We start from the raw sequence: 129356 nt of genomic DNA, 5'->3' as shown, positions 1-129356 counted from the left end.
TATCTCCATGTTGCTCCGTAGTTTTGCTGCCAGTTGAGTTCCTGGAAAAGGAGGAAGGTGCTTAACTTTATTCACTTCAGATATCAGAACCCTCCTCCTGTTTATTTGGTTTGGATTCTGGTTTCCAGTAAAGTGCAGCTCGTGATTTGATAAGTGGAGGAGGGTTTCACAGCTTCCACTGCTGTGTCCTGACCTGTTCCTGTCTGAGGTACAACACATGGTAGTGATGAGCGAACTGCAGTTAAAGCACACTATTTCAACCACAGAATAAAAAGTACTGTTTACATCTCCGATCCATTGTCTTTGTAAAATGTATAGGTATGAAAAAGACATTTGCAGTGATCACAGTATTAAAGTTTCTGAACTAAATAAATGCTGTATTGATTTGTGATGATGTTGACTTGTTTGTGTTTCTGAGCGCTTCTGCTTTCGATGTCTCATTTTCAACATTGGCTTCTTTAACATGATAACTTCTTCTTCTTTATGTTTTTTTGGTAAATATTTTTGATTTGAGACTTTGGCTGGGGTTTTTACGTCCTCAGAAAAACACTAGATGACCTGAAATACCTCTAGTATACTTCTCTTGTTGTAATTTACCATTATGACGAGACAGTTTAACAAAAGTTCATCTTCTTTGGATCTGTTGCATACATGTATATGCTATAATGCAAACAGGTTGATTTTCAAACTCTAAGCTGTCACATCTTTCACTGAGTCCTTTCTGTCAATTGTTAAATCCAACTTTTATGGTACTGCTGGAAAAATTTTTTCACACTGTTTGGATTTGGATGACTGTTTGGATGACAACTTGAAACTCGTAACTTCAAGTTGTGGAAACTCTCGTTTGAGAGCTTGAAACGAGATTATCAGCACCAATATAGGTTATTTCTAGATGCTAATTTTTGTCTTCCCTCTTGGGTCGAGCAGGACTAAATTGAAAGGCACGTCAGAGTCTCTATGACAACACCAGGCTGGCTGACAAAGAAGTGAGAAGAGAGATCTGTGTTTTTCTCTGCTGAAAATGATTTCTGTGATTAACTTTGTAGCAATGGTGGACACTGGAGCTTAACTGTCAGACAGAAAAAGGACAGAATCGTGAAAGAGCACGGGCTAAAGGCTAAATCATAGGTTAAACTGTTTGTGATAATGTTCATTCCAACCCACGTTCAGCAGTTGTTCTGGTCAGTTGAAACTTAAATGTCTATCAATAAAATGAAGAGCCAGGTTATGTTAGCTCTGCTTGGTGAGGTTAGAGTTGGTGGATGAGCACTGGTAGGACATAGCAAGGATTCACTAACGATACAGACATGTCTTAGAGCACCAGGCTGTGAGTAGAGCTACATATAGCCTGCGTCTTATCTACAGTACAAACTGACAGAGTTTGCTTGTTGTCTCGTTTCAAACCATAGTTTAACACAACTGTTGATAAAAAACTTACCTTGTGGTGCTGTAAAAAGTTGTCTTGAACAAAGAAAAGTAGAGTTAAAAAAAAGAACTGAAGGTGTTGCTGCAATCCACTTCAGTCTTCACAGTCCCTTTATAGACACTAAGGTGCCAACGTCAGGCATATCAACGTATAGATTTTGGATCCTTCAGGTGTCTTTGCTCATCTTCCTACAGCCATAGCCCACTCAGCTTTGTCTAATTATAGTGCCGGAGGGCACAGGGTGGCTCTAAAGCACTGAAGTTAGTGGATTGTTTCCTCCCACCGCACAATTTATAAGATACCAACTGTATCATTAAAAAAACTTGGAAAGTGTTTATGAGGTTGATTAAGAAGAGAGTAACAAAGTGTCATTATACCAAGTTTGACCACAGTTTTAAAAGATGCTATGAGGAGGATCTGTTTCGATTGCACTCTCTTGCCACCTTGTGGCCCGGAGTCTCCGCACACTGTCATAAATTACTTTTAGTGAGGTGTGTTTGTTTTGGAATTAATTGTAGAAAAAAACACAGATCTCTGTGTTTTATCTCTTCTCACTACTAAACTTCGTTAGGCGGCATGGTGTTGTCCTGACACCTATGTGGTGTAAACCAATCTGGCCCTGGACGACCCAATTGGGAAGCTAAGAAGTAGTAGTTTATATTGACCTTTAACCAGCAATATTGGCGCTGATAATCTCATTTTAAAGTATGGATTATGATCAGGCATATTTTTTGAAAGGAGCCTTTTTCAAGATCACTTTGAATCTCCTCACAGCCCCTTTAATGAACATACATAAACCTGTTGAACTCTGGTTGTGTCCCTGTTTCTGTTTGGGATCAGGTGTTTCATCTCCACATCAGCCTCTTTTTCTCCGGCCCTGTTTCTAGCTCCAGCTTGTCTCCCAGCATCTTGTTTATTCCACAAATTAACCTGCATCATCCACAGCCATATGGAAGCCTTCAGTGCTATTTTAAACTTCTTCATTATTTCTTCCCTGCTGTGCAGTCTTGTTATCCCAAGAGGAGTCCACTGAAACAAACATCCGTATCTGAACATAAAAAGTCCACATTGAGCCCTCAGTCTCCTGCTTTGGCACACTTTAGAACCCCCCCATCATGTGGCCTTCTTCCTCTCTGGGAATCCAAACTCTCTCCCATGAATGACCTTAAGCTGCAGGTGTTGTGGTGTTGCATGGAGCTCCCTCTGCTGGACGGGGACGTAGCTGCAGCCTCTCCTTCACATAGCTCAGGGTTCTCCAAATCCTACCCTGGAGGGCAGAGAGACTGCAGGTTTTCTTTCCAACCAAAAACTCCTGCAGCTGATTTCACTGATTACCCCACCTTCAAGCAGAGAGCAGGGACTAATCAGTGAAATCAGCTGGTGGTTTTTGGTTGGGAGAAAACCTGTAGCCTCTCAGCCCTCTAGGGTAGGAGTTGGAGATCCCTGACATAGCTGATGGACTGAGAGTAAACCTGCTGCGGACCCTGGATTTAGTTCCAACCGGTCCTTTTCTGCGAGTTGTCTCCTACTTTTTTCTCTCAACATATCCTGCTTTTCTGCAGCTGTCACTACAGGGGGAACCTGCCCAAAAAATAATCAAAAAACTTACTCTACCGTCGCCTGCTCTGCCTCAGCTCCTTCATTAGATGTTTTCTTCTCTCTGTCCCCATACGGGTTCTTGCTCCTTGCTGACACATCCTGACTGTCCAGCTGGAAGCGACGTCCTCCCACACAAAGTGGCCTCTCTTAGTTAATCTGATAAACAATATGATTTTGTTTTGTAGAATAGAAAAACTCACCTAAAACATAGAAACATCAAATATGGTTCATCAGAGAAGTAACTTGTCCATCTGCTAATTACAGTAGTTCACTGTTCATCACAGGGGAGTGGATTCAATAAAGTTTCTCCTGCAGAGCTGCAGTCTGTTCATGTTCAGCAGTGAGGAGAGAGGGGAGAGGTCTGGGATTTAGACTCTGTTAGCCGCAGGCTGCAATTGTTCCCTGATCACACTGATTCACCTGATTGTCCTTTGACTGTTTCTCTCAGACAGAGAAACAAAACAACTAGTCTGTTTCCTCCTGCATTCGTCAGCTCTGCTAACAGAGATGACTGCAAACAAAGATATGACTCACAATCTGTTGTTTTGAGAGCAGAGATGCACAGTCTCAGATTTAACTTTAATATAAACAGAAAATAAGCTGTTTGGCATTGACAGAGCAGATTTAGGAAATTTTTCATGAATGCAACCCATGAACTCAGCTCTGCTGCACATCTCAAAAGACAAAAGTCAGTTTCTAGAGTCAGAAGATTGTGATGCCTCAGCTAAGACTATAACATCTTCCCCAGGGGAGTAGGTACATGAGGAAATGAGGCTCAAACAAGAATTTCAAGATTTTTTTAGCAAAGAAAAACCACGTTGAGGTTTGATGAAAATACAGATTAAGTGGAAAAAAAATCAACCCTATGTGTCTCCTGCTAAAACTGTGACGAAGGATCTCTGAAGTATCTAAAATCCCTGCTGGATTTCCTCAGATGAATTATTCTTTCCTTTCTAAATACAAAAAGGTTTGTTGTTGCATTCACATCATGTGGTTGCATTCAAAATAAACAACTCCTCTCCTTTTTCACTGTTCATGCTGATTTCTAAAATACCCGTGCATTAAAGAAGAACCGGCTTCAGATTTATACTCTGTCTTCTTCACTGCTGTGAACTGATTGTCTCTAACTGTCCACCTGCAGCGGTGTTCAGGGCTGTTGGAGTCCGGCACAGCAGTGACTGCAGAAAGCAGAGGAGGGGAGGGGTGCACTGCGGAGGAGGCCATGGATTAGTCATCTTTGGTACAGGTGGAAAATGTGGGGGCTGAATCACCTGGGGTTCCTTTCAAGGATTTTCTACAGAGAGAGCACAATACAGTGAAGTGTGATCGGTGAGAGCTGCAGCCGGCTGTTTTTCTGTACCTGTGATTGTTCGCTTACAAAGTGAGAATCATTTTTATATGGATTTAAAGGAAGCTAACATTCAGGGGTTCACTCTGCAATAAAACTCGTGACATCCAGCATGACGGAGGAGGGATCCACAGTTAGCAGTGTGAATTTAAGGGGAACTGTTTGGTGTTCTTGTCAGTTTTAATTTACTTCAGAGGGTGGGGACAATGATGCTGCTAACAGGCCCTGTGAAAACTTAAAAGCAACAATGCTATTTTTTCATGATTTCTGCAAACACAATATGTAAACATTCACCATGCAGGGTGAGAAAAGTGTGTGAACCCCTTGGAGAAGCTAATGACCTCTCCAAGAGTTAGTTGGAGCCAGGAATCGATCAACCTGGAGTCCAAGCAGTGGAACAAGACACTCTATGAAAAATGCATCTCTGTTCACAAATCTGCATTAAATACTTAACAAGTTTATGGGAGGATGCCAAGGAGGGTGTCACTGCAGTCCGGAAAAAAAATTGCTGCAAGTTTGAAATTTGAAAAAGAGCACCTGGTTGTTCCACAGCACTACTGGCAAAATATTCTGTAGACGGATGACACCAAAGTTGAGTTGTTTGGAAGAAGCATATAACACTCTCAGTAAATCCCAAAACTCAAAAGTTTTATCCTCACTTCTTTCACCTGTATAGTTCACTTGTATTTTAGTCCCTCCCACTGGAGATGCAAGGAAATGAAGAGATAGAAGAGGAAAACAGGGAGATTTGTTTGAAGAGACATCAGAACCATCAAAATCCTACGCAAACTTTAGAGTTTGGTAGAAGAGGCACCATGGTTCAGGGGCTAATAAGACACCTGGCAGATGCCATCTGTCCACCAACTGAAGCACAACAGAAGATTGGTGGTTCAACGATATCGGCACTTTACTCAGGAGACTCATTAATCAGAAGGTCTATTAGTCAGAAAATTTGAAGGCCTGTTAGTCAGAAGGACTATCTGTCAGAGGGTTTGTTATCCAAAAGGTGCATTAGTCAGAAAATTAGTTTGCAATAAATTCCAAATTTATTTTACAGCAAACACCTTAAGAATGTTAATTTGGCTGCTGTTTCATCTGCTCTCCCCCACCAGGTCTGTATGTCTTTTTAGTTCATAGTTCACTTTAGTCCAGATTCCACCAAGCAGTCTGGTTTGGATCAGTACAGTTTGTTACGGGTTGGCTTTGGTAAGCTTGGTTCTGTTTTTCCACTGCCAACCATGCCCCCCTCATGGTAGGCGGCATATACGCTGGATGCCAACAGCTGCATAAGTAACATACAACACAGTGTACCCTGCTAATAAATCCAACGAAGAAGAAAAACACAACACAGTAAACAAAGAGCAACAATGGAAGACATCCAGCATTTTGTCCTCTTTGTGATTGGCATGTGGCTCTTTGTTACAAAGTGCAATCAAGCTTTTTCAGAGAAGCCTGTATGCTGCAAGGAGGAATGCAGTTAGTTTAGTGCAATTCTTTCGACCAATCAACGGTCTGCAGTGTTGTAGCTCCACCTTCCATGGAAGGGTGTCAAGAAATGGGGTTGGCTTGTCTCGGTTATCTGGGGGTCTGACCCGGGATGAGTCAGTGGAAACGCCATAAAATGTGCGCCGTGCTGAGACGACCCAACTAAACCGCTTAGTGGAAACGTGGCTTTTGACTGAAGACAAAATATTTTGGAGCTGCAGGTGCAAAAACCAAAACAAAAAGCTTCAATGACATTTAGGACGCGGTCACACTGGCCAATCGTGCCGTGCCTAAGCACGCTTCGGCCGTAAAGCACGTTTGGAATGGCCAGTGTGACCGCAACTGTACCGTGCCCAAGCACGATTCCCGTCCGTGCTTCTGCACGCTTCGTAGAGGTGGGCTTCGGCAAGGTTTACTTCATGCACGAGCACAAGCACGCGGACAGCGCGTGCGATCCCTTACGTATAATCACCGCGAGCAATCATTTTAAACAAAGCGGGGGGCTGTGTCGGGCGAAAACGGCTTAATATAAGTCCAAAAGTCTCTAAAGTTGTAGCAGTGCTCTCTGTGTCTCCTTGTGCTGACTCTGATGAGATCGCGCTTCATGTAAACAGATGCTTCACGATGACGTAGGCGGGCTGTGCGCGTCTGTGATACCCGCTAAAGTCTGGTTCATAAAGGGGTAGTGTGACCGCCGGCCGTACTCTACAGCTGGGGAACAGCGCTGCAGGGGGGCAATCGTGCTTAGGCACGGCACGTTTTGGAGGGCCAGTGTGACCGCGTCCTTAGATTTCAGGTTCCTCCACGGCAGCACGTATACCACAACAAAACAATGGTAACTTTCAGCCAGGTCCTCCTCCCAAATCTGCTGTCATACAAAAAAAAGACTGGATAAGAAATCTGTGTCTACCAGAAGTATGTGACCATCTCTCCACTTTCCTTCCCGTGTCATATATGGTCTCTTGCTGCTTTTATCCCCCCTCTCCAGCAGCCCACACTATGCCTTCATGTCTCAGTGCCGCTCTTAGCTCTTATCAAACACTCAAGGAGCCAGACAGAGAAAGTAAAAGGGTTTTGTTCTTCAGAGCCCAAGCTTTGTCATTTCCTGTCATTTGAGATGTGAACAGTCCTCTCTCGCTTTAAAAGCAATCTGTCGATTTGCACAATACCTGTCAGTCTGCAGCACCCGTCCTTCAGCAGACTCATCTTTTGCTTCTCCTCTATTTTTAATCTTCTTTTCTGAAGCTCTAATTGGCAAAACCCACTAACAAAGGCTTGGTGGGCCTCGTGAAAAAGTGATTAACAAACTGAAAACAGAAATCAATCCAAATGCTCTGTGAGGGCGGTTTAGTGCCAGCATTATTGGATCAAATTACAGCAAAATGGTCTAATTTGGTGGAAAGAGAGGGGGAAATAGATTAGAAACTTCAACATTTACTCCTCCAAATTTGCAGAATGACCGTCCTTTGGCAATCCCCAATCCTGCACTCCTCCTAAAAACTACGCTATGGATAAAAAAACGGACACAAGCAGCTGGAATGAGTTTCTTCTGCAGGGTTTCTGAGTGAAACGAAGCCAGCTGAGATGGTTGGGTTGTCTGATTAGGATGCCCCCCACTGGACGACTGTGGGGCTTTTTCAGGCACATCCAACTGCAGGGATTTCCTCAGGGCAGGGATTAAACGTCCCATCTGGCTTGGAAACGCCTCAAGATCCCCCGGGAAGAGCCGGAGGAAGAAGCCTCGGGAAAAGTGCCAGCATCACACACCAAACCCTGGTAAACAGAAAAAATAGTTTTATTATTATTTCCAAGATTTTATTTCCATGCAAATGTTGTTCGAATCTGCCGGGAGCTTATTGAGAGTCAAACTTTGCTCAGGAGCAGCTTAGTTCAGATTCTTCATGTGACAACAGAGACTCGGTCCAGTGGAGATGAACTCTATCGAACTGTTTCTCCACATGACTCATACATATGGATGGATGAATTATTTCCAGCATCTACCCCCATATGCAGGCAGAATCCAGTATTTCTCAGAAAAGATCTTTAGGGTGTGGAGGAACTGTTTTATTGAATCCTAAATTTATTGTTATGAAACTCAAGTACAGAGGGTACAGTTCTCAAAGCAGAGGTCACTAATCGTGGCCTCAGGTAAATGTTTTTCTGCAAAGTGCGCAAACCAAAGTCTATCTCATGAAACTACATTTGGACTGTGCATAGGCTGCTTGTCTAAAGCTAAAGCTCTGCACATCCTGCAGAAACTCAACTACTCTTACAGCTGACAATGTGCATCATGAACATCCAGTGTTTAAAAAAACACATTGGAGGACACAAGACTAGATTTAAGTTTTTAAATGGTGCAGAATATATAAAGGATCAACAAAAATCCTTTGGGACTGAAAAATGTTTGCAGGTCAAAATTGTTGACATATGGAAAGTTCCATTTTGTCGTAGCCTTAGTCACATGCACAACTGCCAAAAATTGGCCACTTAACTTGATGACTGCCAATGTTGTCTACAGATGTAATTTGTGTTTTTTCAAACATGGCAGGCTGGGGGATGGTATGGCAGAATTTGTCCATCAATATCAGGCTTGTGAACCAGTGTACTGATGAACTGATCCCTGTAGGGAGGGAGACAATGATGAAATGTTGCAAGTCAGACAAGTTCAGGCAGCTCACACTTAGAGTCTGTGTCACAGTAGATTAGGGAGAAAGAGTGTTGGGTTCATAAGAAAAGAAAGTTTTCTCCCTTTTTTTTCTTTTAAAAAAAAGGTGGTTTTAGTGAAACCAGCTTATTTTCTACTGCTGATTACTAAAGGTGAAAGGAGAGAATCTACTTTATTTTGGTAGTTTGGGTGTTTGCATTGTTGTAGACCAAAATTTTCTGAGTCTTGAAAGATAAGTCAAAATGCTCAGAAACAGCTGGTAGCCAATGAGTTAACTAATTGCGCTATGAAAGTGAGGCAGGTGCAGGAACCTCCAAGGTAAACCCTAAACAACAAGTTTATATTGCACATCTGTACTACTGTTATATATTTTTGTTATAATTGATGTAATTTAGCGCTTTTATCCTGTCTTGTGTTATGCACTTGTACAGTCTCATGGTTGATGTTTATTTATCGGGGGGAAAGACGGATAGTTTCTGTCTTCCAGTCATGTCTGTGAGGTCTCTCTGATCTTGTGTAACCTTTCACCCAGTCTCCTAGCACCATGTGATAAACATGGCGAGCTGTAACCATGTCACTGAAAAAAGTGCTAGAAAAGCTAATGCCTTGAGCTCGTCACTGTTCCAACGGATTCATTCATTCATCCCTAAATATCTGTTGTCTTCGCGTATTTCATCTTGAATGGTGACATGAGCAGATCATCCCCCATCTTTACAACAGCTGAACAGGTGTAGTAATCCTGCCGTTAGTGCCTGTAATGGTGGGATGTACCCCCATTAAATTTAACGCTCTGTTAACTTTGCTTATGCATACCACCATTTTTTATTTTGGTACCAGGAGTACAAATAGTCTGTTTTCATTGCTAATGGCTGGACGAGCGTATCAGGTAAACTCCTGATTCTGCCAAAAACTAAATCCCGACTCATTTTCCCATTTATCCCACCTAATGGAAAACATGTTCTTTGGTCAGAAGCAGAGTTTGTTGATGTTTACGCAGCACGTAACATTGCAGAGAACTGACCACTAATCATCTGGTATCAAGAGACACCTGAGGGTCAGGTGAGCTTTGATTTTCTTCAGTCTGTGATGATGGAACAAGGAGGTTTGAGCACTCATGGACTGTCACTAAAGGAATAGACAAATCAAATGTTGCCCTCTGAAGAAAGTTTGGACCGCCCTGTCTTAAGGTTTCCTGGTGGGCGCTGTAGCTGAGCATTGCATGGTGCTTCCACCTGCTGGAGTCTGAGTCATGGACTCAAATACTGTTTTAACTCAACACTTCCACTGATTATGGAAATAAAACAAGGTGAAGAGGACTGCATGAATCAGCACAATTCAATGGTGTTTTCTGCCTTATCGCGGTCAAAGTGTGTGACATTTCTTTTCCATTAAAAAACACTTTGGGCCCTGAAGAGGGAAGAACAAGTGCTGATTCACAGTGTGTATTGTGTGGCCAGTATCAGTAAATCATTCGTACTTTTTTCTGTTCCTGCAGCTGATAGAAGAGGTGGAGGCTGATCTTCTGCTTTGTTTCCTCTGCGCGCAAAGAGTCAGGCTTGGTTTGATAAGCCTCAACACGGCGTTCTGTGTAAATACATCTCATGCTACATGTAACAACAGGAGAGCATCAAATGTGGGGCAACCCCCAACTAACCACTTACTAACACACACCACACACACTCTACAAACACACAAATACACAAACACTCACACTCTTCCCTGTGGGATCTCCTCTTCCTGTATACAGTAGTTTAATAATTCAGTTTGTCGTGAGAGGAGTCTATGGTTTCCATTCATGAGTGAACATGGGATGTGTGTGTATGAGTCTGAGTGCTCCATTAGTTTAAATGTTGTGTGTGACAGCAGTTAGCTGGTAAGTGCACATATTGATTAGTGAGCATATTGATGCTTATTTTTCCATTTGTGCAGTAAACAGCTGATAAAAGTGAGATGCAGACGGAATGAGGAAACAAAAAGGCTTTGAAGCCCGCTGTCACTTCTCTCCCTGTCCCAGTAATCATTTCTATTGAATTAGGCCAGCAAATATTTTTAGTCCTCACCACCAGCTGTGACTGTTTGAAATCACTGTAAACATGTGAGGAGGCTGCATCCTCACACACACACACACACACACACACACACACACACACACACACACACACACACACACACACACACACACACACACAAAGTGGCTACAGTAAGCACCCAGTTTCCTCCCCGAGTCCATCGTTGCATCAGGCGCTTTGATGTGCTCTGCTGCTCAGCCCAGAGTCCCCATCAGCTGACAGTTTATCTCTCAGGCCGGCAGCTGCCTGCTGCAGAGCTGTTCGACCATCATGTTCAGGATGAGGAGTTACCAAAGATTTGACCGAGCAAGAAAGAGGAGGTGAGGCAGACGAGGGGAAAAAGAAAACATGAGAAAACATGTTCCACTGGGTAGATTTTCTACAGCCTGTCTGCCTTTCTCCAGTTTCATCCGATAGAAAAACAACATCGTTAGAGCTCTTTATCATTAAATAAATACCTCTTTGTTTCATGATCTATCAAAGAACTTTACTTTCTGGAAAACAGTTTCACAAATGCATTTTGAGTATAATGGTTTGTCAAGCCACACAAGGAGGTTAATCAGGAACCACAGTTGTACCATAAAAAACTTAGTTTGAAGAGCTGTCAAACCTTTGGCTGAAGGTCTTTGGTTAGCATGGTCACTTTTAACTCCAAAACACCAGTTGCTCTCTAACAGTTGTGATTCGGTCAGGTTTTACAAGTACTTTAGTCCAGTTCTACAACCTCACACAGAAAGAACAATCAGACATTTTTATGCTGCTTACAGTTTAAGTTCAGACTTAAAAGAATGTTAACTCATTTAAATGAATGGAGCTAAATGACGATGCTGTTGCCAAAATGCCTGCACATCTAAATGGTGTGGATCATAGTATGCACGTACTATGCTAGTTGTAAAATTTAATCAAACTTGCACTAACATGTATCATTATAGCACACTGTTTCTCAAATTGTGGTTTGTGGACCATTTTTGGCCTATCAGCAATTATAATGCATCATTTTGCTATCTGTTGCTCCAGGGCTATTGAGCTTGGTGGTCTGTGAGGTTTTTTTTTTTTTTTTTTTTTTTTTTTTTTGTGAGGGTGGGCAGTCAGTGGTCCTTGGTCTAAAACAAACAGAGAAACACTGTTATAGCAAACTAACTGTGGCAACAAATGATGGGGCGAGACATACAACAGCCAACTCAAGCATCATTCTGCCTTGAACCCCTGGCCACTTAGTGTCCAAAGCCAGTGTTATCATTTGTGCATTCTCAAGATGGAACAGACAGGGAGGGTTGTGTCAAGAAGGGCATCTAATGTAAAAATGATGCCCAGTCAACATGTGGAACAAGAATCGGCAACACAGTGTCTACTATGGCAACCCCAAAAGAGAAAAGCCAAAAGAAGAAGGGTAGTCCATGTGGTATTAGTCCTATATTCTCTGAGTTCTTGTGAAAACCCCTGACAATGCACCTTTCACAGAAATTAAATAAATAAGACAAGACATGAAATATTAAGGTCCAAAACATAGACTGTATAAAACATGGATGTAGTCTCGCCAACGTCATCTGTCTGTTTCTGAAATGGAAAATGAAGCACATCGGCTATTGCGGCCATATTGGTAGTGGCAAGAGCTTCGCGTACAGCTACAGGGCACCTGTTGGTCACGTGACCCTCAGGTGTGCCTCTTATTGAGGGAGCTCACGATCTTAATATCAACTCAGACAGGAGACATTTTTTGAACCAGGTTGTAAATAGGTTAATTTCTGCTTTGAAGACGGCTTTTTTTGGCTTGGTGTGTATATGACTTCCAATCCTTCCGGTGCCAGCCTCAAGCGAACACTCAAGAAACAGCAGATTTTAGCACTTCCGCATTGTCTCATATTCTTAGACCGGAGGTTGCCGCTTGGTCCAAAAAGATTTTTTTTTTTTAGAAAAAAATTATAGAATGCCTTCATTCACTTCCAGATACTTACATAAAGCTTTGACTAACTCCTGGCAGCAGGCACAAGGTCTCTGAAACTCCTTTTTTTGTCACTTTTGCCTTCTGTGTCATGTCCTGACTGCTTGTATGTCTTGTGTTTTTTCCATATTTAGCTGTCAGTGTTTCCTGTTTTTCCCAGCTTGGCTGGTGGGCCTTTCTGTGTGGAGTTGACATGTTCTCATTATGCATGTGTGGGTTCTCTCCAGGTACTCTGACTTCCTCCCACAGTCCAAAAACATGCTCATCAGGTTAATTGAGCACTCTAAATTGTCCCTAGGTGTGAGTGTGCGCGTGAATGGTTGTCTGTCTATGTGTCAGCCCTGTGATTGGCTGGTGACCAGTCCAGGGTGTACCTCGCCTCTCGCCAAATGACAGCTGGGATAGGTTCCAGCCACCCGCGACCCTGAACAGCATAAGTGGTTAATGAATGAATGAATGTTTTCTGTTTTATTTGGAAGTTCTTGCTCCCTTTTTGTCTGGTTTTGTTTTACTTCCTATCCTCGTGAATTTCTCCTCTTGGGTTCTTTGATTGCACCTTATAAGTTTCCCCTATGTATCTTTGTTGTTACATATCACCCTATGTTCACTGAATGTTTGTTCCGCTGAGTCATGTTCCCCTCAGGTTCCCTGTTTGCAAATAAGTTTTTGTTCAATGTTAAGTTGTGTACTTCAATCACTTTATTTCTTCATCTGCACTTGGATCTTCCTTTGTTTTTGCTTCACCATCAACATCCTCCCCGTATCAAGCTGCACTCTTGGTCCAGGGAACAAAAACAGCTCTGTGACACAGAGCAAAGACTGGAGCTGTCTTTAAACAAATAAAATTACATCAGTAAGAGGGAAACAAGTTGAGAATCACCTTATAAATAAGGACATGCCATTGATTTATTCTACAGTGTATGCATGAAGTTTTGTAATGAGCCTCAGAGCTCCACAGTAAACTGAAGGACTGAGATGACGCATGCAAATATAAAACATCATCATAATCAATCAGAGGCATGAAAGATGCAGCAAAAAGAAAAACAGGACTGATTTCTGAAGCCAACTTCAGTGGCGTACAAGTAGCTGAATTTAAAATATTTAAAATATTTCAGCTCCTTATAGAGGTTGGTTTCCATCCTCAGCCCCTGGTTTGTTGGGTTATTTAACGCTGTTCTCCTAATTGTTCCAAATGCGTGATGCAACAGAAAACCCCCACTCAAGGCCGCTCCTCATTCACACTGCTGGAAACACGGGTGAACATAACCACAACACGCTGTACCAAAGAGAATTCATTCATTTCTTCATGTTTCAGCTCCTCGCTCTGCAGGAAGATGTGGACAGGATTAGATTCAGTGTGATAACTTAGCATGTAGGAAGAGAACACAGAGCTCAGAATGCCTGATAAGATTAAAGCTTTGTTATTAAAAAATCTGTATTATCTGTGACGATCACAAAGGCTGCCTGGTAGCAGGAAACACATCTGATGATGCAGGGTTTGCCTCAGGGCTACAGGAGTAATCAGGGTTTGAGATGCATCGCTGTTACAGTCCACTGCAGGAGGCGGGGTTTGGTGTAAAGCTTCAAAAATCAGAGGAAAGGATCAAAATGTGACTGAAATAAACAGAAATGTTGCTTTTTTATGTCTCTCAGCCAACTTACTTTTTACACTTCCAATTATCAAATATCCAAAACTTAGTTATATTTAAACAGCTTCAACCTACCTAGACTTTCTGTTTCTTGCTTTCTTCACCCCTGCTCCTCCTTTTCATACTAACAAATTTTAAATGTCTTGTATCTGCTTGAGGTTAAGCCTCATAGGGTGTGCTACCTAGACCTCTAACAAAAACTGATGCCCCAAAATTAATAAACTCAGAGACAAAACTCAAATAGTAATGTAGGCACCGTGAGTCCAAAAGTGACATGTTTCACGCGTAGACCACTCAGCTCCACTTTCCAAGGGGCCAGCAAAATTTGCTGTTACTAACCAACTGGCATGTGTCTCTGACCCATTTCCATATTTCAGTGAACATCCGGCATGAGGTGCTGAACCAATGGCACATGCCCCTGACCAGAGTCCTGCACGGGTCCAATTTTCAAGATCTGGCCCGCCCCGACCCAGGGGCGTACAAACCCGCACCCGAACTGCAAACCTGCGCATCAGCCCAATTAGTACCGAAACCTGATCCGACCCGTTGAAACACGACCCGCTGCCCGACCCTTAACCTTATTTAAAGTCATAATTTTGGGTCATATTGTCTGAAAATTGAACAGTATATCGCCATAGTTCAGATGCCAGTGAGTGAACAACGCACCTGAATGAAGCAACTCTTCCAATAAAAGCCTGACTTCAGCTCCATCATCAACCCTCTGTAATCTTCTCACAACATACAACTGTAAAATCACTTGTTTTTTTTTACGTTTAATGCACTTAAAACTTTTAATCTCTTAAAGAGACCTTTACATGTGTTATAGTAGACTTACTTTCTGTCCAGACTTAAGCGACGCTCAGCAGGTACGAGCCGTGATCATGTCACAACCATGGATGTATTATAAGAACTGGATAGCGTGGCTATATGGCCACAGCCTTACAACCAGCTAACAACTTACGTTTTTATTTTATTGTATTTATTATCATTTTATATTAATTTTAATGTGTCAGTCTAAAACCCACAACCAGACCCTCATGTTATTTTTTCCACCCAGATCTGAACCCCGGGAAAAAAACGTTTTTAAAAACCACCTGCAAATCAGCTGTTTTTGCTGGTACCCGTTGGGTACCTGCAGGTACCCGACCCAGTGCAGGACTCTGCCCCAACCCACTGGTACATTTCACTGACTAATTGGCATGTGTTGGTGAACTTCTGGTGCATGTTGCCAATCCATTGACACGTGTAGGTGAACTTTATTACCAACTTTGGTTGGCAATATTAAAATAGGGATTCTTTGACAAAAAAAAAAAAATCAAATTCAAATTCTGCCTTGCAGTCTTAGTTTATAAACTGGATTGGAAAAAAAGATACCACTTTTCTCCAGCAGAGGGTGAAATGTTTCTCTCTGACACACGTGATGTGCATTTTATTGGAAAATATGGCTCCTGGTATAGTCTGTAGACATTATCATCATTTAGCTTTTTCGCAAAAATCATAAATATTGAAGAACAGCAATTTAAAGCGGATCGGCCCCACAAAAATCTTAATAGAATCAAATCACGAGAATAGCACATCGTCCCAGCCCTAGTGGACAGAGTGTGTTGTCGGAGAAATTAGCTATTCAGGCTAAAATCAGTGCATTATAAAACATGTTGGTTTTTTGTTGTTGTTGTTGTTGTTGATGTTGTTGTTTTGTTCTTTGGTTGACTTTGGGGCCAAAGATTCAGGGGTATACAGTGGAGAATATTTCATTTTTTTTTTTAAACTGTTGACAAGTTAAAGTCAAAGTTAGGTTTAGGAAATACTTTCCTTGTAGTCTGCAAAGTTTGCGTTTATGTTCATTAGCGGTCTACAAGTTTGGGTTTGGTCCTGATGACGCTGGGATATTAAAACAGACACATCAAGACAGAGGATGTGTGTTTGCTGGAAAGAGAGAGAGCATCTTCTGCCTCTCCCTCCCTCTCTCCCTCCCTCTCTCTCTGCAGCTCTGTGGATCGGTGTGTCTCACTGAATCCTCTTTTTGGCATCGGAGCTTCGAGCGAGAGGGAAGCCGGCGCTGAGGTAAGGAATAGCTGAAGATGAGTGGATGAGAGGCAGAAAGAAAGCGAAGGAGAGTTGGAGTGAATGAATTTCTTCAGATGGAGAGAAATAAGAGTGTTTTGTGTCATCATGCTCCACGATGTGAACTCTGCCGGTGCTGAGCTGAGCTGAGCTGCTGCATGGATGATGTTACTGTGAGGATGCGTCCGTGCGCGCGAAGAGGAGAGGGAAGCGCACGAGACATGATGCTGTAGATCCCACCTGAGATTGAAAGGCTCGCGGAAGTTGAGTGACATTTGAAGGGTGCTGTGTTTGGGATGGATTCGTGTGTGTGTCATTAGCGATTGTAAGACTGACAGAAGAGGACAGTTCAGAGGTCTGTGTGTATGTGTGTATGTGTGTTTGTGTGGGTGGGTGTGTGTGATTGTGTGTGTTTGAGGACGACGTGCGGGCTCCTGTCTGCAGCTGGAGCGTTGGAAAGTGTGTGTGTGCATGTGTGTGTGTCAGAGAGTCTAAATTGGGCTGCAGCGCTGTTGGCTCCATGTGTTTGGGGAGTGGGGCGGTCCTGTGTGGATAGAGAGACCACAGACAGCTGTTTCAGAGAGGGGGTGTTTATACTGTGTTTTATTCATGTATAAGCATTTAACTTTCTAAACCTGTTCATAAATATCATGTTTGAGTTCAGACCTTTATTCAGAGTAACTCATCCTTGGCTGTCGGTGTCATCCTGGTCGCTCTGTTGGGTTATTAATGATTGATGATGCCATGTGGTTGGGGATGTCGCCTTGTTCTGCCTACGGAAACACCCCTCCTTACTTAGTTTGGTGTGATTCATGGTCTGAGTCTGATTTTTATGATATGGACAAAGATCTTAAGTCACAGCTGAGGATGATCTGAGTTATACACCATTCAATCTGCGAACTGAAGAGAGTGCAGCTGAAGTTTGAGAAGAGCAAGAAGCCAAGCTGGAATTTCAGTATAAACGTTTAAGCCTAAATAATATATATTAACACATTTAATGTTCAAACAAAAATTTGATGAAAAAAAAAACAAACAAAGAAACTGCAGTTCCTCAAGTGTCCACTTGGGGTTGGCTTTAGAAGCAAAGGAGACCCATCAACTATCTACCACCTTCTACAGGATATGCTTCTGGTTTGAGTGGCTTGTGCCTTAGATTGTTCACGTTATGGTTGCATTTTTCTTTTAATAACTGATCAATTTTGATTGATTCTGGATTTCAAAGTAAGAAACATGTTGGAGGAGGCATCATGCTTGTAGATGCACAGTTTGTTCAGTTTGGTTAAATACTTTGCAAATCCCCAAACTCTCAGTGTATCAATATCTAACGCAGCATCCAAACTATTTTGGAATAAGGGGCAAGCACTGCAAAATTAACAATGCCTTAAAATTAATGTTTATTTGTCAACCGATGCTGCAATGTCAAAAAAACCACAAAACAATAAAAAACAAACAACAACAACAACAAAAAAAAAACAGACACCACATGGTTTGCATGTAGAGGCAGATTCCTCCCAGACAATTTAAAAGCTTTTTTTTTTTGCTAAACCAAGTGGCAAACTGTTGCTGTAAGAAATTAAGTGAATGCCACTGTGCTAGAAACTGAAGTTCATCAGGCCTCCACTAGAGGCTGACTGAAGAAGTAATAGTAGCCACACACACACAACCATTCAAAAAGCAGATCCTTACAGCAAAGTTTTCACACATCACTAGTTTTTTCAAACCAGAGACTCAGCTGAATTGACTGACAGGTGGGCGGTCTGTAGGTTCAGGTCAGAATTTCCAACATTGCTTTTTTTTCTTTTCTTTTTTTCTCCCTTTTCTTTTTTTTCTTTTTTTTAAGTGTATCAAAGAAGTTGACTAACAAGATTTTAAGCTACAGCAGGGGTCTCAGTGCAAACATAAAATGTCCACATTTTGCAGTGTTTGGTGAATTTTCATGCTTTTTTGGTAGACTCTCTAACCCTCCTGTATTTTAGAGTCCTGTTTTTGTACTCTTTGCATCAAGACCTTTACCATTCTCCTCCTGCTGTGCATACAAATAACCAAACGCTGGTTTGAAAGTGTCCTTTATTTCACCACCATCCAATAATGCAAAACATCCACACATCCTTATCACTGTTCACCTGCAGCATAGAGTACGGGTGGAGGCAAAAAACAGCATCTGTGTTAATGTGTACCTGAGTGTGTGTGTGTGTGTGTGTGTGTGTGTGTGTGTGTGTGTGTGTGTGTGTGTGTGTCCAGAACGTAAAACCGTCTGAGGAGACTTCAGAGCGAGCATAAAGTCTCAGTGTGATGAAGGAAAAGACGTGGTGGCTTTAATCAAGTAACTTTAGAAGAAGAGTGTGACACTTTAACAGAAATAAACGTCACATTTTTCTCTTTAATCACTTGATTTCTTTTTACTTTGCCTCTTGGTTTATTCCTGCAACGAATCCATCTGTGATGAATATTAAAGGATTACTCTTTTCGCTCCTGGTTCTTCTACCTTGTGCATTTTAATCATGAGTAAACGTCTCTCCAAAAAGTTTCCTTTTTCCTCTTACTGTACTTTAGTCTTTTCATGCAGCATTGACATAATGTTCTGTTTTTAACTCATGAAGCTGTACTTGATCTGTAAGACACTTCTACCCTGCTCCCATTCTTTTTTCATACAGCTGTAAAAGCCAGCTACTTGACTCTGATCGGTCAGTTTTTCAGTATTTTAAGTCTTCCTGTTGACACTGTGGCAAAAAGAAGTCATAAAACAGAATCGCGTGTTTTTCCTTTGGTCTCCACACCTGACCTTGTTGTTCCAGAAGCAGATAAGCAGCATCTCGAAACCCCGGAGCTCTGAATCATTCGATCACAGAAGCATCCAGGCGGATCAGTCGAACGTGCTCAACCTGAACATTTCATTTATATGCAAAATCATGAGTCAGAGTGAATGTTGGAGGTATTGATCTGAGGCCAGCTGAGCTACATGTGATTCATGGAGCAGGAGCAGAACTGTGAACTTGAGCCTTGGTGAGAAACAAAGCAGGCGTTTCAGTCCTCTGTTCGCCGCATGCTTTGTATTACCTGTTTAGCAGATGTTACGCTGATAATGAAGGCGGCAGATTGAGAGCCACTGATTCAGAGATGCATTAAATTCTCGTCCCATTTGGATTTTCAAACACATGCTGCATGTTCTCTCTCTGTCTCCACGCACTGCAGCCCTTTGAGGCTGAGGCGAGGACACACATGGTTCGAATGTTCAGCCACAAACAGCTAGCTGATGAGAGTATTGATCTAAAGAGCCAGATAACATGGAGCTAAATGCCTGTGCCAATAGCAACGACAAACACACACATACACACACAGGCACACGATCAAAGGCACACTACACAGGAAGAAGTGTTGTTCTACTTTGAGTTTAGCCAGCAAACATTTTAAGTTAGCACACATGTAGAGTAACTCCACTGATGTGGTGTGTAAGGAACAGATCAAACATCGGATAATGGCTGTGATTAATGAATAGCAGAAGAACACCTGTGAATGGCTGTGAAAAAGGCTGTCACACCCAGTAAGTGTGAAGCAGCAGTGTTTGATTTGGGAAAACACCACTTAGACCACTTCACCATTAGACAGGGTTCACCAATTACATTTGTCCAAGGGCCAAAACTTCTTCAACTGATAAAATGAGAGCCAGATGTGCTTGTGATATAGAGTAAATTTTGTTTCCTTGGTTATATATAAGGATGCCTATTGAAAACCGGCATCATTAGCCTTTATGCTTAACGATTCCCTTATCCATTCTGCCTGTCTGCCACAGCTTCTGTGCTGCTTCTGATTCAGGATTCTCTGCTTGAAGTTTTACTGAAGAACTAAAAACACAGAGAAATATATAATACTCTCTCATTATAAAACCTATTCAATACATCCAACATGATACAAATCTTTCTATTCACCAAAAAACAATACAAACACAATGGCGCTAGCTTGATGGTAACGTATGGGAATTTGCTTTTTATGCTACTGGTTAGCATACATTGGTATAACTTCGGCTTCAAAATAGAATTTCAATTTTCATCACAGAGCTATATCAAAATTACTCTTTGGTAAAAATACTGAGGACTTCAAATGTCAAAATACTTGCAGGCAAATAGAAGAAAAGTTAGGTTCAGGCTCATGGTTAGCTTCATAACTGCAGCAAGGTTCCAAACAACTTAGGGTAATGCTATGACCACTTTGAGGCACTAGATGGCCTACTTGATTCAGGAGCACATAACAAAACAGTACATCAGCGTCAAGTGATGTGCAATTTCTACTTATTGCTATATATTTACATCCAGAGATATCCAGATCCATTGATCATAAAATTGAATATTACTGACCCTGTACTAAGCTTCTTTTTGTACAGAGAAAATTCACAAAAAGAATTAATATTAATTAATATATTTTTGTTAATTAACATTAATGGGTCTAGACCTCTTAATTTTCTGGTGCAGGCCACCAGTTGGCATTCATTGCTGTAAGATTTTGTGTTCTGTGCTAGTAAGTCCACAATTCAACCAGTGAACTTCATGTAAGTGAAGTATTGGAAGTATCCCATTTGAGACACAGTGTAACGCTAAATCCAAAATGAAATTAAACAGTACATCAGGGAGAGAAACGTACAAACTGGTTCTGGACTTTGTTTTAAACTAAGCTAAGTCAAAATAAGCTAAGTTAACTTATCAGGGACATTTTTCATTGAGATGATATCTAGTTCCTTATTTAACTTTGTTAAAGAAAGTGTATTCAGCACAATGGTGAGTTTTCTGTTTCTGCTGCCTCTTATAGGGATGGGTACCTTTCATATATGAAACGATACGGTACCGATGGCTGGTTCCTGGCAATCTGTACGGGTACTTAACAGTACCAATTTTTTCAGTACTTTTTTGTGCTTGTTTTGTAAAGAATATCAATTTGTTTAATAATATTTCTTTGTTTTTCAATTTAAAATAATCATTCTTTAATATCTAACCTTATAGGCTGTGTTCATGTCCAGCATGGGAAATCGCCTACTCTTCCACTCCCTCACAGTCACAAGGATTTAGGTCCCTAAACATGGTACCTTGGATTATTTGTGAATCGGTACCCTGTACTTATGACAGATTTCGGTCAGTACCTTATAGTTTAATTTCTGCCATTCACCAGTCATTACATTTTCTATGTTGTGTTGTGGTTCTCCTTCTGTTTAAAATGTTTCCTCTTTTATTTTGAAGTTGTTGCTCTGTCTGTCTGTTTTTGTTTTTACTTCCTGTTTGCCCTCTGGCCTGTGACTGTGAGCTCCACTTTGATTAGTTTCACCTGTGTCTCTTCTCACACCTGTGAACAATACCCTGTGTTAAGGTCTCCTCCTTTGTATTCCCATCTCTTCATGTGATTTTCTGCATCTCATTTTGCCTTCTTGGTGTCTTTTCATGGATTTTATGTTGGACATTTGTTTTGGCTGCTTGAAAAGTAAGTTTTTCTCTTTGGCTGCTCTCTGGGCTTTTGTTAATGAATCCTCTGGTCCAGTTCCTTTTTTATACAGAAACACAAGAAGATTTAAGTCTGACTTTGCTGACATTTGAAATGTAAAACCTTCATTCTGACCATCTTATCACACAAGTATTGACTCAAATATTTACGTGCATGTTTTTTTCTTTGTCTGTGCTTCTATTCTGGTTCCATTATTACTTCATAAATCAAATATTTCTCATCCATGTGCTCTGTCCTATTTCTGGCCTTCCCTCTGTAAAAGAAGTACAATGTGAATTGCATTCCCCATGTGTGCTTGCATGACAAAGCACAGGTGTGCTCTATTTGATGTTATTGAAAAGCTCTGGGTTTCTTTCAGTCCATTATTGTGCAGTTTATTGTGCATCGACATTCTCCTGTTTTTTCTATTGTGCACTGATGCATTTCATCGTCAACAACAGGCCTTTGATTAGAAAGGGTTCACTTCAGTTTTATCACGCCTGTCCTGCAGTAACTTGATTTTCCTGCTCTAAACACAGTAATGATGAACAATTTAAAGGGGAAAAATCAAAATGCAATTAAAGTTTTTATTAGAGACAATTTATGGCGTCTGTGTCCGCTGACTGGAGTGGATCACTGTTTTTCTCAGTGCAGTTTGATTCATCTGTTAAAGAAAGCAGCTGACTGAAGATGAATGAGCTCCTATAAAAATGTGAAAAGCTGGTCTCTTCCTCCCTGAAGTATGGGGTAAATGGAGAGTAAACTGATCCCAGTAATGTTTGGGATGTAATAAGTCGGGACAGTCATGCTACCTCGTTTTACAGGCTCAGAGCTCTGAAAGATGTAGGAGGTAAAGATCTATTCGGGTGTTTGAATCATCTGTTTCTCTCGCCAACTCCTGTGTTTTCTCTGTCCTCTCCTTCCTGCATCCTGCCTCTCCTCATCCTGAATTTAATTAAATTCCCTCACGTCTCCACTCTATACTCTTCTCTCCTCTTCTCTTATATCACCTCTATAGTTCTGCTCCTCTCCTCTTTTTCTCTGCTCTCACTTTGTCTCGGCTCATCTGTCCTCAGGCGTCAATATTGTGACAGCTTTCAGACCGGCAGAAAAAGAGCTGACAGCCCTGAGTTATGGGATGTCAGATTTGTGCGTGTGTCCGTACAGCATGGGTCAGACACTGTTGTGATGGTATTTCTGTGAGTTGTTGATCTGTGCTTTAACACCAGGTCAGAGAATTTGCTATCTTTAAAGTCGGGTTTCTCTTTCCATTCTCTTGAAGCAACCTATATAAATAAGTTATACTGCTTATAAGTGCATCCCTTATTAAAAGATGGGATACTTTGTGGAAGTTTTTCAAATCAATTTAATAGGGATGCACAATATTGGATTTTTGCCGATATCCGATATGCCAATATATCGAAACCCCTTTTGGCCGATACTGATACCGATATTCACAAGTTTGTTTTTTTCACTGTTAAGAAAGCTAAGTTTATCCTGTACTGGAATTTATGTGTTACTCTTATTGTGACGGTCTTATTTGTTTAAGAAACACACATAAAACAAGACAAAAAACATTTGATTTTACCATAAATAAGAAATGTATTATTTTTTCAAACTGAAGACATTCAGTATTGAAATACAGAAAAATAATTTCTTTAGATCACATGAACTTTAAATGTACAATGCATTTTTAAACATAACCAAGTTGCATTTGATTATTTTAGAGCTACTGTAACAACCTGGTGACAGACACAGAGCTCTGCAGTGCAAATAAATGAAGTGCTACATTTTATTTAAGGAGCTTATTTTTCAGATGGAAAATAATAATAATCCTAACTGAATAGCACCTTATCGGCTGTGCTTATCGGCAGAAATTTTCATATCTGCCGATACCGATAAACATGTTTTTAAGCTTTTATCAGCCAATACCGATATTGTGCCGATAATATCGTGCATCCCTACAATTTAACCCTTCATTTGCATAGAATATCAAATATTGTAACTGAAACTGCCTTAAATTTATGCTGACTTTGAATTTGTTACCAGCAGATATTTCTATGAGAAAGTTTTTGAGCCAATAGTTCAACACTTCGAACATTTTCAAAATGTTTCCCAGCCCTCAACTCAAGAACTTGTGGACTTAATCATCTACACTTCACCATACCTAAAAGATTCAAAGACTCTGGAAAAATCTCTGCACAAAAAGATAAAAACTAATGCGAGATGACTATAGCAGGCACCACTATAGGCAGTGCTGCAGTCAAACAAACATGACTCTATGCTGGAAATCCTTGCTCAAATAGTATCAAACGAAAGTTTACAAGTGTAAATCAGAATCAGAATCAGAATCATTTATTAATGGCCACACAACAGAGTTGGTGGAATTTGTCTTTGGTACAGCACTTCATGCTCAACATTCTCCAGTGTTAGTCACATTACAGGAACAACAGAATGTTACAGACACATTGCATTACAACACATTACAGACATACAGACATAAATACAGTTACAGTTAGAGTCAACTGACTGATTTAATTAAATTTTGTTTATACATCCAGAAATTTACATAGAGAAATATACACAAGTGTGGCGCTGTAACAGCCTAGTCAAGGTTGCAATCCAGGTTTTCCCTCTAGCAGGGGCCCGGATTTGAACCCAACCTGTGGCACATTTACTGCTTTACACTTCCCACTCTCACCCAGTTTTGCTCTGTCCGCTGTGCTGTCCTCTCTCAGGCCATGTCCACCCCATCCCTCCCCCATTCTTTTTTGAAAATACTTTTGTCCACACGTAGCAGGCAAATCCGCCAACAAATGCAGCTTGAGGCATGCCAAACCCATATTTGACAGTGTTTTCCAGATGTAAAACCCTTGCCAGTCACTCAGAATAAGCCCCCGTCATTCAGCTGTGACGCTGTTTACAGGCATCCACACTAAACCTTGAAACTGGGGTTTCCAAGATCTTAACTTTGGCCGCAGTTTTCAGAAAACATCGTTTTTAGTGATGTTAGGCTGTGGTTTTGTGTGGAGGTGTAAATAATAATAATAAAAGAAATAAATGCAGTTTCCCAAATACCAAGCTGTGTGTGGACATGGCTTTAGAAATAAAGCCATAAAAAGCTGAAAAATAACAAAAAAAAGCATACTAGTAAGTCACAGTGCACTGAAAAGAAGTAGAAAACTTTCTTCTGGTCTGAAAAACCTACAATAATTTTTGTTTATCACTGCTGTAAGCGTTAGCAGAGACTTAAAGCTCATTTGTGCAGCATTTAGCTGGCCAAAAGGAATTACTGACACTCAACCTTGGTTTATGTTAACTTATAAGTCATGTTGAAATAGCTTATAAATTCGCCTGTTCATAATCTACGATTTAAAGTGAGATTTTTAGGTGTTTCCTATTTCTCAGTACAAAGGGTAGGGTTTATTTCTTTTACCCAGGCGAACACGAAACTGTCACTTTGCATCCTGCAAAAAGTTGTCTTGAACAAAGAAAAATAGAGTTAGAGAGACGATATGCTCTCCAAAACAAATTCACAGCTTAGCACGAGTCATGTCTTTAGTGCTCCTGGGTAATGAAGTCTTTATCCTGGAAAACCACTACTGACTTTGGCCACATGTGTCACTGCAGTCGACACCAAACTCATAGTCCTGACAGTCTTTAAATGAAAGCAGGACACTTGTCTTCCTTTTAATACCTGCCTAGGATAAAGGTCCCCTTTGTCATTGTCTTGCACCACCATGTTTCTACAGTAGCTCAGAATGGACAAACTCGTAACTAAACTGCTTTGTATTTGGTGAGTTGGCGTTCAAAGATACACCAAGAGGAGAGTATTCGTTGATGATTGGATTGGAGGATTTAGATACTAGAGATCCATTGTTACATTGTACCTTGAACAAAATAGTCCAAAAGTTGTGATATTTGCCTGAAAATGATGGTATATATTAAGAAAATATCTGGTTATCAGTTGTTATCCAACATTATTATTCTCTTTTTGCAAAAGCAGTCTCTAAAAGTCAGCATATCACTGTCTGCACCGGGGGATAAACTTGATATATTCTGGTATCATCTCATAAAGTATTGAGATGACTGAGAAGGAGAGAGGCCTCAGGGACAAAAAGGAGCAAAACTTAAACTTTATGCCGTCTTCGCTTCTGTAACGTCAATCTCATGTGACAGCAGAGGAGGGCGAGGAATTGTAGAGAGGAGATAACAGAGAAAACGAGGAGAATTTATGATGCCTTCATTTCATCCATCCTCTGCCTGCTGACAGGAGACAAGGAGGGAGAGATGGCAGACTGGAGCCCGGCGGGAAGCTGTACTCTCTAATTTTTCTTTCTCTCTCCCCAGCGTCTTGAGAGCACATACAGGACATAAAAAGAAAAGAGGATAACTCCACGCAGAGGAAGAAAAGGAGGCTGTAGAGATGGCTGAGGCTCCTCAGCAGCAGCAGCAGCAGCAGGAGGTGGTGGTGGAGGAGGAGGAGAAGCCTAGCTCTGTGGAGGCGACAGAGTCTGAAGAAGGGCCAGAGGAGCCGAAGGAGGACGTGCAGACCACCCCGACTCGACCCCTGCTGTCCATGAGGTCCATGAGGTCCATGAGCAGCGTGGACTCAGACGATGACTCCCCCAACATGATAGTCTACAGAAAGGTAAGAGGGCAAAATTTAAAGGTCAGTCTTTTCGTTCCACAGCAAGAATCCCTGATTCCAAGAGTTCCCTGTGAACAAGAAAATCTTTGTTGTATTGTTTTTGATGGTGTTTCAGGTACAAGAAAGTGACACACTTGCCTTTTTGCATGTGGCAAAGTTACACATCTGTTGTAAGACTTTAGAGAGTTGCACCAGTGTTTCACATGCTTAAGACGAGAAAAAGCTGCACATTTATTGACCTGCTGGGCGTGACAGTGTTGCACATTTGATGGTGGATAAACAGTAGCGTGTGTTATAAAACGTGAAGAAGTTGACCATGTGTTGAACATGGCAAAGATCAATTGTGTAATTAGACATGAGAAAGTTGCACATGTGAAACAGGAGAGGAAGAAGTTGCACGTTATTTGACGTAGTGTTCATTTGGTACATTTGTTCTAAAACATGAAAGAGTTTGTCATGTTATCAAACTTGACAAAGTTGCAAATGAGTTATTAGACATGCAAAGGTTTGTTGCAACTTTTTCTGGTGCTCCGGGCCTCCTGCAGGCCTCTTTGGTATGGGCCCCTCTGTTAGGGCTGCACGATTATCGCAATCGCAATCGCAATCGCAATCGCAATCGCGATGTCAGCACATGCAATTCAGATTTTTCTCCATGATAACCAAGCAAGTCTGTAGACTCATCATGACACAACTTTTTTTATTAAATCGCAAGCACAATCGCAATCGCAATATTGTCCACCTAATCGCAAATCGCACCTTTTCCCCAAATCGTGCAGCACTACCCTCTGTCTAAATACTTCATCACTGATTTTTCCTATACCTTGATATTAGACTATTGAGGAAGAAGACGATCAGCCAAAGAGTTCAGTCAGCCTGAATCCAAAAACTTAATTCAAAAACAAGCCATCTTGAACAAAGTGAGTTGACAGGTTGGCAGGAAATCAACTGCTAAGCAAGGGTGAGGCAGCTTGTTTTGTATTCTGGTGTTGGGCATACCAGATAATCTGCAAGACATTCCTTTCCTCAGTACAACATGGTGATTGGCTGTTCTTTCCTGAGCAACAGAAGCTGTCCTTCTTGGGTCCACATTTGGAAGATGTGCATCGGTTGTCAGTTTGGAGTTCATAATAGTAACTCCTGTTGCATTCTGAATTGGTGCAGGCTCATGTGTTTCCATGTTATTTCAGTCATAGCTGGCCCTGGACCTGCATGTCAGCCGACACTTCAGGAGGGAGACTGGCGGGACGTGATCATGTTTTCATTTGTCAGAAAGAGGAAATCTTTAAATGTGAGAATGTTACTCAGACTCCAGAGATCCTTTAAGGTCTTATTGATATAAACAGCAACATTAAAGCATTCAGCAAGCTCAAGCTCATCCAGTGGGCAGTGTTCAGCTTCATCCTCTGTACTCTTGGAGACATTGAAAGCAATGTCTGTCACCTGTCATTCTGTTAACTCCTACACCAAAGCTGGGAGGGCAGGAGGGACAACTGGCAGCTAAGTTTCAACTGCAGACATTCCTTAGTATAAGTATGTTCTGACTGCTATACGTGCTGTACAATTTCTTGCCTGTCCCTTAAAAAATGATACAACAGGTTGCACATGTGTCAGCAGATGTGTGAATACTGCACATGTAATTAGACATTGAAAAGTATCAAATCTGAAAGTAGATGTGAAATATTTTCTTGTGTGTTTTTGAACAAGGAAATACTAAACATGCCATAAGAAAAAAATATGTTGTAGGACTTGAAGAGTTGAAAACGTGTAATTAGACCTGACAAAATTGCACATGTGCAATTAGACAGAAAACGTTTGACAGGATGTCAGACATAAAAAGGTGCACATTTGTGGGATGTGAAACGAAAATGCATGTTTGTCTTTAGATGTGCAAAATTAGCACATATATTTTTAACGTAAAAAAAAGTTGCATATGTTAATAATTTGAGTTACAAAGCTGCAAGTTTGTTCAACCTGAAAAAATTGCACATATTTCTTTGGATAGAAAAAAAATGTGCATAATTTTTGGAGCCTGATAACATTTCTTGAATTAAAATGAATGAGTACATCACTGCACAATATGCTAGTTGACTAAATAACTCATAACATCAGAATGAAGTAATAAATCAGCTTTTGACTGATTTTATTGAGAAAATGATCAACCAGTTATTCATCTGAGTAAAGCTCTCCAGTTTTTTGTAGTTACTTTCAATATTTTTGTGTAAAAATGGCAAAAACTGCTAAAAAACAAGGTGTCATCTTTTCTGTTCTTTAAAAGCTTTGAAACATCTGAACATAAATCATTTTTTAAGAAGCGACTTTATAATGTTAGATCTGCTCTGAAAGTGTTGCTGTTTGCTGTATGGTGGACTCTAACACAGAAGATATTGTGCTGAATTCTTATTTTGCAGCCTTCTGTTTTAAAACAGTGAACTGCCCCGTCGTTCCAAAGCAAATGGAGCCGAAGCTTTCAGACTTTCTTGACAGATTGTGACAGAGTGAGAGGAGGGATTTCAAAATAAAGCCCACAACATGTTTCTCTGGGTTGTTAAAGGGCACAGTAATACCTCTTGGCGAGAAGGAAACAAGTAGGAGAACCTTTTCTTGACAAGCGGTGGGATTTATGAGCGATAGGGGAAGTTTGAGGGATGGAAAAATAACAAGGAACAAACTGAGCCACCTTTAGCCTCATCAATCTGGCATTTTTTTCATCTAAATCAAATGGGCAATGATGAATCTAACTGAGGAAGCATTCCATTTTCTTTTTAGCTCCTGCTGACCCTGACCTTTGACCTCATTGTGAATGAGAATAAAAATTGAAATTTCTGAATGGAACTGATAGTGTCAACATGTGTGTTGGAATGAAACAGGCCTGAAATTGAACCCATTAAACATAGATAGATACATCCCCCCCTGCTCTGTTTTATTGTGATGGATGGCTTATGGTTGTGGGAGGGGAGGTAACATGTTGCCCTGATGCTCTGAGAGCCTTGAAGCAGCAGAGAGGAGCTGATATTTCAACATGGACACTGAGGGGCTGTTTACACAATAACGGTTTTAGGGTGAAACACAAGTATTGTTGTGTTTCGGCTACGTGTTTAAACTGAGGCTGAATTACTCACTTGTGTTGAGCACCCGTTGATATATTTGTCCTGACTGTGAGATTTCACCATAGACTGTATAAAACATGGACGTAGTCTTGCCGATGTCACCCGTCTGTTTCTGAAACGGAAAATGAAGCAGATTGGCTATAGCGGCCATATTGGTAGTGGCAAGGGCTTGGCCTACAGCCATAGGGCGCCTGTCGGTCACGTGACCCTCAGCTGTGCCTCTCATTGGGGGAGCTCGCGATCTTGATATCCTCTGAACGGCCGCGTTAGAAAAAAATTCACACCCCGTACAGTGGGTGCTGGTAGTAAAATTAGCGACTCAGACAGGAGATGTTTTTTGAACCAGGCTGTATTTTAGGTTAATTTCTGCTTTGAAAATGGCTTTTTTTGGCTTGGTGTGAATGTGACTTTCGCTACTTCCGGAGCCAGCCTCAAGCAAACACTCCAGAAACAGCAGATTTTAGCACTTCCACATTGTCTCATATTCTCAGACCAGAGGTTGCCGCTTGGAGTTTACATGCTGAGAGATGGATTGAGGCCTGGACCACACGTATATGGATATTTTTTTGACCGGATGTTTTTGTCCATGTTTAAAAAAATATCTCTGTCCAAACCACTGAAATATCCATGTCCATAGAAAGAGGCAAAACTGAAAATTATTGCTCCTGAAGCCTGCAATGCAATGCCCAGCCGAAAAGTGGCAGGTTAGCAAAATGTGCAAACCATAGAAGGACATTATCAGCATGCACAGTCAAAAACCGGAAGAAGAGGCAGTCAATGAAGTAAGGAGACAATGAAAAAAAAAACAAATACAAAAAAACATTACATTCATTTGTAGAGCTGTAAAGAAGGCAAAAGTGCAAAGAACACAGAAATAGCCCGGTAAATGTCGGCCATTGTTCTTGTTGTTGGCGACTGTTGCTACAGTGACTTGTTCGTAGGCACTTGACGTCACCGTGTCAACACCAGCTTTGTTTAACACCACTACACAGATCGGATCAACCGGATATTTTTCTATTTTTCAGTTTTTCAATCGGTTTTAAAAAATCTCCGTTTATGTGTGTGAATTTGCTGTGTTTGAATGGTTGAGAGGCCCAATATCCATATTTGTGTGGTCCAGGCCTGAAAGGAAGCCAAAGAAGCATCTGGGAGATCTTGAGCTCTTCAGTGGCTGTTGGAGGTTGTCTGATGATGACATGTTCATTTCAGGCTTTCTGATATCACCATAAGTTTCTGTGAGAGCCATTGTTTACTTACTAGTGATCATATGATACTTAATGTAATATGTTCTTTTGCCTAAGGAGAGAAAAACAACATGTTTTCTGACTGTTGGAACCATAGACTGTATGATTTATTGATGTAGTCTCCCCAACGACATCTGTTTGTTTTTCTGAAACAGGTTTTTGAAGCATAACGGCTATCACGGCCATATTGAAAGTACAGCTAATACTCCTGATTCAATTCTTCTTTGAGCCTTATTTTGTGAATAATGTCACTAGATTAATATTTAATGATGATCTAAAGCCATTTGAGAAGGAAACATCCTGCCAAAAGTCATCATTCAAGTTGCTTGTTTTTGAGTCTCCATGATATGGACAGCAGAGCCATCCACTGTTGTGCCAGATGAGGCTGATTTCGGCTTTTTGGAAACATCCTGCACTCGGGATGACTTTGCCAGTAGCGCCCGTGTCTTTTCAAGATTCAACAAATCCATCTGCAGAGAAATAAACCACGATCAAAACCAGCACAGGCTGAATCTAATGCTAACAGGCTAACTGTGGTGCTGCACACAGATTTTGGCTTGTCTGCTTCTTCTACAGTATCATTTGTGTTGAAACGCCTTTGATGTTGTCTTACCAGCTTTTACTTGTCTAGTCGTGGACTGCAGTTGTCTTTATTTCCTTCTTCATGTATCACTGGCCTGATTTACATAACCCACCTGTGTTTTTGGTCCGTGGTGGAAATGCAGACAAACAATGGGCCACAGGAACCATTTAGTTCTTGGGAATGTTTTACCAGGAGCTAAATGGTTCCTGAACCTTCTGGACAAAAAAAAAAACTTTAACCCCCTCCAGTTATTTGTTCTTTTGATAGATATCTGTAGAGATTTAAAACTGTCACTGGATTCCTCTTTATGGGGGCTGCAATATCATTACAAAAAACACCGTATGAATTTTATTTCTCAGCCATTACAGCGCAGTGACAGAATCCACAGCACAGCGAGTAAGCACAATGAAGAGCCTCAGGTAGAGCCTCCTGCTGGGAATTTAGCTCAGGCAAAATAAAGCTGTAGTCTCTGTGTTGCAGTGTGCTGCACCAAGTAGTGGCTTATGTGGGACTTTGTGCCTGCTTCTGTTTCCTCTGAGCGGCTTAAAAGTTTTGTTGGCGGTGTCTGGAAGAGGTGAATAAACTGAAACAGACTGCCTTTAATCTGAACGGCTCCACAAACGCAAATTACTGCAGCAGAAAAAAGTCTTTGAGGCAAGCACATCTTCCCGCAGTCGTGATGGAGTTTCACTCTGACCTTGTGTTTTCTATTCAAGCTGTAGATGGCACGATTTTAGCGTCCCCTGTTGCCAAAGCCATGCTGTACAGGTAGTGATGTGAAACTTATGATTCACAAGAGTAAGAAGTGTTTCTGAAAACAACAACAACAAAAGAAAAAAACAGACACATTTTGATTTATTAGAAGTCTTTGATGCATCTCACAGTGAATTTTGGCATGGCAACACTCTCTAAAAGCTTTTTTGGCAGCTCCCAGTAAATCACCTCGTCTGGCTCCTGCTCTGTAGCGGAGGTGACAGGTGTTTAAAAAACTATACAGATATAATCAATCTTCTCTCCCATGCTCTTGTGTTTTTGAAGGTCTTTTATGGAGGTGTCAGCTTTTTTCAGTCTTAAGTTAAAAACTTCTCATGGTTACTTCAGGGTCTGTGGATGTACAGAATATATAGTTTTGTGTGCTAGCTACCTGACTTTTGGACTGTGCTGTTATTTGTTCTACATGTGGTAGGAGGTGCACCTAACTTGAGAAAATACAGCCCTTCTTTGATCCACATACAGAATGAGTTACTGTTAAAACCTTGTGTTATACTTAGCTGCTGAGCTTTTCCTGCTTATTGTTGACAGTTTCAATAGACTAAGCTAACCGGTTTGGTTCGTCTTGGTACATCACACATTCTGTGGCATTTCCACTGACTTATCCCGGGACAGATCCTCAAATAACGCAGACGAGCTGTCCCACTTTTCAGGACCCTTTCGTATGGGTGCCAGACTGAACCGATCCACTCTCAGAAGGTGGAGCTACAACAGTGCTGACCGGTGATTGGGCAAAAGAATCATCACTTACCCCAACAAAGGCTGCATGTCTTCTGGTGGCACACAGACTTCTCTGAAACAAAGCTTGATTGCACTTTGTGTCAAAGAGCTAAATGCCAATCACAGAAAAGGATGAAATGCTGCATGCCTTCTATCGATACTCTTTGTTTACTGTGTCGCGTTTTTCTTCTTCATTGGATTTGTTAGCTGGGTAAACAGTGTTGTGCTGCTACGGTGTCACGCTATTGTTAATTCAGCCTCACGCTGCCTACCACAAGAGGGCACAGTTTGCTGTGGAAACGCAGGATCGGGCTTAACTGTACCAAACCGAGCCAAACCATACTGAACTGGACTGCAATGCTTGGTGGAAACGTGGATTTAGACTAAAAGAAATCATCCAGTGGGGTAAAAGAAATGTGCTTGTCAAGTTTAGAATGATGTCTTAATGCAAGTTCAGTTCTCTTGCCCCACTGGCAGTTTTTTACTTGTTACAGGCAATTCAGCCCTCATTTTTGTCTTTGAATATCTTGAAATAAGACATTTTTCTGGACTGTTCAGGTGAATGTGGCTCATATTAAGTTAGACAAAAACACTTGATAAGATTTCAATTTTTGCAGTGCAGATGCTAAAATAAAGCTTTTTAGACAGGACTGAAATAAGTCTTTCTTAAATCACCAGCATTAGAACAATGAAGATTTTTTTTTTGAGCTGTGAATCATGTAAAGATACTACAGCGAAACCAGAGGGGGAAATGTAAAGTCCTATAAAGCACAACATCCTGTCTTTAAATTGGTTTCTTAACCAGTTTTAATTGGTGGATGTCTCTAGAGGTGCCTTCTAGATGTAAAACAAACATCGTAACAGGGTCCAAAATCCTGTTTAGAGCTTATTGTTGCCTTATTTGTGAATTTCTTCCTGACTATTATTGACTCAACTTTATCATGTTTCAGCTTACAAATTTGCAAATTGTTGGTTTTTGAAGTAAGCACGACAAAGGATGATGCATAGTTGATGTCAAGATTTGGAAATAAGAATTTCAATGAGAGTCTCACACGCCTTGGTTGGTCAAGCTTCCATGGTGGCAGATTCTTATCAGGCTTTAGCCAATCAGAATCTGGGGTTTCACACAGGTGAGAGAGGAGAGGATCATTTTTTTAGAATAGATCTAAAGAAATATCAATGCATAAATAATGAAACCTGGCATATATGTTCCTGGTGAAAATTTCAGGGTGTGCTATAAAATGCTTGAGGAGCAGCAGGAAATCCGAGACACCAGCAGCTAATGTCAGCTTTGATGAATGAGCTCTCAATGCAGGGTGGGGTTAGAGCTCCAGGGAGCCAAAGAGTGAAAAAAAAAAAACGTGATACGGAGGAAAAGAGATAGTAGAAGTAGGAGGAGAAAAAAGCTACAGCAGGGTACAGAAGTGCAAAAGACTCTTCCTGTGTTTGCACAGTGGAGGTTACTTCAGGTGAATAAGAGTTAAACCTCAGCTTTAGGTGTGTTATGTAACGTCACTGAGCTGTTTTATAAAAGACAACAACAACAGAATTTAACCTCAGGGGTAAATAAAAGATGTCAGATGTAAAATGTCTGATTTGGCTCTCTAAGCGTTTCAGCATCAATAAATCACTGTCAGACTCACTTTGAGAAAGAAGAAACACCGATCCTTCAAGCTGTCAGGCATGTGGCTTCACTTGGTGCACACCACGTGTAAACACACTTCAGCAAAGGAACAAAAATCTGTTCTGGAAACACGGAGAGGGATGAAACAAGGTTGCTGTTAGTCACTCAAAACAACTAGTTTATCACCCAGCTTCTGTGTTGTTCAGGATGCAGCATATTTTTCTTTCAGTGCTCAAAAACAACTTATTTAAAGGTTATTCTTAGATTTTTTATTTTGCATTTGGTTTGTATTTGCAAACTCTTTAGTGCGACTGAAATGCTGCAATGCATATGGAGATAGAACTTAAGTTCTTATAACAATGTATGGAAGGACAGGTCTTTGTTGTCACTTCTCAGCTTACACCTGAGAACCAGCACATCGTCCTCACCTCCTTCTCCTCACCCTGTGGGAAGACATCAGGCTTTGCACCAGTTGGCATTGACATGCTACAGGCTGCTAACAGCTGATTTCACATGTAAACAATGCAGCCATGGTTACATGTAGGATCTCCAGACAAACACAGGAGAAAAAATAGTAAGAATATCACTAAGAGACCACTAGTTTGTTGTTTATGAGCAACAAATGAACCATACAAAGTAATGACCCATTCCAAATGCAAAGATGACAGAAAAGAGACAAGAAATTATAAGAAATGAAGGAGAGAGAGCTGCTGCAACAGGCTGCCACAACCAACAGGGCAGCTTTTTTTTTTCTTTCGAGTCTACTACTAAAAATGGCGTAAAATTCAACATGCATTTCTCTTTCTTAACATTATGAGTAGCCCTGGATAGACAAAGTTGAGGGAATGGTTTCAGAACATTAAAAATTTTTAAAACTTATAAGTTTGTCATGATTTTTATTTACTTCTAAATCAGCAACTGCTCTTACGTATCAAAAGTATTTCATTCATTAACAGGAGACAAAATATTACTCTGATAAATGAGCGCTACCAATTTTTGAAGCTTTAATTCCAGCTTACAAAATCCCTTTAAGATTATGACAACATACTGTATTCTGTGTTCTGTACATTGGGATTGGCGTGAACAGTGCACCCATTGAACAAATCAGTCTGCTTTCCCCTCTCTTCTGTCTGATAAACATTTGTTTCCTGTCCAATCTCTACCCAGTTGCTCCATCCATGGTTTCCCATGCCCAGCAAAATCATATTTATTCTCGTATATTCTTACCAAATTGTACGACCTTTTCTCGAAAAAAGAAGTATCCTCCTTCATTTTGTAATTAGATTTAGCTTCACTCCTCGACACTGACCTCTTCATTCTTGGTGATACCTGTGCAGTGTTTGTTCATTTCTGTGAGCTCTCAGAAAATGGGCAGTGTCTGTGTCTGGATGCATTTTTGGTGGAGAGCAGAAATGAGAGGAATTTCTGATGATGAACCCCAAACACGGCTGTAACCGTGTTTAATGAACAGTTTCACCTTGGTGTTAGCGGAGCTCTTTGGGCTTCTGCTGCCTACCTTAGGTCGACACTCGGGAAACTGCAGGTTTTTACGCTTCATAGCTGGCTGGAGAATGAATGTGATGTAACACTGTCTATACCTACACCTGCTTTTTTTTTTTACTGACCATGACCTGAGCTCCTGAAACTGTCATCCCATCAGTGTTCTTCTTCCAAAAGGCACATCAAATAACTCAAACAAACATCTCCTGCTTTCATTCAGCCCTTTTACATGACAGTACAATCTTGTGAGCTGAGCTCTTGATACCAAACGTCTGCTATTACACCAAAGGTTGCTTTGTTATGAAATATGCATGCCCTGGACTGCTATCCCATTAGTCTTTCAGTATGAGTCATCAATCATCCAGGAGCACTAAGGGGGGAGGGGAATGCAAATGATGCCCCTGATTCACTGAAGCCAAAAGTATCAAGCTCATCTTCACATGTATGAAGATTTTTGATTTTAAGCCAGACTTTTCGCTGACACACGGGCAGTTTAAGGAGCAAGATTGGGGCCTGATTCTGGGTCAGCACTTTGGGGATAACTAGTATGGGAAGGGAATTCTCTCATTTATGGCGAGCCGTCTATCTTCTAGTTTCTTTTTGTCTTTTTAAGTTGTTAAACTCTGTTTTTGACCCTTAAATTTATCCATCTTGTTTTTTTCTTTTCTCTCATGTTTGATTCTGTTTCACCAAGTATCATTGTTCTCGACCCTAATTAATATTTTATCCCATTTAATTCTCTCTATCTGTCACATTTAATCCTGTTCAGATAAAGCCAGCTCTTTGACAGTAAAGGTTTCTGACCCAGATTCAAAGCATCACAAATAACTGCTGACATCTAATGAGCAGATAACACTGTTAGTGATTAATTGCAGCTATAAATAAGGACGACTAACACCACAGCTGTACGACCTCCATAAATCAGCTTCATCCTCTTGTTTACAGACTTGATAAAAATCATTTTTTTAGCGCCCTGTACTATTTTGTGTTCACCTTTCAAAACTGATTTTTGTTTAATCAGATTCCTGAAGTGTGTTATACACATTATCTTTTCATCATTTAACTAAAATAAAACAAAATGAAGATGTGTCAGATTTGGTTAAGCTTTAATCTCCAATGTAGTTTAGACCCAAATGAAGACCCAGATAATGGTGCTCATGGGAAATTAAATCAAGTTATCCTGGCAGCACACTACCGATTCTGGCCACAGGTGTCACTGTGATCAACACCGAACAGCTTGTCCTCGCAGAGCCTTTAAATGTAAACACCAGAGTTCTCAGGTGACTGATCAATGTAGACCCATAAATAGAGCAGTTTGGGCAATAATCTTTCATTATCATCCAGTGCACTCTCACACACATGCATGGACTCACACACATTGTTTTTGGAGCAGATGCTGTCTGACAGCTTTAAATTTGTGCTGCTGAAAAGGTGAGTCAACACCCTCCACTGTTCCTGCAGCAGCAAACCCCCTTTACCTTGACACTATCTTTCAGGTGTGTGTGTGTGTGTGTGTGTGTGTGTGTGTGTGTGTGTGTGTGTGTGTGTGTGTTTGTGTGTGTGTGTGTGTGTGTGTGTGAAAAATGAGATACAGAGTGTTTGTTTATGCTGCTGTAAGGGCCTGTGTGTGTGTGTGTGTGTGTGTGTGTGTGTGTGTGTGTGTGTGTGTGTGTGTGTGTGTGTGTGTGTGTGTGTGCGCGCGCGCACAGCCCCTTTTTCATCCTCCTTTGGTGTGACAGTCACAGCAGCTGTTGAACTGCAGGCCAGTTTACTTAACAAGCTGTTTATTCAGATACCTGCTCCCATATTCCTGGGAGCTGCTGGAACGTGCCCTGAGCGCTGACTTGCAGGTTGAAAAGGCTCAGTGAGGGGGGGTTGTTGGATGCTGCAAATTGCAGTGGAGGTTCACTTGCCTGAAGGACCTCCCCTACACAGTGAGATTGTGATGTTCTTTTCATTTTGCATTTGAAGCCTGGATGGAAGGAGGTGTTCACCAGTTAGAGGTGAAGAAATGGATATTTCTTCAATTCTCAATATATTGGCTGTTGTGTGTGTGCGTGTGTATAGAAAACCTAAACAGCCTGTTATATCTCCCCAAACCACACCCTGCTGAACCATGCCATATAAATTTGCTAAAGGTAGCTAGCAGTAACGGCAGCAGAGCTGTGGTTCTTGTTGCAGCTTACTTTCTCATGCATTTGCTGTCCAAATGAAACTGTGGTCAAGTAGATATATGCTAGATAGGGATGCATGTATGGTTTAGAAAAATGAAGCCCATGCTGCAGTGCTAAAAGTTGCTGCTCAACCAAAAATCCACTTGAGGCTGGCTGCAGAGATACCAGAAACTGTGTACATTAACAAGTATGTTCATTTTACTTTATCAGGAACAGATGGGTGATGTGGAGACTACGCCCATAGACCAGTCCAGTTTTCTGTGAAGCTGAAATTATAAATCATTAATTCAACGTGTAGATTTTTATCCAGACTCTGATCTGAAATAATACATTCTTTGCAATCTCAAGCCCATCAAATGCACAATTGGCCGATGCCTTGGCTTTAGTATTGTGCTGATTCCAATGCTGAGCCTATTAGATACCTGAATTAATTAACTCTATTTCCTAATGGATGAGATTAAAGGTAATATTACGGAAACTCCAGGATTTTTTGACCTTATAAATCAAAATGAAACAAAAATATTTTCACTTTTTAAAAAGAACCTGACTGTTTAATATTTTTATATTAATATTTCATGGGATTAAAAATGTGTTAAAAAAATCCTTGATGGACTCCAGGGACTCCAAAAAGAGAACACAGTCTTTTTTTCCTAAGCAATGAAGTGGATCAGAAATTCAAACAGTCTTTTTCAAAGCAATAAAACTCTCATTTCGGTTGTTAACCTTTGACTGCAAACCCTCTGGAAATTTTCTGAAATAATTGAGCGTTTTTCCTCCTCCCCAAAGAAAACATCAGGTCTTTTAGTGGAGAAAATATTGACGACACCTCAATCATTTATCCACGTCAGCTAATGGTCTTCATTTACTCTGTTTACAACAAGTAATGGACTGGATCAATAAAATCCATAAAAAAATCCATCAACTCTATTCCTCTGGGCTCATTTGAGTCCTTCAAAATGTTGTTTTCTGTCTTATCACTTCAGATTGACTTCCAGTATTTTGTTGTAATCTCATCAAACTCTTTATGGGTAAGTTCACAAGTTATTTATTAACCCTTAAGCATCCGAGTGTCATACCTGCTATGAGACTTTTTTGTTTTGTCCTTGAAAGAGTCAGAAATCATTCCAGAGGGCTCATCATCTCTTCTTTAAGGAACTTTCAGCTTTTTCGCTTGCACAAAAGGGGAGAGTTACAGTAATAAACAGCTTCCCTGTGATTTTAACGTCATTGCATGCAGATTCCTATAAAGTACCATAATGTTACTCAGCACCACCCTGTTGGTTGTGGCTGCCTGTGGCGGCAGCTCTCTCTTCTTTGTCCATTTCTTCTTATTTTGTTGTCTCTTTTTCAACATCTTTGTAGTTAGAGTGGGTTATTACTTCTAATGGCTCATTTGTTGGTCATGGACCCCAAACTGGTTTTGTCAGCAGTGATATGTTTACTTTTTTTATTCCTGTGTTTGTCTGAAGATCCTACATGTAACCATGGCCGCATTGTTTACATATGAAATCAGCTGTTAGCAGCTAGTAGCATGCCAATGCTAACTGGTGCAAGGCCTGATGTTCCCCCACAAGGTGAAAACGAGGTGAGGACAACATGCTGGTACTCAGGTGTGAGCTAAGAAATGACAATATCAACCTGTTCTTCCATCCATCTTTATTGGGAACGTAAGATCTATCTCCAATACGATGGACGAGCTAGCCATGCTAACCCAGCAACAGAGGAAATACCAGAAGCTAGAGTAGCATCATGCTATCCACTCTCATGAAGAGTTTTAATTCAGGCCTGAGTGTTCAGTATCTTACAGATTGTTCATTTCAAGAGTTTTCTGCAAAGTTTTTGTCAGACTTGTTTTTTGTCATTCAAACATTGCCAATATCTGTTTACTGAAACCTTGGTGCTTCAGCCAAACTCAGCTTTTACTATAAAGACCAAACAGTAGAGTCTCTGAAATGTTTTCACTCACAGGTCTTTGAAGAAAGCAGAGCACGAGTAAAAATGTACATTCCTCAGAAGCTTGGCTGTTTGTGTTTTTGTTCTACTGTTTTCATGTTTCAAAATACCCAGGACCCTTCAAAAGCATGGTGCAGAACTTTTTATGTATTTGCTCGCTTTTTTTTTTTTTTTCCCAGGTGTTTACTGTTTCCATTTCAGCCGCTCATCCTTTCAAGTCCACGGGGTGACTTTGAAACGAAGGCGGCCTTCAGATGTGAAATGCTTTTCTCCGTGTACAGTTAGAGGAAAAAATATAAATGATTTGGACAAAGGAATTCTCACAGAAATATGTGAGAAATATGTTTGAGAACAAAGCAAGGACACAATAGCTGATTGTTTGTACACTGTGAGGAACATATGCAGCGTTTGTCAGTGTGTCTGCAGCTGTAAAGACCGTCTGCTGTGATTTAACGTCACTATTAGGAATGAATCTAATAACCGTATGTTTACAGTCAACATAAAACGCAGGCTGCTCGAGGTGATGACTTATTGTACGCCTTCCAGCCACTGTGAAACTATAAAATTCCGGTCATGCTCAGTCACCATGATCCAGTGCATATTTATTAGGCAATTTCACATGACAAGGATATTCATTGGTGAGCAGGAACATGAATCACAGCTCACCGAATCGCTTCTATAGCTCTCTGCTTCATCCAGACGGTGCCTGTATCCATGCAGATACTGCGGATGGAGATGGTTAATAGTTCGATCACGTGGAAAGATCTTCATTCAGCTTTTGAAGGGAATAGTGGTGTGGCTCTTTGCTTCTTAGTATAGTGCAGGGTGCAGATAAAGGAGGAGAAATGAGGTTGAGAGCATAAAAACATAATGTGATCATTTTAAAGCAATGTGTGCATTAGTGTGTTTATAATTTGTTCTGTAAAATCAAGTAAAGTCCTGGTTTAAAGGAGATTTTATTGTGTTTTTACAGACCTCCTCTACACATAGTTGAGTTTTTCTTCCCTTTCCTTCCTGCTCATGTGCCTGCCTCTGGGTTTGTACCTGTGTGTGGCGTTTCTTGTCACTTAGCGAATGACTAAGCACATCTAATCAGGGAGCAGCCGCCTGCAGAAATCTGAGGAGAGCTCATCACAACAGAGCAGGTAGAGAGCAGCAGGCTAATCAAATCAAAGTGATGGTGGGAGGCTAATTGAGGGAGTTTAAATTGGAAATTTTGAGATGACAGGATGATCGCTCTTATCATACTCATGCTGTTTTTCTTCGCTCCTGCTCCAAATTGGCGTCGTGTTTCTGAAAATGAAGACACATCTTTAGTGTTTGGAGCTTCGGCAGTAGATCCTTTTTAATCTAACATGTTTCACAAAGAGCAGACTCAAGCGCGTATTATCATTGTGTGAATGTTAAAGAGAAATGATGGAACGAAGGAGAAGTATTTAAAGTAGTGGGAAGTTGACAAAACAGCAACAAAGTTTGAACACCACTTTCATGTGACAAACCATGCTTTCTGGAATCTTTCCTAGTCTATGACAGATGCACGCCTCCTTCAGTGTTGGTCACACAGTATTATCTGCAGTATTTGAAGCATATTGAGAGATCAAACAGACAGGGTATCCCCTTATTTCACTTTATCCAGTCTTTGTAGAAAACTTGAATGTGTTATAGTTGAGCTTCCACTGTATTTCAAATTCAATTTTTCCTTAAAACAAAAGTCTTTGAGGGGCCATTAGGGACATTATTCAGAAATGTCCTCTCACATTTACAGCCATAGAAAAAAAATATTAGATCATTGTTTTCTTCAATTTCTTGTTCATTTTAATGTCTGGTACCACTTAGGACTGGGGCGATATGCTATTCTCGCAATTCGTCAATTATGATTTTTGGGATGCCAATTCGATTTAAATTGTGATTCTACAAAATTTACAACTTTTGCGATTTTTAGTTTTTCTTTTTGGGAAAGTTAAATGTGGATGATAATGTCTATGGACTATATCAGGAGCCATCTTTCCCCATAAAATGCGCATCACGTGATCAAGAGAGAAACATTTTACCCTCTGCTGGAGAAAAGTGGTAACTTCTTTCCAATTCAGTTTATAAACAAAGACAGAAATGAAGAATTTGAGTTTTGGAAAAAAAAAAAAAACTACAACTTTTTTTTAATTTTTTTTTTTTTTTTTTTACAAAGAATCCCAATTTGATATTGTCAAACAAAAAAATCCCAAGATATTATTTTTTCATTTTTTTTCCCACCCCTAGTACCATTAAATATATATTACCTGGAGAATACATTGAACATGACAAAAAGTGAAGCTAATTACATATTATTTTATACCCTATTTGACATTCTTAGGCACTATTGTTTTCCCAGGGTATATAAAAGGCCATTTCATGTCATAAGCAGCACTCCACATTTAAAGGCTAACAGTGGTTTCCTGCCTATAATCCAGCTGTAGCTCATCTCAGAAGTTGACAGCTTTCACATGATGCCGAAAACAAAAGAGTTATATGAACCCACAAAGGCAGCCATGTTGGCACTGCTGGATATTGGCATGAGTGAGAGACAGGTAGCCAAAAAACTGAACATCTCTAAGAGAGCCACTCATTACACCAAGAAAAAGCAAGCCGAACATGGTATCACCAAATTGACAGCTGGTCGAGGCAGGAAACGTCTTTCTACCCCATGAGATGACTGTGCACTCATCCGTTTCAGAGTCAGGAATCGTTGTCAGACCTTCAGGGACCTTAAAAATGGGTGAGCACTTGTTCAGCAAGGACAGTTGAAAACCAACTTCTTGAATCTGGTCTGAAGTCACACAGGGCACAGGAGAAGCCCTTCATCAATGAGAGGCAGAGGAAGGCTTGGTTACTCTTTGCCAAAGAATGCAAGGACTGGACTGTTAATGACTGGGTGAAGGTTCTCTTCAGTGATGAATCCAATATTGAGTTGATGCCCACCCCTGCCAATTTACATGTCAGGAGTATTTGTGTTACCTGTTTATTTTCCCCTTCTTTTATTATTCCTGTGCCTAGGCTCTAATTGGTCTGTGCATATGATTTGTGACTTTGTGGGGAATGAAGTCACAGATTTTTTACCCTCTGCTCTGTTTATTTTTCTTTCTTCAGTTGTTTTATTCACAGCTGCTTTGATGCATTGTTGTATTTCTGACCAATATTTATATTACAGCAGACTTCAGCACTGGCAGCAGTCTTTCCCTGGGTGGGAGTAACTCCTGGGCCTGCAGGCAATTAAGACATCCTGAGACCCAGCTGAGTTCCTGTATCAGCCAACTCTAATCCAGACTAATCCTCCTCAGAGTACAGCTGCACTCATTCACGCTGGTATATCTGATTTATGAATGAGTTACTGAGACGATTGACAAAACTCTGTGGCACGTTCTCACAGAAATCGCATCTTTGGGAAAGTCAGTGGTGCTGTTTTATATTCTGGTGATGAATGAGATTGATTACAGGATGAGTCACAATCTGAAGTTGTCTTTGATTTCCTGAGTGATCAAACTGAGCTGCTGCAGTGTGTCCCTCTCGCTCTGATTGTGTGTCAAAGCACAAAAAGAAACTTTCCAAGCAGATGCACTCCAATGACTCTTGGTTCGTGTAATCCCACTCTCCTGTTGACGCTGATGGCGCAGAGCCGGGTGGTTTTGCGGGTCTATAGAGGTATCAGTGTATTTGTCATGCTCTGGTTGTCAGACAGCCGGTGTCAGAGGAATCCTTGTGGCCTGGCTCCTCTTTACATTTACATGAGTGATGAAAAACTGACAGAGATGGTAACAGATGTGGAGATGCATCTGGGAATTAGGAAGCAGTTGAGGATGTATTGCGAACATTGTGAACTCTGCATATCCATAGTTTTCATGATCCCTGAAGACTTTGACTGTGGCAGTGCTGATGTATACTGCAGCATGATTACCCCAAACTCCCAGAAGGTTAGCATTTTGCTCGAACTGCTCTGTTTTTGCTGCTGTCAGTGAATTCACAGGGAGTGAAGTGAAGGTCAAAGGAAGCAGAGATGAGCATGCATAGAGCCTGGACCATCTGCAAAAATTACAAAGCATAGATGCATCAATTTGGACAGAGCAGATTGAGTGGAACAGGAAGTTGGACACTGAAACCACATCAAAATATTTGGTTGACTTTCAAAATAAAATACCCTGTGTAGACGCCAGATGGTATTTATTTTGACTACAGCAACAACAAACTAACATATCAAGCGGACCAGGCCAGGAGTCAACAGCTTTGAGGGTTTTAGAGCCTGGTTAGACATCATGAAGAAGATAAAGCTAATCATTGAGGTAGAAAGTATGAGAAACCCTCTGTCACATGAGTCCAGCTGTCCTGTGGAATGACAATGTTCTGCTTTCCAGCAATGTAAACAGTGTAAGGATGGACCAGGGAGACTGGAGCTAAACCACAACAGAGTGGAGCAGGAATGGACTTGGAATAAAGTCCGTCAGAAGGCTGAGCTCTGACACCCGCCAGAGAAGTGGATCTCAGATGGTGTTTTGCAAGTGGTCAAGCAGGTGTCTTATTGCTGGCTTAGGGAGGATGAAGGCTTCCCGTGGAGCAGAAAGGCATAACGCTGGGAATACACCTGATGTCTCCAGTCTAGCTTTGCTCCTTTGAGTGTTGACTGTGTAAGTCAACTCACACTGGCTGCGTGTTCAAACCAGCACAGCAGGAAACCAAACAGCTGGAGTCATGAGACTGAGGAGTTCCTGAGCTTCCCACTCCATTGATGAGCCACTCCTCCTGGCAGAACTAGGAGGCTTTCGTGTCTGCCGTGACCTGCTGGAGCAGGGATGCAGCCACACTGTAACCGATTGGATCTATAAACATGGGTGTAGTCTACCCGACGCCACTCGTCTGTTTCTGGACAAAAAAAAAGCAAATCGGCTATCGCGGCCATATTAGTAGGGGCAAGGGCTTCGTGTACAGCTATAGGATGCCTGTCGGTCACGTGACCCTGAGCTCACGATCTTAATATCCTCTGAACTGCAGAGTTAGAAAAAAAATAACCCCCCGTACAGTGTGAGCCGATAGTGAAATTAGCGACTCAGTCAGGAGACGTTTTTTGACGAAGGCTGTAAATAGGTTAATTTCTGCTTTGAAAATGGCTTTTTTTGGCTTGGTGTGTATGTGACTTCCAGTACTTTTGGAGCCAGCCTCAAGCTAACACTCAAGAAAAAGCAGATTTTAGCACTTCCACATTGTTTCATATTCTTCGATAGGAGGTTGTCGCTTGATTGGATCCAATTTAAGTCAAAACATTGACTTGAATAGAAACCTATCTGATATATAAATACAGGCCACAAAAGCAGGGCCTACCAATCCTTTTGACATTGGTTTTTTTTAGCAGGAGGTATCAGGAGAGCTATATCCACAAAAGGCTTGTGGGGAGCAGAATCTTTGGCAGTGCACTGCAAAAAACAGAAATCTTACCAAGTGTTTTTGTCTTATTTTAGTGAAAAATGTCTTTTTAGACTAAATATGAGCCACATTCACTTGACCAGTTCATAAAGTGTCTTATTTTAAGTTAACATAAGAAAAAAATGAGGTCTGAATTGCTTGTAACAAGTTAAAAAATCTGCCAGTGGGGTAAGAGAAATGTGCTTCTCAAGACTAGAACATACATTTTTTCTTACCCCACTGGCAGATTTTTTTTAAGTCATTGCAAGCAATCCAGACTTTATTTTAGTCTTTAAACAACTTGAAATAAGACACTTTTCTGGGCTGGTCAAGTGAATGTGGCTCATATCAAGTCTAAAAACACATTTTTCATTGAAATAAGACAAAAACACTAGGTAAGATTTTATGTTTTTGCAGTGTGAGTCACATTTGCCCTAAAAATATCAAGAAAAAAATCCTGTGCTTTTATTTAAAGGTTTTTTTTATTGCAGTGTAATAACTGCAGTTTATTGCAGTTACACTCTGCATCTCACAGTATGGATAAAGACCTGCAAAGTTTGTCTTCATGTGCTTATTGAACACTTTATTACATGAGATATGGACTTTAAGGGCATCCGTTTCCCTCTTTTTTATCGCCACCTGCTGGTCATTTTGATTCCTCATTACACTTTTTTTTCATTGTTTTTTTCACAGGAACATCTCTGTCCTGTTTGATCATGTGTGACACTGTTTGCCAAGTTAGAGATCTTTATGATGCACACAAATAATGAGCCAGGCTTCTACCCTCCATCAGCCAGCAGTTTGTTAGGGTTGTGTCTTGGTCTCTGTACCTCAGTAATTCTTTGTTGTTCCTGTCCTGAGAGCAAATTGTTTAATCCTTTATTAATCTCACAGATATTCATGTCATCAGAGGGATTAACATTTTGTTTTGTTTGCGAAACAATGTCTCTTGAATTGTTTTTTATTTATATATTTTTCAGACGTTGCTCATCCCCTTCTCGCTCGTCACATTTTGGCAGAAATTACAAAGGAGCGAACATCAAAGGATTAGAGCGACACAAAGAGCATTTGAACTTTGAGCATCCACACACACATTCATACACACACACATTCTCCCTATGTTCTGACTCAATAATGAAAAGAGAAAGCAGATGTTGAGAGTTGCACAAAGTAGAAGTGAATATATTTAGAAAGGTGTTGTGTTTGTTTGGAAGGTCGAGCTCAGCGGTGAATAAATACACCTGCAGTGATTGTTGTGCTAATGTTCTGCTGAGCTGCTTCAGGCCTAATAAAGTGACACCTGTTTTGTTCATTGGAAGCAGCCAATCAAGCAGACAGCAGCGAAATAATGACGCCGCAGTGCAGTACATTCAAAGCAAAGGCCCTTTATTGACCTCGGGCTGAATGCACCCCAATGTGAAATATTTGTCAGCTGAATAATACATGCACATGCAAGATGTGCACATTAATAAATGATAGCAAACAGTGATAACTCCCCAACATCCTTTTACCTCCAATTTATTTTTCTCTTCTTTTTTTTATTTGCATTCTTTTCTGGCTATTTTCCTTGATTTTCTACAAAGTAAAATTTGTGTTTTGATTGACAGTTACTGTAAAGTTATAATGCCAGCAACAAGGTTTTTTTTTTTTAACTGTGGCAATTTCAAGGCAAAAACGGGACTCAGGTGCAGAGAGAAATCCAGGACACAGAGAGTAAGATTGAAGGTAAAATCCTTCACTTAACAGATCAAGTTGTCATACACAAAAGGTCAGTCCAAGATCTCAATCCACAACCCACCAATCTAAGTAGTCAAAAAACAGGAAAGCAAACACAGGTAATCAAGGCTGGAGAACATGAACACACAAGGGTTACAATGAAAATGCAGCAGTGGGCTGATAAAACACAGGAGGTATATACACAGGGCAGTCAAGAGCAGAACAAACTGTTTAGCGTTGGCAGAGGAAATTTGGCAATTTTTTTCATGCGTGCAACAAACATGCTCTGCTCTGCTGCTCACCCCACAAATGTGTATTCCTTGCAGATGTGAGTGTAAAAGGGTAAAAAAGACTAAAATTTCAGAGCAGATGGACCTGCCTGATTCAGTTTCTGAAATCCTGCCGATCCATCTTGCCAGGCTCCATTGACCCACTATTTCACTCGGCTAAATTCTGACTGGCCCAATCAGTGCACATAAACTTTGTTATACCATGGCTTGATGCGGATTGGTCTGTGGTGAGGGTGTCAATCAGAACAGTCGTCTAATCATCAGCTGCTGACTTCTTTGAAGGTCCTGCCTCTGAAAACAAATCCCAAGCGCTGCTACCCAGATGGACTAGTGAAATATTTCCATGGCGGATAAAAATGTCCACATCTTGGTGTGTCAGGTTAAAAAAATCTTTCCAGTAGTATAACATGTATAGCTGTGAAACTATGTTACAACAAAGAAATAAATGACTAAATGCAGATTAATTTATTTTGCTCTGCATGCTAAACTGACACAAAACAAAACCTAAACAAAGAGCAGGGCTTGACGTCAGTGTATTGGATCCTGATAAAAACCAGTTGAAGCTGTTTGTCTGGATTGAGTATTGAGTTACCTCAGAACAAAGGCAGGTAAGTGGACTGAATGCTACATGTAGCATAAAGCTAACACAGTCCAAGTGAAGTGGACGAGCGATAATGAAGCTTGACTCGGATGTCAGAGGAAGCTGAACTGAGGTAGCAGAGGTTGCAGCGCCAAGTGGCAGGTTATGACTAATGAATGTGAACTTTTGTCAGGCACGCTTCTCATGTAGCCCTGGGTCCATTAGAGAACCTGGATGATAACACACACACATATATGAAGGGGGAAGACAAGCCACACTTAACTGATGGATGATGCAGTAGTAGGACCACACATCGTTTTTCCATTAGCGTCTCCTCTCATTCTGCTCTCGCTTATTCCAGACATTCCGATCAATCTTCAGCTGCATGCCTCCTTTCTTTACTCTCTTTAATGCTCTTTCCTCTTTTATCTCTAAACTTTTGTTTCCCAAAACCTGTTTTTTCATTGTCTTTGTCCAATGTGTGAAGATGATCACAACAAAATCAGTGAAGAAAGTCTGACACTTCTTTACTCCACAGAAAATCTTTGACACATGTATCTTTGCCGTCTCCACTCTGCATCAAACTTTGATGCTTTTTCTGCTTATTTTTAGTAATTTGATGTTTTATGTGTCAGCTTGTCCTAGCTTCATTGCCGGGAGGATACAAAAGTTGAAGGAAAACATCTCTGTGCACTTTTTCATGGCTCTGATTGGTTTCAAACTGATAATTATTTTCTAGTTTATCCAAATTTCTTGTAGAGGACAGTCTGACTTAGTGTTTTTTATTTTTTATTTTTTTATAAGTTTTCTATTCATTTACAGTCGTCATCTCTCCCCAACACCGCCTCATTGTGCAGTTTCAGTCTCAGTGCTGGCATGGAATAATACTTCAGAAAAGTCAGAAGTAGGACAGTTTGTGTCTCAGCTCCTCTGGGAACAGAGCCAGAAAACTCAGCAGCAAAGTGCATACAGAGTTATTGGGGTTAAAACCAACTCCACATCTGAAGTTAAACTGATCCAGGAAGAAAAAAAACAGCATACGACTCCCACGGGTGCTGGGACAGTTTGTGAATGAGTCACAGCCCAGCTGGCTCAGAGTTTGTGAATGAAAGGTTGCGGGGGACAAATCTGTGAATGAACTTGTCTTATTTTAATGTTGTTGATGCTCAGTGCCACGCATTTTCTGTCAAGTGCACAAACCAAACCAAAGTATTTCTATTAAGGTCTCACTAATCCACATCTGGACTGTGACTAGGCTACTTGTTTAAATATAAAGCTCTGCAGATTTTTCAGAAACTCAACAACTCATCCAGCTGATGTCTTTGAATGAAAGGATTTATCATGATGTAAAAAAGTAAGAGTTTAAAAATCACAATAGAGGACACAAGGCCACGTTAAAGTTATGGAAATGTTAAGAATGAAGAATCAGAGAAGTTTTGGTTTAAAAGTGTTTTTTGCAGGTCAAAATGGTCTGAATGTGAAAAACAATTTTGATAAAATCAAGACCCTGATCCCCCCGTAAAACATCCTGCCATATTTTCTTCATACTGCCCCCTAAAGGAGAACATTTTCACTGCAGAAAACTGACCACTGATCATCTGGTATCAAGAGACACCTGAGGGACAGGTGAGCTTTGACTTAATCAGTCTGTGGTGATGGAACAAGGAGGTGCACAGGAAATGAATTCTAACAGAAAAATCAACCCTCTTTGAAAAAGTTTGGACACTCCTGCTGTAAGTACTCAGATTCTACCTGCAGTAATCCTACTGTTGCAGACACAACATATATACTTGGATTTTTATTGAAGTACGACTGGTAGATTGGGAAAAAAAATTCTGTTGGTTTTAAAATTTGTTAAAGCTGGGAAAACAAGTTCTTTTTGATCGTACAAAGTCAGAACAATCATCAACGGCTGCTAAGCTGGAGGGAAAAGTCAGTGAGCTAAGTCATTCTCCCTGACATCTACTACAAAAGTTCAGTGTTCTGAAGAAGTTGAGGTTGATTATGTACTGAAATTTTAAGGGGAGGGAGGAGTTCTGCAAGCACACTGGATATCACTGAGGAGGACTTGCTCCTGTACATACTGAAGTTAAAACAAGGTGTAAGAGAGCCATGGAGCACATTTGCAAACAACACACAGCTCTGTCACTGCATTCATAATTAATACCTCCAGACACGCCGACAGGCTGAGTCAGAATCTGATGTTAACCCTTTATGACCCACCATACCAAGACTGCCAGAGTGTATCCTTACATTTTTACATGTTTTTTGCATACAACTTTTTGCAACAGCAAAACTAGAAAAACTCGCAGAGAGCGCAGACCTCTGCGAAACATATTGTTATTGTGATGCAACACTTTAGTCCTACTTTAATGTTATACTCCCTTTCAGCAGACTGTCTGCTACAATTTGGTGTTAGATGCAGGTTTGTACAATAATTTGTTACCTGACAGTGTTGAAAACTATGATGATCCAGTACATATTTCATATTTCGCATCTTAGTATCCAGAATGTTGCCAGCAACTTGATTGTACTTTTACATCGGTCAGAAATCATCATGACCTTGTATTGTTTTGCAAAGCAATCCGACCATTTATCGTAGCGTTATATACACATATGGTGAAAACAGCCCTATCTTACAATGATGAAGAATTGTTTAAAAAAAATCCAGATGGTGATCTGGATCACCTCCAAAATTGAATCACTTCTTCTTTATCCCATTTTAAACATTTCCTGAAAATATCATCAAGATCCGTCTGTTACTTTTTGAATTATGTTGTTCACAGACAAACAATAAAACTCTCCCAAAAACATAACCTCCTTGGCGGAGGTAATAAATATTGATGATCTGTCTTTTCTAGTTACAAATCTACCACAAATTGAAACTTAATCATAGTGCCACTGCCATGCTGGGCTCTATGGAGTTAATGATTGAAATCTATTTTCTTCACGTTGTTGGTTTAGAGTGTGTCGTGTCGTGAGAAACAGTCCGCTTTATGAATCCTCAGCTAAAACTGACTCAATTTGGCCTCAACTCTAATTCTTCTCTGCTTTTTAACGTAGAACTTAAGATTCCACTCAGACTTCAGGTTCGGTGACTCACCCAACACTCAGCCTTGCGTTTCCCCAAACATCCTGTTTATTTGTGCTAATGTGCAACAGAGCAGGAAAAACATTTCTAACCACTTCACCGTCTCTATTTGAACCCCTCCTATAACCACACACATGCATGTATGCATGCACACACACACACACACACACACACACACACACACACACACACACACACACACACACACACACACACACACACACACTCCTCCAGCTGACAGAAGGTTGGAATATATTTTATCGCTTTCATTTTTGCCATTTTACTTGAATTGCGATGCTGACCTTCTCACAGGAGCCTTGTTTTGGTGAAATCGTGTGCTGTACCTGCAGACTGATGATTGACTCAGAGGGACAGCAGCTTTTGGGCCAGCATTTCAAAGAGCAGCACACACCAAACAGATTACAGAGACAGAAAAAACAATCATTTTGTTTTTAATTCAAAAAGAATCTTTTAACCATCTTCCTCCTCCAGACTGCTCCTCGTCCACACCTGACAATGCTCACGTAAAAAATACACATTAGCATCTCATTCATCCGCTCTGTCTGGGATATTTTATTAGACAAGATGTCTGCTGGCTCCACATCCATGATTATCTCAACAACCCATTTGTAATAACAATGTTCCAATCAGAGCCGTCACATGCGGCTGCGTGCTTCCACAGTTAAGTGTAATTCTATTATTCTGTCAGTGCACTGATGTGACAGCAGGAAAATGGATTCTTTCAGGACTGGGATGCTTTGAAATGAAAATAATTTGGACCTCACTCATGCAGAGATCTCAACAACAGACTGGCTGATGGTTGACCCTCTTTTCTGTCAGATTTTTGATTCCCATTCTGCTTGAGGGTTTAGTTTCTTCCTTAAGTTAGAAACAGCTGCTGTGGGTGACAGACAACACTTCATTCAGGAAGTTCCAATCCATATTAGGTCCTAAAAAAAGACTCAATGCAAAATTGCTGACTAGTTATTGTATCTTATGTGGTGAAATTCAAATAGTTCACCACCCCATTTGCAAACACAAGGACGCACAGATCTAATGACCGTGCAAAGTTGTTGTAAGTTAGTTTTAAAATGGATGTGGTCTTAATATATATTCTAGGTTCACCTCGTAAAGGAGGCACTTAAGTTTCCTTGTAGTTGACATCAGTGTGCAAAAATGATTGACATGTTCTTTTTTTAACGTCAGTTTCAGACAAAAAATTTGAAAAAAACAAAACAAAACAAAACAAAAAACAGACTTACTGTGCAAACGCCATAAGGGTTGGGTTCAAAATTAAAGATTAAAGATTCAATTCTTTATTACCATGTTGACACTGTTGATTTTGTGTCAGTGGATTTCACACTCTGAACCCAATCATAAAATAAAACATGATAAATAAAACAATGGACAATAAATACTGGGGCACTTATGGAGGGTTTGGCAGACATAAAATTTCCTACAAATTAATAATAAATAATATATAAGTGTGTATTGTGCATATCGACTTTTGGTTGCTAGGTGCTGCCCTGTTGGCTATGGCTGCTTTTTGCAGCAGCTCTCTCATCTTAGTCCATTTCTTTTAATTTTTTTTTTTGTCTCTTTTTTGTTATCTTTGTATTTGGAGTGGATCATTACTTTGTGGCTCATTTGTTGGTCATAGACACCAAACTCTTTGTGGCTTCAGTGATATTTTTACTACTTTTTCTCCTGTGTTTGTCTGGAGATCCTACATGTAACCATGGCTGCATTGTTTACATGTGAACACAGCTGTTAGCAGCCTGTAGCATGCCAATGCTAACTGGTGTAAGGCCTGATGTCTTCCCACAAGGTGAGGAGAAGGAGGTGAGGATGACGTGCTGGTTCTCAGGTGTGAGCTAAGAAGTGACAACATCAACCTGTCCTTCCATCCATTGTTATTGGGAACGAAAGACTTATCTCCAATAAAATGGACAAGCTAGCTGTGCTAACCCAGCAACAGAGGGAATACCAGAGGGCAGAGTAGCATCATGCTATTCACAGACATGGCTAACGGAGCTAACATTAGACACCAACGCTATGCTGCAAGAGCCTCACCTGTTGTGAGCAGACAGGATACAGGAGACAGAGACTGAGCAGACTGCTGAAGAAGCTCAGTCCTGGACTCTGTGGAGGTGGAGGCTGGCTGAACTGGAGAATGATGGACAAGCTGTCATCATCTATTTTCTTGTGGACCTTTTTGCACTTTCTATACACTTTCTTACTTTTGTTTTCTTGATTGCTGCTGTGACTTCAAAAGTTACCTAACTCAATATTAAAACCTATATTTGACCAAAAAAAAAATCTAATTGATACTGAAAGAATTTTGATGTATTGAGGAGTCAGACGGCTTTGGGGTATGCGCTGTCCAGGAACCAGCAGTGCTTGGTGCAGATAAGTTCAGGTGAGTTTGAGTTTTGGAGAGTGGGTCAACCCCACGGGAGCTTCAGTTTTAGAGACGTTCTGACCCTACATCTGAATTTTGCCTACATGAAAGTTGCTCCCCTCCTCAAATTTGCCCATTTTTCCTGCTCAAACATATTAACCTCTGGACAAAAGCAACATTTGGCTGCTTTTTGTTCACATGCTGTTAAAATGAAGCTGACATTTGAGCACTTTGTTACACAAAACTGAGTTTAAAGTGAGAAGAAGCTGCAGTAAAACAAGGCATGTCATTTGTCAACCCTCTGATTTGACTGAGAGGGAACATTGGAGCTTGGGAGCCAGAGTAAGAGCCCCTGAAATCCTCTGTACACTCTCCAAAGACTCTGAATGAAAGCAGATCAAACACGAAGGCCTCGGTGCTGAGAGCTGCTCGCTCTTTGAAATGAAACCATTTGCTTGTCTCTGTCACTTAAATTGGATTTGCTGTGCCTCAATAGCAGCCCAGTTAATTGTCCCCGCCCTGGCACTGCGTTCCGTCCATGGACATGTTGATGTACCATCAACAATTTGGCAGTGGAATTATTAACAGTCATGCCAACAGAGCACTCCTCTCCTCTCCTCCTCTTTTATCTCTTCCTGTCAGCGACCCAGTATCTCTCCAAGCCGCCACACATCGACTTCCTGCTCCTCTCTGCATCGTGACCACCGAAGTGAGTCAGCAGAACGCAGAGACAGAGGGGGAATACTGCAAGCCTTTCCTAAGGATGTCCTCACCCTGACATTGCAGCTGTGGAGACATATGCTTCTTTAAAATGGGGAGAGAGCAGAAGGAGTTAGAGAAAGACGTTTGGTGAGAAGTCTCGGCAGTCTTCAGGGAAATTACTGACCAATATGAAAACAATTTGGCATGAGCAGAGGGTCTGTAATAGGCTGCAGTGAGCTTCAGCTCAGGAAAAGTTAGTGTGGGGAAGAGAGTTTCCAGAAACATGAAGTCACAGGAGGGAGAAAAAGAGGAGAAATAAAGGAGGAGCAGCGAGGAGAGCTGGAAAGGTAGTAGAAAAGGAAAGGATATAGGAAGGAAAGAGAAAGGGGGTAAAAAAATAGGAAGAGAGGAAAGGAACAGAGAGAAGAAAGAAAGGAACAAGAAAACAGTACAAAGGAAAGATGCAAGACGCAGGAAAAACGCAAACTTTTTAAAATGGCCTCCAGAGTGGAATTTTTCTGGATTGCTGCAGCCACTGTTGCCGTGTAAACAGCAAGCCAGAGTTTTCAGTGGAAACACTGATGTCATGCTCCGATTCCTGCACACGTTCCAGACTTCCATGTTGTGCTTGTGCTGCTGAATCTGCTGACTGTCTTTCAATGTAATGTGCATCTTTGTGTTTTGGGGTGAAAAGTTGTCGCGTGAACAGGGCCCAAAAGGAAATGGAAGGAATGAAGAAAGAATTGTAGGAAAACTATGGGCGCAGTCACATTGGCCACGATTGCCACCCTGCAGCGCCATTCCCCCACTGGAGATTAAGGCCTGTAGCCACACTGCTCCAGTAAGAAACAAACTGAAATTGTTTTGGTCCAGCACAGCACCAACACCCCCACTATTGTTTAAAATATTTGTTAAGAGGAGCCTTTGCAGTGATCACGCGTCATGGATCATACCTCGTGTCCTCTTGCTCATGCATGAAGTTAACCATGCTGAAGGACAGCACGCTCGTGGTCACACTGGCCGAACAAACTGAACTATAGAGTTGAAGTGTGCTTGAGCACGGTATGGTTCACCAGTGTGACTGCGCCCTAGGGAAGAAATGAAGAAGTGAAGGAATGAAAGAACAGAAACTATGCAGCATTCAGAAGAATGAAGGAAGGGACTTAAAGGAAGAAGGAAGGAGAAAAATATTGCAATGAAAAAAATAAAGGCTGAATAAAAACAGAAATGAAGAATTAAATGAATAGAAATTATGGGAGAAAGGGAGGACTGGCGGTAGAGAAACGTAAATGAAAAGGTAAGAGAAACTACCCTGAAATAAAAGATATGAAAGAAAAGACTCTTAGGAAGAAAGGAAGAAAAAGGGAAAAGAGAAAAATAAGGAAGAGGAGCTTAGGGATAGAGGAAGAGGGATGAAGCAAGTATGAACAGAATAAAGGATGGAAAACTAACCAAAAATTGATATAATAAAGGAAGAGAAACAAAGGAATAAAACAAGTGAATTTTAGGGATAAAAAACACGACATACACTTAGTGATAATGGACTCAATAAGGGAAAAGAAGCAAAGGGGGGAGGGGAGAAAGAACTCAGGGAAAAAGCAGGAAAGAAAGGAAAAAGTAAGAGAAAAGGGGAAAGTATGCAGAAATGAAAAGAGAAAATGAATGAAGAAAACTACAGGGAAAAGGAACAAAAGATGATAAAAATGGAAGGAAGGAAGGAAGGAAGGAAGAAAGGAGCAAAGAAAAAGAAGGAAGGAAGGAGCAAAGGACAGGATGAAGTGTATATTATAATGTGGCTCAGTCATATTTAAAGCATAGACTGTGAAATCAGCAGGGCTGTATCTCAGTCCAGAGTAGGAGAAATGAGGACGGAGCCTCAGAGAGGAACTCAACAACAACAACACTGTGCATGGAGGATGACGAATCAGAGACACGGGTCCTTATAAATCTGAGCTATTTCCCCTCTTGGCGTTCTCCCTAACTGCACAGTGAGAAGATGGAGTAGGTGTTTACACAATCCAGATAAGTATAGATTTTATAGATCCCTGCTTCTTCGCCTCCTCTATCAATAGAGCCCATTAAGACGTAGACATGAAGCCATCCATCAGTGGAGAAGTTTCCTGCTCCATCAGACCATCAGCCTGATCTATTAAGGCACCACGCTCCCTCAATTACAAGAAGCCAACCTCTCTTTTGGTGTGTCTCTGCCTCCTTTTCCATTTAAATATGCCTTCTTGTTGTTTTCCCCCCTCTGTCTACAGCTCCATCACTCTGCCTCCCTGTTTTATGCACACACAGAGACAGAAAGAGAGGAGTTTTCTTAATTCACCTCCTGTGTAATCCTTTCTTTATCTCCTCTCCTCACGAGCCTTCAGGCAAACTGCTGTTGCTTTGTAGTGAATCTGATAATTTGCTGCTTCAGTTCAAAAGCATCCTGCTAATCTTTGCATTGTTTGTGCCGCTAGAGACACAAGTTCCTGTCTCAACACAAAGACCCATCGTGATGAGCATTTGTGGAACTAAAGATGGGAACCTTAAACAATTCTGTCTTATTTTTTTTATCACTTTTAAGATTTTATTCTTCTTTTTAAAGGTGTACTTTAACAAAAACATGTGTATCCTTTGCCAAACAGAGCACAGGAATGAATAACTCAGTACAAAGCAGCAGCAGCAGGGGCCCAGAGTTTCCAGAGGATTACAATTGAAGAATACCAAAACCAAGATCTCCTCTCTTTAGTTTTCAGCAGCTTCCTCCAGGGAGGCATTGATCCATGAGAGCATCCAGGGCCTGAAGGTGTTAATATTTCATAGGATGGAGGTGGTGCAGGAATTTAGATGGTTAAACTCACCAAGAGCGATTGATCAGTACCCATCAGGGACGAACAGTAACAAGGAGATGACCTGAAACAAGCTTATAGACGAGTAGTTCAGGAGATCAGCTGTCAGTCCTCAGAGAGCAGAGAAAGTCTGGCAAAGGATTGTGTTTCCAAAGTGTTCAGGTTGCAGAAAAATCTCAGGAAGTTAGGAAAGCCAATATTTGTTTTATTTGTCTGCACGCTTGTACCTATTATAAAAATCTTACTAATTAATCCTAGGAGGAAAATTCAGCTTTCTTGCTCAATTATGTAACATTATCACACAAATTAAGACAAAATACACACACATGCAAAAACTGGAAACTCTGGGGGTGCAATAATCCACCCTTACCAACATTCCATTGGAAGGATTTAATCTTCTGTAAAGGGAAGCCAGACTGAGCAGAGTGGTGAAGAAGACCAGCGTAGTCCTAAACTGCCCTCTGGACCCTGTCAGAAGAGTTTTTACCTTTATGTTATCAGTTTGTGCACATTCCATACTGGTATATTGGTTCTCTTAATATTTTGTTGTTGTTAAATAGTCCTTTACATTTTTTTTTTGTACGTTACACTTATTCAGGGGTTGCCAACCAGTCAGAGATCAAGAGCCACAAAGATTACCGTGGTACGATAAAGAGCCACATCACACATGTGGTCTTACTCTATCTATCTATCTATCTATCTATCTATCTATCTATCTATCTATCTATCTATCTATCTATCTATCTATCTATCTATCTATCTATCTATCTATCTATCTATCTATCTATGAGCACATGAGTGATTGAGAGGAGTACATGCAGAGAAGAGAAACTGAAACTGAAACTTAAGTATCAATCTCATCACCCAAGTATTGATCAATACCGATCCCTACGTTGGCATCAGTATATCAATATTTTAGATTGATCAGCACACCGCTACTCATAACAATATCTACAGATATATTCTAATGAATGGACTGAAGGGCCACATATGGAAAGGCAAAGAGCCACATGTAGCTCGCGAGCCGCAGGTTGGCCACCCCTGCACTAATTATATAATTCTATATATACTTATTGTAATGTTTGGACATACACTTTCTTTTTTGGGGCTGTAATTCTGTAAATAAAAGTGGGACAGTTTGAAGATCACTTATAAAGTCCTCACTTCAATCAAATGTTGCTGACATGAAGTCTCCTGTTTTGCTCCTTCTCTGCTCTTATAATTTTGCAAATTGATCCAAAGCCTCTCTTCTGTTTGGTAACAACCCCATCATGCAATGAATCCCATCAGCAGAGAGAGAAGACCTGGGCACAGACTGAATTTCACTTTATTACTACCTAAAACCAACATAATGAGCTCAGGAGTCAAAAGGTTTGAGGTTTTAATGCTGAGGATCAATGACTCGAGGCTCATTATTGGGATGGGAAGCATGGGAACTTTTTTTTTTTTTCTTTTTTTTTTAAGACTCATTGGATCAGAGAAAAAACACTTTGACAGCAGTCCAGAGAGGTTAGAGGGACTCAGGGTGATTATGGTAAGGTTAGAGCCTCTCTTTATAGCCAGAGTGACTGAAAGCGTGTGGTTGTGCATATTTAGAGAATACTTTGATGCTTGGATGACGAACATATGTTCAGAGCTTCTCCTGTTTTAAAACCTTTCCAGTGTGTTAATGTGACACCTCAGAGGACTAATAATGCTCCAAATGTTCATTTTGCAGAGGGGGGTGTTGGTTGTTGGTAATTAGTCTGCCCTCTCAGGCAAAATGTGTTTGTGCGAAGCTGACTCAGCCAAACTGGATAAACCTGGAGGTTCACTGGGAGTCTTAAAGTGTTCATTCAGCATGAATTTTAACTTGTTAGTGTTCAGGGTTACAACACCAGCTGCATTCCTTCCTCCAGGAAAGCACAAACACAACAAGTCTCAGTGTTAATGATGAATTATTCATAACTCTGAGCTCTTTGGAGTTGGTGTCTGTCCATGAAACATTAAATTGATTAACTGGCAAGGGTGGTCTGAAGGTTAGTGCGGTCTAGTGTTGGGGCTAAAGGGGCTCTATTGTTCTCTACTGTCAAAAACAGTGTGATGGTTTACCCATAGTGCACCACTTCAGAGGGAAACAGTAGTGAAATTGTATATCTCTATTGTTTTGGAAGGGGTCTCTGGTGAGTTCCAGCTCTGGGTTATTCATCTTCTTTAATCACCTCCAGCAGAACAATGTGGAAGAAGAGAGGTTACCTGCTTCAGGGTTCACACCAGGACTCTCAGCTCCAACTGTTTTAAACAGAAAGTGGAAAGACTCAGAGACAGCAGCACATAAATAAGAAGTTTGAATGGGTACTTTATGACACCAGGAACTTTCTACTAAAACGACACACTTTTAGATGGGATGAATTTGGTTCTTGGGTTATATATTTGAGGGTTGGGGTCTAAAAGCTGAACATTTCTACTTGGTGGAACACCCACAGTGTTTTTACCCCCCCTCCATCCACAATAAGACGTCCTCCAACTGTGATGGACTTGGTTTAATAACTCCCAAACAATGGTCTTCTTTGAGTCCAACTGTTTCAATTTAAAGAGCGACCCTGTAAACTGCTGACCTTCAGCTGAAAGTCAGTGAATGTCCAGTTTACAACAGCTGTTGAAGCAGAGAACAAGTCCTTGGGAATGCATTCTAGTTTAATTTAAAAATATATGCCTCATCAGATAGTTATTTAATGATGATCTTGGGTCATGCCTGCCAACACTCTCGATTTTCGGAGCAGTCTCCTGCTTTGTAACCCATTTTACCCACTGAACTCCCCATAAGTAGTTTCTTTCCATCTTTACATGTTGATACTGTGACAGACAGGATGTTCTTTTGTTTTCTTTTTATTTGAGAATTAAAATGTGTGACTGTTGAGAAGAGTTTTGCGTTAGAGAGTTACAAGGTTCAGTTGAATTCATCACCTGCAATGGGAGGTTTGGCAGCCAACATCTCTGTGTTGTGTGTGTTATCAGAGAATTGTGGGATACATTCATCCAAGAGTGTGTGTGTGTGTGTGTGTGTGTGTGTGTGTGTGTGTGTGTGTGTGTGTGTGTGTGTGTGTGTGTGTGTGTGTGTGTGTGTGTGTGTGTGTGTGTGTGTGTGTGTGTGTGTGTGTGTGTGTGGGGGGGGGGTGTTCATGCCTTTAAAGGTATAAGTAGTAGTTTGATTTAGATACACTTTTTATTATACTGGTTAAAATGATCTATATGTGCCGATGGCAAGCAATACATGATGTGTTCTTAAATGAGAGTGAATAATATCCAAATCTACAGCAAGAGAAAAATCAAGGAAAACAACAGCCAATCACATCAATTAGGTTCCAATCTATTAAACCAATCAAATCCTGTCCTGCTGTTTTGCGACCCTCCTGCACGTACATTTCACTGACGTGCACTGCCCCTGACTCAATGCGTGTGCCCGAGTTTAGAGGCGTACAGGACCGCACTCAGCAGAAGAATGGCAGAGAAACTACCCATACCCAGATTACTGGTAACCGATCCTCCAGCTAAATAGAGCAGTAGAAGAAAGACGGTAGCTTTCTTTCCTTTCTTTCTTCTCATCAGAGTCTAATAAACTCTCACCACAGGGGCTCTTACAAGCAAAGCGAGTACTAACAAAAGTCACGTTTGTTTGTTATTAGTATTATTTATTTGTTTTTTAACTTTACGTTTTATCATTTCGGTGTTTCCTTACCTCTGAATGAGACATGACTCGATGTAGTGCAAAACACAGAATGATGTGCAGTCTGTCTTTCAGTCATTCACAATCATAGTCGCAAAGCAGCAGCGCTTGTGCATGTGAGAGGGAGCGTTGCGGGGGAGCTCCAAGGGGAGGGGGAAAAGGGGCTAGGCGGAGTCCTGACAAGATGCTACATTCAAATTCATACTAGTTTTCATCACTGCCAACCCTGTCTTTAATAAATAGGATTAGGAGAGGAATAAGAGAGGACAGTGGATACAACAGGAAACAGGAAAAAAGAGGGGAGTGATATGGAAGGATTTGCAGGAAAGAGGTCTCAGGCTGGATTTGAACTCTAGACCTATATATGCCCTATATTGCATTTTACTTTAAAAACAGTGAAATAAGGTTAATTTATGAAATCATCATTTTTTGCATCTTAATCAATCATGTAATATAAGGCACTCAGTTTACAACGCAGTATAGGTTCTAAATGATTTGCAAACCATCATCATTCAGTCATTCTTTATGAAGCCCATCCAATGTTAGCGTTGGCACATCTTTTGCAAATCTGTTTTTACCAAGGAGGACAATGTTAGTGTTAGTGTTAGCGTTTTAGCATTTATCCCATTGTTTTTGTGTTTTGTAGTTTGCACGAGGTAGTAATTGGGTGGTCATTACAGCTCAAGTGTTCATTCTAAGAAAGCAGACCCTTTCCTGAATTAACATTTCCCAAGAACTTCCTCCTCCCCTGGTACTGTAAACAACAACAAACATCATATAGCTTCTTGTTTTTCCACCACCCTATTATGGGTTGAAAGGGTCACCCTCATTACATCTATCCTCATCATGTTGCCTCCTGTGATGAATCCATGAATCACCTATCCTGTGAACCATTAACCGAGACAAAACATTGCAGGCATGGCTGACGCTGAAAACACAAGGAGACATAACAAAACTTGCGAAAGACCACAAGCGCTAAGCATCTAGGGAGCTAGTTTGGAAACAGTAGTGATTAAAGGCTGAATTCACTCTGTTGAATTCTGGACAAATAAAGTAACCTTATGACATTGCTTCACCTTTCAACATCTTTTGCATGCATGAAAGATTGCATGCTCGTGACCACCCACGCACATGTGGTTGGAGCGAAACCGTGTGTGTATGCATGTGTGTTTTCAAGGTCTTTCCCCTGAGCAGCTGATGGTAAATAGACCTGTCATTTCCTTTTAAGCACAGCCTGAATGTTTTTCTGTAATGAGACTGTCAACTCCCCTCTTGCCCACCAGGAGTTTGCCCCATGAGCCTGCTGTGAGGCCCTCACGGGTCACTGCTGGTGAAGGATTGTATAGACATCTTAATGAGAAGGTCTGTTCCTTTGTTACTGACACCATTTGGGACCCATGCTCACCCCCTGTCTCATTCTTAAAGCCTCATTTCAAAGCTACACTCATCCCTCAGCCTCAGAGAAGTGCTGTTTTCAAGTCGAGCAGAAATGATACTTGTTATCGAGGCATGGAGACACACCAAGGGGAGTCCAGGTGAATAAATTGCACGCAGGATATGAAACATTTTCCCCTGTTCTGGGATGGGGCATTGATTTGATAAATGTTGCAATTCACAGAAGGTGATTGCTGCAACCTTTAGGAGCAGAGGTGGTGTGTTGTGAGTCACTTGCAGAGCCCAGAGCGGATTCCCCTCATTTAATAAGACAATTCAGCTGATCAAAATATAAGAATAACTGAATTCTTGGCATGTTTTTAAGCACAATGTGTGTGTTTTAAGTATCAAATGTAACAAGGTAATGATCCGTGCTCTGCAGAATGATGCTCAGGAAGACTCAGACATTTGTTAAATCTACCAGCTGCTGGCAGAAAACAGCAGAAAGAGGTCTTCTAATCTCTGACGCTGGCCGATAATTTGCTGAAATTGCATGGAGTGGAATTGTGCGTTCACTCTGACAGCACATCTCGTGGCTCGGAGAGAGAGCTCCAGAGAGCAGTTTAAATAATTGGAGCTCTTACTCCTACATAGGTGTACTCTGCTGCATCTCAGGCTGTGTGCACACACTTACTTACTTATCACTCTGAGTCATAGAGAACTCTTTGAATTAGTCTGAACGAGTGGAGGAGGGACGAGTGCTGGGGAAACTTTCATATCTGTGATTTGCGGTTTGGATTAAATCTGTACTGACATGACCAAACTTCTTCTTTTTTTTTTTACCCAGACTTTAAACAAAAAAATTGTATGGTCAAACTAAAAGCTTGATCCAGAAAGATATCTGTTCACTGAATCAACCTACCGATGATTATAAGAGATGCTCCACAGTGACTTATTCCCCACTAATTTGTTTACACCGAAGTCAGTGGCGGCTGCTGGTCAGTCAAAGAGGGGAAGCTCATTTTTTCCGGCCCACATCATAAATTTGTTTATTTATTTAAACCTAAATTCTACCCTTTGTTCCTTTTCAAGAAAATGATCTTGTCGTACCAACCAGGTTTTTTTTCCAGGGATTTTACCAGTAATCTCTGAATGCTCATTGTTTTTAAGAAAGGTAAACTCGCTAGGGATCGATAAAGCCTCCGGATCAGTCCAGAACAACTCAAAAGATGCTCCGGTGGAGGGTTATACTTCAAGATCCCTGACTGGCTCATTTCACTGTCAGTCAAAAAGGGATTCGGCCTCAGACAGATCATCCAATCATCATGCAGAAGCCCAGCGTCCAGGCCAGCCCACTGCCTCATAGACCCCCAGAGACGCTGAGCGGCCGATGGGCGGGACAAAGGCGTTTATCCAATGACCGTCCAGTTTCCACAGTGGAACAACCCACTCTACGCTTCCCCGCTGAAGTCAGAAGATGCTCAGCGTCTGACTGTGTTAAAGCACTGAGACGCTGCGGGGAATGAAAAGGAGGTCGAGCCGGTTACCTATGATTGGTAGCTGATTCTAAACAAAAGATGAAGGAATTCTAGCCCATATTTTGTCAGTGAAACGTACACACAGCAGCACATATCACCAATTTTTTGGGGGACATTTTGGGGGAAGCTGAGCTTCCCCTGCAGTCTTAGAGCAATCGCCACTGGCCTAAGTCACATTTCACTACGCGAGATTTGGTACTTTGAGCGTGAAGAAGCTGATACTCTGCTGAGGAATCAATTAGTGTGTTGTGTGCTCTGGACACCACACACTATAAGATCAGGAGAGAAAAGTCTTGTGCAATCTGTCTTTTATCATGATGTGTGAGCTCTCTAAATGTGTGAAGGTTGGAAGAATCGTGTAATGTGTGCCAGCCTTTATACACAACATACAACCCACAGTTCAGGCCTGTTAAAATACAAATAGTTAGTCTTCGAGTTGAGCAACTGGCCAGTTTATTCCAAGGGTTTTGACATTTGATTGTTACGTCAACACACACTTCCTAAATGTTTCAGCTTCTGAGTAAATGCACTGCGGTAAACTCTGTACTGACCTTTCAAACTAAACTGCAGTCAAGTCAGAGACAGACTCTGTGGGACATCTGAATCACAAATCTACATTTAGACGAAGGTCTAAATTGCCTGGTGAAAGTTTCATCATTTATTCATGTCTTTATTGGATTTGGCAGACTTTCTCCTAAAACGAGCTCAATATTCTCTTATTTCAACGCTCGATATCCAAACTGTGCTAATGAGATGTATTAGCTCCCCAGATGATGAAACATTATCTCTTGTGTGTTTCAAGGATCTTTCATCATATTCCCCATCACTGCTGTCAAATAATTTGCTAATTTCAGTGCTATGAGTCAGACAGCATTCAGACTCTGGGTTTGATTATGATTTTTAGTCAATGTGTGGAAAATGAGCTTATATTTTCATTAAGTCAAATTGGGGTGAGGAGATTTGACTAATTCCTAATTCTATGGTTTATTTAAGGAAGTTGTGTAAAGTGAGAAATGATTCCTTCTCCACTTTATGATTTCAATGATTCACTGTGGGTCGACTAATCCACTAAATTTCATCTTTGTGCTAAGAAATACTCGCCAAAATGGTTGAGTTTTGACCAATCAGAATTGGGTATTTAAGGGTCCCATATTATGCTCCTTTTCTGCAGTTTAATATGGATCATTGATGTCTTCATGAAATGGTAGTAACATGCTTTGGTCAAAAAAGCCAATAAATCAAGCACAGCAGCATTGTTTCCAGGCTCTCATAGTCCCTCTGTTCAGAACAGTCTGATTTAGTGGGCGTGACCTTCAGATGTAAATGAGCCACCACTGATAACGCCCCACTCGAACGGCGCCACCATCTCCGAGTACACAATGTTTAGAAAACAGAGAAACTCATTACAGGCTAAAACAACAGGCTAACCACAGCTAAAGTTAGCATCCTGAAGCTAACACAGACACAGGGGGACACTGAGGAAAAGCTCTTACATCTGCTCCACAGCACACAGCAGTTAAAATACTCACATTTCCAGGGTCCGAGGTTTGTTGGCGGATGGTTGGTAATGCGCCTGGATTCAGGACCAGTCTATTTGCTAGCCCTCTGTTGTACTGTCCAAAGTTGGAAAAGAAGGCTGTGAAGTGACTAGCACACACATGCACAGTTTTACTGAGTGTAGCTGGCACATTTCCCTCATAAATGAATTCTAGCCACTTAGGGTGAATCCCAATACGCCCCCTACCCCTACTTTTTAACCCTACCCCTACATTTGCACGTTCCCGTGAGGGGTAGTGGTGTCCCAATCCCTCTTTCCATGTAGGGGTAGTGGGCATAACGAGGGGGAGGGCATATGAATCTAGCCCTTCAGAGCGAGGGAAATCAGATGCTGACTAGCCGAGCAAGGGCTGGTATAATTTCCCAGAGTGCTTTGCGTCCTCATTTCCAAAACAACTATGGCGAGCCCCGGAGAGCAAGAGGACCCGGAGAAGAAAGTTTTACAAATGTAAGTATTTAAGTAGATGTAAGCATTATTTTGCATGTATTCTTCAAAAAAAAAAAAAAAAAAAAAGTATTGTAATAACTAGTGCTGTGGCTGTTAATGTCAACGCTGTTAACAGTGTTAACGGTCAGCGTTTCAACAGTTTAATGTAAGATAATGCAATATGTGACCACAACAGTTGCTGTTCATGATGCAAGTCGGCTAGATAACATAGCCATGTCCTGTTAATGTTACTCATTAGCCCTCATATTGCCTGTAAATTTGACGGATATTTCACATTATAATGATAATAAGGCAACAAGTATGTTACTTCTTACTGAACAGTAGCTAGCTAGCTTGCAGAAGCGTCAGCTATGACAACTGGTCTACAGAAGTGTTTAACACCTTTGTAGACCAGACTGGGTAATCGGCAGGAAACCACCGGTCGTGGGTCTTTCCTCCCTTTAATCCCTGAACACTGACCAGTGGCTAGGTAGCAGCTGGAAACTTAAACATTGACAGACAGATGGACAGTGACAGACAGGAAGACGCATGCCTTAGGTGTTACTCGGCCCCCAGTCAGTGGACTGAGAGGTCCTGGGCTAGAGATGTGATAACGCACTCCTGTAACTGATGATCTGTACCTGAACTGTCATTTTGTTTTCAGAACATAATCAACCCTCCGTTGTCACCAGTGTCCTCTGCCTCAACTCAGACGGGAAGCACAGAGGTAATCTATATTTATACAGTGATAAATTTAGATGTACCTGGTACGATGATGTTGATGTGTGTGTGTATGATAAGACTAGTCTTGTGTGTAATCAAAATGTGTATCCACCTTATCCATCTATCTCAGATCACTTTAGAAGAGGCCAGCATATCATCAGCCCCCAGCCCTGCATCAGCTAGAAGTGCCTCTGACCCACCACCAAGTGCAGCTTCCTCAAAACGGGCAGCAGGTCTGCTTCCACCCCACCCATAAAAAAAAAAAAAAAAAATCCTGTGCTGGACTTCCTAAAGGAGGAGTCTGCAAAGGAACAGCAACGGCAGCATGAGGAGAGTGAGGCTAAAATAGACAGGTTTTTAAGCTTATTTGACCAACTTGTCAACAAAATTCGTGATAAGCAGCAGTAGCACACCGACAAACATGCCTGCACTTTATATATATATAAGGCAATTTTTATATATATATATATATATATATATATATATATATATATATATGTGTGTATATATAATAGTTATTTGTGTTCATATTATTGATAATTTATTTGTTCATTTGGAAATGTACATATGCGCATATTTGTAAATTTGTTCATAGTATTGTATTTCAGGGAATACAGCTTTGTAAATAGTTACTTCATAATTTAAAGAAACAGCACTTTCCTGTTTTGTGTGCAATGTTTACAACGTCTTTTGTTTAAAAAAAGTTGTTTAAAAGTTGCTGCAGTTTATGTTCAATAAATCCAGTTTTGTTCAAAGAACTTTGTTGTAATTCTTTTTCTGCTGTAATACAAAAAATACAAGTGCAACAAAGATCATTTTAATATCTTTTTTTAACACTCCAGGGCTCTGATAATCCTGCACAAAAAATAATTTTGCATGAATCATATTTATTTTAATCCAGTTTTCAGTTTTAGGCAGTAGGGACATTGTGTGTACAATCTGGAATGAAACCCTTGTATCACCTTTTAAAAAGTGTAACGTTCTGACTTTTAAGGGAGAAAAGTGTCCTCTTGCAAAACACCATAAAAATATCATGCGTTAATATTTTTTCTGCTTTTTTTTCATAAATCTTTGACTCAATTTCACTCCTGATCATAACTACTAAATATTTAATAGTTTTCAGAATTGTAACCCTTTAAATGTCAGTGTTTTTGGCATCCCAAATTTTTGTAAAAAAAACACAAAAATTGAATATAAATTCTGAATATTTGGTGGCCCTTATCTACTCTGGTGTCAAGTCAGACTTGCCCCAGATTGGTCAAAACAGGGAATCGCTGATGTTGGCAAATCCCCAAAATCCAAACAGCTCGTTTTAGGTCAGGATTTTACATTCAAAAGCACAACTAAGTACAGGTTTTGTCATTAAATATCACATTTTTTGGGCTGGGAGGAAAGCCAAAGACCCACAAATTTCACTAAAAGACTTAATAAAGTGATTTTTGCATAATATCGGACCTTTAAAATATTGTGCTATTCCTTTAACCTTAGCTTTCATATACAGCATTGGTTTTTATATATGGACTTGTTTGGAGGACTTATCAGCCGTTACATCATGTCCAGCCGAGTCCGGAGCTCCTGCTGTCACCTGAAAGCCATTACTGCGTATTTCAATTGACCAAAATGACTTGTCATCAGTGCAGACTACAGAAATGATGCTCTGGAGTGAACTTTTACCATCCTAGCAGGCACACTGAAAACAGCAGAGGCCACTTACCAAGAGCTGGAATGACATTTTGGAAACCCCTGGCATCAGTGAAGCGAGGTGATGCAGAGATGGAGGGATGACTGTTTCTGGCTTCATTATACGAGTACCCACTGAACAGTGTAGATGAATTCTGTGTTTTATTGTAATTTTTCTGAAAGGATACTAACTCCAAACAGGTGGACTCTGTTCTAGATTACCTCAAATGAAGCATTTTATTGCTTTCTTGATGAAAGGGTTTATCAAGCTACTGCAGCAAAAAGCTTCAGAAGTTTGGCCAGGTTTTCCTGCCGCGCTAATATACAGTCATTGAGGCTGACAGCTTATTCAAAAAGCAGGATGTTTTTTTTACGAGCAGCAGTATACTCTGTTTATACATTCAGAGGATTTATCATTTACTTTATTGAGACTCCACAGATGGCTTTCAGGGCCAGCAGCTCTGCCAAAACAAAGCAATTACAACAGATTTTGGACGTGCCAGATACAATGTGAAAAGTTTCCAGCGTGTCACAGGGCCATTAAAGGTAATCGATCAGGCTATGATGACCTCTGGCGTTGGAAAGCTCAGTGAAGAGCAGAACAGATCAAACAGATGGTGCTTCAGTCGCAGGATTAATTAAATTGAAAAGAGATAGTGGTTTCATTGACCCTATAATGTCCATCACTTTGTCGGCAGGGTGTTGAAAGGGTCGTCCATCAATAAGAATTGACAAAAAAGACATTCTCACAGTGAGCTCTTTCAGAACCAGAGATTAAAGCTATGAAAGATGTAGTTTGAAGGCCAAAGGCGGAAATGACAAGATCCTGTATAGGACTGACCATTCTGTACCAACAGTATTAAACTTAACTAAGCATAAAAACCTGAAAAAAAAAAGTTTTTGCCTATGTTTATGTTTTTGAAATGTCTTATGTATTCACACTTCAATCATTTAATCTGCCAAAAAAACAAAAAAAACAATAAGCTGTTTGGTATCAGCAGAGAAATTTGGCCAAACTTTTCACAGACACAACCCTTTAACCTTACTCTGTCGTTCTTCCCACAAATACATGTACTTTACAAATGTGGCTCCATTTAAGAAAAGAAACAAACTAGGTTTCCAAATGTACAAGATTTATTACCAAGAAGCATTATTGCAACAAAGAAATAATGTCCCAAACACAAACTTCTTCACTCTAAGGTCAGGAGAAGTACAGTTCCACAGCCAAGGTGCTGATTCATTCTACAGTGGGGCTCTTTTTCACATTATCTGGGATGTCATTACTGGCTTACACCCAGACAATGAAGCCTTTGACAGCCCATTTGAGAAAATCAGCAATCACATTGCCCAGTTCCGTAAAAATGGACCGGCATGATTTTGCATACACTTTCCTTTTTGTGTGTTTTATCTCAATTTAGCTGCTGTCTGCTGTGATGGAAATGAAGAGGCTCCAGCTTATTTTCTCCGCTGTTTCTTTTCTTCACTGGAAAGGCAGAAGTAATTGGCAGGTCGAGGTTTTGACAAGGAAACAAAAGGCTGAAATTTAAGCCTCTGGTCCATCACACTTGGTCGGTTTGGAAGCAAACAAGGTTTAAAAGTGATTCTGAATCACTCAGTTTGACTCCACTCTGCTCACAGAAATACAGTCTAAAGGCATTAATGTTCATGGCAAAGTTTTAGACTCCTGAAATGTCAGCAGATAATTGGTTTGTATAATTGCATGAAACAATACTCTTCAGTGACTCTCAGCCCAGTTTAAACTTCTGTTTTTGACCCTGTGCTGCAGTGGCCATCAAAGGGATGAGCACTACTGCAATATTCTGTTGAAACTTGTGAAGGTATTGTGTTTTTGGTCAAGTAAAAATTGGCCCTGTCTGAATGCATAGGAAGCCAGCAGACAAGCAGGGAGGGGGTCTTTGGTGCGAGCGCCCTGGGCTTCTGCTGCACAAAATCACTGCTGTAGGGGTAATTTCTGCCCTAAACCTTGTGATAGGACACAACTTGTTCCATCCCGGAGTATCACTTTAATGCCATTCAACAACTTAGACAAAGGTTTTGGTTTTAAAAAATAAAGTTTTCCAAGAGGTACCTGTTACAACATCATCTGCTTCCTGCTCCTTCCAGGTAGGCTGATGCAAATCATTCTGGAAAGGGACAATTTTCATAAATTTCTTATGATTTCCCCCCAAACACATTTATAATTATTCCATCAGTAAAGTCTTTAGAATCAGAATCAAAATCATTTAGTAATGGCCACACAACAGAGCTGGTGGAATTTGTCATCGGTACAGCACTTCATGCTCAACATTCTCCAGTGTTAGTCACATTACAGGAACAACAGAACGTTACAGATACATTGCATTACAACACATTACAGACATACACACATAAATACAGTTACAGTTAGTTGGAGTCAAGAGACTGGTTTAAAGTCTGTATGGCTATGGGGAAAAACTGTTTTTAAGCCTGTCTGACTTTGATTGCAAGGACCTGTAGCGCCTCCCAGAAGGCATGAGTGTAAACAAATGATGGGCAGGGTGTGGGCAAGTGTGTTATTGATGTGTGTCCCAAGGAATTTAAAGGATTATGTATTGGAAATGTCTTCATTGTTAATAGAAATGGGTGTCTTTGACCTGGGTGAACAGGCAAAATCAACAGAGTTCTTTAGTTTTTGATATGTTGAGCTGAAGGTTGTTGTTGTCAGAGTAACCCTCCACCAAAAAAATGTATCTGGGATTAATACATTTTTGTCCATGGGCCTATTTCTGTGAGTGGCAACAAAAGTTGCAGGTGGGCGCATAGCTAGTCACAACTAAAGGAGAACACTGCCTGCAGCATTGCTCATGATGTACTTATTAGGTGCAATTATTTTCAGACACAAGTACTTACCATAGTCAATGCCCACACCCCCCTACACACACACACACACACACACACACACACACACACACACACACACACACACACACACACACACACACACACACACACACACACACACACACACACACACACACACACACCACCTTTTTGAATTTATTCTGAGTATATTATTATTTTTTTATAACTTAATTATTATTTCTTTATAATTATCAGGTGACCTAGTGACAAGCTGTGTGACCACAGGCAACAATTGTTACCGGTCATAAAAATCCCATTTTACTCAAAACAAAGTACAAAATGGAAAAAAATAAATGCATAACATGATTCAGATGGACTCAACTGATACAACTATATGCCTTACAACTCTGAAAACAAAGTGGGCATTAATGGGTTAATGGACGATAGAGTGCTAAGTCAAAATGCAAGGGAGCACAGACAGCATACCTTCAAACATTAGACTTTGAAATAGCACGTTCTGTGAGTAATTGCATAGAAATTCACAAATTCTTTGGGTATCACTAATGACATTTTGTCATTTTTCTTAGATTCTACTCACATCTTTAACAGCCACTAAAAGTTTGGCTTTCGTTTTCATGAAAGTAGAAGTTCCTAAACTTAGTGTTCCCTCCTCCACATTAGTCCTGAAATATTAACTGACATAGCGTCACATCGAATTACCCCCTAACACCCTGAGTTAGTGTGTACAGGGTTTTAATGTGCAAACGCAATTATCTTTCTGCCATCGGGTTGCGCGTGGTAACATGGTATGTTATCTGTAATTCCTCCTGCCTCTCTCTAATGATGCATCAGTCTTCTCACGGCCACCAGCACCTCTTTTAATTGCTTCCTGAGTAATTGCATCTCAAATCAAGGATCTAAGCACAGATTACACAGATCTGTACGCTCCTAGGAATATATTTGCGATTCTGGGTTAGGTAGGAATATAGACCTGACATGGTTGTGTATTTTTGCTGAAGGTAGTATTCATTTGAGTTGTGATGGTGTTTGTGCACATGCATGCCTGAGTGTGTGACAGCTAATCAGCAGAGATGGAGCCATTTTTCAAAGAAGCTGCTTCATCACTGGAGTTCACAGCAGGCTTATTAACCCGCAGGAATAAACAACACCTTCAGACTTATTGGCCTTTTGATCCATCCGCTGCTAACCACATGGACGCTAACATTTGCTCACTAATAAGCGGTCAGGCAAGATAGTTTTGGATGCACCACTAACTTTGATCATCGTTTATTGCTATGATTTAACTCCTTTATAGTTAGCAGTGGTGTAATAAGGAGAAGGGTCAACAACTTTATCGTCAGACATCATTTCTCCATAGATATATTTTTTCTTATTTGTTTTTGATCTTTTTTTACTCATCCTTACTGAGTCATTCACCACAGGTATGGACTGTCGATCTATGTCGTTTGCTGCAGGTCTCTGTTCCATCATTTCACTTTCACCCCTGGGTGTCTGAGATCTTGCTGCTTGTAGTTCAGACATAATTAAGATTCCTGCTGCTAACTTATCATGTACAGCAGGGATTAATTTCTGAGTCTGTACTTGTCCATTATGAATAATGTTGCCTTGTCTTTGCATAACTGATTCCTCAGAGACCATGTATATTTAGCCAGTCTATACATTAGTACAAGTGATGGAGAAAGGGCTGAAGCATTTGCAGCAACCTATGATTAAGGTGCTTGCTCGCAAGATGCATCCATTTTTTTTTGTTACTGTCTATACATGTGCCGCATACAGCCCCGCAGCCCAGATAATCTACGCTCTAGTCAAGTAGGTGGTGGTAATGCATCTTCAGCTAGTTTTCAACCACTAAATAATCCAAGAAAAAGGAAGAAGACAAATAAACTAAAGACAAACTAATACAGTAATGGCGCAGCACAGTGCATAGAATATGGAAAACCTTGCTGACGCTTTTACTAATAGATTTTTATCAATTTTGTTGATTAATTGTTGCAGCCCTACAAGATATATTAGCAATTTAACAAATAGGTGGCTCTCAAACAAAAAGTGGCAGAATCAACTGTTTAGCATTGGCAGAGAAGATTTGGCAATTTTTCGTGGGCACAACCAAAACAACAAATGTGGCTCCACTTAAAAGGTGAAAAAAACAGGCTTTACAACAGTATAAGAAGCATTGTTATAACAAAGAAATAATTTACCAATACTAATTTCCTGACTTTTCGTGCTATGTTTATATCATTTTATATCAAATGATGTTGGTTCAACATCATTTTTGGTAGTTATAACTTGGAATACAGCAGCTGTAATTCCAGTGTTTGTATTATAAATAAACACATATTTTGCGATCATTTTGAACTTTGGTCCTTTCAGATTTTCCTGGTTTTACCATCTTCTCTCCAGTTGTGAAACACAGTTAGAAGTGTCAGGGTGCAGGAGATTGATCTTGTTGTGCGAGATGCAAAAGAAGAAACAGCTTCCAGCGAGGCGTGAGAGGTAATTTAACACTCAGCAAATATTGACTCCTCACATTTCTGCAGTTTCAGCCTTGACAGCAAATCTATGAGTATGTAAGTGAAGTCTTTTTTCAACCTCTCTGTCAAACCCTGCTCCTCATGCGCTGTATCTAAATAAAGCTGAAACATAATAAATAAAGGGATGAATGCAGCTCTGCTTTATCCGACAGGATTTACACAAACTCCCCATGTGAGACATATTTAGATTTTTACCCTCTGCTGCATCTGACAACATACTGCTGAAAGCTGTTTTGGATTTCTTGAGTTGAATGCCTTAGAGTCCTACATTTGATCCATAGCTGCGCCCTAACACTTTACTTTGCATGAGAACAAGCTGTACCAGCAGTGCTCTCATCCAGTAAGCAGACAGTTGAGTGAACAGAGTGTGGTTTCATGTCGATGTCACTACTCTGCGTGTGGTTTATGGCCTACTTACCAGAGCAAAAGGTTCAGTTTCTCTGGCATTAGCTGAGTCACAATGGCCTTTAGCAGCTCCTAAAAAATGGTGATCAGAGGTCTCCCACAGCTCTCCTTGATCCCTTTGACACCTTTAAATATCACCACACGCTAATGGGCACCCTACTTGGTGGCCAAAGGAGTGTGTTTGCTGTTTGTGTGCATTAGTCATGAAAATAAGGATAATTTATTTTTTAAATTTCAGATTGTTAGAGAGTTCTTTGAAACAGTCAGATGACCAAACAACCCAGAGAGACTGCATCCAAGCATGTGCATAAATGCATTTCTGCTCCTGTTGCATGTGAGTGTGCAGCACGCTACATTAAATAATTGATTGTCTTGAGGGATGAGGGTATTTTCTTCTCTCTGTTTTCTCATCTGTGTTCAATACTGCGCTTAATCCCTGATCTTGGGCACTAACATGAAGATGATTGTGCTTCTGTGGCCAAGTGTCATTTTTTCCCCCTCGTTTCACCTCCACACTTCTCTCCCTGAGTCCATCAACCATTTTTATATCAAATCAATGACATTTCCTGTAATCTTTACTGTATCGTGACACTGTCATGCTGTCAGAGAAAAGTGCTTTAAACAGCAACAAACGGACAATGCACGAGAGGGGAGAGCAATTCAAAGGGTGTATGTTATCTCCACTACGGCTGCCCAGAGGAATAGCTGTCCAGAGCGCTCCCTGTGCCTGGTAATGGCATGCTGCTATCTCCCTCCATGCTGTGCTGAAAAAGAAATGACTTTCCAACCTCACGGCTTTCCTTGACTGCTCAAGCCTGATTCAGCAGCAATGAATGGAGCCTCATCTAGTGCTCTTGACATTCAGAGAAATCTCTGCATTCATTAAAGTGACTTTTTTTGTGGTGTTTATTTGATAGTTCACAGCTTAAGAGATGGGACGTTTGTGGGCAGAGCAACACAAACAGCAAAAAGTCGTATATATGCTGAATTCTCTCGGCCTTGTTTCAAATCCCCTCTAAACTCCCTGGGTCTTGACTTTTCTGAACTGTCGTGTGGGACAGAGGCAGTTTGGGGACAGCACAATGACTGCAATATCACATCAGTGTGGTTAATTTTATTTTAACCAGCTTATGAGTGGCCAGGAGCTTGACTGGTCTTCGTAGGAGTTCAGCTGAACAGACTGAGGGGGGACTTTGGAAAGTGCCAGCGTCCTCTTGTGCTGTACTTTCCACGTCAAAATGAACCATCAGGATGAGCTCTTACCCTCCCTGATGTTGACTTCCTGTCTGGCTGTGATGAGGATTCCCAAAGCCCCACTCACATTTTCAAAGTGAAGTGAGTGCTCTCCATGCTTTTTACTCTACGTGCTACTGTCAGAGTGGAAAGCTCAAACACTCTTACAGTCATTCGGCTATGCTTTTACATCCTAACTTGGATTCATTTGGCCAGTCTGAGAGTTTTCTTCTTATGATTTCTTCATCAATTGGCACTGACTTCAACACTGGCACTGGTGAATCATAAGCAGGTTTAGAGTAGAGCAGAGAGAAGAATCAGGAGTGAGAGCGAAAACACTTCACCTCTGCCGAAGTTGGATATAGATTCTTTACTTACTTTATTCATCCCAAAATGAGAATTTGTTGAAGAAGGATATAAAAAGACTATCTTAAAGATCCGAGGGTCATAAGGTAGACCCACAAAATTCCATCTGCTCTGAGCTGAAAGATATGACAGGCTGTCTGTGAAGATGCAGGCTGATCCTCAAACAAAATTTAGGCTTGACTGTTTTGACTTTGCAAGTGAGGACCAAACATTGAAAGGTAAAGAAAGTTTGATTTCTAATGAGAAAAAATGTAACCTGAACCGTCCTGATTGTTTCCAACGTTACTGGTATGGCAAGGAGATCCCACTGGAGACTTTTTGTAGGCAGAACAGTGGAGGAAGTGCAATCATGATCCTTTGATGGAGCAATGGAGCTTCAGGTTGTTCAGTGGAATCAAATGGTGGCTGACTATGTGGAGATGTTGAAGGGGGGCTTTTTCATGATTGAGGGCCCTGGTCTATGTGGTAATGACTCAGACTTTCAACAGGGTATCGCTTGATGAAAGACTTCTTCCAGGAGAAAAATGTTCCTCTGTTGGACCATCCTGAGGTTCATCAAGAACATTTTAGGATGGATGGAGAGGCAAGTTAACAAAAACAGATGTCAGTTCCAGACTGTGGGTGCCCTTCATGTGTCCATCTTCACCACAAAGAGCAACATACCTATCAGCCTCCTGGAAACACTTGCACCAAGAATGTTGGGATGATTTTTGAAGTGATTAACAAGAACAGTGGGGCTCCTCATCCTCTGAGTCTGTTTTGGTTTGGTTTTGGACTTATTATTCAGTGTTTATTTTATGTTTTGGGCTTCTTATGCCTTTTATTGAATAGTATAGAGGATAGATAGAGCAGGAAACAGGGGGAGAGTGAGGCACGACATATGGGGCCACAAGCTGGATTCAAACCCTGACCACCTGCGCGAAGGCGAACCCCACGGAGTGCAACCAAAACCACTAGGCCATCTGCGCTCCAGCCTCTGGTCTTTGATACTTTATAAACAGCCTGTTTGGGTTTATATGCAAGTTTTAATAAATTACTTACTCTCTCGGTTTTGTCCCGGAGCTCTGCTCATAACCTTCTTATGATCCACCAGTGCCAAATGTGAATTCTAGTAATTTTAACTCAGTCTTTTCTCGAAGACTTTAAATTATGCTTTGAGTTCACATTTTACTGGAAGCACTGGGATTATGATGACCATTTTAGATTTCCAGCATGTGTGACTCAAACTCTGGAACACAGGGATATGCCCACGCTTCACTTTAAGCTTGATGTCAGAGAAAAATGTCTGCCCTGTGAATCCAGCCAACTGCCTCTTCAGACTGTTTGCTCCCACATCCCTCGTAAAAGCATCCTTTTTGTATGCCCTCATGCCTGGGGACACTCAAGAATTGTTCTCTACAATTGCAAGGATAGCAAAAGCAATGGGTGAATTCATCTCTTGTTCAGACAGAAAAAAGGATGTGGCTCTGAGGCGGTGCCAGGATGAATAGGTCTGTCTTAGACCTCAGGAGGATACAGAGGTCTGGAGGAAAGATGTCTGGCTGCTTCACTATCTATCAGGCTCTGCAGCTCCAGGGGGGGCATCGCAGGAATCGATGGCACTTCTCAATGCACAGCTGAAATATATGGGTGAGGAAACCCATGCTGCTGTCCTTACACCTTGAATACTAACATCAACAGATGGAGTGTCTTTGATAATTTGTTCACTGCTTCCTCTCATCCCTGGCACCCTTGGTGCGAAGCACTGAGACCTTTAACTCATGGCTACAAATCTCAGGAAGGTTTCACAGACTCAGATATAGATTTACTGGATCACACCTAGTAAATTAATAAAATATTGAATAGCTGCTGAAGTGAGTCATACTAACCGGGACTATTAGTTTGGAGAAAATCACCAACATGTCAGCTCCAGACCCCCTCTTGTTAAAATGGATGAACCAGCTGAATTGCTGAGCCAGCAGCTCTTGAGCTGACAGCATTGTTGATGAGATACCTCCTGCTTTCACACAAATTGCTCAGATGTATTGCCTTGAGGAATCCAGGTCTTTGTCTCTGGGTTTCAGTCTGACCTAGAGTGAGTATATAGAAACCTCTAGAGACTAGGGCCCTGCAGGGGTAAGATCTATGAGCACAATGGAGGTAATGTGAATATATTGTTGGGGCTGCCTCCTAGAGTGTTGAAATGGACTGTACAAGCTCCATAAAGGGTAACGTTAAAAATTTATTGAGTCATGATTTGGAATATTTACCTGTCTACATTCCTTTAAACATACTGACAATGATCCTATCATTTTTTGACCATGTGTCACTGGAGGGTTGATACAAGAATATCAAAGTACTCATAACTCATACACCTGATCAGCTGTTTATTGCACTGCATTTTCAGAATTGGCCAACTGACTGCTAATGAAAGCACTGAAAAAAAGACCTAATAGAGCACAACTGGAATTAGAGAATAGTGCTTTAGTTGGACACAGCATAAAGGACCCTCGTCACCTTTCTCATGGTTTCTTTTCCTCTCTGCCCTGAGGCAAAGGAACATCTGCGTCACGTATAGCAGGATGCCAAACAGCTTCTTTCCCCAGGCAGTATGGTTAATAAATGGACAGTCAGTATGTTATTAGTCAGCTACGACATGCACAAGGATTAAAGAACACAAATTGATGATTAAAAGCAAAGTAAAACCTCCTGATTGCCACAAATATTCTCATCAGACCTGAATAATGCAACTACAAATCTCTAAGAGCAGTGGTTTCCAAAGTAGCATTCAAGAACACTGATGTTTGATCTGTTTTCAACATTTCTTCGTTGCCATAAGACCTGATGGAATCATTGACAGCACTTTGTGCTACATTTTTAATGTATGAAAAGTGCGTTATAAATAAAATTTGATTGATTGATTGATTTGATTTATTTAGGAAACATGTCAATATTTGCACATAGTCTTAGTGTATACCAATCAGCTACGTTAAGTGTCTTTGGCCTGTGTGTGTGTGTGTTTTTGTTTTGTACTCAAATTTTGTGGGGTACAACAAGATTGTTGAGAATCTTTTATTTGCATAAACATTGGAATAACCCTGAAACTGTGATTATTTCTCAGACTTTAACATATGGTTGCTAATTTTCAAATGGTTGCATCTCAAGTTATGCACTCCATCACTGGAGTGTGATGTGTTTGTAGTAGTTTTTATGTGTAACTCATGTCTTTAATGTGCCCTGTGGATTCAATCACTTTTCTGCTGTCTTAGACACCAACACGACTGTATTAAAATATATTATCTCATACTGAGTAGAATTTAAAGATGTGGAGAGAAAACACAATTAGCAGCATGTTTTTTTTTTTTAATTGGACTTCAATAAGGGGAAAAATGTTGCCCCAAAGTTCTAACATAGATATAAAGTAGCAGTGCTGGATGTTCATATCCAAATGTTGTAAAAAAAAACCCTAATTTTTTTTTTGCAAATTTCTAAACTGTTCTGAAAGTAGCATGTAGCATAAAGCTTTATGAGATCTTCATGAGACTTGCTGAAATGATGAGATCATAAGCACTTCTAGATCATGACTTGTTTAAGGGTCTGACCATAAACACCAAGGTTGTCTTTAACAAGCTTCCAAGGGGGCTGGCCAATCAGAGGGAAATTGGGGTTTTAGGGCCTGGAGCCTTAAAGAGACGGCAGCTAAAATGAAGCATTTCAGACAGAGGCTAAAACAAGGGCTTACTAAAACACTGATGTGAGAAATATTAGGATTTCTTTTAAGGCTGTAAATCATGTAAAGCTATTAATGAGGAGCCAGAAGGACATTACAAAGGCTAAAAGAAAAGAAAAAGAAATCTACAGTACCTCCTCTTTAAGAGGATTACTATCGCTGTGGAAAGTATTCTGACTCTACTTGAGTGGAGCAGGTAGAGTGAGAGAGAGCTCAGTGTCGGCTGTAATTGGACCTTTGAGGATGCAGTGTGGACTGCATGCTTTGTTGGTGGAGAATCTGTTGGGAGACCAACAAAATGGCCAACACAGCTCATAGTAGCCGTCTAACTTCCTTCTTTGAGCACAAACAAGTCTGATTCAAAACACAATGATGTTTCTATTGATTCTCTCCACTGTATAAATACATGTTGAACATGTTGCACTTGAACATAACCGTCCATCTGTTGGAAGTTATAACTCTGTTTTTGCACATTCACAAGTGCAAATTATTAGAAAACAACACCAAGAAGTTCAGAGTGATTCAGCCGTGTGACTAAGTTCAAAAATATATCTATTACAGGCACATCTTGGAGTCATTTTGGGTTGTGCGCATCAAAAAATTAAAGCGCCCGGACAGAACTTCTTTTCCTGCTCCTTAATCGGCTCCCAGCACCAGTTCATTAGTCGAGTGCAGCCGAAAATTGGCACTCAAAGAAATCAAAGTCTGTACACAGAAGACCAAAGGTACTCAGAGTGCTTTTGAAAAGACTTATCTTCTTTTTTCTGAAGATCCAAGGAGGCATAATGTAAAAATATGAGGCTGAACTCCGCAGAGAACATTTCAGTGAGTCTAGGGCTCAGTGCGAACAGTTTCTAACAGATGGTGTGAAGGCAGATTACACACAGTGGATACAGCGGCTGTTTTGTTCTGTTGTTTTCAATATATGGCTGAGGAACCTTTGAAAACATCTCTGATAAATACTTCGACTGTATTCTTCTCACTGACTCTTCTACGTATCCTTCAGTGCTTGGGGAATTCCCACTTAACTGGAGAAACTGCAGCGAGAAAACATGAGAGAGAAGCAGAGTGAGGGTTCTTCAGAGCTATTAAAGTCTTGGCCTTGTTCTCACAACGAGCTGGGTCCTTGGCCTGTTTTTCAGATCTTATTCCTCAAACACTTTATGAACAGCTCCCCAGAGTCAGGGTGAGAGGACTTTGATTCACACATATACCCCTCTTTAATCCAGCAAATGAGCTCAGATCAGGCCCAATCTGTGTAGCATCTGACAGACCGGAGCCCCGTCGTGACCGTTCAGCTACACTCAGATCAGTAGGAATGCAAATCCATTGTTGAACGTCCTCAACAAAACTCACAGCCAAGGCTTTGGTTCACTTATCCTTCAACCAAACAAGGTTTAAGCTGCTAGTGTGTGTTTGTTATGGCGTGATGTGAAATATTGTTCTGTCAGAAGAGAGAAAAGAAGTATGTGGGTTTGTATGTGTGTATAGCTTGTTATGTAATCCTGTGAGGCTGCGTTCTTTTAAGTAAAAGAGCCGTGTGTTTGTGTTTTTGTGGTTTTCTGTGAATGCAAATGTGTGGAAATGTAGGCTTAACTGTGTGCCTTAAGGACAGTGTTGGGCAGTTTAAGGTCTCTTACTGTAACACCTGGTCCTACAGCAGGTCAAAGATTTCACTCTATTGTTGCAAGCAGTTTCATATCCAATGACAAAAGAATGTTGTTATACTAGCAGCCTCAGAAGTCTACACCAATTGGTGTCTGTATTGCATGTTGAATGATTAGTTAGAGGCGTATTTGTTTATCACACCATTTCATATCTGAAAAGACTATGTAGCCTGCTGGTTGTACAGTTAGCTCATTGCAGCAGCTCACACTGTGCACTTAGACACGTGTCTCCTTTATATCAAGACAAAATAAGGCCCTCCTCACACGAGGACGGCCCAGTATTGTCTTGGCGTCAGCATCAAAACGTGGATCGCTGTTTACACATCGTATTGTGCATAGGCTTGTGCATTTACATGACAACGCAAAACTGTCGTCGAGTTGTCCGTCTGGTTCTGCTCTGAGGCGGATTCCACGTCAACAAGTGCTCATGCACGCCTAACATGCTGCGTCTCTGCATGAGCACTTGTTGTTGTTGCCATAGCTGGTGTTGGTCATGCTCTCTGAGAAAATGTTGATATGATAGTCGAAGCAATATTTGTAGCTGCTGGAACAACATCGGAATCAGTCCGCCTGCCGCCATTGTTGTTGTTGTTGTTGTGTGTGACAACGTGGGTGGGGGGCGGGGAGTCACCGTCTTTTCCGGACTTATCTGTTTATACCAAGTAGGGCATGAAGACGAATACTCAGCAATCCACCTGCAGACCTGTTTTCAAAAAAGATGAGGAGTCATGGACAAATACGCATCTCTGTGTGTCAATATCACCGGATCGATAGTTTATTTTACCAGAGTCATAGAAATTCGTACTCGTGTAAAGCCCACCTAAGTCACACAGACTGGTAAGTCACACAGATAGCTTGATATGACAGCTAACCATTAAAGGACACCAAATGATATTAGCACAGCCTTAACTAGCAAGCCAACAGATGTAAAAAAAAAAAAAAAAAACTTTTTTTTTTTGGACATTTTTGCATATCAAAGTTGCATTACTCTACCTAGGACTGATTTCAACAACAGTTAAATAAATAACAGTAGCGTTATTAGCAGTTTTTATATCCAGGCACAGAGTTTCTCATGTGTTAGCCCAGCATTACACAGATGGCGCCACAGAGCTATCTCATACTGTAAGTTGATTAACAGACACAAAAACTTGGGTCCATTAGCAGCTTTGAGAGCTGTGTAATCGGGTGGGTGTAAAGTGTTGCAATAGGAATGTCTTAGCAAAAACCTTAGCACTGCTAGCTTGCTAATGTAATGTCAGTAGTGTTGAGCAGGGTTCAGTAAAAGCATGTTAGCAGCATGTCTCCCTGCTGATTACACTGCTTGGGACTTGGCTTGTGGACCTCGGGGGGACAATGACCAAGACATAGAATCCTCAGTGCTGTCAAGGCCCTTTGGCAAGACACCAAACCTCTAACTCCTTTGGCCAATGATCGATGGCAGCCTCCACAGTCTGACATCTCTCCATTAATGCATGGTCATGTAGACATGTTTGTGCAAATTTGCCCCAGGAAAAGTTTTTTTTCTTTTTTTGTCAGCTGATCACTGCTTCACACAAGGTCCAGCTTAGCCAGCTGGAATTGTAACTAGTTTTTTTTAGGTAATGGTGAAAAGCCAAAGCATGGAACACAGTGACACAAGTTTTGACTCAGCTGAAGATGTAAAATACAAAGACGGTTATTCTTTGACTGGGGATCACTGGCTTAGCAGTGTAGGTGTTCACCCCATGTTTAGAGGATGTGGTTCTCTTGGTGGTGATTGCTGGTTGGACTTCTAGCCGTCTTAATTTGCTGCAATTCCTCCTGTGCTTTAAAATTCTGCCAATAATTGGAAAGACATTTGACTTTTAAAATACTCAGTTATTAGTCTTTCAGATTTATCTTCTTGTCACCTTGAAAATAACTCAACAAACATCCTTGAGCTACTTTCATTTGAAAGACAGACTGACTAGTTTTGCCATGCCCAGATCTTCTGGCATGATTGATAGATATGATTAAACTAGAGAGGCTCAGAGCCACACTACTGAAAAATTTCTGCAATTTCAACCTTTGCTGTAAGAAAGCCTGAAAGATGCTAAAACTTCTTGTTTTACATCTCGGAGCTTCATCTGGTTGTAGATTACAGTGAAAATGAGAGACTCGTGGTTGGGCAGTAACCTGCTGAAGCTTCAGTGAAGCTCTCTAAGAGTCCTGACATTCTTCTATCAATGCTTTTTCACATTGACTCCTTGAAGTGTGAGGTAGGATGAGAAGAGTTTAATGAGTGCTGTTCCTGAGACACCCACGTTCCCGTCCCTATTCACTCCGACTGTGCAGCAGGAGAGCAGTAAATTGTAGGCTAATGGATTTCTCTGACAAACTGAGAATGAAGTTGAAATGGGCACGCTCTGATCTATCAACGAAAATGCCAAGTGCTTTTTCCCCTCGTTGCCTCTTTTTAAATTATTCTGATTTAAACTGATGTGTCTCTTTGTATGTGATTCTGCTTTGTGGCCGTTTCAACAGCCAAGAGGAACATTTGGAAATAGCAGCTGCCAGTGTAATTTACCACTGGCATCTTTAGTTTGGATATATGACACTGGTGGTGTTGTTTTTGTGTGGTCTTTGGCAGCAATAATCAACAAGCAATTATGTTTTGAGAGAAGAAACCTGGTTAGGGACACAAAGAGCTCAGGGCTTATTGAGACGGGTAAAAAGTGAATTTTCTAACTTCTGAATCCTCTAACTGGATTTCTGCTGGAGCAAAATGAGAGGAACATCTGAGATTATTTACAATCTCTGTTGAGCATGTGTAGTTTTGAGCTATGATAACAGTGATAGCAATAGTGATAATGTTCTTATCTTAGCTAAAGGGAATCCAGCTGAAGAGTTGTTTGATATTGCAGTAGTGACACATTTTCCTGTAGGCAGACTTGACTCCCATAGGTGACCAAGGAGGATAGAAAATAATCAGCCTCCTCCTGTGCTGATTACTCTCTCTCTGCCAGGTATGGATGTGTCTGGCTTTGAGATGCGAGGTCAGCTCTGTTGGTGTCCCTGGCTGGAGGCAATGAAAACTCGTCTGGATTGATTATTGCCCAGGGAGTGTTTGGCCTCAGCTCACTCTCAGCTGTCTGTGGACTCTCGGCTCTCTGCCAGGCTGGAAACTCAATCAACAAGTTCTTATAAGAACTTTGGCCTCCCAACATTTCTGCCTCAATAATATCATCATTTCAACTTTGTGTTTTGAAATAATAAAAGTTGAGAATGCAGGGGCACGAGCTATCACAGCGTACAAGCAAGGTTTGATCAAAATAACACCGAACTTCTTCAACTGATAGAAGACGCCCTTTGGGAGGATGTGAACCAGCGCCACTCTTTTGAAGCAACTCTTTGTGTGTACAACAGAACGGTCCTTAGAAAATCTTGAAATCCTGAGGGGGAGCTAAAAATAGGCCCTGACACCTGCAGCTGTTTGTCCTTTTTGGACTCCAAGAAGGGACAAAACTTGGCTCTGAATGCCCTTTTTCTTTAGATTTCACCTCACAATGGATGGGATATGTAGCAGATAATTTATGGTTGGCAGGTAGTTATGGGATACAGACCCCAACACAAAGTGGAAGGTTCTTGCCCCCCTGATTTTTCCATAACTGCATTTTAACCATCAAGACTAGGGTCTAAATTCAGCTCTGTGATGGTTATCTCTGTAAATGGCCCTACCTCGGGTGTAGTTCTTGTCAGATGGCCAGGGACTTTGCTTGGCCAGGCCTGCAAGCTGAATGTTTTTGATTGGTGGGGCATCCATAGTGTTTTTATTTCACCCTTCTTCCACAACAAGCTGATCCCCAGCTGTGATGGACTTGATGTAGTACCTCCTAAACAATGGTCTTCTTTGAGCCTGATAGTGTGATTTAGGGCTGCAACGATTAGTCGACATAATCGACTATGTCGACGAAAAAAAATCATCGACGCAAATTTTAATAGTCGACGCGTCGTATTATTGTTTTTATTGTGGTTGTCACATGGTGAAATCAAATACCAGGGGGTAATACTCATTTGTAACTTCAGTTCACACCATGAGGTGCTGTGTTATTGGATACCTTTATGGGAAAAGATCACTAAGTTCATACGTGAGGAATATTGATGAGGAAAAATCCCCGCTTCCAGAGAGCGCTGTGCGCTCTGACGGAGGCTCTGACGAAGGCTCTGACGGAGGCTCTGACGGAGCCTGTCAGCTCCCGGAGTTTAGCGTCTGATAACGTGATCTAGAGAGTCTCCTTCACTCTCTGTTACCGACAGTTTTTCAGGATCTAAGCGACAAACTAGTGTAAAAAATTCCCCTAACTTTTGAAAAGAGAGGAAATTTATCACTCTCAAGCTCACACTGCAGCGGTAACACTCAGCGGGGAGGAGGAGGGGCGGAGTGTGCATGAGCGAAGTGGAAGTAGCACATGTAGAGAAACAAAACTTAACGCGTTGTCATGGAGAGCTGGGAGAGAGTCAGACGGGATCATACAGAGAGCAAAGCCCCAATGAGCAAATAAACATTAGAAAACAAGGCCAAAGTCACTAATAAGCGGTGTGTCCAACACTGCGTACAACAACTTAATTTCCCTGTTACCTGCTTCATTCAGTTTGAGATTTAGCCTATTTATTTTTTGTATAGCCTAGTACTTATATTTTTTCACGTCATCATGAATGAAATAAAGACAAACAAACAAACAAACGTGACACAGGGCTGACCAATCAGAGGAGAGAACCTAACTATGGGTAAATGCAGTAAAAATGCAAAACACAGGTTGAATTATAAAGGTCTGCACCTTTTAAAGGCCAAATTAGGTTGAAACTCAAAATAATCGTGATTAATCGACTAATCAAAAAAATAATTGATAGATTAGTCGACACTAAAAATAATCGTTAGTTGCAGCCCTAGTGTGATTATGTTTCTGTCAGCTCCTGGTGTTCCATTTTAAAGAGTGACCCTGTGAACTGGAGACTTTCAGCTGAACGTGTCAGTGGATAACCAGTTTACAACAGTTTTGCAACCTCAAAGTCAGCTACCAGCAGGCTTGTTTTTAAGCTGAAACACAGCTCTCTGTCGTGCTGCTGTGATTGGCTTATTGAAACGGCACTGCCACTTGCACTTGTCTCCTTGTCTCTGTCTTTGTTGTCGTACTGCACTCTACTGGTCTGGCAGTGGTTTGCAACTACCTTTATTTTGAACCCTATGCATCATTGTTCAGTTTTAGACAATCTACCCAGGTCTCTTCTTTTGAAACGCAGACAAACAACAGGCCACAGGAACACTTCATGTCTTTTCATATCTTACCAAACTAAACCTGTTTTCCATTTTGCTACACAACCACACTATTTAAGTTGTCATGAAATTTTCAGTCCTCCAATTTCTGAGTAGTACCACAGAGTTCACCTCTGTGTTCCTAATTCTCTCTTTTTGGCAGTAAAAACTGTAGCATTCACAACAAACCAATGGGGCTGAGGGAGACTTTAATTAGCACAATAGCTTTCTGTTGTTTCGACATCAGATGCTGAATTAAATGCTGCTGGAATTACTTCCTTAAATCTAGCTAGAGAACCCTCAGAAAGGCTTCATTTTGTTAACTGAGAGTATTTTGGTAAAAGCGGTCAAAAGTGACTATAAAAGGATCAAATAAAGGATTTGAAGAATGAGCACTAATAGAGCAGTGGAAATTGTTTTTTTGATTCAAATATGTGTGCAGAAGTTCTCTGCATGCCTACTCAGATGTTTTCAGTCATGAAGGTAAGAGTCAGGATTGGTCTAAGTATGGGACAGGTTACACCAAAGTCATGAAACTCTGAGTTCTTATAAAATGATTCAGGTGCAAGTTTCCCTGTCTCTTAAAGTCCTCCAAAGTCCCAAAGTTATTGTCAGACCAGCTTTCATGAGATGAATCAAATTGCTTCCTGTGCCCAAAGGCAGGCAGGACAGGAATTAGCACTGGCAAGGCCATAAGCATAAAGTGCCAGAGTTAATGGAGCTTTGCAGGAGACAAAAGTCAAACAGGGTATCAGCCATCCCTGAAAAGAAACTGAGTGGAGAAATGAGAGCTAAACTTATCAGCATTGAAGGCTTTTCTCCCCTTCTTTCCTCCCCTTCTGTTCACCTCTCTTTGCTGTTCAAATATTCTTTTAATAACTCTCCCAGGCAAGCTATCACACATATTGCATTGCAAACATAAATCCAGATAATCTCTCAGTCCTGCTGCAGTCCAGTGTGTGGCCTGTTGCTCTACTGTTGCCCAGGGCACCTTGTCTTCCCTACAGCAGGTGTCATGTCCCAAAGGTGTTTTCCATACAGAGGGAGGCTGAGGCTGTAAACCCTCACTCCCTCTGCAGCCAGAGTAGTAGTAATCCATCTCTTCTTTTCATCCAATTATTTTTTACACAATCCTATGCCATCATAACTAACAGCTAACCTATTCACACATGCAGCACATAAAAAGTCTTCCTGCTGTAATTTATGGAAGGTATACCCTTGTAATAGTTGTGGTAAGCTGATTTAAAGGATGATCCTTGACTCTGAAAGATAAATTGCAGATAGATTGCTGTTGCATTGGCTAAGGCAGATTTAAACAAAACTTATTTACATTTTCCTTCATCTGTTCAACAGCTTTGCTAACAGAAGGCATTATTTCACCTTGTAAGAGTCAAAAAGGAAAGGAAAGTATAAGTTATTGCTCATAGTAAGTCTCAGAGAAGGACAGTTAATATCACTGAAAATAGGTGTACGATCATTTACACGCTAAGTTCAGCATTTGTTAGTCTGAAAAATGAACATCAAATCCAACACCAGGTCCCAGTTTGTGTATGCAAGTTACAAGTCAGTGGAACGTGGTGCAGTAAAGTTTACTTATTCAAAATTTCTGTTAACTTATTGTTTATAAACTGTTTCTTTGTCATGTGATGCTTTTTATGACGTGTGCTGCTGCTTCTTTGCCCGTCTCCCTTGTGAAGGAGATCCTGATCTTAATGGGTTATTTAACTGTTTAAAGAGGCTGTTAGGAGTTTCATAGTGATCTTCAAAAAGTCTCCCTTCTAGATATATGCCTGATCATAATCCACACTTTAAAATGAGATTGTCTGCACCATTATAGGTTATTTTGAAATACTACTTTGTGGCTACCTGATTGAGTTGATCAACATCAACATCACGCTGGCTGACAAAGTTTAGCAGTGAGAAGAGAGATATAGTTTTTCTCTGCTTGAAAACAATTTCTTGCATTAATTTTGTAGTGATGGTGGACACTGGAGATCTCAGACAGAAAAAGGACAGAAGGGCAGAAAAAAGCAAAACGGGAGAGTGATACTGCCAGAGCTAAAGGCTAAAAGGGCTAAGCTGTCTGCACAGGTTACGTGAGCTCTGCTTGGTAGATGACTGGCAGGACATAACCAGGATTTACTAACATCACACAATACAGACACGTCTTAAAGCATTGGGCTGTCAGTAGCACTAAGTATGTATGACTGCTGAACTACTGTACAAACTGGCAGCTTGCTTGTTGTCATGTTAGCCTACGGCTACGTCATAGCACCTGTGCTAGTAACACTACATATAGCTGGCTATGTATGGTACAAACTTACAACGTTTGCTTGTTGTCACGTTTCAAACGACAGGGATATGTAACTGCACTGGTTAATACCTTATCTCTTTGCGTTGTATCCGGTAAAACAAACACATGCCTGGTTAAAAGTCACATCTTTACATCAGAATGTGTGAGACTCCAGGCCAGAAGGTGGTGAGGCAATTCAGTTAAAACAGATCCTCTTCATAGCATCTTTAAATAAAGTAAATCCATCTGTGAAGAATTATTGGATGATTATTGAACTAATTTTTAAACCATAGGAGATCACAGACATCGTGACTTCAGAAGATGAACAAACATTTTGCATGTACATTCGCTGCAATGTTTCTGAGCTGTTAAAGAGCACAATACCGGCTGATGACGCTCTCTACTGTGCTCCTCTCACTGGTCACTACAGGTGTTCAATCACTGACACTGTGACCTGGATTCCCAATGGACGCACCATACTTGAAGACTACTTAGACTAATTATAAGTTTGTACCAAGCTGCAACCTTTCAGTCTTGAATTATGAAGCCTTTGCAGAAGTACTTAAAAACTGAAGGTCTTTGAGAAAAGCTTAAAAGTGAACACATTAACAGCCTGGTCCAAAATGGTTTTGCTCAGGGTAGAGAATAGCCTTCAAAACTCCAATTCAGAATAAAAACTGATAATTTCATGATTATTATACATTTACATACAAATGTTATTAACCAGACTATGGTCACGACAAGCCTCAAATCAGGCCAGGCCTCCTCTCATAAATGGTGGCCAACCAGATCTTAAATCGGGATAAAAACCTGTTTGTTTGCAGCCACTCTTAGAAATTCTGTGGGAGGAAGGAAACTCTAGTTGGAACTTCATTGGATGAAAGAAATGTGTCTAACTTTTAAAGCCAGGACCCATCATATCCAAAAAAAAAAGAAAAAAGACACTGAAGTCCGCTTTTTCATTCACTGGTGTGGACCATGTAGTGTATAGATAGACTCTTTTACTCTATTAACTCAATGATTTGATTCTTTATGTCATTCTGGTTGGTTATTGGTAATGAAAACACAACATAACTCATCACTGATGTACAAACAAGATGATTTTCATTTTATGGGTGAGGCTCTGAGCCTCGTAAATTGCTCAGGGATGGTTCGGGCTATCAGGCCGAGAAGCACCAGCAGTCAACTGTGTCAAAGCCATCCTGTTGTCATTACACTTCCATTAAGAGTCACAGGGCCCTGCTGCCAGAGCCACTCAGCTGAAACTGGTAGGAACCATCATGGCTGTCACGAAGCCATCAGATGTGACCTTCAGAGGTAAACCTGTGCACTCTGCAGTCAGAGGGCTTCGCTGCCTCTGCAGGTCATTACAACCACTCTATGAGGAGGGGGATCCATTTTGTGTGTGTGTGTGTGTGTGTGTGTGTGTGTGTGTGTGTGTGTGTGTGTGTGTGTGTGTGTGTGTGTGTGTGTGTGTGTGTGTGTGTGAGAAACTTGTAACTGCTTACACACACACACCCCCATCATTCTGATTGATGTCACTACATTGCATATTTCTGGTGAAACTAATTTGACCTTTGCCAGCACGGCGTAGCAATCCTCTCTCTGAATCAGGAAAAATGCTAATGCCAGACAATGAGACATAAAACTGAATGTGGGATTAATGCTGTATTTTATTGCATCAGTCGTATGGGGGAGCATGTCTAAGCTGTGCGTGCCCAGACTTTATTGAACAATTTCCACAATCTGCAAGATTCATTATCAGAAGCTTTTAAATGCATATTTTTCCAAAGGTCGACATGGAATAGTTAGCCTCTTTGTGTTACTGAAAACTTACTTAAATTATGTATTATTTTGTACAGCAAAGAGCTCAGGTAGTGCAAGAAGGAAGTCGTGCTTACAACACTTTAGGCCGTACATGTGTGGTGGATTTTTGTAAGACAACACAAAGCCCTGCAGAATCCATCTAACCAGTCAACCAGCCTTACAACAAACACACTCAGACGTGTGGGTGAACATACATGTGACAGCTGAGTGAAGTGTGACTGTGTTCGTTCTGAATGACTGTGTCTGTGTTTGTGTTTCTGCTTGGAGGGCAACGCAGTGGGGGCAGATTTCATCAGACTTATTGCGGGCCTCTGTATTTAGCCCCCTGTGGGGGCAGTGGGACGTCTGATTACAGTGTTATCACCACACGTTAGCACGGAGCAGCACGGGGGCTGGCAGGCAGCCTGGCAGACAGGTGGGGTGTGGGGTTACACGAACGGTGCTGCTGATTGTGGTTTAATGATTCCCTATGGGCAACAAGATGGCCGTCCAGTTCTGCAGAGCAGCTTTATGAATTCCATCGTCTCTGTCCCTCAGTAATCTGTTTATTGTGTGAGAGGGTTTCATCCTCACTGCAGTCTTGTGAAACTCTGAGGGAAGCTTCTGATGGAAAGAGATGTAGGAGCGTAACGAGAAGAACGGGATTCTTGCACACACTTTTCGATCTAACTGAACTGATCTGGGACAGTTTATGAATCCTGCACTCGAAGCCAATCTTCAGATATGCGCTAACTGGCAAGTTTACTGAAAAAAGTACTACCAAAATTTTGTGACAATCATATAGCCATTCAACTTCAAACTATAACATATTGAAAAGGATTTCCTGCTCCAGCTCCTAAAAAATAAGGTCTTTGTGTTGCCTTTGTCACTGGCGATACGGTCAGAGAACTTAAGGACCTTGCCAGCATTTAGTTGGCCCCAATCACGATCTTCAAATAAACCAGTTTAGTTTTCCATCAGCAAGGAGCCAAGTTGGAGCCAGGTCATTGTGTCACCATAAAACGTCAGAACACCACTGCATAAGTAGTTGTTTACCCAAGGACACACACACCATATGGAAGCCCACAAAACAACAATGGAGGAGCTCATCCTATACATGCACTGCTGTTTCAATTTTGCCTCCATTAAAACTTTTGAATGAGAAAATCGTACAAATTGAGACGACTCACTCTGTTTTCCATCACTCATTGTTGGCAACAATAGCCCCGCCCTTGGACCTTGATGTAGTCTGTGCTTTGCTCTTGCCCAGCAAAGCGTAGGCACTAGCCAAGCAAGAACCCGTGCTAAGTCAGGCACAAGCCTAAACATAGCACTAGCACCAGCTCTGTCAGCCTCTGTCTGAAACGCTTCATTTTAGCTGCTATCTCTTAAAGGCTCCCCACTCCACAAACCCACTTCCTTCTGACTAGCTGGCTATCTTGAGGCTTGTCAGGGGCAAAGCTATGGCAGACGTTGGTGTTTGAGGCCCTCCCCTTCAATGTTTCATGAACCAATTAGGAGATCTCAATGTGATTATGTGATCATTTCAGCAAGTCTCCTGATATTCTCATTAAGATCTCATCAAGATCTCGGGCTATTTGTTTTAAATCAAAGCGTTCTGAGCCACTCACAGACAGGTTCTGGGATTTCTACAACATATCAATATGTGGAGGTTTGAAAATTCACATACATCCAGCATCCATGTCAAAAGAAAAGCTAAATGAACAGAAACATATTGGAAGATATGTGGGTATTTACCAGCAACCAGTTAAATATTAAAAAGATAAAACACAATCTGTTGACCAAACGCAGCTTATTCCCCGCTTCACAACTTTCCACCTTAGTACAATCAACTACAGACAGAAAATATTGATTTAAAGATGATGGATTCACACAACCAAGAAGAGTCCATCTTATTCAAACAAAACATTTCAATTTAAAGGCAGGTTAAAAATTTGGCCTCTTTTACTTAAACCAAACATTTCCAGCGAAGATGGATTGGAATAAAGTAAAACAAACTGGCTATGAAGCAAAAGAGGTTTCACATCTAAAAATTTCTTGGCCTCAGACATGCCGCTGTCCCTGATATGACCAGTTAGAAAACAGCAAGTGGTATAAGAGTGTAAGTGGACCACGACATCCAGAGTGAGTCACGTCCACTTATTGGCAGAGGCCACAATAACTCTGACACCCGAACACATGCACAGAAGCAACAAAATCCCTGACCCTGAAACAGCTGCAATTATACTCTTTGAGCACAAAGAGAAACCTGTGGGAGAGGAGAGTGACAAGGCCATCACTGAGGCTGTAACGAAGCAGGTATACATCCTGCTGGGAGAGAAAATGTCAGCTGTGGCCCTGAGGGGAGGGAAGGTCTGTGCACGGATCCTGTGGAACACATTTTGAAAGAAAAGAAAGAAAATGACGCGCTTTGAACCATGCAGGTCTCAGCCTTCTACACAGTGACAGTTTAACACGCTGCAGATCGATATCAGGCGTTCTCAAGGTCAGAGGAACATGCAGACTGGCTGCTGACTGATGATCAAGAAAACTATCTGCAGGAGGAATATTCTCAACTTGATATCTTCAAAACGTGATATGACACAGTTCAATCATCACCATGTGATTTAGACAGAAACACAACTTTTATTCCTTGTTCTGACCATTTTGTTTAATAAACCTGGTAAGGTTACCTGGAAATGCCAAATAAGAACATCAGGCTTCTCAAAGGACTGATTAATTCATTCTCACAGAAAGGCAAAGTATGTGATCAGACCAGTCACAAGAGACCATTCACCGATTTGGCTCCCTTCAAAGACACTCTGCTAAATCTGCATGTACCTTCACTCCATCCTTGATAATCACACTGATTGCAACATGTTCCTCTCAGGGCTTAAAGAGGCTCTCACATACCGACAAGAAACACTCAGAGGAAAAAGTCAAGAGACAACAAAAGAAAGAGGAGTGAGTGAAAGAAGTGGCTGATAGCTGCCACCAAAAAAGGTTGTCATATGAATAAATATGGGTTTAAAATGAGGTGAGTCAGACCACTGAATATGTTGTGGCTGGACTTCAGGTGGCAGAAATATAAACTCACTGCAGTTTTCACAAGTGTTTTTGGAAAATTCTGGACTTTGGATAAACAAAATTAAATTCTCTAAATGATGCATTCATCCACTGATGTGAGCAAATGTGTCCCCTGACTTGAAAAATGAAGTTAGTTTGCTCCAGGCTGCTGTTGGTTTCTTGAATAGCAGAAAAATTGAATTACGGACAGTGAAGCCAAGTTTGAGCTCTACCTCTGGGCTTAAACTGATTCAAAGAAACTTAATCTGCATTTTAGGTCAATGAGCTGTTTTCCAATTTAACACATTATATCTGAAGAGACTCATTACCCACACGTCTGAGTTGATCAGTATGCAGCACCTTACATCAGGATCATCCCTCAATATGAAAGGCAAGTTTTTCATGATGGCCTTTCAGGAAAAGATGTGCTGAACATCATTTTGCTGCTTAAGGTTTCTACACATCAAACATTTCAGATACAGATTCCTGAGGGAGTAGTTTTATAAAAAGGCAGAGCACCGCAGACCAGTGTATTCAACTCACTGTGATGCAATCTGAATCATGCACCTCATACTACATCTGCACCTTGGGTGGAAAAGATACAGCTTGTGACAGCAGCTCAGAAAACATCTGACTAACACTGTGCTGGAAGTCTTGTACTAGAACTGTTAGAAGTTAAGAGGTTTTATAAATGTGATGACAGAGAAGGAAAGTGAGATGTGGTCAACTTTATTAATCACACAAGAAATTGTTTTGCTAAAGTAGAAAATTAATGAAAAGTAAAAAATAAAAACTTAGTATTTAGATAACAAATAAAATAAAATCTAAACAAGTTTCTGATTAAAAAGAAAGTGTCAAGCGGAAATCCCAATACAAAGTATCTAAGTCAAAACAAATGAGACAAATAAGACAAATAAAAAAAGAGTGTGTCAAATGACTTTTATTCAGAAAAGTGGTACCAAACCGGGATGTAGATGCAGCTTTTAGACAGTAGTACACCCTGATGTTCCACCATCTGAAGATGTTTCATGCTCTCTGAAACAGCTTCATCTGGCAACAATGGCTTTTTCACAAGTGCTTGTCTACTTTTAAGTGTCGACAAATCAATTTGCAGTGAAACAAAGCACGATCAAAACAAGCACGGGCTGAATATTGTTTATGCTAACAGACAAACTGTAGTTTTGCGACACCTGCTTGTTTATGATGTCATTTGCATTGAATAGCCTTTACTGTACTGCCCTCTTTTGGTGTGGTGGTGTGATGCAATTACCTTTATTTTTTTCTCCCTGGCCTAATTCTACACAACCGACTTGAGTCTTTGGCCCTGAGTGGAAATGCAAACAACAAGCTATAGGAGCCATGTAATTCCTGAGGATCCTTTACTGGGATCTAAAAGTTCCATGGCATTTCTGGTCCAAATCTCCTTATGCTAGCTTTGTTCTCCATTTAATACAATAGTCAAGCTAGCTGCCACCCTAAAAACACATGGATAATCTTTCTCTCATTCTCTTTTTTTTCTTGTTACCCCTGAGTAAGTCTTCACAGACTCACAGTGAGATGTTACCGCCCTCCTCGAGAACATTGATTGAAGTGTAATCTCTCGTGTTAAAAATGAACTGTCTTGTGCGGCTGTGGAGATGATTTCCATGTCAGTCTGCAGCAGCTCATTTCTACCATTAAAAAAATCCTTTGAGTTGCTGCTGTGTATTTTTCCTTCCCCAAGGGGCCTCAGCAAACCAAGGATGCAGCATCCTGCATTTCATCATTATTAATTTGTGAAAACATCAGTCAAATATTGACACAACTATAAAACAGCAGCACTTGTGAATTGTGTCGTTAAGTCCTCCAGAGGGCCCAGTGAGATGTGTGTTTCTTTAACGGAGCTCTGTATATGCTTTGATCTGTGCTTTGTGTAGGTGTATGTACAGTGCCATCTAAGGTAACTGTTCCCTCTAAGACCAGGCTCTGATTTTAGCAGAGCACCTCTCCTCTCCTGCAGAGTCTGAATCCCTGAGCTGCTGCTGTCTGTGGAGACGATCAGAGTTTAAAGATTACACTGCCAGGGGTCACACCATAGATAACTCTGCTCTTTGCATTTCATAACATGACTATTTTCTCCTCTCTGGTATATTTCATATCTCTGTGACTGTACTTTTGTTATCTTTTATTTATATTCTCTGACATCTGAGAGCAGAAGTCTCGTCTGGGTTTCTCTCAAAATTACATTTTCAGATATGAGATAATAACACTTTATGAAATGTTTTCAAAATGCATTTCAAAAGACTTCCAATAAAGAACATTATGAGCCCACCATCTTTATTATGGTGCCAGTGAAATGTTCGCTCTTTAAATGTATGTGTCACTGTCCTTGTGCTTTTATAGGTCTATATGGAATAACACCAGGACCATGTTGTATAATATCACCCATGAATAATGCATAACCTTTCATACTTTTGATACTCTCTTATAAACTGTGTGAGGGTCTGGAAACTAAAACACCAAAAGCTCATAAAGCCTTTTATAAGTTCATATTTTTCTATATGAATTATTAAAACAAGATGAGACTGGTATTAAAGCTCAACATTATTCACTAAAGCTCAAAGAAAGAGATTAATGAGCACAGATATATGAGGAAGTTATTTTTTAAAGAGAGTAGTACCTCACTTGCTGTGGGGCCCTCACATGTGGAGTAATAAAGCAGGCACAGAATTAAACACATTATCATGCAGCTAATGAAAGTACAAGTAGTAGAGAGACATAAACACAAGAACCCACTGCCTTTAATTCACTTGTGTTTTTCATAAGTGAATTATGCTCTACTTATGTGATTTCATTTAGCTCCCCCGCAACAAGCCTCCATCAGGTAATAAGAAAGCTCTGGGAGTTAAAGGTTCCTGGTTTGACTCTGAGAGTGAGTGCCTACCTGTTCATGTGAGTCTAAAGAGTGTTTTGATGCAGAGCAGGAGATAGTGCCTCCTTTAACTTTGAATTTCTACAACTTTAAAGTTTTTATTCAGTTATGAGACAAACTGAAATCCAGTTGGATGTCTCTGCATACCCCACCAAAGTAAACAAGACCATCAGCCCAGAGACTGTTTATGTGGAGTTGTTTCAAATCCCTGCAGCTGAGTAGAAGTCACTAAGGGGTGAAAAACCGCTCCCAGCACAGTTTTTTTGTTTTGTTTGATTTGTTTTACATTTCATGAAAGTAAAAACTTTTACCTGTCGTAAACCAAGACTTCACAGTCACACTCAGGTCAGTTGTATCAGAGAATATTCAATGCCAATACAAGAGCAGCAAGAAATAAGAGGTACTGCTTTGTCCACAGGGGGCGCCAAAATGGCTGCAAAGTGAAAAGTGTCCTTAAAGCCTAAAGAGGGGATATTGTGCTTTTTAGGCTTAACACCAGAGGTCTTCAACATTTTTCACACCCCGTTTTCAAGGACCCCCTAACTGAGTGTGCCATATTAAACCAGGGGTAGGCAACATTTTCAACCACTCAAGCCACTTTAAAACAGACTCATACCCAAAGTGCCAATACTTACTTTTTCATAAAGTCCATAGGAAAGTCTCCTTGAATGATTTTCCTTAGCTACGCAATGAGAAATAGTAGGACCTCCTTCTGTTACCTGTTTTTTAACAGTACACAGAGTTTTGATTGTGTGGCCCTTTTCTGCATACTTTGCTAAGACTGTTTTTGTGTTTTGTCTCAAAAAGACTGTGCACTTGATGTCCTAACATACCACACTTTAACAGCAAAGGGTGCATATTGCTGGAGCTTCAGCCATCTCTGGCAATAAATTTACACTTCTTTGTTAAAGTGTGTTGGAAAAAATGACTGGAACTTGGTTTGATTGCCTTGATAACACCGCTAAATGGAAATGATTGCAAGCTATGATGCACTTGCAAGACACATTCCCGCACTTGTAACTTCATGATTTCAATTTTGTATTTAACATTTGTTAAATTCTTATGTAAGAACATTTAAAGTGTGCTCAAATTCTTGTGAAGTGTTAAACAGAATACAACACAATAGTTTTATCACAATCAGTTTTATCAATAGTTTTATCAACACAATAGTTTTAGGCAACCTAGGGCCTGTGCCCTAGGTTGTATTAAACCGTGCGTTATATGAAACTGTGTGATTAGCAGAGAAGCAATGGAGGCAAGTTTTTCTCTGTCTTGAGGAGTTAGAAGTGAATACTGAGTGAACCTTTTTACAGTTTGAGAGAGCTGCTGTGTTGCTGAATGTGTCTGTTTCTGCCTGAAAGATAACATCTCTGGCCCCGTATATCCATTGATGGGTGTTCAAATGCAATGACTTAGGTGAAAATTGAAATATTTGGGAATGATTGCTTAAAGATACAAAACAATTGCTCGATCAACCAAAAATTCCACAAACCCCCTGCGCTACCCCATCAGACCCCCAGGGGCCACCTGTTGAAAACCTGTGCTTCATATTGTTTCCTTGGTACCTTTACAGTATCTACATGTGTTTTATAGCTTAAAAAAGTTTATACATCAGAAGTTTTTTCCCGCCCTGGTGTTTTAGAAAACCCTTATTTCAGCCTCTGTCTGAGATGCTTCATTTTAGCTGCTGTCTCTTCAAGGAGCCCCACTTCGCTCTGATTGGCCAGACCTCTGAAGGCCTGTCAAGGGGTAGAGCTTTGGGTAGACTTTAGTGTTTTGGGCCTACCCCTCTTATGTATCATGAAGAGGTTTGGAGATCCTTATGTGATGACTTAATCAGTATCATGAAGATCTGGTAAAGATTTTGCCATTTTTAGACTGGGCCATTTTGATCAGTTCACAGTCAGATTCAGTATGAGTATGCAGAGGTTTGAAAATCAGCACACAGTCTAAACATCTAGTATTGATGCTTTATATGTTTAAAATAAGGAAAAGCAGAATACCTCTTTAAGTTTAGCAAATTATTTTAGGTTGTTTTGATTTTTGTATAGATTTTGTAGCATTATTTCATAGTTGTAGTACAGTAATTCAGGCTATTATGAATAACAACTCCATATTTTAAAAATTCTTTGAAATTCTGGAACTTTTGGTTTGGGTAAATATTTGTGCCCCCCTTGGCCAATCAGTATATCTAAACTTTTAACTTAACTTCCTAAAGAAATCTTTTATTGAAAAGTTGACATCAACTTGGCTGTTTTTTTCTCTTCAATAGAAAAGGCAACATTGTGCCATGTGAATTCTCCACAGTAGGCACATTACTGTCTAGCACCTACCCTGTTGCAGTGGTGAGTGTTAAAAATGACTGTTCATTAAAAATCTCTCATTTCTGTTGACTCAGTTTCACTTTGCAGATCATTTTGAAACATCAGGGTTAATTTCCTCCAAAAAACCTCCAAACAGCTTTTAATGACAGCTTTAAAACACTTATCTCAGGAAGCGCCAACTGTTATTAACTTTTCCTGCTTTTTTCTATTAGAAAACACTTTTTGTTGTTTATTCTCAGAACTACAGGAGATCTTTTTATCTTAACCCCAAATAATGGCATCAGGGTGGCTCGTAAATACGGTTGTGAACACCAGTTTTGATCGCTGAGGCAGGAATAAATCGCTCGCAATGGTTGAAGCCACTAAAGTCATTTGGCCATCTGTCTCCACACGCCATCAACTTCTTGTTAGAATCACATTATTATATTGATTCTGAAGCTGCCTCCACCCTTCCTCATGGCAGACAGCCAGGATCTGTTTCTCTCAACCAGAGAGGGGGACAGGGTGACAGCAGACTGATGGCGAGGGAAGAACAGCAGAAGGCTTGTCAGATTGAATCTTCGGGCTGACTGGGAACATCTTTTATGGGGCGCTGAAGGCAGGGCGCTTTTTGAACTTCCCTTTTGTCAAAACTAGCTGCTATTGTGTCCTTTAGCAATGCTCTCAGCTAGCAGAACAGACCAAGGCTGGAGCTCTCATTCTGCAACCAGCAGAACTAGTCTGTTTAACAGAAGTGATCCAAACTTTTACACCTGCTGCTGTTTGAATACTGAAGAACAGTGTTCATTCAGGCAGCATGGGAAGTCATTGGTTATGCATAGCAGCTGAAAAGTGTTTCTAACTGAGTAGATATACTGCATGTCCTGCACTGTAAATAACCATGAATCAAATGCAGAGCCGGTACGTTGGATAGTCTGCAGTGTTTTCTGGCTCATAAGATGATAAGATTACATTAAGAGCACATTGCATCACTTACTTGTACAATGATTACAGCAGTAAGGCAAAACTGTTGCATCAAAATTTCACGTTTTTCTTCTTTAAAGAATTTGAAAAGAGATCTTTAGAGATCTGTGCAGCATAGCATTAATAGCATGTTCTGTCAATTTCAAGCACTGTGCATTGAAGTCTGCATGAATCTCTCATGGAAGTAGTCATGTAAGCTCTGACCTAGCGTGGGTGCCCGCTGGAATTGTACTCTGGCTCACATATTATAAATACACACAGGAAGCTAAAAGGGTCAGAGCTAGTTCACACAGTACAAGGAAACGCCATGTGCTCCACAGAAGATTGATAAATGAAGGTAAAAGTGTTGATGTCAGTGCTGGAAGTCTGCGCTAAGTAATGCTGTTATGTTCTCAGCTCTTCTTTTATGTGCTGGCTTCATAGATCAGGTGTAAAAATAAAACATATGTAGCTGCCTCTCTCTTTCAGGATTAGACTGTGAGTTTATATATAGCTGCTGAGCTGGGTGGTAGTTTTGCTTGAGCTGTCTCCAAAGCGACCAAACTTCTCACATCCCACTCTCTGACGCAAACAAAAAGCATCTGTGCAGCAAGGGGGTGTCAACATCAACAATCAGACCATTAGATCAGACTCTGATCTTATTAACATGGGTGATAAAAGAGTTTATTTGATATCTGTTCACCTGTGACAAGAGGCAAAAAGCTAGTTCTGTCCTGTTGGTCCTAATGTGGTGCTTAAATCAAAGGCTTTCACCTCAGTCAGTATCCAGACTTGCACTTAAAACTGTTTGCGAGCTTGTTTTATAATCAAGACATGCAAACTGACTTTTGTTTCTTCTTCTGCAGATTGAAGACATCGTCACTCGCATCCAGGATGAGACAGAGGGTGTTCCTATTAGAACGGTCAAAAGTTTCATGACCAAAATCCCCAGTGTGGTCACAGGTAAGCAAAGACATCAGTGTCTGGCTCTGAGTTATTTTTTCATCATCATTATCACCATTATCATCATCATCAACATCAACATCATCGTCATCATCACAACTCCCGCAAAAACACAGTACCATTCCTAACTTGTCTAATGAAACAGCTGTTTTTTAGGTGCAGTACATCCAAAGCGCTCCCCTGGTGGCCGTTTCATTGGTGTGTGCATGGTGTTAGAGGTCAGGGTTAAGATTAGAGGTCAAGGGGTAAGGATTAGTGGTTATGGTTAGGTATCAGGGTTAGGATTAATGGTTTGGTTTAGGTTTAGCAGTCAGGGCTTGAATTAGTGGTTAGGATCAGGGTTTCACTAACATTTTGGCTTTAAATTTACAGCTTATTACGGACCACTAGTTGCTTTACTTCCACAACAGTTTCACAGTCATTTACTTTACACTTTTTATAGGAACTTACTGTACATATTTTACAGCTGATTACAGCAGAACCACAACTTTACACCGAAACTTCATAGCTGACATACCCATAGAACTACTCTTAGGATATGGATAGGGAAAGGATCGGGGTTAAGATAAGTAGCTGTCTCCTTGTTGCATTGATTTCATAGAAAATTATACAGTAACATTTGTTAATATTTTACAGTATTTTTACAGTCACTTACTGTATTTATTTTTCAGTTAAGTACGGCTAAACCACAGGTTTATACTCTGCCTTTGGTTGCCATGTCCTTAAAAGTAAAGTAAAAGCTACTACTGTACAGTACTACAGTGATACAATGTAAATTCAGTGCAATATAGTACAATTTTACTGTGTAGGGTTGTGGTCAGGATTAGTGGTTAAGGTTACAAAGTTAAGTATTTAGCTATATATTTACAGTTAATTATTGGCTTCACTGATTTCGCAGAAAATTTAAAGTAATTTACTGTTAATACTTCACAGTGTTCCCCTGTAAACTTTTAAAGTCACTTGCTGTACATATTTACATTTAACTACAGTAAAACTAAAGCTTTATGCTGTAACTGTACAGATAAAATGTCTATAGAATTACTAACAATGCCTGTGAACTAATACAATATTTATTGTGAAATAATATAGTTAAACAGATGTAAAATTTTACAGTGTATGGTCACAGTTAGGACTAGAGATTAGGATTACATGCAAAGCTATAAAGCAGTTTATAAACATGGTGTAAATGGGTGAATGTAACATGTAAGCAAACAGGGCTTTAAGTTGTCAGTAGCTTGATATTAACAGTCCTTTCTTTATCAACAAAACAGATTTTAGGTGTTGTGAAAAAAAGTGCAACTCTGTTGTTCGTCTGCTAAGAAAAGTCCGAGATCAGGTTCATTTCTTTCTTCTTCACCTGAAAGTTCTGTTATAGCTTTTAAAGTGTTCAAATGGAAGTAATGGGAAGGAGTGACTGTGAAAGAGAAACCGGAAATAGTTTTATTTTGCACTTATGAAGGAGAGGTCTGAGAAATCACGGCCTGTTAAACCATTTGTTACTGTGTGTCTTGTCAAATTTTGTCTATTTTAAGAAAAATAATCCCCACAGACTATCAGAAAACGCATTTATTTGATGTGAAAAGAGAAGAGCTTGACCTAAACAAGTATGGATGCAGAAACAAGACCCTCTCACCCAAAAACATAATTTGTGTTGTAACTGTATTTGATTCGAGTTCTGCAGAGGCTGACGCTCTGTTACCTCTGCAGTTGATCACTGGAGAGTTTCTGAATAGCTGAAGGGGAAATGGGAGGACAACATATTATTAAGTGTTTGAAAAAGAAAATGTGAGAGTGGAAACAGAATGAGTAATGCTGCCCTCCTCCTACTGTCAAGGTGCCCTGGAGCAAAGGCAATCAGCCTCCGACTGTAGCAGTGAAGCTGTAGCTGGAGGTGTGTGAGAGCCTCACTCTGTCAAAGTTTCAACATAAACATTTGAAAAGGAAAAATAAAAACATTATTACCTACTCATACCTGACAGGTGGAGGATGGCCATCTTGCCTGCAGGCTGTAGCTGCATGGATTGATAATACAAGTCCTTTTCACAGGCTGGCGCCACAGTGGGAGGCTCTGACACGCCCCAAACAAATGATGGAAAAGAAAAAGGGCCATTAGCATTCTTCTCCCTTTCCTCGGTCCTCGCACTTACGGAAAATGCATTACCCCAATATGCCATAAGCAGAGTGTGTCAATAAACACAATTACTACAGCGCGGGAGGATGTGCAGAGCAGCAGCTCACATGCTTGCAGCTGAGTGCCGAGGGCCAGGAAACTAATGAATGATGAAGGATTAAACGCCCCCTCCCCCGGGACTCCAAGAAAGCAAAGGAGGAAAAGCAGAGGAGATGATACCAAATCTCCAGTGCTTAGAAAATAATCTTTTTAGCTTGTTTATAATTCAATTCACATGAAATCATGTCTGTAAATAAAACTCTCCCAAGTGCCAGGAGCAGGAGGGCGTTTTATGTTGCAAAAATGTTAACAGCAGGTTCTTTTAAAGACAATAGGATGAGAAAATAAGACAAAAACAGAGTTTGCCTCAATAAATCTACAAGCTTAGATTGTTTTCAACCCACAAAACACTTCATCCTGAACTTGTATTTCTTGGAAGTTTTATTAATCATCTAACTTTTTTATGGTTTAAAGTTTAAGGTAAGGAAAAAGTTTTCAAACTTAAGCTTGATGTGTGGATAAGAAATTAAAGACATATATATATATATATATATATATATATATATATATATATATATATATATATATATATATATATATATATATATATATATATATATATATATATATATATATATGTACACATAATATCTTCCAGTCTTAAATATATTTTTCTACTTCTCACTCTATCTGTTCCAGGCTCAGATATTGTACAGTGGCTCATGAAGAACCTTTCCATCGAGGATCCAGGTAAGATTTGTGCCGAATTTTATGACTTTTTAAAGGCAACCATTCCCTTTCAACAACCACATAAAAGAGATGATAGTCATATCGAGTCGTATTAAATGTGGAAGTCAAATGTCCTCTAAAGGTGGTTCTTCCTAGATTCAGAACCTAATTGGCCTTAATCATGAAGAAACAAACATCAATATTTCAATTAAAGGTGCTGGGAGGATCAAGTTTTGTAAGAGTAATACTGAATGGAGAAAAAATTGGAATATTGATGTTTGCATGTAACAGTAGCATTCTGTTTTTGCTTTTTTGAAATAGAGATACTGGATATTTTGCTGTGAATGTGTTGTTCTGTTGACCTGACCTGAAGCAGGATGGTGGGAGAGCAGAGTTTATTGTTGGTACATGAGCCCACAGCCTGGACACTGAGTCAGAAACTGAGTCATGTGCATCTGCAGCCAAACTTTTCAAACTTCATGATCCTTCAAGACAGCAGGTTATCTGGATATAAATATCCGTCATGACCTTTACTTGGAGGGAAATATTGACATGCTGACATGTAATAGCAAAGTGCTTCAGAAATGAAATGGGCTAAATATAAAATCAACAGTTGTTTTTTTGTTTGTTTGCTCCAAAAAAAATAATATCAGCACAGTTCTCTAACACTTCAATCATTTTAAAACATGGTAAAATGTGACTGTAGGTAATAATTCACCTAAGATGCCATAAAAATGTGACTCAAATCACAACATTCTGAAGGTTTTTCCCTTGCACAGCTGTTCCTTTGTGTTTCAATGACATCTTGTCCTCAAATCATTTTTCCTCAAGTGCCTACTCCTGGTACATTATTCCGCTACTGGTGGCTCTGAGTTAATTCCATCCTGAGTTAATACCTGACAGATGCTATGTGGAGTGCAGGGGAACTTACTGATCTGTACACTTGGTTCTGTTCCTTTCACAGCGGAGGCCATGCACATCGGGAGTCTCATCGCAGCTCAGGGGTACTTCTTCCCCATCTCAGATCACGTCCTCTCTCTTAAGGATGACGGCACTTTCTACCGCTTTCAGGTGAGTCAGAGCACCCTGTTATAAACAAAGGAAAGGCAGGCTACGAGGGGAGAGGCTATATTGAAGGGTTTATGTTAAGGGTCTTGTTCTGCTTGCTTGTTAGATTGAAAAAATAGTTTTCCTTTGTTTTGTCAGACAACAAACAGAGAACTGTGCAAACTCTGTTATCTAGGGATATGTTTGAGTGATAAAAATGTTGTTTGCAGGTCAAAAAAGTCTTAAAATATGAAAACCAACCCTGATAAAATCCAGATCCTACTACCATCCTGACATATTTTCACCATATTGCCCCCTAGTGGAGAATATGCTCCTCAGATTCAGATTCCGATAACTTGATTAATCCCACATAAGGCATTCTTGTGGAGAAGCTCATACACAACCAAAACACAAACACAAACATAAAGAACTTGACATACAAGCAGCAATAAAAACTACACAAGGAGTTAAAAAGTAAAGAACATAAATTCGATTTAAAGAGATGATGACATTGGGCGCGATTAAAAGTCAGCCAGACTGAATACAAAGTTTCATTAGATAAATAAATAAGGTAAAAGATAGATAAAAGATATGCAGCACTGAGATAAAAAGATCGTAAAGAAGTATCAGTAATCTGATTGCAAAGGGGATGAACGACTTTGGATCATAATTTGTTTTACGAGCAGGTCAAAGAAGCAGTTTGCTGACGTTTATGCTGCATGTAACACTGACCACTGATCATCTAGTATCAAGAGACACCAGGGGGACAGGTGAGCTTTGATATCATCAGTCTGTGATGATGGACCAAGGGCGTCTGACCACACTGAGTGACTGATTTTTACAGAAATCACAGGGAAAAAATAAATAAAAAAATAAGACCAGTTCAAAAATTGAAAGAAATCACTTGTTGCACTGTTGGGTGTTCAAAAGGCTTCAAGCAGTTTCAAAATGCAAAATGAAGCAACAGGAGTGAAAAAAAAATTAAAAAAGAAAATGAGTGAACAATTTATTGAAAAAACATTTTAAGACAAAATTGTTTGTTCATCAACTGATCAGAAGTTTAAGACCATAGCTCATAAAAACCTGAAAACCCTCAAAAAGTCCCCCTTGCTTTAAAGGGTTAGATTATTTAATCATAGGTCTTTAATGATTACCTTTTTATTCCTCATGCACATTGCCACCCGACTTTAGAAGTCGACCCAGGCTCAGACTAATCCCCTCTTCATCCTGCATTAGTGTGGGAGACAGTGAAAAAGCCGCGCAGGTTAATCTGATTGTGTGGGCGTTTATACCCTCATAAAGACCCCAATCAGCTGCTGAAGATTACTTCTTCTGTTATGGAATTACAACACACCAATCTTGATCTGGATGACAAAAAAGGGCCTGTCCAGTGTCTGCAGCTTCTTTGTACTATGCTGGGATCCTGTGACCCTATTAAAAATGAATGGTGACGTGTTCAAATATTCATCAAGTGAGCGAAGGACGCTGGTCTGGGCTCTCTGAGTGGGCGACGACCAAAAGAGAGACATTGTGTTGTGGAGTAGTTCACTCATCAGGGAAGAGAAGGAAAGAAAATCCTGCTGACATTTTCCTCCTCCTTCACCGTCCACAGATAAGACAGCAGTGTTGGAGTCACAGATTAATTATGTTCAGCTGTTTTATCCTGAATTTCCTAATTAAAAAGGGGAAACAATGTTTTCAGATTCCTCTGTAGGGAACAGCAGGACGGGATTAGAGAGATCTTTGTGCAGCATCTTCTTTCTTCATCCTCTTCACTGAAGCTTGTCAGAGGGCTGAGTCTCTGCTGAGCTGGAGGAGCAGTTTAATTAAAGCAGACGGACGTGCACATTGCTGTGATCTGACCTTGGTCATCCTCCTTCAGAGTGGAGGGAGAAGACAAGAGGAGGAAGCCTTTAGATAATCACTGTTCATTAGCATCTCACTTTCCAGGCAGGGAGAAGAAAAGAAGGGGAAGAGAAAGGGAATTACAAACCGCTTCATATTGACACAGAAATTTGGTCCTGAAGCTGTCATTCAGTTCTGTCAAACAGCTCTCCTGTCAGCGTCTGTTCTCCGCCTGCTGGTTTTATCATTCTGCTTCCTCCCATTGTTTGTTTGCAGCTTTCATTGCTTCTTGTTTATTGTGTCGCTGCAGCACTCCCACGCCTCTGCAGCACCCCAGGATGCCTCTCACTGGTGGAAAAGTTTTAGGAGTCAGCTGTTCTGAATCTGTTCGGTCCTGATAATAAAAATATTTTGATTGCTTACTTTGTGGTGCAAAGCAATCTTGTGCACTGCTGCAGCTCAGAGGGAAAACAACTATTTAGTAAAGGGCACGGTCGTCACTCAATGTATACTGCGGAAAGTTTGAAAGGACACGTTTTAACTCTTCAGCTACTTCTTGTAACCCAGTCAACTTTTGCCTCTCTCTTTTTACTTTGTTTCCACCAGGCACCGTATTTCTGGCCGTCCAACTGTTGGGAGCCTGAAAACACTGACTACGGTAAGTCTTTTTTAAGAGGAAGATTGCATCATACTCTCCACTTCTTTATTCTGCTGGGGACTGATCAACTATTCAGGATCTGAATCAGAAAAACTCTATTTATCCCAGAGGACATTCAGTTATTATAGTCGTCCTTCTACACAACCAAGTAAGAATATAGATGAAAAGCACAAATAGAATGTAAAATAAAACCTTAGGTCCCCTGTCCGCAGTCAGGATATGACAATACCAAGAACATTACGTCCGGTTTGCAGAGAGGAATGTAAACAGCCACAAGTATGACATGCAAGATCCCCTGTCAGCCTGGACAGTATAGATGTTGAGGAATATTTTGATAGGGAAGACACAGCATCTTCAAAAACCTCTGCCAACTTGCAGTGGCTCTTTGTCGTTGTTTGAGAGAAAATATGGCTCCTGGTATAGTCTGTGGACATTATTATCATCATCATTTAACTTTTTCACATGGTCTGGTGTTAGAAAAGCAAACTTAAATAGCAAAAATTGTAAATATCAAAGATTTGCAATTCAAATTGAATCGGCACCCCAAAGATCGTAATAGAATCTAATAGCAGGTCCAGCTCTAGTCTTAAATACCCAGAATTCTGCAGAAATCTCCAGTGGGTTGGCTGATGCAATAACAACAGCAACAGGGTTCTATCTGAAGTTATCTATGCTGAAGTAAAGTTACCTTTGGGAGCACTGTAAGCAGTAGTGTTGTAGTCAAGTCACCAGAGCTGAAGTCTGAGTCACCAAAAAAAAATCATCTGAATCGAAAGGGCGTTAACTCCCCTGCATTTAAGTTCAATTCTAGGTTGAGTCCCCAGTACCTGAGCTTAAGTCCTAAAATCTTCCCCAGGAAACCCACCTGGTGAAACTTCAAGGATCTCACTTTACGTTTCTTAACTTTTGGTATGTTATGATGAATGAGGCCAAGATTGAGTTCAGGATAAGGAATGCTGCTGTTGTGTTAACCTGGACTGACTGTGGTGCATGGACTGTAGGTAAATGTTTAATTATATCACACTTCATCCAACTTACCAGAATATTCCTAAAAAACAGAACACACCTGTAGTCAGAATTCATTCATTAAATTTTACCTCACTTTCCTAATTATAGATGCTCGTTTGTGAAGTAAAACGTGGAACCATTGTTTAAGTAACTTCAGAGGCTAACGCTGTCTTTATTTAGCAACTAGCCCACAACAACATTATCAGCAGTCTAAGTAACATGAGCATCTCCATCTACTCACTTCTCTGGGTGCATCCTGTTAAACTTAGACGTCGTGCCCTTTTTTTGACATAGCCAACATGTTGCTCTGCATTTAGCCGAGTTAGCCACACTATCTTTTAAGCAAACTGCACAACCAGTGGCATCTCCTTTGACACCTTGCCATACACTGTTGGCTTGTGAACCAAGTATGCAGGTAAACAAACAAACATGCTCACTGTAGCCTTAAAACTGATCTGTTATTAGAGACTTAGAGCAGAAAAAATAATAAATAAAAACCAACAAAGTCATCAGAGCACAAGTCCTACCTTTGTGGACTTGTGTCCTGGGCTTGAGTACCACAACCCTGGTATGCAAGAAGAGATGGAATCATAAACAGCATACTTCGTTGCACCACCTTTGCTGACCAATGTCAACCAAATGGCTTTGACCAATCAGAATCAAGTATTTAACAGCTGGGTGATAACAGCTGTGTATAATGATGTAGTAATACTCAGTATTCGCCCTCTACATACTCTGATTGCCTTCAAAAGCCCTTGGTTTCTAAGTTGTGACCTGGCTGTTGGAACACATTACTCATCACACCTGAAGAAATCAAACCTCTTAACTTCCAGTGAGCCGTGAGCTCCACATGTGCATGTTCCCTCAGCTCCCGAGAGAACTCATCGATAGGATTAGTCAGTCACCGTTCCACTTCCTGTCCTTTATCCTGTCACAGCGTCTCCACCTCCTAATCAGAAAGCATCAGAGCATACAAGAGGCTGCTTGTGAAAGACATTTTACCCTCATGTTATGAAAGTTGAAGAGGTTTGAGGCAGGAACACGGGCGATGTGGGATGATGCGTGCGTGAATGAATGAATAGCGGAGGAAGTAGAGGAGTGTGTGTACTGATAAATCCACATTTTTCGACCCCCTCTGTCACTTCTCTCAGCTATCTACCTGTGCAAACGGACCATGCAGAATAAGACCAGACTGGAGCTGGCAGATTATGAGGCGGTGAGTTTGGGACTCTTCCCCCGAGCTATATTACTTCTCAGTATTGATCTGTGTGTCAGGCTGCAGGGCAGAAAAACAGCCTCTAAAAGGTCACATTTGTGTGTGTATGTGTGTGAGTGTGTGTGATAACATGAGATCTAAATTAGATCTTAGAGCAGAGTCAAAGTGTTTTAGCATTCAGTTACTGTAACTCTTATTTTGCTCCCTGGTAACAACATGTCTTTATTATTGGTCTTGAACAGGAGAACCTGGCCAGGCTGCAGAGAGCTTTTGCCAGGAAGTGGGAGTTTATCTACATGCAGGCTGAGGCTCAGGTCAAGTAAGTGCACGCTCTGCTACCACAGCAACACGTGACATTACACCAGTGCAGTGCTGTTGTTCACACCTGAAGAACGAGATAAACAATGCAGTATAATCTCAATTTGACCTCTCCTATCGTGAGCCATGAATGTTTCTGACAGGGTCTATTAACCCTCCTGTAATGGAATTTCCATATCACAGCACTGCACGTGTTATCAGGCCCTGTAGGCTCCTCTGATGTTTGTTTCCAGAGGACAATGAGTTTTAAATCAATGTCTTTTTGACAGGAAGCTTCAGAAACAGATTAAAAATGGAGGCAGAAAGGGGATAAAAAAAAAAAAAAGATAAATGCCCTCCCAGAAAATCACTACTATTTCTGACCACAGGTGTCACTGCAATCAATGCCAGACAGATAGTCATCACAGCACCTTTAAAGGTCCCATATTATGCTCCTTTTCTGCATTTTGATATGGATCATTGATGTCTTCATGAAATGGTAGCAACATGTTTTGGTCCAAAAAGCCAATAAATCAAGCACAGCAGCATTGTTTCCAGGCTCTCATAGCCCCTCTGTTCAGAACAGTCTGATTTAGTGGGCGTGACCTTCATATGTAAATGAGCCACGGCTGATACCACCCCGCTCTTCCGGGTCACTGAAAGCGGCGCCACGAGCTCTGAGTGCACAATGTTTAGAAAACAGCGAAACTCGTTTACCATAACATTACAGGCTAAAACAACAGGATAACCGCAGCTAAAGTTAGCAAGCTGATGCGAACACAGAGACAGGGGGGACACTGAGGAAAAGCTCTTACATCTGCTCCACAGCACACAGCATTTAAAATACTCACATTTCCAGGGTCCGAGGTTTGTTGGCTGATGGTTGATAATGCGCCTGGATTTAGGACCAGTCTGTTTGCTAGCCCTCTGTTGTACTGTCCAGAGTTGGAAAAGCAGTCGGCCGTGAAGTGACTAGCTCACACATGCACAGTTTTACTGTGTGCAGCTGGCACATTTCTTTGATAAATGAACTCTAGCCACTTAGTCTTGTCTTCTCCTTGGTCAAAATAGGGAATCGCTGACGTCGGCAAATCCCCAAAATCCAAACAGCTCATTTTAGGTCAGGATTTTACATTCACAAGCACTACTAAGTACAGGTTTTGTCATTAAATATCACATTTTGTGGGCTGGGAGGAAAGCCAAAGACCCACGAATTTCACTAAAAAACCTAATAAAGTGATTTTTGCATAATATGGCACCTTTAAGTTATGTGTAGCTCAAATATAAAAGAAAGACATTTAGAAAGACTGTTTAGAAAATTATTAAAGTCTCAGAGCTACAAACAGGATTCATGACTTGAAGTGTTGTCCACAGAGCAGAAAGCTGTCACAGCTGTTGGAAAAGCTCCTCCAGAAAAAGCATGACATCTTAGAGTCTGTAGATAGTCTTCATTCAGCTGATGTAAAGCACATAAAAGCACTGTTACTGTACTGAATCCTGGAGCACAGGAACTTAAATATTGTTAAAAATGATGGACACACAGACGTTATAACCCCCAGTGTGTCTCCTTCATTCTTATCTTTTCATCCTGACTCCCCTGTCACATGTAATGCAGATGCTGAGGAAAGCTGTACGCTGTGTTTCTCACACTGACTGATCTGATCTGCAGGATTGACAGGAAAAAGGATAAAACTGAGAGGAAGATCCTCGACAGCCAGGAGAGAGCCTTCTGGGACGTCCACAGACCTGTGGTGAGGCTCCGTTTGAGAGTCAGCAACCTTGTCTTTCATCTGCAGACTGTTTGCTTTTCATCTATACCCAGCTCTCTCTTGGTCTTCTGTAACATCAAGGTGAAATGCAGGGATTTACATTACAGTTGTGTTTCTTTGTCTGCAGCCTGGATGTGTGAACACGACAGAGATGGACATCAGGAAGTGTAGACGCATGAAGAATCCTCACAGAGTCAAAAAGGTAAAAAACATTGAGTGTCTGGAATTTAAAGTGTTCTTAATGCACTGGCACTGCAAGTTTTGACATGATACTATCCCAATCTGAAAAAAAAAAATGCCAGTTGAACTTCTTGCTTAACTCCTCAAATTTCTTGACAATGTTCAAACAGCTTTCTCCCCTGTTTTAAAACCCCCTTAACTTGATTTAATTATAAATTCTGTAGTACTTGCATTGTTGTCGCTGTCTTGCCTGCTTCCACTTCTCCCTGTCTCCTTCTTAAATTTTCCAGTCTGTGTACGGTGTGACAGAGGAGGGAACACAGTCTCAGAGTCCCAAACACACTCCATTACACCACTGCAGAAAAGGCACCAAGGAGGATGTGGAGAAAGAGGTAAAACACCAAATTCTAGACCAGGCATGTCCTAAGTCAAGTCAGAGGTCCATTCTCATACTGCCTCCAGCTTTTGTCTTACACTCAGTGTACCTTTTCTGCCAAGTGCACAAACCAAAAAAAAAAATCTATTTATAAACGCCTCACTAAAGGGTTAGGTTCTGTACATAGGCTACTAAAGCTCTGCACATTCTACAGAAACTCAACAACTCTTCTAGCTTACGTATTTCAATGACTGTATTCATCATGATGTGAGAATGTGAGAGTCCAAAAAAACACATTAGGGGACACAAGACGAGATTAAAGTTATGAAATGGAACAAAAAGTGCTTCATAATGCGGGACAAGAAATACTGGGGGCTAAAATCCAAATCCTGAAGTTACCATATGCAGAGACATGGACATATCACCGCAGAGCTCGCTGATGACACAAGTTTGTTTGACCACACTTATGGGTGGTTTTGAATCTGGTTTTAGGGTGAAATGCAAAGTTATTGTTGCATTTTGGCCCCTCTCACACAGAAATGCTGTTTTAGATGGAGACTTTTGAGAACAGCCTCAATAGTGGATTTTTTTCTTAAAAGCCATGGCCACCATGTAGAATGCTGGAGTTTTCAATTGACGTCACTGTGTGCTTTATGCATGCAAATAACCGTACACTTTCAATTTGGCAACTTAAATTGCAAACAGGACAACAGTAACAATGGCAGACTACTGTGTTGTGCTTGTGCTGCTGAATCTGTTGACTGCCTTTCAACATGACTGTGTTTTCAGTCCTGTAAGTGGCACCTTAGTGATTTTTTTCCCGAAGTCAGTAAAACAAAGTTATCAAGTACAGCATCCAAATCTGAACACCCCTTTTTGAGACCATTGCAAAATAATAAAATAAACACTAATCCTGTGGTTTCCTCTTCCAGATCCTTTTCCTGAACACACAGCTTGATCGTCACTGTATGAAGATGTCTAAAGTTGCTGAAAGGTATGTGAACTTTTCTTCTCTTCTGCATGAAAAACACAGAAGAGCATGTCCAAATCTTATCTGTTCAGTATCTATTCTGGCCGTAGAGAAAATACCCGCTCTTCCTGTCTGCTCTCCCATCTGCTGAGCTCCCTGCGACCATCTATAATCAGACAAACATGTGCTCTTTTGACTTCCCTTTCACTGTTTCTGTAATAGAGCAGCAGCAGATGGAGGAGGTGATTGGTTTTGACATCTCTCTCTGAACCTGCGGTGGTTTCAGTAAGACATTGCAAAATGGAGTGCACTTATGAAGATGGTTTGATTTGCTTTGGTTTGGGGTTGGAGTTGCTTCCTGGATTTCCCAGCTTCCTCTCCAGCTTCCTCTCCATCTGTTTGCCAAATTGGAATAGAGGTCCAGGGGCAAAGCAGAGGGCTGGAGACGTAACTCAACAAGCACGTTAATCCCATGTTTTTGACAGCCCAGTCTGCTTCATCCAACCTTTCACCACCTTCACTTTGAGTTCACCCTTCATGGTTGGATACAGAAGGTTAACTGAGGGGAACAGGAGAATAAATTCTCCTGGTGACTCAAAAATGTTCTTTTTTACAATCCTTTTTAGGATTTTAGGATTACAACAAAAATCCTCTTTTAATATATGAAATGTTGTTTTTATTTTAGAATATTACAGTGAAAACAGTCATTTAACCCCATTAAATCATTCAGTAATCTTTTTTAAAATAAATTATTTGATGAAATATTCCAAAAGATAGGAACAAAGAAGTGAAGGTTGCTTTAGTAGAATTGAAAAAATAACATTTGATTTACTTCGACTGGTATTTTTGTTACTTGTTTAAGCAAGTGCAGAAAAAATGATGTATTCCAAAAATGTATTTGCATGTTGGGTTTTTAAAAGAGGTGTTGAAGGTCAGAGCTGAGGTGTTGGTTAAGAGGTTTATATGAAAAGGTGCTGCTTAGTTTGAGAGTTTGAAAGCTTTACTAATATTAGCTTCATTCAGGAGTTGTAACCTTAAATTTCATGAAGCTGCATAGGCATTCAAAGTATTTCAGAAAGAGACATAAAGCATATACATAAATGTATTTCTGATTCCCCTGTGCGACAGAGATCTTGGTGTGTGAGGCAGTCCGTCAGTCTCATCCTCTGCTCGCTCAGTCAGGACAGCCATTACTCCCCAACAGAGCAGAAAACTGTGATTACTGCCGGCTGCTCCGCTCGGCCTCCCATTAACGACCCTTTAACCTCCTCACTTCACACACTGAGCTGAGCTTAATTGTTGCCCCGCAGAGCGTGACGTGTGGATGTATTTATCGAAACACAGTGAGAAACAACATGAGGGACAACATCAATCATGGAGGATAACAGGAGAAAATATTTGTTCAATATACTCTCTCAAGTCCAATTTAAATCATTTGTCAATTTTTATTACCAACCTTTCTTGCTGCTCTCATGAGCAGGCACACATGAATTTTTCTGCTTAAAAAAGTAAGAAAAACATCTTCATGCAGCTGTAGCAGGTCAAAACTAGTTCTTAAGGTAGAAATAAAGCAGTTTGTTGCTGCTGAGAAAACCTCTACTGTTGAGCCTTGTGGGTTCACCCTATTAGTCTCTTGAGTGTGCACAATAAAAACCTGGAACAGCTCTGCAAATAAAAACTATATGAAGGCAAAACTTTCAATCTAGATTCATAAAAGTTATATTCAAATAAAATTCTTATTTTATGGCCTGAAAAAAACACTTTTGAAAGATTCTTTACAATGTCCCACACCCCTTTTATCTCATCAGAGCACTAAAAAGGTGTTTAAGAGTATAATAAAGAGAAGGCAAATGTTGCTGACTGTATGGCAGGCTTAATGTAAGCTACTCTCCTGCTGGAGATGATGTGCGAATGCAGAGACGGCCTAATTTGTTGTTTAAATGTAGTGATGTTATTCCTACTCTGGGGCTCAAAACACACATTTGGCTCATAATCCAGTGTTTCTTTGAGCTATTTTTATTTCTGGAAGCACTCAAATTTTGACAGGCTGAGCTCCTTTTATTTTATGCTCACAAAAAGACTTTCTTGCAACGCATCTTGTGTAAAATCCTTACAGAAGTGTGGATAGAAAAACTACATAGAGTGTCTGCTGCCACTGTCCATGGTCCTGAATCGTCTCCTGTCTAGTTGATGTTCATTTAGGAACTCTACCAGCGGGATACAAAGCATTAACATGTGTTTGTATTTCTGTTGCTCAAAAGCTTAAGGTGGTAGTAATGCTTTTTATGTATTTTGGCACACTTATACAATCTATTGACCTGAAAATGCAGCCCAGATGCATCTATAGTGATACTGTAGTGCAGTTAAAACGCCTGAAAGGTGTTACAACAATTACATGCTTTTGAAACTCACACACACACAGATGGTTTCCTATATGAAACAATGATAAAAATGGTTTTCTACTTACACCATTCTCTGTTTTTTTTTCATTATTTATTCATGGTAAGGTTCCACAGCTCCAAGTCTCAGAGAAAGTGCAGGATTCCACGCTGATCTCCTTTAAATAACTTACAATGTTTGTGGTTTATCACCCGTATTTTCTTTTCAAACATCTAACCCTTTTTTTTCTCTGTCCTGTGTTTGTTTTTGTGTCAGCCTGATAAGCTACACTGAGCAGTACATGGAGTATGACCCATTTTTGACAGCACTGGAACCGTCCAATCCATGGACCAGCGATGATCCATCCCTCTGGGATCTGGAAACCAGGTACAAACCCAGTCCCCTGCTGTTTCACTTTCACAGCCAATAAACTTTTACTCTTCACAAACCGTAAGTCAAAGTCAGACTGTAAATGCTGCCTCTGTTGTTTCCACTTAGCTTTTTTTTTTATCAAACATCAGTGCATTTTTTGTCCTTTTTTGGCTTTAAACTAAGTGTTTCTGTCTTCCAGACGTAAAACCCTTGATTTAATGTAAAATCATGCAAACAGATACCTCAGTGTGACGCTAATATTTTATGTTGTATTGTTCTGTTGAAATTTTGTATTGTTGATAACTTAAGGTAACAATTTACTTTAGCAGTCCACAAATTTCATCACATTGAGGTAATAATTAGACATTTTTTTTTCTTATTTCTTTGAAATTAGCAGATAACTTCTTTAAAATAATTTCCAACTTTATTGTTGCAAGTCACATTTGGTAGGTTACTGTCTTTTTTCCCAGTTTCTTTAAAATGTACTCCAAATTGCTAGGTAATATGGTGATAATTAGCATAGCAAATAATTTATTTAAAATTAAATCACAACCCACCACAAAATGTTTTTAGAAGTATCCCAATGTTTCTATTTCCAGAGAAGCAGATGATAATTAGCTGCTTAGTTCTTGAATTCAGACGTTAGGTTCACTGTTTCCTCTGATAATTACCTTTGAAATGTTAAATCTATAATTCAATTTTCCAATAAGCAGTTGACGGCTATTTATTACTTAATTTCACCAAGTTCTTTAGTACCGAGTTTGTTGATGTGCATGATTGAGATCACATGCAAAATGATTTACCTTTATGATTAGGCCTATAATGTTTAACATGATGCAACTGAAGGCTTCAGATGTGATATTCACTAAGAGTGGGGTTGTAAATTGGCCTTATTGTGATAGACACTGCGAGTACAGGGGCACTGCTAAACAGAATCTGGCCAGAAGTTAAGTGCTAGTTTTCACCAAATTCTCATAAAATTCCAGGGGTAACTTCAAAGAAATAAGAAAAACTTTGTCTAATTATTACCTTAGTGAAATTAAATTTGCAGACCTTTCAAGTAAAGCGTTACCAATTTTTCTGAAAAAAGATAGTACTATGAGCTTGTCAAACTTTTTGAACAGGGTCTGTACAGTCAGATTTTTTTTTTTTTGAGGGAAGTGTAAACAGACTTAAATTTTACATCAGAAAACAAAAGGCTCAAAATCTCCACAGCAAAAAGAGAAAAAGAAAAAATAACAGTATACTACAAAGGCTAGCTCAAAGGTACCTTTAGGCACTTTGTTTATTTTCATTTTGGTGCCCTTCTGTGAACAAAAAATGTATCTCTATGTTTTTCTGATCTTGTTTCTGACAAAATAAATCCATCCTGCGCATCTGTGTCTGTGACGTGCCATACCATGCCATGTTGTGTTTATACAGTCTTATGTGCCACTCATTGCGAATAATTGTTTACTTTATACTATATAAAAACGCTGATTCTGTAGGGTAACCATGACTCACTTAATCCGCCCCCTTGTGGCCAAGAGATTATAGCCAATGAAAACTATGAATTAGGAAAAGTCATATTCAAGCAGCAGCCTGCTGTTTCTCTAGTGTTCGCTTGAGGCTGGTTCTGGAAGTAGTGGAAGTCACATACACACCAAGCCAAAAAAAGGAGTTTTCAAAGCAGAAATTGACCTATTTACAGCCTGGTTCAAAAAACGTCTCCTGTCTGACTCGCCAATTTTACTACTGGCACCCACTGTACTGTAATTTGTCACAGTAACAAACAGATTGTTATGCTAGTATCAATGGTGGTTATGAAGTACTGATCCAACACTGGACATTTGTGGGTGATTATTTTGAGCGATGGGCCTTTTTCTAAAGCAGTGACGGAAATCCAGAGGTCACCCAGCTCATGTAATCAATTCTAATCCAATACTCTACCTCAGTTATGTAATACTGACAAACATTTGGTCATTTCACATTACTGATTGTCGAATAAACGTTATTAAGAGATATGAGGGTAATTAACTGAAGTGTTAGCTCAAATAGAGAGTCCTCAGAAACTGCACCGTGCCCTGCTCTCCTGTTCTGTCTGAATTATGCAGGAAATAATTATGAGAGTCATATAATTATTGTGCTTAATGTAGCTTAATGATTCGGCAGAATTGATCAATTGCACAAATCAAGAAAATAATTTCCCTGAGGAGATCAAAATGACTGGATCTGAGACAAATTTTGACTCCATTATCAGGTTAAAATTAGCCACTAAAGATGTTACAATGTCTGACAGAGATTCAGGTTTTATTGTTTTACCCCCTCTGTGTATCTCAGCTCTCACCACACACATCATTTCCACTGCCTGTTTTTTAATCTTCTGTTAATTCCTACCTCTCTGCAGAAACGTCAGTCAGATGTTCACACAGCCTCTCTGTCTTCCTCTCCTCTCCTCTAACCTCCCGTTCCCCTCACAGTAAGGAGCCGAGTCAGCAGCGGGTGAAGAAGTGGGGTTTCTCCCTCGAGGAGGCCCTGAAGGACCCAGCAGGACAGGAGCTCTTCCTCAAGTTCCTGGAGTCAGAGTTCAGCTCAGAAAACCTGCGGTAAGCATACAACCTGCTGCAATATTGTGCCGACTATCACCAGGTCGAGGAAACTTATTACACCGCTGTTAAATGCCGCTAGGTACTGACACAGTTCATTGATTCTAAACTCTGGGGCTTTAAAGAGCAGGGAGCAGTTGGTATTCATTTAAGAAAGTTTGAACATCTTGCTGACATATGGATTATCTGCAAATGTAAAGCCTAAGAGCTGCAATTTCTGTGCATTTGTGACAATGTGAGGGGAGTATTACAGTTATTCAGAAGCTTTCACTGTTCTGAAAATAGCCTGAAAACACTGATTTCTGTTTGGCATGCCAATTGTTCCAGCCCACCATGTCAGCCCACTTGCACTTTGTATACATGGGAAGAAACAAATCTCAAGTAAAAACCCTCCAGTTGTTCAGAGAGCTGCACTCAGAAAGCTTTGCTCACAGAAATCTGTCATAGAACAAAACAAGAATGAAAAAAGACTCTGAGACGTTGAGTACTTATAGATTCACTTTTTTCAGAGTTTTCTTTGGCAATGCATATCTGAAGGAGGTATTTTATTATTATACCTATGATAAACGATTGAGATTATGTATGCCAAAAGATTGGCAAATGTATCTGCTCAAATCCTTATCCATGAAGTTGGTAAAAAAAAAATATCATAGTAAAATTTTCAATAATTTGGTTGTTTTTCTTAGACAGAAAAAAAAATGTATCGCAATAACATTATGCCTGTAATCGACAGTACTGTATCCCAGAACACAAAGAGAGAATTTTAATCATGCTAAAATTCAACATCCATAGCAGGCAGAGAAACTGCTTCTCCAGCTCTGTTCTAAGACATTCTTTAAACTTCAAATATAGCGACTCAGATAGCTTAGCAGTAAGGTAGATACATCTATGTAGACTTTTGGGAAAATTTACATTCCCAAATTCAACATTTTAAAATGACAGATTATTTTCAGATGTCACGTTTCAAACTATAGTGCCACGTAGTTTGAAACACTGATAAATACCTTACCTTGTTGAGTTGTATCCAGCTAAAAGTTGTCTTGAAAAAAGAAACTCCAACTATAAGATCTTATATTGTGTTTATCTAATTCAGCCAGAAACAGAAGGCGGAATTAGGTTAATTTTTGTCATTGTGTAATGGTTCTTCTAGCAAGTTGAGGGAAAACATAAATACAGCTTATTACCCCACAAGACTGTTTCACACATGCTTTATTCTCAGAGTACGAGCTTCCAGTACCAGAGCCAAAGCTCCAGACTCCGAACCCCCAGCTTTATCCCTACCCAGATTACATATTCCATTCAGGCCTATCTCTTCACAAACTAACAGACTTAATAGCAGCTTCTGTCCTTGTGCCATGTGGGTGCTGAATGCTGCAAAAGACCCACCTTGCATTAAAAATAAATGAAAATTTACACCTCATTGCACCTTACACTTCTTCACCCTTTGGACCATATGCAACGTTAATGCGTGTATACCTTTAGTGCCAGTGCCACATATGTGCAATTTTCCTTTTGAGATAGGATGCAGCATGTAGAAAGTGCATTTCAGACAGTGTCATCCATCCTAGCTGTCAAAAAGCTGATAAAAAAAAAAAAAAACTTACACAATCTTTCCACTCACAAAATCAAATCACAGCGCATTTCAGTAGTCACACGTCTTGAATATAATGGTACCATCTAAAATGACCTACACATAAGCCAAATGTTTCAACTGGTGTAAATGGGTCAAAGCATGTAACAAATAATGTTTGCACCTTATACTCTACTCCTGTACATGTTACTTTGCACTTTTTATTGAGAACCGTACTCTACCTCCACATGTTAAGCTGACTGTTTACTTGTAAAGTTCTGAATCTATTAGTGTAATTGTTTTTATATTGCAGTTATTTTTGTATACTTTATTTTGCACAATTAAAGAATCTGAATCTAAATTCATAACAGAGTGAAACAAGCACTTATGACCTGGAGCCAAAGCTCCAGGCTACATATACAGTCACCACCCCAAAGCCTGACCCTAACCCAGGATACATGCACCATTCTCAGACTACAAAATCCCTAGACTCTCCACCCTAAGCTTACTTTTTTATATACATCTATTGGTTTCATGGATTAAATTTACAAACTGTAACAGTTTCATATGTAAAGATGGTATGTTTTGATATCAACAGGGCGAGGTTAACTGGGTTTTTTTTTTTCATAGTCTAAGTCTAAATGATGCACAAGCTGACGAAAAAATAAACTAACCCTACAACAACAGGAAATGTGCATTTCTGGTCACTGAAGCATAAAATGCCACTCAGCTATGTATATAAGTAATGTTAAGCTATACCGACACAGTAAGCTAGCATGCCTCTTTGTCAGTTAGCCTTTGAGAATGCACTAATTGTTCTTCCTGTAGGCTGCTACTTTCATTAGTTTTCTCCTCAGTTTAATGCTGAGACTCAGTTCATCCACATGAAAGGAAATTCCAATACAGCTCATGTTCACACCCCCACATCCACACACATCCAGGCCTCCAGTGTCCAAGCACAACATACAGCTAGCCAGCAGCAGCAGTCCCTCTAATCACTTACATCCTAAAAGTCAACAGTGGATAAAGTGAGTGCAGGAGTCTATTTTTGACACTGAATGAGTTTTCAGCTGCCTATTGATTCACAAAACAATGATTGACTTCATCTTTCATTTAGACTCAAGAAATGGTGCTCTGTGTTTGCTTAAGGGAGAGGATGTTATTGTGATGTGTGTGTGAGAAAGAGGAGACATCAATCAGAGTTGGAGAAGAGCAGTGTGAGGAGACCAAGTTGAAAATGAGTGTGTGGGAATGAACTGGCCTCTGATACCTCTGATACCTCTGAGAGGGCAATAAGACACACATACACACACTCGCAGCACACACTCTTATCTCTGCTCACCTCAGGGCTATCCCGCCCAGTCTCTCTCCTCTTTTCGCTTGTTTTCCTTCTGGAGCCTTAATTGTGTTTGCTTTTATGAGGGAGCTTCGGGGAGACATCTTCTGAGAGAGTGTAACGGTGAGTGAGAGAAAGTTAGATAAACAGTGAGGGAGACGCCAGGCCTCAGGGTGTTTCTCTCTTATTGCTGAAGAAATCCACATATCAATACAAACTTATAATGGAGACAGGCAGCTCTCTAATGCCCCTAGTGGTGAATTTGACACTCAGGTGGTTGCTACGTTGTAGAGTAATCTGCTCTTTATTCACAATCCCTTCCTTAAAATCTGATCTGTATTTCTTTGTGTTTCAGATTCTGGTTGGCGGTGCAGGACCTGAAGAGGATGCCCCAGCAGGATGTAGCACAGAGGGCTCAGGACATCTGGACAGAGTTCCTGGCAGAGGGAGCACCTAGCTCCATCAACCTGGACTCCCACAGCTATGAACGCACAAGCCAGAACCTGAAAGACCCCGGGCGGTACAGCTACGAGGATGCACAGGTGAGAAAATGCAGTATACAGGAGAAGGAGAAATCATTTCTGATGTAGGGTGGTTTATGGTCGTATATATGGACTGTATGTAAAACAAAGTGAGAAGAGAGGCTATCCACTTAAAATGCACTGCAGTATCTGCTTGCTATTCAAAACAAATCTTTCTTTTTCCTCCCACCTGTCAGCTGAAAGGTTTCCCTGTCAGGCTAAAGTGAAATTCAATAAAGCACGTGAAGAACACACCTTCTGCCTTTTAATTCACAGCTTATATGAGCTTCAGAGTAAGCTCCTGCACAGCTAATGCCAGCAGCTTATATGATCCCAGGGTTTTACTTGTTTAAAATGTATGAGAGAGACTGACAAGAAGGGAATGTAACAGAGGAATAGACAGAAAGATACAGCTAAACACAAATCTGACCTCTTGCTTACCATAACCTGATATCCATGCATCTATACAACTATGCGAGGGCTGATGTGGGTATGTTTGTTTTTCTTTATTTTTTGTTTGGGCCCATGGTTGTATCCACAAAGTGGTTGCTAGTCTTCCTGGGGTCCACACAACAAAGCAACTATAAGAAAAGCAAATGTTTTTTGATCTGTCTCATATTGGCAGAGGCTTACGCCAAGCAGAAGATTCTCTAAAAAGGGGGATCCACCCTCCCATTTTCTCAGAGGGCCTGTGAGTCAGGAAATCAGAAGGCCTGCAAGTCATAATACCTATTTGTCAGAAAATTTTGGAGACCTGTTAGTTATCAAGCCTGTTAGTCAGAAAATCAGAGGGCACATAAGTCAGAAAATTTGTTAGGATTTAGTTGATATTCTTCAATCCAAACTCATCTTATGACTCACAGCCTTCTTATTTTCTGACTAACAGGCCTCCTGAAAAGGTGGGCTCCCTGAAAATAACTCAGTTTGTCTATGGCAAAACCGAAATACTCTAGTTTATCAGGAATGAAGAGTGGTGTTTTGTTCAGTAAAACATTTTGCATGAATGGCAGTTGTCAGTGCATCTCAATCACATACATTTAAAAAGAACAGCTAAGAGCAGATTTGGCTGCTCTGTTGTTTTACAATTCGAATTTTTCTGTTGACCAAGTGACAGAAGAGAGATAAAGGTTCCACAGTGGATGCTGAAAATGGAGTTTGTAAAAAAAATTGGAGACAAAGTTTTATGAAGCAACAAGGAAAAGCAAAAAAGTTTAAGTTTAGCTTCTGGGTTCTAAGAAGTGGATGTGCAATCTACAGACAAAGATAAAAGGGTACACTTTCTGAACCAGGCTGATTTATTATCACTTTTATGAGACATTTAGTTTGGATTCATTGCATCTCAGTTCTAAAAAGGTTGGGAGACTGTGTTCATTTTTTTTTCAGACTGTACAAAAATGTCCAAAGGAAAAAAGGTCCATGGTTGCAAAGCATTTTCAACCCTCTATAGTGCCCCCCCCCCCCCCCCCCCCCCCCCCCCCCCCCTTTGGTCTTTTCATTGCAGGTAGCACAAACGTTTATTCATAACTTTGTCATCACTTTCAAAATAACCCTTTGTGGATCCTCATCCAATACTGTACTATAAAAGGTTCAAAGAATCTTGAGAAATGTCTGAATGAATTGACATTTTTGGGCTGTCAGGCAGCACAGCATTAAACAGGTATGTCAATTCACTACATACACTCAGATCAAATCATGCTTTGAAAAGGATTGTACTAGACTTTTACAGGATATGCTTTATGCTAACTCAAGCTAATTTGCTGCCACATACTGTGCAAACTGAAGACCTGAGAGCGGTCTTAGTGTTTTTTTGAATCCAGCAACAAAACCAACATGCAATCCTTCTAGTAAGTGGAAAATACCTTCATATTTACTGAAGAGATTCTCCTGGTCTTTAATATGTTATTTTCTAAACCATTCTATCAGAATAAATCTGCACAGTGCCATTAAGCTCAGCTGCATCACCCTTTGATGTACGTCTCTACAGGTAATCTCCAGAAACCTGATCCCTCACTGTTTTCTGCCCCATCTGTCTCTCTTACACGCTTCACCAGTATGAACTAATGGGTTTATATGGTGGAGGTATGACTTGATGATGGATAAAGGTGGTGGTGAGAAGAGCTGGGGGTTGGTGTCTATCAGATTTCCTTCCCTGAAGCAGCCTTAAAAGCCAGGAGTAAAAACCAAGAGATTGCTTCTGTTGTCAGTGCAGCAAATATCTCTCTCCCTGCCATGTGGGCTTTACGCCGACTGAGTCTGCAGGTTTTGTACATCATTAGTGCAGAACACATTTATATGCCTGAAAATTTACCCTCTTCCTCCTTCCTCTGGCATTAACATTCAGACTGATGTGTCTCTCTGTTTTTAGGACCACATCTACAAGCTGATGAAAAGTGACAGCTATGCTCGCTTCCTGCGCTCCAACGTGTACCAGGACCTGCTGTTGGCCAGGAAGAAAGTGAGAGTGTGCCTGAGTTTCATCATCTTCTGGGTTAAGATTAGTCGTTTTGATTGAACCTTGTAGAACTAGCCATGTAAAAACAGAACTGTACTCTATAGGGTTGCAATGTAAAGGCGCAATAGGAAATTTTTCTTTACGGGCTAATTCACCCAATTTTTGAGACAGAGAGTGATATGAGTTGTGCGGATTAAATCATAAACCAAAAAAAGAGTCCAAATCTAAAGGAGCTAAATATCTCTGTTATGTTGATACCTTTGAGTTTATAGTTATGATTTATACAGTTTAACTGTTGCCACCCAGTGTTTCGTCATCGTAGCTGGCATATGTTAAGTTTAAATGTTGGTTGACAGGCTGCTGCTTCTATCTTGCAATCACAGATCCAAGAAGTTGTTTTATATTCTGATTTTACTCAAGTGTATAGCCCAACCCTTAGAGGTCTAAGACGCGACTCTCTAACTTTTAAACGCCTGGATAACATTTATAAAAAGGGAAATCATAATATGTTAACCCTAGCATCATGACATTAAAAAAATACATTACTGCGAGTTACTGTTAATTATATCCAAAAGATTTGACGTCCTGGATTTACTCTACTTAGACTTTTGAGATGGGGGGAGTGGAATAAAAACTGTAGGTAATTTTGGAGGAAAAAAAGTCAGATGCTTTTTTCATTTTTGGCCTTACAGCACTAATGAATGACATTGCACATGTAATTAAAACCTGTTTAATGCCCCCAGAATATAATAATAATAATAATAATAATAATAATAATAATAATAATAAAGAAATAATTATTGCAGTAACATACTTTACCACCAGGGGGGCTCTTGGACCATTAAAAAAAAATACATAGATGAGTCCTTAAGAGTTGGGATCACTAGCCCCTTCTTTGTTGAGTGATTAAAACAAGGATGACATCCACACATTTGTACTCAGTGCTAACAGGAACAATCATATTTTCTTCTTATTAGTCAATAAATAACCAGATTGCTTTTTTGGAGAGACAGGGTCCAGCAAGTCTTTGAAAATATGTTAGTCTTCATAGAATAATGATCCTCTAGATATCACTGAAAAAATTGGAGACAATCGCCGTTCTACTGTACGAAACCCGCCTATGTCATACGTGCCACCTTTGGCTCAGAGTAAGTCGTGTTTATTAACAAAGCACATGAAGTCATGTGATTCTCTGTCCTTGTCTTGCTTTAAATTGACTTGAAAGTTTTATTTTAAAGTATTCCATAAATATCACCGTTTTGATGTTAAAGTGTGAATCTGATGCCATGAACAGCCCTAGCATGAGCCTTAAACGCTTCATGTTTGTGTGTTAAAAATGTATCTTTTTTTTACCATTCTTATTTTTTCCTCCCACTCTCTTCAGCCTGAAACGGAGCAGGGCCGACGCACCTCCCTGGAGAAGTTCACTCGCAGTGTGGTGAGTGTCCCGCTTCCCTGGCTTTTAACTCTTAAACTGTGCTTATTAAAGTGTAAAGAGTTCTGGTGCACATCAGTGCTGTTTCATATCCCAGCAGAGAGGAGGGGAGGACAGATTACAGCGGCTCGGCTTTTTTGGAGGGAAACTGGAGCAGTGAAGGAGAAAGTGTTCTCACAACTACCGTGTAACACTCTACATGATCCCTCAGTTATTTTATTTTTTCTGTTCCTGCTCACATTCACACTCATTAGATAAACTTGTCTCAACTAAAGTCTTAATGTAAGAGCGGTGTGTGCTCAGGAATCCAGACTTGTATTGATTTTGCAGCATTTATATTCATGGCTGTTACACTCTGTCACCTTCCCTGAGGCAACGTGTCCCTTCACTTCACATCGATCCTGAAGAACGCTCAGCTGATTGGTTTATTGGGGGGAACAAGTTGTTCATTGCCCTAATTAATCTTTCCAGCCTATAAACAATATTTGCTTACAGGAGCATCGACAGGGGGACTTAACAACATCTAATTCTAAGATAAGGAGATTAAAGCATCCCTGAGTGCATGACTCACTAAATAAATGTTTGCTGGAGTTTATGTTTTCAGACTGAGCTCCAGAAGTGTAGTTTAATGTGTGTCATATGTCAGTCGATTACAGCCGTCCTACATGATTGTCAATTTTTGCCTTTGCAAACCACTCAGTTCAAGGATTTTACACACCTTGCGATATAATTCAAATCTTTAATGTCAATGTAAGATCTTACCGTGGTCAATGCACGTCAACATTTTTAGAAAAGACAGAAACGTGGGTAAAATGCTATCAAGATCCAAATCATACAGAGGCTAAGTGCTGTTCTGCTGCAGATGGAGCCACCGTGCAACATGCGTTAATCACTTTACATCATAGCTGATTTGAACGCTTCACTTTGGACAGTACTAGAGCCAAAAATGCCTGCTTAGATCAGAAGATGGTCAAAGAGACTCACTAGAGATGAGATCTCTCTACCCTGGTGAATTTCTTCAGAGTCATCTCTGATAACGTGCTTCAAGTGTCTTCAGGTGTCTGCTGTACTTGATTAAACTTCCAATGAAGAATATAAGGCACAGTTCCTGTTTTCATCCAGGATTAAGGTCTCAAACTAGAGTTCTGGTTTTTAAAGACACCTTGTCCCAGTCTCCAAAAAGCCACCCTGGCACAGCTAAAAGAGAATCCACTGAAACAGAATGTTGTTATGGAAATGACAAATGTTCCCTCTAGTCGAGCTGAAGAACTTTTTGGCCACCGGCTCTACTTTCTATCACTTTCTGTTTTGATGCGTTTTCTTTTTGCTCTCACTTCTCCTCCCACTCTCTTTCTAAATCCTCAGGGAAGCTCTAAACCTGATCCAGCTCTGACATCTGTCATCCTCACCTCTCTTTGTCTCTCTGCTTCCAAACAGGGCAAGTCACTGACGGGCAAACGACTGACGGGCCTCATGCAGTCGTCCTGACAAGGCCTGGATCAGGACTAGGAGGAACCATACCCAGAGGAGCTGCTTTCCCCCTGGGGGCTCATGGAAAAGGACCCTGGGGTATTTGGGTGTGGCTGTGGGAGGTGGGTGATGATGAGACTGATGGACTTTGGCCGCCACCACGTTTGAAAATCAGCCTCAGATCAGTTTGAGAGGATGGACATCATGCAATAAGTCACCAGATCTGACACCAGGACAGAGCTGTCACAGCGTAGAGGACAAAGCCTGCACCACGCCAGGCTTCTTTTTCTCTCTTCTTCTTCTTTTTCTCGACTACTCTCATGTTATTAAGGTAGCTGAGGAGGTTTACCGCTTTCCTTTCAGTGATATAAACACGGAATGCTTGAATGCTGTTGAAATGAGACTTAGATTACTGCTGTAGCTAGCTGCTCTAACTCACCTCACTCACTCTGGACTCGGGTAAAGAGGGTTCACAGTAAACATCTGCACTTTGACATTCACCTTTAGCTCAATCTTCACTCTGATGGTGGTCACACTCCCGGCTTTAATGGTAAAACTGGTGTTAAGTTACATGGGATTGAAACCTCTGTGTGTCCTGAAGATGTTCTGCTGGTTACAAAATAAGTTTACAGATCAGTTTAACTTTTAAATGATTTTCTATTTTAATATACTGATTCAAACTGCTGGTCACAACTTCACCTGTTTTTTCCTAAAAGAAACAGCCAAAGGGAACTAATCAGAAGAGGGAACTGAAAAGTAGCTGCTGTAAATTCAAAATAATCTATAATTATCTCACACTATTGAACAAGAGACTAACTCCGTGGATTATCACTGCCACTGTAGTCATCTGAACCTCCTGCAGGGACACACAGAGGTGCCGTCGATCATGTTACAGAGACAGGTGTATGACTTTAAACGAGACTTGATCTAATGTTAGTCTTCTAAACATTCCACTTCAGGCAGCCTCAGAGAGGGTTAACGGGCTGCTTGCTGACCATTCTTCACCTTATGTAAGGAGGACCACATAATAAAAAGAGGAATGCACAATATGATAGCAATGACTCCGCCTCTTATTTCATGTTTCATTGGTGTATCCTCCAGGAGCTGCAGAGGACCTCATCCTTTGAAACCAGTGGAGCCTGATACAAACAGCCCCATGTAAGCGGTATGTCTTTATTCTTGAAGTAACACACTGCACTCTACTGGATGGATATTGTAAGTGCTGGTACATTTTCTTTTAGATGAATGCAGCATTAACAGGGTTGGTAAAAACAAATTAAACTGGGAGAAGAAGCTCTTAATGTTCAGATTAACTTTTATTGGTCTTAAAAACACGAGCAATATAACATCAAACCCTTCTCATCAAAGCAGATCCTTTGCAGGGTGGGCCAGAAAGATTCACCCATCGTTTTTTCCGCACTATCCGAAAATGCTTGCAGACAAACATAACAAACATTGAAAACAGTTTATATACTTTATTCTCTGTCACCAAAAAGATTTACACCTCAATATGGTCACCGTTTGCCTTTATCATAGCCTGGAGACGACCTGGCACTGCCTGGCATGAGCGCCGCATTGTCTCTGCACCAAGTTTTGACCATGACTTCATCAGAGCTGTCTTCAAAGTGGTGACACTGCTTCAGAATAGACCAGATTGCAAAGTCTATTGGACAGATGTCCGGACTTGATGGAGGCCACATTTTCTTGTCCCAGAAGCCAGGAAAGTGCTGCTTGCACCAGGCCTGTGTGACATTGGATGTGTGAGCTGGTGCACCATCTTGTGTGAAGACAAACTGGTTTCCAAACACATTGGTACACCAAGGAAACACTTTTTCTTCAAGAATTCAAAGGTACACCTGGCTGTTCACTTTCACACCCTCCTGAATGAAGACCAAAGGAGACTTGGAGCCATCAGATGCGACAGCAGCCCACACCATGACTCCAGCTGCTTCTGATGATGAAAATGAGCTCTGCAGCCTTCGAGTAGGTGCTCAGCGCTATGTGCATAAACCCTGTCATTCTGGGAATTGACCACTGCCTGAATGGTGAAGATCTTCTCATCAGACCAAACCAGGACTTTGTCTGCGGCACTCTGGATCTCCTGCAGCATCATTTCCCCCTGTCAAGACGTTTTTTCTTAGAACTGGCTGAATTCCTTTGGATTCTCTTCCTCACCATCTCAACAACCCTTTTGGTCGATCTGAACGTTTTCTTCCAGGGACTGGCTTACTGGTGGTATAGCCAGTCGCCTTGCATCGTTTCATGACATTGTAGACAGTCTTACGACAAACATTCACCTTTTTCATGATTTGCATTGTTGACAGTCCAGCCTCCTTCAAACCACAATCTGGTCGCACTCACCCTTCGATGCCATACTCGACAATCATTAGGAGTAAACAAATGAACTCAGGTACATCAAAAGCTATGCCTTTAAGGAGAAACTATTTAAAATTTTAAGTTTCTAGGACAAAAGTTAAGCAAACAAAATAGAGATATACGATGGGTAAATCTTTCTGGCCCACCCTGTAAATGTTTTGA

At 40.6% G+C, this 129356-nt stretch overlaps 1 protein-coding gene across 2 annotated transcripts; it reads left to right on the top strand.

Moving 5' to 3' along the window:
* Nucleotides 1-16106: 16106 nt before the first annotated feature.
* LOC141801765 (regulator of G-protein signaling 6-like) lies at nucleotides 16107-127860 on the top strand. Of its 2 annotated transcripts, none has more exons than XM_074685013.1 (18): nucleotides 16107-16247; nucleotides 26061-26361; nucleotides 100337-100433; nucleotides 103303-103353; nucleotides 104297-104403; nucleotides 106831-106882; nucleotides 109042-109106; nucleotides 109349-109425; nucleotides 111073-111154; nucleotides 111300-111374; nucleotides 111643-111744; nucleotides 112661-112722; nucleotides 115354-115464; nucleotides 117909-118034; nucleotides 121296-121482; nucleotides 123827-123916; nucleotides 125298-125351; nucleotides 126786-127860. In XM_074685013.1, exons 2-18 carry the CDS (start codon nucleotides 26137-26139, stop codon nucleotides 126834-126836), a joined length of 1614 nt encoding a protein of 537 aa, XP_074541114.1. In that variant the 5' UTR covers nucleotides 16107-16247; nucleotides 26061-26136; the 3' UTR covers nucleotides 126837-127860. The 2 variants fall into 2 exon arrangements, with proteins under 2 accessions (XP_074541114.1, XP_074541113.1); XM_074685012.1 differs by lacking the exon at nucleotides 16107-16247 and adding an exon at nucleotides 21564-21710.
* The last annotated feature ends 1496 nt before the right edge of the window (nucleotides 127861-129356 follow it).

The sequence above is a fragment of the Halichoeres trimaculatus genome, unplaced genomic scaffold (assembly GCF_033239565.1).
Source record: "Halichoeres trimaculatus isolate MK-OKI-2021-1 unplaced genomic scaffold, fHalTri1.1 fHalTri1_scaffold_13, whole genome shotgun sequence".
Taxonomy (NCBI): Eukaryota; Metazoa; Chordata; class Actinopteri; order Labriformes; family Labridae; genus Halichoeres; species Halichoeres trimaculatus.
Note: the sequence above shows the minus strand (reverse complement) of the source record. Positions and strands in the feature narration are given on the sequence as shown.

Excerpts from the sequence above, each read along its gene's own strand:
- LOC141801765 (XM_074685013.1), top strand. The coding sequence starts at position 26,137 with ATGGCTGAGGCTCCTCAGCAGCAGCAGCAGCAGCAGGAGGTGGTGGTG. Across the intron at positions 26,362-100,336 it reads ACATGATAGTCTACAGAAAG|ATTGAAGACATCGTCACTCG; the intron begins GTAAGAGGGCAA and ends CTTCTTCTGCAG. Across the intron at positions 109,107-109,348 it reads AGCTGGCAGATTATGAGGCG|GAGAACCTGGCCAGGCTGCA; the intron begins GTGAGTTTGGGA and ends GGTCTTGAACAG.